Raw genomic sequence first — 111,535 nt, 5'->3', positions numbered from 1 at the left:
CTCCATTTTGACCTTCCCTGTGACGGGTATGTCTTCTAGTCCAGTGTTTTTCAACCTTTTTTGGGCAAAGGCACACTTGTTTCATGAAAAAAATCACGAGGCACACCACCATTAGAAAATGTTAAAAAATTTAACTCTGTGCCTATATTGACTATATATAAAGTAATTCTCTTGAATAGGAATCAAATAAACACAAAGAAAGTATTTTATAATTACTTTATTATGAAATATTAAGTAAACAAAATAGTGAAAAATTATAAAATTCTTGTCTTGTCTGCACCTACGGCACACCAGGCAACATCTGTGCCGCGGAACAGCGGTTGAAAAACGCTGTAAAATCTAGTCAAGCGCTGCTTTTCACGGCGCCGTGAATGACATATTTTGTGTGCGACCGCATAGTCCTGTTGACCTTCCTGAGGATGGGAATGACGTTTAAACCCAGTTGACCTAGGAAGTGCCAGGTGCCATGTGGTTGCATCTGAACTGACGCTATTTTAGGTATTTATTATAATTTTAAAGAGAGAAGCATCGATTTGCTGCTGCTCATACTCATGCATTTTATTTCTGGATTCCTGCATGTGCCCTGACTGGGGATCACACCCAACCCACAACTTCGGTGTATGGGCCTTTAACTCCCCTGATAAATGGCGAGACCGGAAATGACGTTCAATCCCATGTGCCATCACAGCGTGTTTCTTTTTTGACGTCTAGTCGTGGCGGATGTGACGTTTAAACACGCCTGGCACCGTAGCCATTGTATCCTGACGTGCTAAATGTCATGTCTGTGATGCGGGCGCTGCTGTACACAGTCTTGTCCCTGGGATGTCAGGCCAAGGTGACAGCCTAGCCCGGCCTGATCTCAAGTCCTTGGAGGGGGCACATAGAGGTTCCTGACTGAGCTTGTTGCTGATTGGCTGCCTTCGTGGGCCTCAGCCTACTGGTCTGTGAAATGGGGATAGAGTCTGGGAACCCAGCCCGTCCGCCTACAGCATCCCCTGCTTGTCTGCACTCGGGATGCGCAGAGGCAGCTTCAGTGTCCAGGGATCATGTTTCTCCTCGGGGAGCTGCACCCTGGTTCCTGCTGGGGTCATCCTCACCACCCCACCCCCACCCCCACATGCAGGCTGTTGGGGTCCCGGGCTTGCATCATGGCCCCTTGTGCCTGGCTTGACTTCTGCCCTCTGATTTGGTCTGACACCCTCAGATTGAGTTCAGGAGGTACAAACTGAAATAGTTGTCTTTTTAAAATATATATATTTTATTGATTTTTTTTTTTATGAAGAGGAAGGGAGAGGGAGTTAGAAACATCAAAGAGAGAGAAACATCCATCAGCTGCCTCCTGCACACCCCCTACTGGGGATGTGCCCACAACATCAAGGGATGTGCATGCCCTTGACCAGAATCGAACCTGTGACCTTTCAGTCCACAGGCCGACACTATCCACTGAGCCAAACCAGTTAGAGCTGAAATAGTTCACTTTTAAATTCCTTGTGTCATAAGACTAAGTGTTAACATTTTATTTACAACTAGAGGCTCAATGCACAAAATTCGTGTATGAGAGAGGGGGGGTCCCTCAACCTGTACTGCATCCTCTCCAATCTGGGACCCCTCGAGGGATGTCCAACTGCCAGTTTAGGCCCGATCCCCCAGGCAGTCAGAAATCCCTCTCACATTCCAGGACCGCTGGTTCCTAACCGCTCACCTGTCTGCCTGATTGCCCCTAACCCCTCTGCCTGCCTGCCTCATCGCCCCTGACCGCTCTTCCCTGACACCTGATTGCCCCAAACAACGTTTGCCTTGCCCCCACCACCGTGGCTTCGTCCAGAAGGACCTCTAGTCCACATGTGTCAAACACAAGGCCCGCGGGCCAAATCCGTCCCGCCAGGCCTTGCAATGTGGCCCGCACCACGCTGTCATCACTGCACTCCGCTGCGTTTCCATCACAATGACAGTTTATGACTGTTCGGTAAACCATTCGGCCCTCGATTTAGGCTGGATTTTAGATTTTGGCCCCTTCTCTGATTGAGTTCGACACCCCTACAGTCTATCCGATCTAATTAGCATATTACCCATTTATTAATATAGACTAGAGGCCTGGTGCACAAAGTTCATGTATGGGGGAGTCCCTCAGCCCAGCCTGCACCCTCTCCAATCCAAGACTGTTGGCTCCTAACTGCTTGCCTGCCTGCCTGATCACCCCTAACCGCCTTTGTCTGCCGGCCTGATCGCCCAACTGCTCCCCTCCCAGTCTGATCGCCCCTAACTGCCCTCTTCTGCTGGCCAAGGAAGGGGGAATCAACACCAAGTCTCTGCTTCTTTGCTGCCCCCATCCCCACCCCCCAACACCTAGAGGGCACTGCAGGCCTCATCAGGGTTCAAACATCACCCACTGACTCGCTGCACACCTGCACCATCACCATGACGGAGGCTTGGCCGAGGATGGCAGGAGATTTACGCCCTTAGCCATGAGCGGCGTGGCATGCTCTCAGCGTTGGGGCGGGTCCCAGCTGCTGGGGGAGATAAAATGGGGACACGCCCGGCTGTCCCAGAGATTTTACAGAGGCAGGCTCTGCGGACGGGTGTGTCAAAGGGGGTGGGACGGAAGCCCACACCGGGCTCAGAGGCCCCGGGTCATCCAGCTGGATTTCCTCATTCCCCTGTCCCTCCCGCTCCTGGCACCCCGTGTCCTGACCACCGAGTTCTTGGATTGGCTGCGTAACTGGCAGAACCTCTCCTGCCTGTGATTAGATGAGTAAGAAAACGAATCGTAAACAAACATCCTCCCAATTAGCTGCAGGTGACCTGATGATGAGCACACACCAGTGAGTAAGTAGGCAGCAGTGTGATGCTAACCATTCCGCGTGCTGCCCTCTCTTCCCTTCCCGCCCGTGCCTCTCTGCCTGCCTGCCTGATCACCCTCACCCCTCTGCCTGTCGGTCTGATCACCCCTACCCGCTCTCCCCTGTCGGCCTGATCACCCCTACCTGCTCTCCCCTGTCAGCCTGATCACCCTAACCCCTCTACCTGCCAGTCTGATCACCCCTAACGGCTCTCCCCTGACAGCCTGATTACCCCTAACGGCTCTCCCCTGCCTGCCTGATGCCCCTAACTGCTCTCCCATGCTGGTCTGATCACCCCTAACCGCTCTCCCCTGCCTGCCTGATGCCCCTAACTGCTCTCCCCTGCTGGTCTGATCACCCCTAACCGCTCTCCCCTGCCTGCCTGATGCCCCTAACTGCTCTCCCCTGCTGGTCTGATCACCCCTAACCGGTCTCTTCTGTCAGCCTGATGGCCCCTAACGGCTCTCCCCTGCCAGCCTAAGTCAGGGAGCCTTAGGAGGGCCCAGGGGCTTTGAAAGGCTTCAGCAATGGGTCCCCTCTGTTCTCTAATGGTCTTGGGAGGTGAGAGGTCAGTCTCCTTGTAATCACTCCTGGGGGGCGCGGGCGGTCAGGGGCAGATCGGAGGCCGCCGGTCCCCTTGTTTGCAGCCGCAGTTCTGTCTTTTCATGGGTCGCATCCAGCCAACCATCCAGCATCTACCCAATCTGGTTTGTACTTATTAAATGCATCGCCATGTGTGAGGCTGTGTGTAAATACTAATCAGAAACAAGACGCTGCTGCCAGAGGCGCCTGGGAGGACCCACATTAAGGGAACAGCCCCACTGATGAACACGTAATTACAGGCACTCGAAGGACAGTGCCCGGTTATGAACGCATCCTAATGGGGCCTGACGCTGGTCAAGGGGTCAGGGGAGCCTGCCCCGAGGAGGTGACCTTTAGACGAGGTTCTCCATCCTTCCACCCACCCATCCATCCACCCACCCATCCACCAACCATGTTTCCACCCACCCATCCATCCACCCATCCACCGATCCATCCTTCCATCCATCAACCCACCCACCCACCCACCCATCCATCCATCCATCATCCATCCATCCACCCATCCACCATCCATCCATCCACCCACCAACCCATCCACCCACCCACCCACCCATCCATCCTCAATCCATCCATCCATCCTTCCATCCACCCATCCATCCATCCATCCACCAACCCACCCATCATCCATCCTTCCATCCACCCACCCACCCATCTATCCATCCATCCACCATCCATCCATCCATCCATCCACCCACCCATCCATCCACCCATCCATTCATCATCCATGCTTCCTTCCATCCATCCATCCATCCTTCCTTTGTTCCATCCATCCATCCACCCATCAATTCATCATCCATCCTTCCATCCATCCATCCATCCACCCACCCATCCATCCATCCATCCATCCATCCATCCATCCATTCATCCACCCATCCATCCATCCATTCTTTAGCCGAGGTCTAAAGGTTGGAGGGGGAGGAGTGTGGGACTGGGATCGTCCAAGCAGAGGGGAGAGTAAAGAGGGGCGCACAGGTCATCCTGGGGAACCTAAAAGTCCCTGGAGGGCCTGGAAGCAGTCCTTTAAAAAATTATATATATATATATATATATATATATATATATATATATATATTTTTTTTTTTTTTAATATATAATATATATATATATTATTGATTTTTTTACAGAGAGTAAGAGAGAGGGACAGAGAGTCAGAAACATCAATGAGAGAGAAACATCGATCAGCTGCCTCTTGCATGCCCCCTACTGGGGATGTGCCCGCAACCAAGGCACATGCCCTTGACCGAAATCGAACCTGGGACCTTTCAGTCCGCAGGCCGACGCTCTATCCACTGAGCAACACCGGCCAGGCCTGGAAACAAGTTCTTTTTATTGTCGCATTCCGTTTCCACAGTTTGCGAGGGAGCTGACGAATGAATGGGTGAAGGGATGACAGGGACAGAAGGACCGGGTAGGACACCGTCATTCACAGCACAGCCTGCCACCGGAAAACAGCTACAGCCTCAGCCTCAGGTCTCCTTGCCCAGGCGTGGCCCCCGTTCCCTCCACAGCGCCCGGGGTGGCACTCGGCACCCTGCCTGTAGTCCTCCTGGGCGTCCGCCCACAGGGGCTGGTCTTGTTGACCCACACGGCCCGCCGCCCAGCCACCCAGCAGACTGAGCTGGTCCGTGCGGGAGGCAAGCACAGCTCAGAGGCGGTGGGAGGGAGCGGGTGGCGTGGAGGGTGAGTCACAGGCGAGTCGGATGCCAGAGCCGGTTGGCAGGAGAGGCCTGAAGCCGAGGGGAGTCCACACCTGCCGGGGGCATGTGGCGGGCAGGGCTGGAGACGGGCTGGGGCTGGCAGAGGTGAGCGAGGGCGCGGGTGCAGGAGCGTCGGGGAGGAGCCTGGGGCGGGCCTGTGACCCGGGGAGGAGGCACTCTCTGGCTGCCCTGAGGTTCTGGCCTGCACCTGCCAGGTCACGCCACACCCCGGCCTTCCAAAAGAGACGCCCGCCCAACCAGCTGCTGTGGCTCAGTGGTGAGCGTCCACCTAGGAACCAGGAGGCCAGGGTTCGATTCCCGGTCAGGGCACAGGCCCCGGTTGCGGGCTCCATCCCCAGTGGGGGGCGTGCAGGAGGCAGCCGGTCCGTGATTCTCTCTCCTCCTGGATGTTTCTCTCTCTCCCATGCCCTTCATCTCTGAGATCAATAAAAAAAATTTATATTAAAACAAAGAGAAAGAGACACCCACACGGGACAGCTCATGGCTTCTTGGCTGCATGTGTGCCTGAGTGTTGGGGTTCAGCTCCCGAGACACACTCACTCCGGGGGGCGGGGGCTCCCTTTTCTCTTTTGTTCTCGATACATTTTTATTTTTTATTTTATTTTAAAAAATATATTCTAATTTTCCAGAGAGAGGAAGAGAGAGGGATAGAGAGCCAAAAACATCGATGAGAGAGAACCATCGATCCGTTGCCTCCTGCACACCCACCACTTGGGGATGTCCCTGCAACCAAGGTACATGCCCTTGACCCCGGAATTGAACCTGGGACCCTTCAATCCGCAGGCCGACGCTCTATCCACTGAGCTACACCGGTTTCGGCTTGATATATTTTTATTGATGTCAGAGAGGAAGGGAGAGAGGAAGGACATCCATGATGAGAGGGGATCATGGATTGGCTGCCTCCTGCGCGCCCCACACTGGGGATGTGCCCGCAACCCGGGCCTGTGCCCTGACTGGGAATTGAACTGTGAACTCCTGGTTCCTAGGTTGATCCTCAACCATTGAACCACACCGGCTGGGTGGCCTCGTCTCTGCACACCCCAGGGCCCCTCGTCTGCGTTTGGCATTGCTCCCGCACGCCCTTCGGTCCAGGACCCCCAGGCAGCGGGTCTGGATCCGGCCGGAGGGGCCAAGAGGTGTCACCTGCTGCCGCGATGCGTCTCAGTGTCAGCGCCCGCCTCCCTGGCCTGGCGCCTGGCCAGCCGCAGCGCCCGGATCCAGGCCACTCGACCTGCTGCCGGCGGACACGGCCACGCCTCGCCTGTGACCTCACCGGTGGCCTCGCCCGCCGGCCGGGGCCGAGGCAGGAGGACTGGCTGGCTTTGTGCTCCGTGAGGTTGGAGTCCGCTGCTCTGTCCACCTCTCCCTCCTCAGTAGCTGGCGCAAGGCTCTGGGGCACGCATGTCCGACTCAAAGGCTAAACAGGAGCCACATACATGGAGCGGCCAGAGGAGGATGATCTCTGAACGCATGAGAATCTGGCCACTCAGTGTGTGTGTGTGTGTGTGTGTGTGTGTGTGTGTGTATATATATATACATACATACACCCCCTACTCAGGCGTCCTCAAACTTTTTAAAGTGGGGGCCAGATCACGGTCCCTCAGAGAGCTGGAGGGCCGGACTATATGAACTACTAATTCCTACTGTAACACCTCGGCTGCGCTCACTGCCCAAAAAACCTGGCGGGCCGGATCAGACTCCTCTGCGGGCCGCATGTGGCCCGCGGGCCGTAGTTTGAAGACCCCTGCTACTTGGTGGAGCCCCCAACCTGGGCATGTGCCCTTGACCAAGATTGGAACGGTGACCTCCTGGTTCCTAAGTCGATGTTCAACCACTAAGACACGCTGGCCGTGCTGGGACATCATTTTTAAAAAAATATATTTTATTGATTTTTCACAGAGAGGAAGGAGAGGGATAGAGAGTTAGAAACATCGATAAGAGAGAGAACATCGACCAGCTGCCTCCTGCACACCCCCCACTGGGGATGTGCCCGAAACCAATGTACATGCCCTTGACCGGAATCGAACCTGGGACCTTTGGTCCGCAGGCCGATGCTCTATCCACTGAGCCACACCGGTCTCGGCTGGGACATCATTTTAATTGAATTTTATTGATTTCAGAGAGGAAGGGAGAGGCGGAGAGAGAAACAGAGACATCAATGATGAGAGAGAATCATGGATCGGCTGCCTCCTGCATGCCCCACAGTGGGGATTGAGTCCGCAACCGAGGCCTGTGCCCTTGAATGGACTCGAATACGGGACCTTTCAGTCCGCAGGCCGACGCTCTATCCACTGGGCCACACTGGCTAGGGGCTTTACGATGACATTTCTGAGCCTCGGGCCTGGCAACTCCTGTGGGCTCTGCCCCCTCGCCCTCCCAGCTATACCCACATGCTTGTGTGTGTTCCTGTGGGTGCATTCTGGGATTGCTGAGCCCCCCCCTGAGTGACCGGGAGGCCCCGTGCCACCGTGTCCCCCAGCTCCGATGTTCCCCCTTGGGAGGCAAGACGGGGGACCACAGGGCGGTTGCACCCAGCATTTCTGAAGCCTCCTGTCCAGGCTGGGCGCCCGGGCGGCCCTGTCTGCCAGGGACTCCGAGCTGCTTGCCAGTGGGCTGGAGTGTCCTTTCCCACTGAGCTATTGCAACAGACCGGCTGCTTTTAGCCGCGACTGGATCAGATAGCGGATCCGATAACGTGTGATGACCGTTCGCCCGTGGCTTCATTTGGGGCTGGACCTAGCGCCAAGCACTCTGCACGAGCTGTCTTCCGATGGATCAAGCTGGCAAAGGGGGTATCATGCCGCTTTAAGACAAGATATTGGAGCACAGCCCGGCCGGTGTGGTTCAGTGGTTGAGCATGGATAGCTATGTATGAACCTAGAAACCAGGAGGTGACGGTTCGATTCCCGGTCAGGGCACAGGCCCGGATTGTGGGCTCGATCCTCAGTGGGGGGCGTGCAGGAGGCAGCTGATCCATGATTCTCTCTCCTCATTGATGTTTCTATCTCTCTTTCCCTTCTCCTTCCACTCTGAAATCAATAAAAAAAAAAAAAATAAAAAAAAAAAAATATATATATATATATATATATATATTTAAATAAAAAATATATATACATACCTATACTTTAAAAAAAAAGAATCAACCAAGAATCATAAGTGGAACAACAAATCTCTCTAAAATCAATAAATATTTTTTAAAAGAATCTATTATGTTTTTTTAAAAAATATATTGTATTGATTTTTTTTTACAGAGAGAAAGGGAGAGGGATAGAGAGTTAGAAACATTGATGAGAGAGACACATCCATCAGCTGCCTCCTGCACACCCCGTTACTGTGTGTTTCTGTGGGATGTGCCCGCAACCAGTGTACACGCCCTTGACCGGAATCGAACCCGGGACCCTTCAGTCCGCAGGCTGACGCTCTATCCACTGAGCCAAACTGGTCAGGGCTTAAAAAAGAATCTGAGCCGAAACCGGTTTGGCTCAATGGATAGAGCGTCGGCTTGGGGACTGAAAGGTCCCGGGTTCGATTCCGGTCAAGGGCATGTACCTTGGCTGCGGGCATATCCCCAGTAGGGGGTGTGCAAGAGGCAGCTGATCGATGACTCTCTCTCATCGATGTTTCTAACCCTCTATCTCCCTTCCTCTCTGTAAAAAATCAATAAAATATATTGAGAAAAAAAAAGAATCTGAATAAAAATCAATTCTATTGTAAATAAAATCCATAAGAAAATCCTCATCTCCTTGCCAGTTGGCGACGATCTTCCTGATGTTCACCCCCCTGAACCCTCATTAAACCCCTAATGCCCCTCCCACCCTGCTCTGGGGCCACCTGAGCCACCCTCCCAACAGGGTGAACCCCCACGCACCTGTCCAGTCTGTCCTCCTCAGATCTGAGCTCCCAGCGGCTCTGGGCATTGCTGACCCCTGGCTTCCAGGACTCCGTGTTCTCATTCCTCCCACTTCTGTCTCCTCCGCCTTCCTTCTCCTTGAACTCCCAAGCTGGCCTGGGTCCTCCCTCTGCTGTGCTCACGCCCTCATCAGCCTCCTGGCTTTAAGTATCATTTCTGGGATGATGCGTCCCCAAATGTCCTCACACACCCAAGGCCTCTGCCCTGACCCTCGTCTTATCATCAAGGATGCGTGATCATCTCCAACTCTCCCTCCCCCTCCCCCCCATCTATCAGAAAACCAGTGGGTCCGCCTTCCAAACTACACCGAGTGGCCAGATGATGATGATGATCTCTGGACGCATAATAACCTGGCCACTTGGCATATATCCTATAGAATAAAAGGCTCATATGCAAATGGTCCCCTGGACCAGGAGTTCAATCAGCAGGCAGGCCGGCCGACCGCCCGTGTCCCCTCCCCCTGGCCAGGCTGGCTGGATCCCACCCATGCACGAATTCATGCACTGGACCTCTAATACACACACACACACACAAACACACACACACACACACACACACACACATATATATATATATATATATATATATATATATAGACACACAGAGTGGCCAGATGATGATCTATGCATGCATAATAACCTGGCCACTCCGTGTCTATCCTATAGAATAAAAGGCTAATATGCAAATTGTCCCCTCGACCAGGAGTTCGACCAGCAGGCAGGCCAGCCAACTGCCCATGTCCCCTCCCCCTGGCCAGGCTGGCTGGACCCAGACATGCACAAATTTATGCACCGGCCTCACACACACACACACACACACACACACACACACACACGCACACACTGAATGGCCAGGTTATTATGCGTTCAGAGATGATCATCATCTGGCCACTCCGTGTGTATCCAGATGTGACCGCTCCTCCCTGGCTCCAGGGCCATCACCCGGGTCCGAGTCGCTGCTGTCGTACTTCCTGTCTTGTCCATCTGCTCACCACACGGCAGCCAGAACGATCCTTCCAAACCTACGTCGGAGCCAGGCCAGCGTGGCTCAGTGATTGAGCATTGGCTTCTGAGCCACACGAGGTCACTGTTTGAGTCCTGGTCAGGGCACGTGAATGTTATCAGTATCAGCGTATCAGTCCCTGATGCTATTAGATGGCTAGCTTGCAAGGTCAGACAGTTAAGTTTATCTTTTTTAGTATTTAAAGTAAAACAGTTTTCTTTTCTTTTTTTGCAGAATAAGGGACTATCTAAAAATAACAGAGTTTACAATGACAGTTAATAGGGCAAGGGACTATCTCTAACCATAGCAGAGAGTCTCAAACAGCAGTTTTTATACCAGGCAGAGGTTACTCTGCTTCACCAGCAGACGTAGCCACACGGGCTGCTGCCAATTACCAAGAAAGGGTTTGTTACGCCATAACTGGTGTGGCTCAGTGGATGGAGCATCGGCCTGAGGACTGGGGGGGGTCCCGGGTTCGATTCTGGTCAAGGGCATGGACCTTGGTTGCGGGCACATCCCCAATAGAGGGTGTGCAGGAGGTGGCTGGTTTGATGTTTCTCTCTCATCGATGTTTCTAGCTCTCTATCCCTCTCCCTTCCTCTCTGTAAAAAATCAATAAAATATATTAAGAAAGGAAGGAAGGAAGGAAGGAAGGAAGGAAGGAAGGAAGGAAGGAAGAAAGAAAGAAAGAAAGAAAGAAAGAAAGAGAGAGAGAGAAAGAAAAAAAGGGCTTGTTTGCCCGGCCAGCATGGCCTAGTGGTTGAGCATAGACTTGTGTATCAGGAAGTTAGGGTTCGATTCCCTGAGAGGGCACATGCTCATATTGTGGGCTCCATCCCCAGTGTAGGGCATGCAGGAGGGAGCCAATCCATTATTATTATTTTTTAAATATATTTTATTGATTTTGTACAGAGAGGAAGGGAGAGAGATAGAGAGCTAGAAACATCGATGAGAGAGAGTCATCGATCAGCAGCCTCCTGCACCCCCCCACTGGGGATATGCCCGCAACCCACAACCAAGGTACATGCCCTTGACCGGAATCGAACCCGGGACCCTTCAGTCCCCAAGCCGATGCTCTATCCATTGAGCCACACCGGCTTCGGCACAAAGCTGTCTCTTCCTCTGTATCTCCCCCATGAGAGCAATACCTCCGTCCTGGCGGGGGGTCTTCTGTTTTGCTCACGGACATTCCCCGAACGCACAGGAGAGCGAAACCCAGCAGGCCGGGCCTTGCTCACGGTCACCAAGACCGAGGAGCGCCAGGAAGCCCCGGTGGAAATTCTAAATCCCTTCCTTATCGTCTCCCACCCAGAGGCCAGGGGACAGGAACCAGCTGAACGGACCCCGGGCTGCAGGATTGTTGCCAGAATCCGCAGAACGCACCCAATGGTTACAACCCGCCACTGCCTTTCCTCCTCGGGGTTCTCCGATGGCTCCCCACTTCCCTTAGGCAAAGCCAAGCACTGAATTTAGTTCCTTCTTTTTTTTTAAAAGAAATATATATTTTTTATTGATTTTTTACAGAGAGGAAGGGAGAGGGATAGAAAGCTAGAAACATGGATGAGAGAGAAACATCGATCAGCTGCCTCCTGCACACCTCCCTCCCCCTCCCCGGAGATGTGCCCGCAACCAGTGTACATGCCCTTGAGCGGAATCGAACCTGGGACCCTTCAGTCCACAGACTGACGCTCTATTCACTGAGCCAAACTGGTTTAGACCCTTCTTTCTTTTTTATTTTATTTTTATTTATTTAATATTATTTTCTTCTTTTTAAAAAAATATATATTTTATTGATTTTGCACAGAGAGGGAGGGAGAGAGATAAAGAGTTAGAAACATCCATGAGAGAGAGTCATCGATCAGCTGCCTCTTGCACACCCCATACTGGGACCTTTCAGTCCCTAAGCTGACGGTCTATCCATTGAGCCAAACCGGTTTCGGCCCTTCTTTCTTTTTTAACTAGAGGCCTGGTGCACGAATTTGTGCACAGGTGGGATGTCCGGCTGGCAGGATCCAGCTGGCCTGCCCCTATTGGGGCCGATTGGGGGCGGGGCTAGCCATAGGGAGGGGCTTTGGGCTGTTGGCCAGCAGGCCCTGCTCCCTGTTAGAACTTACGGGTGGAACTCCCAGTCAAGGGGACAATTTGCGTATTAGCCTTTTATTATATAGGATTTAGTTCTTTAGACCTGGAGTCATTGAGGCTAAAAGCATCCCTCATCTCCATTACACTAAGCTGGCCTCTGTATCAAAAATGACATTCATTGGGCAAAATCCTGTTTTGTTGAGTTTGCTATAATTTGTGGGCTTTCAATTCAAAGTGGAATGCCCTTTAAAAACACCCTTTCTGGCCAAAACCGGTTTGGCTCAGTGGATAGAACTTCGGTCTGCGGACTGAAGGGTCCCAGGTTCGATTCCGGTCAAGGGCATGGACCTGGGTTGCGAGCACATCTCCAGTGGGGGGTGTGCAGGAGGCAGCTGGTCGATGTTTCTCTCTCATCGACGTTTCTCGCGCTCTCTCTCTCTCTTCCTTCCTCTCTGTGGAAAATCAATAAAATTTATTAAAAAAAAATATATATATATATATAAAAACACCCTTTCTGCCCTCGCTGGTGTTGCTCAGTGGTTAGAGCATGGGCTCAAGGGTCCCAGGTTCGATTCTGGTCAAGGGCACATGCCCAGGGTTTTGGGCATGATCCCAATAGGGAGATGTGCAGAAGGCAGCTGATCCATGATTCCCTCTCATCATTGATGTTTCTCTCTCTCCCTCTTCCTTCCTCTCTGAAATCAATAAAAATATATTTACATATATATTAATATATATTTAAAAAAACACAAAGGGGACTTGTGGTAAGCTGAAGGGTGATTGCCCAGGGCCTACACATAATGAAAGTGTGTTTTTATTTTACTTTATTATTTTTAAAAATATATTTTTATTTATGTCAGAGAGGAAGGGAGAGGGAGAGAGAAACATCAATGATGAGAGGGGATCATTGATCGGCTGCCTCCTGCATGCCCCCCACTGGGGATCAAGCCCACAACCAGGGCCTGTGCCCTGACCTCCTTCCTGGTTGATAGGTCGAAGCTCCACCACTGAGCAAGCCAGCCCGACCCCCTTGTATGCCCTGGGTTCAACTTTGACCCCTTAAGTCCTGACCACGCCCCTGGAGCATCTGTCAATCAAAACTGGAAATGCCTATTTTAGCCTGTAGAGCAGAGCAGGAAGATGCTGCGTTAGGTTCCCCGCAGGGCAAAGCGCAAGCTGCCTCCTCCGAACCGGACCAAGCCGACCGAATCTCTCTCCCCAAGTGAGACCCACCCAAGGGCGAGGGCGGTGAGAGACTCCATCACAGCGTACCATTCCCAGGGACGCCCCAAAGCTCAGAAAATCAGGATAACCCTAACTGGTGTGGCTCAGTGGGTAGAGCGTCGGCCTGCGGACTCAGGGGTCCAGGGTTCGATTCCGATCAAGGGCATGTACATTGGTTGCGGGCACATCCCCAGTGGGGTGTGTGTGTGTGTGTGTGTGTGTGTGTGCAGGAGGCAGCTGGTCGATGTTTCTCTCTCCTCCATGTTTCTAACTCTCTATCCCTCTCCTTCCGTCTCTGTGAAAAAATCAATAAAATATATATTTTTTTAAAAGAAAATCAAGATAAACAGCACAGTTTGATGCTATATTTTTAAATGAGCAAAACGGATGCAAAAAAAAAAAAATCACCACGAGCAAAACCTGAAACTTTAACCATAAAGGCTTCCTCGGGACCCGGCCCGCCTCCTACCTTACAGCCCAGCCGAACCGCTGCCCCGCAGTACCAGCAGGAAAAATGATCTCCACCTCGACCTTGCCCTTGCACTTGTAGCTGGTGCTGGACTTCAGCCCGAAGGCGGGGGCGCTCCGGGGAGCCAGTGTCCTCCACCCCGCACCCCGAACCCCGCTCGGCTGCGGGGATGCAGGGGCCGCGCTGCAGGGAACCGGGGCGGAGGGCGCGGGGGGAGAGGGGGTGCTTGGCGGTGAGTGTGCGGCTCGAGCACGCACGCGCAGTCCCCGGAGGGATCTTGGCTCGGGCCCGGGCGGCGTGCCCGCCCCCTCCAGGCCGCACCCCGACCTCGGACTTTGCACGGCCCAGGAGCACCCCAGGGCTGCAAGCCTCTGGGCTTGCTCACTGGGATTCCCTCTTGCACAACCAGCAGCTGGAGCGCGACTCTTCCGGAGCCTCCGCCCCGCAGAGGAACATGCCGGACACGGCGCGGGGGGCGGCGGAGCCCGCTGCCTCTCCTCCTCCTCCTCCTCCTCAGCCCCTTCCACGGGCCGCGAGACCCCAGAAACCGCGCCCCACAGCCTGGACCGGGCCAGGCCGACCGCGGCGGGAGGTCAGGGGAGGCCAAGGCGGAACAGCACCCGGCGGAGGAGGCGGGGTCTCCACAGGTCCCGCCTTCCCCGGGACGCAGCCAATCGCTACGCGCCCCGAGTCGCGGCCCCGCCCCCGGCACCGGGCCTGCGAGCCGCCTGGCCGGTAATAATTAAGCAGCGAGGGGCGGGGCGACGCGTCAGCGCCGGGTGCCGGCCAATCAGGAGCACTTCCCGTGTCGCGTCACAGGCCGAGCAACCAAACAGAAAAGTTTACTAAACAGCGGACGAGAGGCCGGCGGCGGCGGCGGCGGCGACGGGACCTGTGAGCGAGCGCGGTTCGTCGGCCTCACCTGTCCTCCTTCACCCGCGGCGACCGGCGGCGGGCAGCGCGTCCGGCGGAGAGGGCCGCCGCCAGGTGAGGCGCGGTGCGGAGCGAGCGGCCGGGGCGGCGCCGGTCCCTCCCCTCCCCCTTCCCCGTGAGGCGCGGCCCGGCCCGGCCCGGCCGGAAGCGGCCGGAGGGCGGCAGGTGGCGGCCGGGCGGCCGTGCGGGCCGCGGAGGGCCGAGGCCGAGGCCCAGGGTCTCGGGGCGCGGGGTGTGGAACCCCCTCCCGCCGCGGCCGGGTTCCGGGGCAGTTGGCGGGCGGCGGTCCCGGGGCGTCCGGGTGCCCCGAGCGCCCGGGCCGCCTGCCCTTCCGGGACCTGCCACCTGCCGCGCCCGCCGCCGCCGCCGCCGCCGCCGCCGCCGCCGGGAAGGGGCCGGAGTTTGGTCGCGCTCCAGGGGGGGGGGGGGGTCAAGAGGAGGGTCAGACCCAAAGTTTGTGCATTTTCTCTCCCTTCCGCCCCCCCCCCCTTTTCGACCGAGGAACTTTCGGGGTCCCGTGGACACGGGAGCGACTTTGAACTTGATTTCGAACCGCTCGCTGCGGGGGGAGAAAGGCCGCGCGCGGGCGACGGGCCGTCGTGATTTGTTTGTATTTTGTGTGTGTGTGTGTGTGTGTGTGTTTTATCTATTTATTTTTTCACGATTCGGGAGTCTCGTCGACCTGCCCCACAGCGAGGACATTTGTATGTGGATCCGCGTCCCCGCCCCCCCCACCCCCCCGCCGTCCACGCTTTGCATGGCTCCCCTTCCCAAAATCCGGGAATAGATTTTATCTTTTTTAAAAAATATATATATTTTATTGATTTTGTTTTACAGAGAGGAAGAGAGAGAAATAGTTAGAAACATCGATGAGAGAGAATCATCGATCAGCTGTCTTCCTGCACACCCCCTACCGGATGTGCCCACAACCAAGGTCCATGCCCTTGACCAGAATCGAACCCGGGACCTTTCAGTCCGCAGGTCGATGCTCTATCCACTGAGCAAAACCGGTTTCGGCTGTGTTTTGTTTTTAATTAAAGGGTAGTTGGCGCCCTGGCCGGTGTGGCTCAGTGGATAGAAGGGTCCTGGGTTTGATTCCAGGTCAGGGCAGATGCCAGGGTTGCGGGCTCCATCCCCAGTGGGGGGGCGTGCAGGAGGCAGCTGATGGATGTTTCTCTCTCATCGATGTTTCTAATTCTCTATCCTGGCCTTCCTCTCTGTAAAAAATCAATAAAAATATATTTTAAAAAATAAGGTGTAGTTGACACGTGATATTAGTCTCGGGGGTGCAACTCGGTATCGCTACGCGTTTTAGATCCAAGAGGCCACTGAACCCCAAAGACCACTGAACCCCAAAGACCACAGAAGTTTGGGTGTTAAGGTTGGTTATGTAACCATTATGTGGCCCCTCTTTTATTTTTAGGGTGCTCTCGCCTGCCCAGGTCCTCAGGGTCTGTGCTTCAAGCGGGGGGAAAGTTTTAGATGAACGTTGAAATTTCCCCAAATTTAAAAATTTCTCAACATCTGCCTTTGCAAGGGCTTTCTTTCGGTCGTTACTGCTGGGTGTTGGTGGACTCAGGAAACATGAACATTTTATTTTATTTTTATTTTTAAAATATATTTTATTGACGTTTTACAGAGAGGAAGGGAGAGGGATAGAGAGTTAGAAACATAGATGAGAGAGAAACATCCATCAGCTGCCTCCTGCACACCCCCCACTGGGGATGTGCCCGCAACCAAGGTCCATGCCCTTGACCGGAATTGAATCGGGGACCTTGCAGTTGCAGGTCAGCACTCTATCCACTGAGCCACACCTGTTATGGCATGAACATTTAAAAAAAAAGAAAAGAAAATGACAGTAGCTCTAGGAATGCAGTGGAGATGATTGATTGCCTAATAAAACCTGTTGCATACATTTATCAGAGAGAAACAAAACGGAAATATGTTTAAGGCAAAGCGCGTGGATCCCAAAGGTACAAGAATTAATTTTAGGTGCTGGTGGACTATTATCTTTGTTTTTGTTTTTTCATAGATTTTGTTGTTGTTGTTGTTGTTGATTGTGGAGAGGGAGGGAGAGAGAATCATGGATCGGCTGCCTCCTGCATGCCCCCTAGTGGGGATGGAGCCCTTAGTCTGCAGGCTGACACTCTGTATCCACTGAGCCACACCGCCTGAGGCTGTGGACTATTACCATGATTGTGGTGAGAATTTCCTCATGTCCAAACTGATCACACCTCCCATAGGAAGTGGGTGCAGTTTATTATGTGTGAGTTATACCTTCAGAAAGCTGAAAAAAGGTATGCAAATATATATATATATATATATATATATATATATATATATATGTATGTGTATATATATATATATTTATATGTGTGTGTGTGTGTGTGTGTGTGTGTGTGTGTGTGTGTATATATGGCCCATCGGTGTGACTCCGTGGGGTGGAGCTTGGCCTCTATTAACTGAAGGGTCCGGGTTCGACTCCAGGTCAGGGTGCATTCCAGGAAGCAACCCATAGGTGTTTCTCTGTCTCTCTTCTCCCTCTTCTCTCTAAAATCAATGAAAACGGCCAAAACCGGTTTGGCTCAGTGGATAGAGTGTCAGCCTGCAGTCTCAAGGATCCCGGGTTGGATTCCGGTCAAGGGCATGTTTGTTGGTTGCGGGCACATCTGTGCAGGAGGCAGCTGATCGATGATTCTCTCCCATCGATGTTTCTAACTCTCTATCCCTATCCCTTCCTCTCTGTAAAAAATCAATAAAATATATTTTAAAAATAAATAAATAATAAATAAAATCAATGAAAACGTGTCTTTAGGTGAGGATTATGGAAATATATTCCTTTTGTGTGTGTGTGTGTGTGTGTGTGTGTGTGTATATATATATATATATTATGGTTAATAGGTGTTTACTATAGCACAAAAGACGACTGTGTAACACAATACGGTTTAAAGAGGTAGAACTTAGTAAAAATCCATGACTCCTCCCCCAAACCTCGACCTGGAGGGTGACCAAAACATGCGTCTGTTTACGTGTTTCTTACCCGTCCGCGCGTCTCCCCGCCCAGGTCTAGTCTGGTTGGTTTTGTGTTTATCATTCCCTTGCCTTTAAAAAAACACACACAAAAAACCCCACAAAAATAGTTTCATGCCATAATATTGGTATGTTTCTCAGTTTGCCTTTTCTTCTGGGCTTTATCAAAATAGCATGTGATCCTAGTCTCTTCATTTCATCGCCGTACAGTCCTGTCTTCATCTCTCGTCTCTCCTGGGCATTTCGATGACGTGTGGCTTTGTTTTGTTTTTTATTTTGTTTTGCTGTCAACAGCTGTCCCCTCTGAACAAACATTTCTTGTTTCTTGAACTCCTGGTGCCCCAGAGCAGGCGTGTAGATTGCATGCCAAAGTTTCTGTTCATCAGCAATGACACAGATTGAAATGCTGGAAGTAAAATCAATTAAACACACGAAAAAACTTGAGGGTTCTCTCTTACGTTCTCGTGGGTGATGGCGTAGCCATAATGATTCGTTCCTATGGTTTGAGCATGTGCATGAGAAACGAGGATTTTTTTAAAATATATTTTTTATTGATTTCAGAAAGGAAGTGTGTGAGAGATAGATAAAAACACCCAGGATTCTCATCATGGATCGGCTGCCTCCTGCACGTCCCCACTGGGTGGGATTCGAGCCCGCAACCTGGGCATGTGCCCTCGGCCGGAATAGAACCTGGGACCATTTAGTCCCCAGGCTCTATCCACTGAGCCACACCAGCCAGGGCAAACCAGGATTTCTTGTTCATCTGTGTGCGATGGCTCCTTCTCCTTTGAAATCGCATTGTGAGATGTCTGGCAGTAGGTGTGACCTCCTTTCAGTGTAACCTGGCCAGTGTGGCTCTGTCGGAGCGTCTGCCCCTTACACCAGCGGGGTATGAGTTGATTTGTCTGGGCGTATCGGCGAAGCTAGCAATGGGTGTTTCTCTTTTGCATGGATGTGGGGGTCCCCCCCCCCCCCCATCTCCCTTGCCTCCCTTCCTAAAAAAGGAAGGAAAAAAAAGTAAAGTAGAAAAAAACCACTCGACAGTATGTGACATAAGTCACTCTGGCTGCGTTCCCCTCGCCCTTTGTGCAAATTATTACCGTCACACCCAGAAGATGCTCTGGGTCTGGTGCCAGACGCCACAATAAAGCAAGGAGTGCAATAGATCCACTCATAATCTTTTTTTGGTTTGTTTGTTGCTGGTGGAGGATCTTGCCTTCGGTTAAAAAAAAAAGAAGAAAAAAAAGGAACTTTTGTGCAGCACAGAGAAAGCGGGGTGCAATAAAGCGAGGTGCGCCTGCCCTCAAAACATCTCCCTGTGCCCCAGCAGGCTCGGGTGAAAACGGCCGTCCCAGTGTCTCCCTCGGGTTGTGCAGACCGAGGCCACGGGGAGCACCTGTCACCTGGCGGGCCGCGGCGAAGGTACTGGGCGAGTCCTCCGGGGGGCGGTCCGCGGTGGGTGTTCATCAGATGTTTGCTCACCACACACCGAGTCCTCCTTACTTCCTGACCTGGGCCTGGGAGTGCCCCACGGGGAGTCTGTCTGTTTATCATGCTCAGGGCAGTGACAGGACAAGCTGGGCAGCAGCATTCATTTCCTGAAAGTGGTGTGTGTGTGTGTGTGTAACAGGAGTTTGCGTATAGCTTTGAATAATCTTTTTATTTGAAGGCATAGGCATAGAGATTAGTTGAATTTTTAAAAAAATCTTTTTTACTGTGTATGTAGTTTGCAGACAGATAATCAGGATGCTTTATTTGGAAGGGCTGTTTTGTTCTGTCTTTTAAGACATATACATATATATATATATATCCCTACCCAGTTTGCTCAGAGGATAGAGCATTGGCCTGCGGACTGAAGGGTCCCAGGTGCCATCCCCGTCAAGGGCACATGCCCAGGTTGTGGGCTCAATCCCTAGTGTGGGGCGTGCAGGAGGCAGCCTATCAATGACTCTCATCATTGATGTTTCTATCTCTTCCTTCCTTTCTGAAATCAATAAAAGTATATTTAAAATAAAATAAAAAGTCCTATCTAATAAAAGAGTAATATGCAAATTGACCATCACTCCAACAAACAAGATGGCTGCCCCCATGTGGTCAAAGATTCTGCCCCCATGTGGACACAAGATGGCCACCACAAGATGGCCAGCAGGGGAGGACAGTTGGGAGGGACCAGGCCTGCAAGTGAGGGCAGTTGGGGGCGATCAAGCCGGCAGGGGAGGGCAGTTAGGGGTGACCAGGGCAGCAGAGGAGGGAAGTTGGGGGCAAACAGGCTGGCAGCTGCAGGGGAGTGGTTAGGGGGTGATAATGCTGGCAGGCAGAAGTGGTTAGGGCAATCAGGAAGGCAGGCAGGCAGTAGTTGGAAGCCAGCAGTCCTGGATTGTGAGAGGGATGTCCGACTGCCCGTTAGGCCCAATCCCACTGGGGGTCCCAGATTGGAGAGGGTGCAGGCTGGGCTGCTCTAGTGTATATATATTTTTATTGATTTCAGAGAGGAAGGCAGAGGGGGAGAGAGAAACATGAATGATTAGAGAGATTCATGGATGGGCTATGCCCCCTCCTGGGTGGGTATCGAGCCTGAAACCCCGTCTTATGCCCTGACCAGGACCGAATGTTGACCTCCTGGTTCCTAGGTCGAGGCTCCACCACTGAGCCACACCGGCTGGGCTTTGTTCTGCTTTTTAACAACTTCTTTTTTGGATTTGATTATAAAGACAATGTGCTTTGGGTTTGGAGGTTTAAAAAACAAACTCGAAGAAGGAATGGAAAGTTAGAGTAAATAACCATTGTCAGTGTTTTGGCATGTATACCCCCAGCCTTCCTGTTTGTGTGTATTCTCCATCTCCTAACCCAGTTGAATTCCACACAGGATCGGGCTGCCTCCCCCTTCAAAGCTTATCCCAAATAGGATCCATCTCCATAGACAAAATAAAATTTAACTTTTTACTGACTCTAGGCCAGGAGTTTCTGCAGTGGCTCATAGGCGTTCAGAGGTTTGATGAATGAGTAAGCTTGTTTGTGAACTTGGAATCCTATTGTGTAGTCATCAGGGAATGTCACCTGTTTGACTTGAGCTTTTCAAAATTGTGTTTTGTTTTTGTTTTTTTAAAAATATATTTTATTGATTTTTTTACAGAGAGAAAGAGAGAAGGATAGAGAGCTAGAAACAGCGATGAGAATCATCGATCAGCTGCCTCCTGCACGCCCCCTACTGGGGATGTGCCCACAACTAAGGTACATGCCCTTGACCAGAATCGAACCTGGGACCTTTCAGTATGCAGGCCGACGCTCTATCCATTGAGCCACACCGGTTTCGGCTCAAAATTGTGTTTGTAACTATAATTTTTAAAAAAAATTTCTATGACGAGGAAAGCTTTTATTTGAAAGCAAGTGACCCACTCGTTTATCTTCTTGATTCTTTCCTCACTTGGGCTCTAAGGAGAGAGAAGGGACCTAAAGTCTGCCAGGCCGTTTCCTGTCATTTTTCTGTGCCTGGCAGCTGACTTGGGCATGGTGCATGGCGCATGGAAATACATTTGAGGATTAGGAATGCTTTTGTCTTCGGCAGTCCTGTGGTCTCAGCATTGTGCTCCCTGTTCCCTTTTAATTCACACCCATTGTTCACCCGACCCGGGACCCTTCAGTCCACAGGCCAACGCTCTATCCACTGAGCCACACCAGCTGGGGCCAGGGAAATCTTTTTTGAAATTGACTTGTTCTCTCCATTAGCTGGTGGTTTCCAGACTTTCTCCCTAGTGACCCCAGCCATGCTTTGCCGGCGTCAGGGGGGTCCTGTGAGCCATGTCACCGCCTGTGGTGCCCAGGAATGAGGGGGAGGACCCACCTCTGTTGAGGGAAGAACAGTTTGAGCTGTTCTCAGTCCTGCAAAATCCTAAAGACCCCTGCAGTCTGCTCTCTCTGCACCAAACGCTATTCCTCCTGGGCTGGGTACTGAGACCTGATAGGGACTTTTTAATCGCAAGTGAGATGTTCAGCTCGTTCCCTCCTAAATTGTTTTCGGTTGATATAACCCCCAGCAGCCCCCACGGGGAGGGAGGCACAGGAAGTCCTTTGACGGGGTGATGTCGGGGAAGCGATGCTGTCACGTTCACTGGGGAGTCCGAGGCCTGGCGGACGCCGTGTTCCTCAGAGGCAAGATTGTTAAATAACCGCGGGCGTGCTGTCCCTGTCCCTCCTCTATCTCTGCTGTTTCCTTCTGCTGCGGACTTAGAAGGCGAACACAATACCTTTATTTTTAACCGGCGAGCCTCCTTCGGGTGGTATTTATCTCCTTGAACTGCTTTCAAGGAGATCCTGGAAGCTCTGAGCAGTCTGGAGGAGCCAAGTCCCTGTCTCTCTGCTCTGCTGGCTGTGGATTGAGGGTGATCTTGGTGTTACACCAGAGGCCTGGCGCACAAAGTTGGTGCATGGGCAGGGTCCTAGGCCTGGTGGGCAGTTGGGGCCGATCAGGGCCTCCCTTCCCCAGCTGCTGGCCAGGGCCTTCCTTCATTCCGAGCCGCCCTCTGCTGGTGAGCGCACGTCATAGCGAGCAATCAAACTCCTGGTCTCCAGGTGGAACTCCCGAGGGGACACTTTGCATATTAGCCTTTTATATATATAGATTGTGATATGTGCCTGTTTTATACCAATAACTAACTTTGAAGTGAAATACGGTGTCAGAGCAAAGGTATATCTGGTTCCCATCACTGTCTCCTAGTTTTATGCTTGCCCCATTTTAAGATTTAAACGTTTAGCCGAAACCGGTTTGGCTCAGTGGATAGAGCGTCGGTCTGAAAGGACCCAGTTTCGATTCCGGTCAAGGGCGTGTACATTGGCTGCGAGCACATCCCCAGTGGGGGGTGTTCAGTAGGCAACTGATCGATGTCTCTCTCTCATCAATGTTTCTGGTTCTCTATCCCTCTGCCTTCCTCTTCTGTAAAAAATCAATTTAAAAAAAAAAAAAAGATTTAAACGTTTGCCACGTCCTTTTCTATAACCCTGCGCAGTTTGGGCCGGCTCAAACCTGCTCTCTCCAGTCCCATGCTGTATACACCTCAGCTTGTGTGCTGTGTCCGCTGCTGGCTCCTGTGCCTCTTCCGCTTCCCTTGTGCTTTCGCGAGTGTCCGTCCGCACAGCGGGAAGAAAACCTGAACTTGACTCCTGAAGTGCGGGACAGTCAAAGCCGCTAGGCCTCGCAAAGGCCCCTGGGACTGGCCCTCCGTGAATCGGCCCTTTCAGTTTGCCCACTTACAGGGCATAATGGGCGGTGCAGCTGTTGGGGCTGGCGCAGGGCATTGCTCCATATTCATGCCTAGCTGCAATCATGTGGGTTTGCACTTTCTCACAGGCTCGTCTTTGTGTTCAAAACAAGCTTGTGGGCTTTGTGTGCTCACGCGTGAGTTTTCTCGGAGGAAAAACGCTCTCAGGATTTCAAACTTTGAAAACTGTAAACGTATATGAAAAATCCTTTGTGTAAACTTAACGTATGTTTTAAGAAGAGCCACCCTAACTTGCTTTCGTTTTGAATTTGTTTTTATTTATTTTATTTTTTTATTATTTTTTGTAATATATATATATATTTTTATTAAATTATTATCTGTGTACATATACCATCCCCCCCCCCCCCCCAATTGAATTTGTTTTTAGAAATCAGTCAACAGCCGAAACTGGTTTGGCTCAGTGGATAGAGAAAGGTCCCGGGTTCGATTCTGGTCAAGGGCATGCACCTTGGTTGCGGGCATATCCCCAGTGGGGGGTGTGCAAGAGGCAGCTGATTGAGGATTCTCTCTCATCGATGTTTCTAGCTCTCTGTCCCTCTCTCTTCCTCTCTGTAAGAAAATTAATAAAATATATTTAAAAAAATCAGTCAACATTGTTTGTAGAGGTGGAAAATCTACTTTCTTGAATAAGGTAAATATTCAATCAGATAATGATTCATGTTTTAGTATGATTTGATGGGCCCGCCTATTAAGACATAAGCAGTTCTAATAAAATAAACATATCTAGTAGTATGTAGCAAATTTAGTAATGTTTAAAGTGACAGGAGCCCTAACCCGTTTGGCTCAGTGGATAGAGCATCGGCCTGCGGACTGAGGGGTCCCAGGTTTGAGTCCGGTCAAGGGCATGTACCTTGGTTTTGGGGACATCCCCAGTGAGGGGTGTGCAGGAGGCAGCTGATCAATGTTTCTCTTTCATTGATGTTTCTAACCCTCTCTTTTCTACTGTGTGAAAAATGTAATAAAATTAAAAAATAAAGTGATAGGAGGTCCCCTTTTTTTTTTTTTTTTAACCAGAGGGCCCATCTACTCTCTTTAGAAACTCAATAGTAAAAATAACATTGAATACAATTTAGTAGTTTAAGGGGAATATACCCTTCAGCTGCATCTTAGGGTGCCCATGCCACCTTCAAGCAACATAGCATCCGTCCTTACTAAAAAAAAATAAAAAACATAAAAAAATTAATGCCATCCTGAACTTTTTACCTGAACGGGTCATTAGAACAAGTTGCTTTTTCCTCTGACAGATACCTATTTGCTGGCAAAACACGCATCGCCAGACCTGTGCGTGTGCTAGTAGAGAGATAACATTCCTGCCTAACATGTTTTCAGTTTTAAGCAGAAATATCCATTTTTGGTGTCAGTGCAAATTCTGCTCTAGTTACACTGAGACCATACGTGAATTTGGTAAGTCGCATAGAAATTAAGGCGTCGCACTCAGTGTTTTAAGTGCCATTTCTATATTTCCACTTAAGTTACAGTCTTAAGGGAATATTATTTTGTTCCTCTTTGCTAAATGTTGCCATGGGGTTTCTGTCGCTGTTCTAAAATTTTCAGGCAAAATGTTAACTCTGATGAGAAAGAAAAAAAAAATTTTTAAAAAAAGGAGTCCGTCTTTATGAAACCACTTCACCTTCACGGCTCTGAAAAATATCAGTTCAAGTATCGTGTTTGAGGCGGTCGGTCCCCGACCTACAAACTAAGGCCGCTTCCGGCAGGTTTTCACGGCTGATAATTTCATTTTTTCCTTCGCAGACAATAGAGTAAGCAAATAGCCTAGGAGGGGGAAACGGAAACATTCCCTCCTGTTCCTTTAAGAAACCAGCTTAGCCAGGGGCTTTTCAGTGCGCGCAACCTACCCTGCTAGCAAGGAAAAGTTCTTTAAAATAATGGATATTAGCGGCGCCCAATCACAGCCGCCGGTTTCGCCGGCGGGGCGGAGACTCGGCGCCTCAGCCACTAGGGTCGGCGAGAGGGCGGGGCTTGGCGTTGGGTTTGGTTGCGCGGTACAGCCTCAGTGAAGTTAATCTGAGGTGAAGCAAACAGAAAATTGTGGAGGTTTTTGTTGGTAGGATTTTCGTTCTAATCTTCTAATGATCCTTAATTCTACACTTTTGATCTCTTATGCTTCTGTGTCCGCCCGGTTTTGTCATTGTTGCCGCTCTCCGATGCCAGCCGAACATGCACATCAGGCAGGGCAGCAGAACAAAAGGGCTGTTTGGACAGGAAATAGGTGCTCAGAGGATCCAACTGGAGTTTCTCTTCTCCTGGTTTCTCAGCTCCGAAGCTGAGTGTCCTTTAGAGCCATGGCCGGGCCCAAGTCCTCGCCAGCAGCAGCTCTGCTCCGGGGCTGGATGTGCGGGGAGTCGTTTGTCAGTCTCTGAAAATGACATCTCGACCTGAGAGGTCATTTTTCTTAAACTTAAGATATGAAGTTACTAAAAGACAGGTGTGAGAGGCTTAAATGTGCGTGCGTGTGTGTGTGTGTGTGTGTGTGTGTGTGTAAACCTGAAATGTCAGTTTATTTTTTCCCTGCACACTCCCCTCCCCCTTTTAACTTCAGTTTATTTTAAATCTAGCAATTTGTTAGCGTTTTTAATATGCTTATCACTTTAGCTTTCTTTTTAAAAATCTTTGATTTATTTTACACGGACAAGGTGAAACTGCTTTCTCCTTCAAACTTTATTTCCCAGGTGTGGATAAGTAATTAACACCCTTTTGTAACAGGAAATGAATTATATATGGGCTACCAAAACTTTTCCCCCAAAGTGTCTGTGAATCTGTTGACATTTCGCACCTAGGAAAGAATTGTGTTATTTCAGTGCCAGAAGTTTTCTTGAAAGGCTGTTTTCTTCACATGGTGGTTCTTTGATTTCACAGAAATTAAGGTATAAAAGTTTGAGTCATCAACACAAGTGCTAGATAAGCATTTCAGCAAGTATAATACTTATATTTGCTAAACTGCTTCTGCAGACCATGCAGTGACTTTTTAATTCATGCTTTTCTACTCAATCGCTTAAATAATGCAGCAGTCATGATAATAATAATTTTTTTAAAAACTAAGAAAGTCACCCACATACCCACAAGATCTTTGTGTGGTGGTCTTATTATTTTTTAATCTTCCCTCTGTATTCTACCATGTTCTTGTATTTTCCCCACACTTGTAAAGAAGTGCAGATTTTATTTTATTTTTTACTAAACTGTATCATCTGATTCAATGTGTTTTAATTTCTGATTACATAATGGTTTTTGTTAGTGGGACCTTCCTTTAGGCTTTTGCCTGTTTTATACTTAGATTGTTCCCAATGTTTCACCATTTAAAATGGCATTGCATTGAACATTTTAAAAATATGTCTCTTTGCCTTTAAGTGATTTATTTGCTTTGGGAAAATCGCCTGGATTGGGTTTACCTATAGATCAAAGCATGTGAACACTTCACTGGCCAAATTGCTTTTCAAAAAGGGTATTCCAACTTATATTGCCACCAGCGGGAAGCGATTCAAAATTTCTTTAACGGGGGCCCTGGAATGTTCTGGTAAAGGGTGCCTCTCAGGCCCTCTGAGTTAGTTAGTTATTCATTCGTTTTCCTAAACTAACAGCCTAGTTTAAATTCTTTTTTCCAATATGTAGATGTGTCAAAATCCATTTTCTGGACATTAAAATGACCTAAAGGAAGCTGGGAAAATTTTTAAGTGAGCGATTATATCTTTGGATATTTTACTGACTGCATCTGTTGCTTTCTGTCCGTGACGGGCTTAATGTTTCACACCGGCAGGCTCAGGCCTGCTGTCCTGGGTGCCTGCTGCTGGCAAGTACCTTCTGGAAATACTCCATCTCAGAAACGCTGGCAGAGAGGGGCTGGGACAGCGCCACTTAACCGCCCGGTACCTGTCCCCGAACAGATCTGAGTAGTCTTCGTCACCGTTGGTGCCTTTCTGAATTTTTAAAATGCAACTTAGATGCAGAAAATGTGTGTCCAGGTGTAGGATTTAAAGAGGTATGTCAGCACCTTCCTGTATGTCACAGATTGTCAGTGAAAGGGGAGGTGGCAGTGGTCCCGGGCATGCTGTCTGTCTGTCTGTAAGAGCATGCTTTGTGTGGCAAAGGCTACAGATCACGTGGACTCTGGCCAGCCAGTGAGTGAGCTGGGAATGGCTGCCCTGCCCACGTTATGAACTCCTTAACTTATTCTGGAATAAACTGGAGAAGTTGTTCTAAAGCAAAAATCAAGGCAGTTAAAAGTCCTAATGCCGTTTGTACATGGAAGGCAGCGGTAAGTCTGGGTTAAGCTCTAACTCATTCATGCAACCAGGAATGCAGCCTATGGAATCTTGAATGTGTCTAGCTCATTTTGAAATGGAAAGAACTTATCTGTACATTTTCACTTCGATTTACTGGGAACTTGGTGCATCCAACTTTCAGAGCCAATGTTGGTAACTGTTCGCTTCAGGGGAAGGTTTATTTACTTATTTATTTTCTTTTTATGTCTATTTTGTCAGACCCGAAAAGCTCCGTTTTTCCAGTCACTCCGGTTTTCTTGTTTGGAATAGAAAAGAAAAAGTGAAAACGAACCACTTTTATTGTATTTAGTGAGAGGATTCTTATGAAATACATCTTCTAGGCATTTGAGTTTCCTAGATATGCCCGCATCGAGACCTAAAGATACTTTATTCATGAATAGAACGATCGCGTTTCACTTGAATATTTAAAAAATTGTGTGGGTGCTTAAATATTTATGTCATGAATATTCCCTTTGTCCTGCATTTGAGAAGATGTGTTTCATTTTCTTCTTAACTGATGAATTTGATTGCTGCCAGGGAGCCAGGAAGAAAACTGTAAATATAACAGTTTTAGGAAAAGTCATTTCCAGTTTGGCTGTGGGTTCCGTGGTAATGGGCACCCTCCCCTCTAGTCCCGGGGCACGAGAACTTGGAGGAAGGGGTGTCTTTTCATCCTTTCTCTGCCGTCTCTCTCCTGTCCTGTCTCTGGTTGACTTGAGTCAGGGTAGCTAGTACTCCCTTTTAGTACATAGGTGTCCTTCAGTGGCAGAAACCAGCTTTCTAGCCCTAACCGGTGTGGCTCAGTGGGTAGAGCGTCGACCTGCAGACTCGAGGGTCCCAGGTTCAATTCCGGTCAAGGGCATGTACCTTGGTTGCGGGCACATCCCCAGTAGGGGGCGTGCAGGAGGCAGCTGATCGGTGTTTCTCTCTCATCTATGTTTCTAACTCACCCTCTCCCTTCCTCTCTGTAAAAAAATCAATGATATATATATATATATATATATTTTTTTTTTTTTTAAAGAAGAAGAAACCAGGTTTCTGGAGGGAGAAGTAAACTCTTGGCACGATGCGACATTGAGGCGAGTTGAGACTGGCGGTGGCTCTCGCAGTCCTTAGGATTGAGTTTTTCTTACACCAGGAGGAATGATTTGAATGGGCAGCCAGCCGCTAAAACTTCCCCAGAAGCTGTCACAGTTCTCTCTGTTCTCCCTGACGGCCGCCCGTTTGCCACGGATTTCCTGTACGGCTTCTAAAAGCCGCCCGTATGGGCCGAGACCGGTGTGGCTCAATGGATAGAGCGTCGGCCTGGGGACTGAAGGGTCCCGGGTTCGATTCCGGTCAAGGGCATGTACCTTGGTTGCGGGCACATCCCCAGTAGGGGGTGTGCAAGAGGCAGCTGATCGATGACTCTCTCTCATCGATGTTTCTAACTCTCTATCTCTCCCTTCCTCTCTGTACAAAATCAATAAAATATATTTAAAAAAAATAAAATAAATAAAATAAAAGCCGCCCGTATGGGAGGAGGCGGCTCTTTTGTTGATAACTGTCCCTCTGCGGCTCCTCCCATTCATGTCATAGCTGCCCGGCCGCTCTGGCCACGCTCCCTCTTCACATCCATGAACTTCAGCGGGTTCTGGCCTCACTTTGTTCCCGCTGAGCTTCTTGGGTTAACATACGTGCGTATGAATGGCTCTGAGACCTGTGTCTTCAATCAGGGTTTTATTTGCCACCCACAGTCATCCCTTCTTCCGTACCGACATGGACCTCGGCAAGGCTGAACTTGACCACTGCTTCTTCTGTTTTTTTTAATATATATTTTATTGATTTTTTACAGAGGGAGGGAGAGGGATAGAGAGCCAGAAACATCGATGAGGGAGAAACATCCATCAGCTGCCTCCTGCACGCCCCCCACTGGGGGTGTGCCCGCAACCAAGGTCCATGCCCTTGACCGGAATCGAACCCGGGACCCTTCAGTCCACAGGCCGACGCTCCATCCACTGAGCCACACCGGCCTCGGATTGATAGCTTCTTTTGTCTTCCCAGCAGCCTCTCTCAGGCCCTTCCCCTCCGGTCACAGCCAGTGGGTGGCACGGCGTGGAAGCCAGATCCTGGGGGTGCTCTGACCCGCCTTCTGCACCCCGATAGCCACAGCTTCCCGCCTCCTTCACACCTGCAGTCTCTCCAGGCTCCACACGCCTCTCCTCCCTCTCAGCTCGGGCCATGCTGGCTCTCACTGCCTGCCCGCTGCCTCCAGCTCTGGCTCTGGCCCCCACTCTGCACCACATGGCTCGGCGGCCTGGTTCCTTGTTGGCCTTTGAACTCTCTTTTCTATCCGGGAGCGTGACCACACCAGCCGGCTCAGTGGTGAGCGTTCTCGGCTGCAGTCCCGACAACTTTGAAAAAGTTAAGGGCTGTTCCCTTCGTGTAACAAGTGCGGCCATTTATTTATTTATTTATTTATTTATTTTATTTGCTTTTTAAATACATTCTTATTGATTTCAGAGAGGAAGGAAGAGGGAGAGAGAGATAGAAATGTGAATGAGAATCATGGACCGGCTGCCTCCTGCACGCCCCACATTGGGGATCAAACCCGCAACCCAGGCCTGTGCCCTTCAGTCCACAGGCTGATGCTCTATCCATTGAGCCAAACGTGAACCTGAAAACCCCTTAGGAGCTGGCTGGAGCGTGCTAGTGCTTGGACTGGGGCTCCAGAAACGGAGTCAGGGTATGGAGTGGGACACAGACGTGAGCGTCTTTCTGATGCTGTTCATCCGCAGACTTGAGAAACGCTGGCGTGAAGGTTTAGACTTAGAGGGACATCCAGGGTTAGTGAGCATCTCAGGGAGACGTGGCTTCTTCATCTTGCTTTGCTCCTGGAAGTTTGACTCAGACTCCCTGGGCCTTTGCTTCTGGCTCCTGGCAGTGTGTCCATTGAGGCCAGCGTTGGCGCCAGAGGCCCTCCCCCAGCAGGTTTCGGACCAGTCAGTGAGGAGAACAGTCAATAAAGAGAGCACCTGGTTGGTGAAGTGGAAAGTTTCCCCTGAATGCTAAGTGGCTCCAGAGAGCACGTGCTTGGTCCTCTGTGTTGTGTTTGATGACGGCACAGAGACAGGAGAGAAAGGCCTTCGGGAGGGGCTGGTGCCAGCTGCCGACAGCACATCAGTGCCCCTGCCCCAGGCGCCCGCGTTACCCAGGGGGTCTCAGTGCTGGCACCAAGGCAGTGCCGGTTCCGGTGCCGACTCCTCGGTAGTTTCAGAGCTGCCACGCTGCTGCTGCTATTCCCAATTAAGGGAGTCGTGACATTTGAAAATGTGTCCAATGACTAGTTTTTCTTTTCAATATTATCAATAGAAGTCATAGAAATATGCACGTAGGGCATTTTAATGGTGTGAAAAAGAGACTCCTTCAATTGTGCTTTGTATAGATACAGTATATGTATGACACATACATCTATATATAGTGTATTGGCTTTTTAAGACGACCTGTGGGTGCCATTAAATTCTCAAAGAGAACATAGTACAAATTAGAACGTCTTAAAAGTGGATATATCATCGGGCATATTATTTTTAGATTGTCAGATTAAATGGCCTAGAAGGCGGAAAAGAGTTCATTTACACCGAATTAGTATGTTCTGCACTGTTAAAGCATTCGATTGCCCTGACCGGTGTGGCCCGGTGGATAGAGCCTCGGCCTGTGGACAGAAGGGCCCCAGGTTCGATTCCGGTCAAGGGCATGTATCTTGGTTGCGGGCACATCCCCAGGTGGGGGCGTGCGCAGGAGGCAGTTGATAGATGTTTCTCTCTCATCGATGTTTCTAACTACCTATCCCTCTCCCTTCTTCTCTGTAAAAAAATCAATAAAATATATATTTTTAAAGTATATCCCTGATTGAAGATGGACAGGTTTGTTCACTTGAGTTTTACTTGGGTGATTAGATTTCCTACAGTTGATATGTCAGGGGTTCAGAGTTTGTTTGTTTTTTAATGTTTTTATTGATTTTGAGAGAGGGAGAGAGGAAGGGACAAGGACAGAGAGAGGAACATCATCTACCGCCCCCTGCTGGGGATGGAACCCACAACCCAGGCATGTTCACTGGTGGGCAAAGAGGTGACCTTTTGGTTCCTGGGTCAGTGTTCAACCCCCTGAGCCACACCCGCAGGACCAGCCTTCGTTTCTGTGATGTGGGAAAATGCCGGTCAAATGCTAATTCATTGTATGAACACGTCAATGTTCCTCTCCCTCTCCCTCTTGCTCTCCCTCTCGCTCTGCCTCTCTGAAATCAATAAAAGAAATATCTATATTTTTAAAATAAAACTATGACAGAGTGTGTGTTACCATCTAGAACCAAAAAACACTTTCTTCTTAAAAAACAGCACGCCTAACCTTGGCCAGGAAAGTGACATGGGTGTTGATGTGCGCCTCGTTTCTAGGAAGTGAGGTTTTTGTCCTTGGTGTTTTCTGTGTATTGATCCCACTTGTAACCGATAGTATTGCTCTGCATGATCGCCGGGTCACCTCCCAGCCCTGAGGCTCCCGGACTGTGAGAGGGGGCAGGGGACCAACCAACCGGTTGCTATAATGCACCCTGACCACCAGGGGGCAGGTGCTCAACATGGGAGTTGCCCCCTGGTGGTCAGTGCACTCCCACATCCAACCCCTGCATGAATTCGTGCCCCAGGCCTGTAGTATTGTATAGGTAGGGCAGTGGTTGGCGAGCCACATGCGGCTCTTCGGCCCATTGAGTCTGGCTCTTCCACAGAATACCACGTGTGGGCGCTGCACGTACAGTGCGATTAAAGGAGGACCCTAATTAAGTCAGTAACAATGTACCTACCTATATACAATAGTTTAAGTTTAAAAAATTTGGCTCTCCAAATAAATTTCAGCCGTCGTCCTGTTGATATTTGGCTCTGTTGACTAATGGGTTTGCCAGCCACTGATGTAGGGGAAAGGAATTACCCGGGTAATTCTGGGATATTTGGGTTGAAAGCCTGGTAACATTGGAATAACGGTGCTCCAGACCCTGGAGGGGGGGGGGGGGGCGCGGTGTAACCTTCAGAGTGCATGTCAGGAACGTGGCTGCTGCTCCTGGGACCAGGGCCTCATCCTCCCCACGCTGGAGGGTCCCGGGATGGTCTGAGGCCTCTGAATTCCCGCCAGGCCCTGTCAGAGCTATTCCCTAGGTGTTTTATAGCTGTTGATGCTGAATACATTCGCTAAACCTCAGGGGGAAAGCAGCAGCCTCGTTGGCTTGCTTTGCGGACAAATGATTGAAAACAGTAACCCTTGCTCCCCAGGCTTGTGGCCGGGGAAGGATGATCTGTGTTAGAGTTACCTGGTGTGGTATCGGATATCGGTGTCAAATGCCAAGTGCAATTATTTTATTTTATCTTTTAAAAATACTTTTTTTTTTTTTTTTAAGACATTTTATTGATTGTTTACGGAGAGGAAGGGAGAGGGATAGAGAGTTAGAAACATCGATGAGAGACAATCATCGGTCAGCTGCCTCCTGCATGCCCCCCACTGGGGATGTGCCGCAACCAAGGTACATGCCCTTGACCGGAATCGAACCCGGGACCTTTCCGTCCGCAGGCCGACGCTCTAGCCCCTGAGCCATACCGGTTTCAGCTGCAATTATTTTTGTTTCTTTTTCTTTTTTTCTTTTTTTTAACTAAAATATATTGGTATCACCTAATTCATACTACTTTGCTATCCAGATATCTTTATATATATTTATATATATATTATTGACTTTTTCACAGAGAGAAAGAGAGAGGGATAGAGTTAGAAACATCGATGAGAGAGAATCATCGATCAGCCGCCTCTTGCACACCCCCCACTGGGGATGTGCCCGCAACCAAGGTCCATGCCCTTGACCGGAATCGAACCTGGGACCTTTCCGTCCGCAGGCCGACGCTCTAGCCACTGAGCCACACCGGTTCCGGCTGCAATTATTTTTGTTTCTTCCTTGTGCCTCAACGACCCTTTCTTATCTAACTCACTGCCATAGCGAACGAATCCTTAAGCCTTTAGGCCCTTACGGTGTGCCCGGTCCATTTTAACTGTCTCAATCCTGTTCCCTGTTGCATGTGTTACAGGAATGAACCTGACGTCTGCTGCAGGGAAACACGGAAGCTTTAACATGTTTTCTTGCCTAAAAACTCAAACTTTAAGTAGCTGCTTGTGAGCATAGGGAAGGCAGGAAGCTAATGTCTGTGTCAAGCCACAGGACAGCTGTTTGCTCATCGTCCTCCACTGTGTGAGTAGATTTAAGCTTGGAACCCTCTATAACGGGGCGTAGTGACTTCCCATTCTTAATCTAAAGTGCTCAGTGATGTCTGATGTGGGCATGATGAGAGATTTTCTTAGGATCTTTTTTATTTTTGGTGGGTAGGATACTGAGGGCGGAAGGGGTGGTTGATTTTTATTTATGAAGTCTTTTTCTTTTTTTTTTTTGAGAATAACACTTAATAACGAAATATCATTAGTTTTTGTGTCTTTTTTTCAGAATTATGTTAAGTGATGGAACCTGCATCACATCACGCCTCTCGCTGGGAAGCAAAAGATGGTCATGCTTTAGAGGGCTGTGTATTTCTCAGTTGATGAAATTGATATTTTAAAATTAATATTTGGGCCAGACAGCCATAAAAATGCTTTTGGGAATACGATGTTAGGTGTTAATGTAGAAAATGGCTCTTGGGAGGAATTTAAGTTGTAAGTAAGTAGAGGCCCGGTGCACGAAATTCGTGCACAAGGCTGGGTCCCTGAGCTTGGCCTGCACCCTCTCCAAGGCAGGACCCCTCGAGGGATAACCAGCAGTCAGGCATATCTCTTGCAATCTGGGACCGCTGGCTCCTAACCGCTCACCTGCCTGCCTGATCGCCCCCTAACTGCTCCCCTGCTGACCTGATCCTCCCCTCAGCCAGTCTGATCGCCCCCTAACTGCTCCCCTGCTGACCTGATCCTCCCCTCAGCCAGTCTGATCGCCCCCTAACTGCTCCCCTGCTGGCCTGATCCTCCCCTCAGCCAGTCTGATTGCCCCCTAACTGCTCCCCTGCTGGCCTGATCCTCCCCTCTGCCAGTCTGATCGCCCCCTAACTGCTCCCCTGCTGGCCTGATCCTCCCCTCTGCCAGTCTGATCACCCCCTAACTGCTCCCCTGCTGGCCTGATCCTCCCCTCTGCCAGTCTGATCGCCCCCTAACTGCTCCCCTGCTGGCCTGATCCTCCCCTCTGCCAGTCTGATCGCCCCCTAACTGCTCCCCTGCTGGCCTGATCCTCCCCTCTGCCAGTCTGATCACCCCCTAACTGCTCCCCTGCTGGCCTGATCCCCACCCCCTTGTCGGTTTGATTGCCCCCTAACTGCTCCCCCCTGTTGGCCTCTGCCCTGGCCCCTGCCAACATGGCTTTGTTGGGAAGGTCATCCAGAAGATGTCTGGTCTAATTAGCATATTACCCTTTTATTAATATAGATTTATTAGTATAGATAATTTTTTTTAAAATAGCTTTATTTGGTCAGAGAGCATGTACTTCAGAGTAAAGGAACTCTTGTTCCCCAAATGCAGTTGGAAATGTTTTAAACTTGCCAGCTTTGGTTTCTGAAAGTGCATGAATACTAGAAACGCCCGCTGAAGGAGAAAAACCCTTTCTCTTCTTCTTACTAAGTTCACATCTTCAGAATGAGTTGGTGGGTGGGGGGGTGTATAATCCCCCCACACACACACACACACTTTTTCTGTTTTGTTTTGGTTCTTTCCTCATAGACTGAGGAGCGGGACTCTGAGTGAGGCTCTTAATGGAGGTTTTGTCCGTTTGGAGGAAGCCAAGGTTGTACAGACGCGTCTACAGTGAGGTGACCAGGCGTCCCGCTTTTGGCGGGACAGTCCCGATTTTCAACAGTTTGTCCCGCGTCCCGCGGCGTTTTAAAGAGGCAGGACGTCTGGTCACCTTAGCCTGTGGGTAACGGTTTGTGAATCTTAGGGACTCTTCAGGGCGCTGTGGACTGGAGGCATGTCCTCTGCCTTCGCGCGAGTTGGCTTTTCCTTCTCATCACCAGTGTGGCTGAAGGACAATCAAAACTGCCTGTCTTTGGGATGGGAGTGCGGGGCCCGGGGGGAGAGCAGACAGGCCTGGCTGTGGGCTTCCCTGGGGAGGTCGTCAGAGGTTCGTGGCAGAAATAGCGGGGCGAGCAGGTCCCCTCAGCAATAGGGCACCCGAGCCCCAACCGGTGTGGCTCAGTGGATAGAGCGTCGGCCTGCGGACCGAAGGGTCCCAGGTTCGATTCCAGTCAAGGGCATGGACCTTGGCAACTGATTGACGTTTCTCTCTCATCTGATGTTTCTAATTCTCTATCCCTCGCTCTTCCTCTCTGTAAAAAATCAATAAAAATGTTTTTAAAGAAAAGAAAAGAAGGAAATAGGGCCCAGCTTGTCCCTCCCGGATGGGTCGCAGGCAGCCCGCGGTGTGCTCTCCGGGGTTACGGAGCCGCGAGCCCCCCAGCCGCTCCCCAGGGGAGCACTCTCACCTCCCCGGTTGCAGCTGGCACGTCTCACCTCGATGTAAGGTCTAGCGTGAGGCTTCACTCTCCGGTTACAGCCACTTGGCACTTGGCGTGCAGAGCCAAGTTGAATTCGGTGCTAACCTGTGTACTGTGATGGTCTGCCCTGGCGGTCGGCAAACCGCGGCTCGCGAGCCACACACGCGGCTCTTTGGCCCCTTGAGTGTGGCTCTTCCACAAAATACCACGGCCTGGGCGAGTCTGTGTTGAAGAAGTGGCGTTAGAAGTTTAAGTTTAAAGAACGTGGCTCTCCAGAGAAATTTCGATCGTTCTGTTGATATTTGGCTCTTTGGACGAATGAGTTTGCCAACCACTGGTCTAACCTCCTCTTTTTAAGTCAATGTCAAAAATAAGATGAAGGACGCCTCGAGGATCTGGGAGTGAAACTTTGGTTTTTAGGATGAGATTAGGCAGAAAGAACACTCGGGGAAATCATGTTAAGGATGGAGGGAGCCCTGGCTAGGGTGGCTCAGTGGATAGAGCATCAGCCTGCAGACTGAAGGGCTCCTGGATTCCATTCCAATCAGGGCACAGGCCTGGGTTGTGGGCTCAGTCTCCAGTAGGGGGCGTGCAGGAGGCAGCCAATCAATGATTCCCTCTCATCATGGATGTTTCTCTCTCCCTCTCCCTTCCTCTCTGAAATCAATAAAAAATGTTAAAAAAAGAAAAGGGATTGGGGGAAATTGGATGGTGGTGACTCAGTGCCCTGCTTCCATTTCTGAGTTCTGTCAGTGTCACTGCTTCCGGCATTGAAGGGAGCCGTCTTCCTGCTCAGATGCTGGCGAAGTGCTGTCTGCTCCGGAAGCGCCTGTGGGGGGCAGGCAGTGTGGGTGTGCCTTCCCCTGGGGTCTCCCAGGACCTCTCCCAGGGGCACTGGGTATCGCTTCGTGCTTTACTGTCAGAGCTGCCTCCGTCTGGGCTGCTCCGCTCGGAGCTGAGAGGGGCTGCTGTCAGCACTGATAGCCATTCTCACCGCGTTTTTAGAAATAAATACTGCAGGTGCCCAGCCTGCGTGGCTTGGTCATTGAGCAGCGACCTTTGAACCAGGGGGTCACAGTTCGATTCCCGGTCAGAGGCTAGAGCGTCGGCCTGCGGACTGAAGGGTCCCGGGTTCGATTCTGGTCAAGGGCATGGACCTTGGTTGTGGGCACATCCCCAGTGGGGTGGTGCAGGAGGCGGCTGATCGATGTTTCTCTCTCATCGACGTTTCTAACTCTCTATCTATCCCTCTCCCTTCCTCTCGGTAAATAAATCAATAAAATATATTAAAAATTAAAAAAAAAATAAAAATAGAACAAAACATGGGCCTGGCCAGCATGGATCAGTGGTCGAGCATCAGCCTGTGGGCCAGGAGGCCATGGTCAGGGCACGTGCCCAGATGGTGGGCTGCTGGGGCGCGCAGGAGCTAGTCAATCAGTGATTCTCTCTCATCATCAATGTTTCTATTCTCTCACCCTCTCCCTTCCTTTCTGAAATTAATAAAAATAGATATTTACAGAAGAAGATTCAGTGAAATGTGGCTTGTGGAAATACGAAAAGGGACGGTTCTGCCGGAAGCAGATACTCTGACCCAATCTACTACCTCAGTTTCCCCTCCGTCCCTGCCCTCTCCTCATCAGAAGAGTGCCATTTTGTGATGTGAGAATTCTAAGGAACTCAGATTTTAGTGGCCGTATTATGGCTGTGTTGGACCCAACAGCCATGCTCTTTGTTCATTTTTTTTATTTTTATTTTTTATTTTTATTGATGTCAGAGAGGAAGAGGAAGAGGGAGAGACAGACAGACATCCATGATGAGAGAGAACCATGGATCGGCTGCCCCTTGCACAGCCCCTCCTGGGGACCTAGCCCGCAACCTGGGCATGTATGTGCCCTTGACCGGAATCAGACCTGCGACCCTTCGGTCTGCAGGCCGGTGCGCTACCCACTGAGCAACACCGGCCAGGGCTCTTTTGTTTGTTGTTCTCTTCGCTGCCTCTGCAGGACCAGTGACCTGAGCAGGTAGGAAGGGCGGGGCGGCTCGCCGTCAGGAGGCAGTGGGTTCTCTGTCCTGTTCACTGTGCCTCCCTCACCGCCCCTGGAGCCCCCGGGCTTACAGCAGTTCTGCGGCAAAGGGCACTTCCTCCTCTTCCCACTCTGTGTGCGCTGTCCCTCTTCCCAAGGCGGCACGTCCAGAGCCCGGAGTGTGTGCCCAGCTCCGCCCGAGGCCTGGGGACAGGACACAGGGTGGGACAGACTCAGGCCAGAGAGGGGCGCACACAGCGAAGCGCAGTCAGCATCAGGACTGCATAACGGAATCACGGCACTTCACTGAGGATGTTCCTACGCGACGGGGCATTTTGTTGAGGTTAGAGACGGACTGCAGGGACTGGCTGGCTCAGTGGGTGGCGCTCACAGCAGGGCAGCACCACCGGGAGGGCAGACAGCAAGCTCTTGTGATGAAATGGCTTGGAGCTCCCGAGCTGGGCGGACTGCAGGCCCCCATGCTCCTTGGAAACTGCTGGCCGGACCCTCGACTGCGGCCAGATGGCCACAGTTGACTGTCAGCCCCATCGCCGAGGAGCTGGGGGACCCTCCGATCCCCACCTGGGACCTGAGGGAGGTCACAGTGCCCACCTCAGAATCGTCACGGGATTGAAGGATGGATGTTTGCAAAGTGCTGGGCACACGGAGCGTCCTGTCCACATTGTGAAACAGTGACGCCGTTGTTTGTATAAAAAGTGACGGTCAAGGTTCCAGGGGGCAGAGATAGGACTGGAGAGGGTGACCATGGGGGAGGGGGGTGCTCATCTACAAATGCTGGGAACTTAGGTGTTGCCTTGGGGACCCCTTAAAGGGTTGTTTGGGGGGACCAAAGTTTGCTGGATTGTCTTAGGATGTTTCAGGTCAAAGTGGAGGGAACAAAAGGAAGGGATTCGCGCCGAAACCGGTTTGGCTCAGTGGATAGAGCGTCGGCCTGTGGACTGAAGGGTCCCAGGTTCAATTCCGGTCAAGGGCATGTGCCTTGGTTGCGGGCACATCCCCGGTAGGGGGTGTGCAGGGGGCAGCTGATCTATGTTTCTCTCTCATCGATGTTTCTAACTCTATCCCTCTCTCTTCTTTGTAAAAAATCAATAAAATATATAAAAAAAATAATAAAATTAAAAAATAATGTTAAAAAAAATGGAAGGGATTCGCATATGGAGCTTGCGGGTGCAGGTCTTGTTTACTTGAGTCTGTTTGAGAAGAATGGAAGTCCAGGAATGTGGGAGAATTTCAGTGGGGTTTCCCCCTTTTGCAAAAAATGGACATTGGCTTGCCTTGTGCGGGTAATAACTGTCGAATTTTTAAATATATATATATATATATATATATATATATATATATATATATATATTTTTTTTTTTTTTTTTTTATTGATGTCAGAGAGGAAGGGAGAGGGGGGAGAGAAACATCCATGATGAGAGAGAATCACGGATCGGCTGCCCCCTGCACGCCCCCCACTGGGGATGGAGCCCGCCACCCGGGCCTGTGCCCTGACCGGGAATCGAACCCTGACCTCCTGCTTCCTAGACCAACACTCCGCCAGGGAGCCACGCCAGCCGGGCAAATACGTCTAATTCTGTGACATGGAACCTGGGTCAGTTTGAGAACATAAAATTGACACGTACGATCACTGCGTTCGGCCTGCTGTCAGGCAGGGGCTGAGCGAGCCCTCTGAGTGACTGCATTGGCACAGCTGGTAGTGCCAGGCCAGCCATCGCGTCCAGTGACCTGGATGCAGCAGCTCCTGCTGTGTGTGTGTGTGTGTGTGTGTGTGTGTGTGTGTGTGTGTGTGTCCAGCCACTCAGACAGCAGCTTCGTTTCCTTTCCTAAGAGCCTGCTCAGCCCCTTGCCTCGGGGTGTGTGCTGGCCGGGGCCGTGCCCCCCGGGCATCTGCAGATGCTGCCAGCCTGCCCTGCCCGCTTTATTTTAAGCCTCAGCGAATGGACAGAATGCATCCCATTCCCGGGGTCACGTTTCAGACGAGGGGGGACAGAGTGCGTCAGTGTAATCTAACCGCCAGTGGAGAAGGGACAGTGAGGACGGATAGCTGCAGGCAGGCGCTGGCGGTCAGCTTCTGGCCCAGAGCTGCCTCCCAGGCTCCGGGATTGAATGGCTGTGTATTGTGTGAGGCGCTGGGATGTATTCAGCCTTGGTGAGCAGGAAACTGCTGAATAGAGGTGGGGTCAGGGGTCAGGACTCTCCCCCTTCCCATATGGGAGTCTGTTCTGGTTCTTCAATGAATTTCCACCTTTGCTGTAGATGGGTTGGTGGGTGGATGGAATGAAAGATATATCGATGGGTGGGTGGGTGGATGGATGGATGGAAAGATACATGGTTGATTGATATAGATATCGTGTTTCCCCGAAAATAAGACCCACTTACAGGTTTCCTTCTGAGTGAAATAGAAGGCATCCCCCCCGAAAATAAGGCTCCCCCCCCCCCCCCAGGCTAAACATGAGAGATGTGGTCCACTGATTCTGAAAGAAATGGAGTCACAAGAAATTCACCAGGAAATTCAGGAATTGGATTGTTATGATGATGTTCCAGAAGATGATGACATGATTATCATTGAATAAATGAGTAAATTCTTGATACTGTAGGATTCTCAGTGTGTCTGGTTTGTGTTGACAACGACCGTACTACCGTACCGTCTACAGGTAATACATCTCCTTTATTTTCATTTAACAATAAATGTGCGCCGTATTCTTCTTCATGGAAAAATAAGACATCCCCTGAAAATAGGACCTAGCGCATCTTTGGGAGCAAAAATTAATATAAGACACTGTCTTACTTTCGGGGAAACGGTAATAATAATAATTATTGTTATTATTATTATTATTATTATCGTTATAACAACAACACGTGGCTGATCTGCTAGAGCTCCAGCTGCCCCGGAGCCAGAGGCAGGACAGGAAGGACGAGGAGACATGGTGTTTGTCGTCGTCGTCATCGTCGTGTCCCCCCCGCGGTCGGCCTGTGCACTAAAGGGTCCCAGGTTCGATTCCGGTCAAGGGCATGGACCTTGGTTGTGTGCACATGCCTGGGTTGTGGGCTCAATCCCCAGAGTGGGGCGTGCAGGAGGCAGCCTGTCCATGATTCTCTCTCATCACGGCTGTTTCTCTCTCTCAGTCTTCCTTAGTCTCTGAGATCAATTAAAAACGAATTAAATAAATAAATAAGTAGAAGGTGCCCTGAGTTCTACTTTGTCCTTTCCTGGGCGGTCCATCTGATAAACTTGCAAGGAAGATGAGCCAGTTCTGGGGGTTCCAGAAGGCAGGGGGCGAGGGGAAAGCTGGCCTCGACCCTGGTGCCTGCAGGGCAGGCTCAGTCTGCCGGCCGTTCTTCCTGACTCCACACGGGCTGGCTTTCGTCTTCTCCCCGAGTGAGCAGGAAAGAACCCCGAGGAAGGGCGTAGGCCATAGCCTGGGACCCAGAAACCGATGCTTCAGGATGAGTGGGGGCTGCTGGGATTGCACGCGCCCTCGGAGGGGTCCTGGCCTGGCGGGCGTCAGGCTAGGGAAGGCGGGTGGGCAGGAGTCGGGGCCGCTAGCTTCCCAGCGTGGCTGGAAACCGGGAATTTTCAGGTGGCAGTCCGATGAAAGATCGCTATTGAATCTCTTGGCAGCCTTACAATATCCGATCCTGAATTTCTACGCTCATGAGAATTCCGTAGATAAGAAGACTCAAAGGAAAAAGCAGGTTTTTACAAGAGCCTGGTTAAGCTGATTGAAGCTGCATAATACCTTAAGATTGAATAACGGATGAATGAGGTTTTTAAATGATCTTTAAATTAAGAAAATAAGACGTGATGAATGTTCACAAAGTTAGAGGATGGACTCTGAAAGGCATTATCTTCATTTTTTAAATAAAAACCTAGCTGCTTACTACCTATGTGGCCTGGGGCAAGTTGTGAAGTCCCAGTTTTGGAAATGGGGATGGCCAGCCTGCGGACTGACGGGTCCCAGGTTCGATTCCAGTCAAGGGCATGTACCTTGGTTGCGGGCACATCCACGGTGGGGGGTGTGCAGGAGGCAGCTGGTCAATGTTTCTCTCTCATCGATGTTTCTAACTATCCCTCTCTCTTCCTCTCTGTAAGAAACTAATAAAATATATATTTTTAAAAATAAAAAAGTATACTGTGCTAATCAGTTTCGTTGGTTTATATCCGGTGATGCCATTCTTGATGTCCCTGGATTTGTAGCTCTCTAAATCCGCCAGAACAGCAGTTAAGGAACTGTTTTACCCTTTGATTCTCCCCTTCCCTCCGAATGCCAGTGCAGACCCGGCCCGCACTTTGTGTTAGCTACTGAAAAGGTACGGTGGCCCCGAGGCCCCACGTCACACCTCCCCATTCTCATAAGCCAGGATGCCCTCCTGTGTGTTTGGTCTCCTTCCGCACCTTCTCTGTGAGGCCTGGACATGAACCAAGAAGGCTGATTCTCCCTCCCTTTTCTTCCTCTTAGGGAAGCTGCCAAGTCCTTTGTGCTTCTTATCTGCCAGGAGAATGGTTTTTTCTGAGAAAGCCCTTGACTTTGGAAATCATGGTTAACCTGCTCCTGTGCAGGGCGGGTTGGCTTCGGGAAAGGCCCCGTGTTTCTGGGTTTTGCGTTGTAATCTTACTGTTCAAAAGCGGGTATTGTGCTGAAACCGGTTTGGCTCCGTGGATAGAGCGTCGGCTTGGTGACTGAAGGATCCCGGGTTCGATTCCGGTCAAGGGCATGGACCTTGGTTGCGGGCACATCCCCAGTATGGGGTGTGCAAGAGGCAGCTGATCGATGATTCTCTCTCATCGATGTTTCTAACTATCTCTCTCCCTTCCTCTCTGTACAAAATCAATAAAATATATTTTAAAAACAAACAAACAAAAACACACGCATGCTCCCTAGTTGTTGAAAAAGCAAGAAAAGAAACAATTAAAAAAAAAAAAAGCGTGTATTGTGACATAGTAATCTGGCCACTCAGTGTGTGTGTGTGTGTGTGTGTGTGTGTGTGTGTGTGTGTGTATTAGAGGCCCGGTGCATGAATTCGTGCATGGGTGGGGTTCAGGGGGAGGGGATATGGGCGGTTGGCCAGCCTGCCTGCTGGTCGAGGGGACCATTTGTATATTAGCCTTTTATTCTATAGGATAGACACTGAGTGGCCAGATGATTATGCGTCTAGAGATCATCATCATCTGGCCACTCAGTGCATAAGGGCTTGGTTGTCCTGTTGTCCTTGTTAATCTGTGCTGTTGCTTGAGTTTCAGTAGAAAGAGAATATTTATCTTTTGGGGGTGTGTATGATTGCCAGCCACGGGGCAAAGTTCCTTTCGTTCTTATCTTCATTCTGACGTCATGGTCTGGCAGTGTAGAATGGGTGGTTTAGAACAGAGTTTCTCCATCTGTTTTTCTTCATTGCACAACCAGGAACACTTAAAAGCAGTTTGTTCCTAATTGGACTCCTACTCTAAACAATTCTAACTTTACACATATGCTGTGTATCTACTTCTGTATTTTACACACACACACACACACACTGAGTGACCAGATAGTGATGATCTCTGAACGCATAATCATCTGGCTGCTCAGTGTGCTTCTCTTGAGCGCCTCATCGATTGGATATCAAAGACATTATAAATCGAGCACCTGATCAGTGCTCCCCTTTGCATTGACTGAAAGAAAGCTCGGCAAACGGGAGGCTGATCTCCAGCCAGTCTCGAATACCCTTGGGACCCATTTGAGATACAAATACACAGAGTGGCCAGACGATATGCATTCAGAGATCATCGTCATCTGGCCCCTCAGTACACACACACACACACACACGCATGCATATGTATGTATATGTCTGTGCTTTATACATACAGAATAAGGAGTGCCTTTCTGCCCGTCCATTGCGAGGCTACAGAGAAATGCCACGTCACACTGTGTGCAGCGGGAGAGGAAGGAGCGTTTCAGTAACCTTGTCCAACACCACGAAAACAACGTGTGGTTTCTTTTTTTTTCTTTTTTTAAAGTATATTTTATTGATTTTTTACAGAGAGGAAGGGAGAAGGATAGAGAGTCAGAAACATCCAGGAGAGAGAAACATCGACCAGCTGCCTCCTGCACACCCCCCACTGAGGAAGTGCCCACAACCAAGGCACATGCCCTTGACCGGAATCGAACCTGGGACCTGTCAGTTCACAGACCGACGCTCTATCCACTGAGCCACACCGGTTTCGGCAACGTGTGGTTTCTTAAAGGGGTCCGTGCAGTGTAGAATCTCAGGCACCATAAACACCGGTCCTGTGGCTTTCACATTCATGGGGCTGTCCTTCGCTTTGATTTGGTGCCATGGCGCAGCGGTCACCTGGGAAATACGGGTTCGCTGACTGACGCTGATCTTGCAAATGCTGATGTGGCACCAGCCTCTCACATCTCATCAAGGTCCCCCCTGAGCTTAGCGAAGCTCTAACCATTGGAGCCGCTGGTCACGATGGTTTTCACTCAGATGTTGTCCCGGCATGAAGGCTCTCAGCTGCTTTTCTTCAAACCCCAGGCTCTCTTTATTCGCTTTTGAGGAGATGTCCACCGTGTTTGTTGAAATAAAAAGCACGTTCCAGAGGAAGGAGGCGGGTCAGCGTGCAGTTGGGACAGTTGCCCAACGCTCTTTCGTCAGTCCTGCCCTGTCTGTGTGCGTGCTCCGTGCGTGCTGCCCAGCCTGTCGTACAAGTTACTAACGAGAGATATATGATCAGCCCTAGCCGGTGTGGCTCAGTGGATAGAGCATCGGCCTGGCGACTCAAGGGTCCCAGGTTCGATTCCGGTCAAGGGCATGGACCTTGGTTGCGGGCACATCCCCAGTACGGGGCATGCAGGAGGCAGCTGATGGATGTTCCTCTCCCATCAGTGTTTCTACCTCACTCTCCCTCTCCCCTCCTCTCTGTAAAAAAGTCAGTAAAATACATTTAAAAAATAAAGTGGCCTTGGACCACAGTTTAAACCTTTAGAAATTAACAGTAATAGAGCAACATTTATAACGTGTATTTTTAAAAATATATTTTATTGAGTTTTCACAGAGAGGAAGAGAGAGGGACAGAGAGCTAGAAACATCGATGAGAGAGAGTCATCGATCAGCTGCCTCTTGCACACCCCCCACCGGGGATGTGCCCACAACCAAGGTACATGCCCTTGACCGTGATCGAACCCGGGACCTTTCAGTCCGCAGGCCGACGCTCTATCCACTGAGCCACACCGGTTTCGGCTAGAATGTATATTTCTTATTACCAGGAGTCCAAACCAAACGAGACTTAAAGCTTTCCCTTAGCCTCTGACGGTGTGGGTCTGCTCGGGCACCTGTCTCTGGGATCCTTCTGCCCTCCGCTGGCCCGGACCAGCTGGCTGGAGCGGGTTAGAGATGCTGGTTCCGTGTGTCCGTCTCACGTTGATGCTTTCTCCCCCTGCGCGGAGGGGCTTGGCGGGGCGGGGGCGGGGGCGGGCTCCTCCATCCCAGGAAGCGCATCGGGGCGGGCGGGCGGGCGGGCTGGCAGCGTGTGGTGCCCGGCTCACCCTCCGTGCCTTCCAGGTGTGCAGCAGAGGAACATGGCGCAGGAAACCAACCACAGCCAAGTGCCCATGCTGTGCGCCACCGGCTGCGGCTTCTACGGGAACCCCCGCACCAACGGCTTGTGCTCCGTGTGCTACAAAGAGCACCTCCAGCGGCAGAACAGCAGCAACGACCGCATCAGCCCGCCCGGTAGGTGGCCGCAGCCCGGGCCCCTCTCCCCAGAGCCTCTCTCCGGCCCGCTTCGCTGCAGGACACGGCCTGAGCGTGGCCCGCCGCAAAGGACCGCCCTGCCCGCCCTGTGCTGCGGGCTCCGTGGTCCTGTGAGCGGAGCGGCTTGCTGCCCGTGCGCCCGCTGTCTGGGAGCGTAAGGTACGGGAGGGGGCTGCCCGAGGCCCTGGCTCTTGGATCCTGGCTGGTTCCTGAAGGAAAGACCGGTGGAGACGGAAAGACGGGTGGTGGGTAGCCACAGCTGGCCTGAGGGGACCGCCCCCCCCACCCCCCCATGGGGGAGGAGAGGCGTGGCCGGGAAGGGGCGCCCGGCGCCAGCCACTGCGTTTCCAGCGCCTTCCCGCGTCAGAGGACCCTCCTGGGAGTGAGGCGGGCTTCCCGGTCAGCAGCTGTGGAAGGGGGTCGGGGGTTACAGCGACTCCGAGGGTCAGCTCTGCAAAAATCAGGCGTTCCTAGTGCTCCCCCTGGCTAGGCCTTGAGCAGGTTAATCCTGTGTGTCTAGTTTCTGTGCTTGATGAACATGCTGGCTCATCCTTAGTTCATTTCAATGTGTTGTTGTTTTTTAAATATATATATATATATATATATATATATATATATATATTATTGATTTTTTACAGAGAGGAAGGGAGAGGGAGAGAGAAACATCGATGAGAGAGAAACATTGATCAGTTGCCTCCTGCACACCCCTCACTGGGGATGTGCCCGCAACCAAGGTACATGCCCTTGACCGGAATCGAACCGGGACCCTTCAGTCCGCAGGCCGAAGCTCTATCCACTGAACAAAACCGGTCAGGGCTAAATGTTTTTTTACGGAATCTTTCTCGTCAGCGCTTTGTGTTCAAGCCAAGAGTTAGAGCCATTTGTTCAAACTTCTCCAATTTTTCTGAAGGCTTAGGTCACTCAGTATAAAGGATTGCTTTTTGTTTGTTTTTTAAATATATTTTATTGATTTTTTACAGAGAGGAAGAGAGAGGGATAGAGAGTTAGAAACATCGATGAGAGAGAAACATCGATCAGCTGCCTCCTGCACGCCCCCCACTGGGGATGTGCCCACAACCAAGGTCCATGCCCTTGACCGGAATCGAACCCGGGACCCTTCAGTCCGCAGGCCGGCGCTCTATTCACTGAGCCAAACCAGTTTCGGCTAAATGACTGTTTTTTAACTGAAATCATCACCTACATTTCTGCCTGATAAGAATGGGGAAAATAATGCGACCTGATGTGCTGAGCACGGGTTTGCCTTCCTGCGAAGTCACGTCACGGCCACCATCCCGCTGCTGCGCTGGGCCTGGGAGATGTCTGGGAGGCACAGGCCCGGTGACATCCGTCCGGAGGGCAGGAGCTGCGTGTGCTGACGTGTGCAGTGTGTGTGGTCTCCTCCGTGGCTAAACATCCCCGGTATTTTCATTGGAATTCCGGAGTATTGAAAACACTTCAACTAAAAGCAATGAACCAGCATCTTAGTGACCCACGGCATGAAATTGCAGACTCCCGGAGTCCCCAGTGCACTTCCTGGTCAAGTCCCCGCCCACCCCCACGTGCCTGCCGCGCCCCCGGCCCCCTTGTGACCGATCGTTAAGGCGTGACGACCACAGACTTTTCATAATACGGGATCCTATGGTAAAAGCCAGTTCCCGCGCTGTGCTTTGTGGAAAACGGATCTTGGTTTTTTTAGATAACGTGGCGGACGGTCCCAAGTGCGGAGTCACTAACCCGAAATGTGGTCCCGTTGCAGCCACGTCCGTCAGCAGCCTGTCTGACTCTTTACCAGTTCAGTGCACAGACGGCGGTGTCCCGGAAGCGCCGTCCACGCTAGACTCGACGTCTTCATCTCTGCAGCCAAGGTAGGTGCGGTCTCCGGGCGGGACGGGGGAGCCAGGAAGTGCAGAGCGCACTCCGCGTGCAGTCAGGCCTGCGAAGGAAAACCGTGGCCGTCACGTCAGGATTAACTAGCCTGACATTCTGTCTGTCTCATCGTTATTCCTGACGCGTTAGAAACGGCTTCCTTTTGTTTTCATGGTGAGGTGGGGGATGGGAAGGCTCTTTCAGATTTCCAATTCAGACAGCTTTTCTTTTTTTAAAACATATTTTATTAATTTTCTTACAGAGAGGAAGGGAGAGAGATAGCTAGAAACGTCGATGAGAGAGAAACATCACCCAGCTGCCTCTTGCACTCCCCCTACTGGGGATGTGCCCACAACCAATGTACATACTCTTCACCGGAATCAAACCTGGGACCTTTCAGTCCGCAGGCCGATGCTCTATCCACTGAGCCACACCGGTTTCGGCTCAGACAGCTTTTCCCTATTCCTCCTCCTATATCTGATCCACCCTGAAGTTTTTCCGAAGGATGCTAAGTTCTACCAACCATAGTCTTAGTCTGCAAGTGATAGCATTTCATATTAAAAAGTAGTCTTGTCACAGGTCCTCTATGTTTCATATCATGATGTGGCACTCCTGGTGTATTTTGTTTTTAATTTGGATGTCCCATCCTTTAGAAGCCAGAAAATACAGAATCTTTGTTTTATTTTTTTAAGATATATTTTATTGATTTTTTTACAGAGAGGAAGAGGGAGGGATAGAGAGTCAGAAACATCAATGAGAGAGAATCATTGATCAGCTGCCTCCTGCTTCCCCCCCACTGGGGATGTTCCTGCAACCAAGGTACATGACCTTGCCCGGAATCGAACTTGGGACCTTTCAGTCCACAGGCCGACATTGTATCCACTGAGCCACACCGGTTTTGGCTATTTGTTTTATTTTTATCCTACTGTTAGGAAACAAAAAGTAACCTCTACCACATCCTTTTTTTTCTCACTTCGTGACCTGAGATGTTCAGCTCCAGGATTTCGTTTAAACTTTGCATCACGGCTGCCTAGGCGTGTTTTTACCCTCCAGTTTCCATGCAGTGAATTCACACACACAGGGGACGCCTGTTGCCTTATTTCCAAAACATAAACGGGGGTCCACACGAGCCTCCAGTTTCACAGCTCTGTGATTCAGTCCTCAGAGGTATTTCCGTGTGCATCCTTGTCTTAAGGATCCCATTAGATGTGCTGAACTCTTTCTTGTATCCCTCCCGTTACCGTTCCCGCACAGAGATGCCGTTTTAAAACCTAAATGTGTTTGCTTTTCTAGTCCTGTATCAAATCAGCCACTTTTATCAGAATCTGTAGCATCTTCCCAAGGGGATAGTACATCAGCGGACAAAGCAGCGGCCGAGGCAGAAGACCTGCAAGGTTTGCATACCAGCTGGCGTCTCCCTTGTCATTTGTGTCACGTTGGCGATGGGTCGGGCACTGTCCTCTGTGCTTATAGTTGCCTCACGTATTCTTACACTCGAGGGCCGGTGCACGGAATTCGTAGTCCCTAGGCCTGGCATCGATCAGGGCCCATCAGGTTCCCCCTTCCCCACCTCCTCGCCACCTCCTTCCCTCACTCCCTCAGCACCCCACTTTCATGACACAGTGAGCTGTCGAACTCCCGAGGGGACACGTTGCATATTAGCCTTTTATATACTAGCATATCGGTTTCTTTTCCTGCTGAGCAGAGCATTTTCTGTTCTCGAGTGCATAACTGACCGAGATGCTGGGAGCCACTCCCCCTTCCCGTGTATGTGTGATTATGTCAGCATCACAGACTTCGCAGCTTCACATTCTGATTCGTTTGACAGACACGTGTAACTGAATGCGTGGTGGCGTTATATGATTATCTCTGATTGTTTCAGCCAGGTTAGTCTAAGCGCTGCTTCCTCTCCAAGCAAACTGGGGGGGTGCAGTTAGGGGTGTTTACGCAGGCAGGCAGGCAGGCAGGCGTCCCAGATTAGGGACCAGCTGTCCCAGATTGTGAGAGGGATGTCTGACTGCTGGTTTAAGCCGGATCCCACAGAGGTCATCCCCCAAGGGCCCGGATTAGAGAGGGTGCAGAATAGACTAAGGGACCCCCCACGCTCCCATGCACCAATTTTGTGCACCGTGACTCTCATCCATAATAATAAAAGCATAATATGCAAATCAACCGAATGGCTGAACAGTGGGATGACCATCTGACGCCCATGCTATGACACCTACTGGCGCCAGGCCAGCCCACATGGAGCCCAGCCATTTCCCTGTGATTGCCCTGCAGAGGGAGGCCAGGCCATCAACTGGCGGGCTGTGGCGGGCGGGCAGGACCCACCTCTGCGGGATGATCAATTGCGGGGCTCCCAGACTGTGAGAGGGCACAGGCCAGGCTGAGGGACAACCCCCCTCCAGTGCATGAATTTCGTGCACTGGGCCTCTAGTATCATTATAAATTCATAAATACTACATGTGTAGTTTTACTTTTTTTTTTAATTGAATAAAAATGTTTAAGGAAAGGTAGAGACGAGGGGTCTTTTAGAAGTGGAAATGGAAAAATTCCCGCAATGTAGTTATCCCCTGAGGTAGGACAAGGGGGCCATGTGCTTGCCCTGGGCTGGCGGCGGATAGCATCAGCATGGTGAGCAGGTTTCAGGGGAACCCAGTGGAGAGGGATCGAATGTCGGTATTAAAGAGCCAACTCCTGGGGAGGGACAGGGAGAGGGCTCGCAGCTGCCCACCAGAGGAGTGCAGGCCGTCCAGAGGGGCGAGCCCCCTCACAGGAGCATTCTGGGTCGCCATCAGGCTCGGAGTGGCCGAGCGAGGCGGGGTCTCGGGGTCCCTCCAGCTCGGGGGGTCCCTGCCTCCGTACAGAGCCGCCGAGTCCGTGGTTCAGACAGAGGAGCAGTCCCTCTGATCTAATTTGGGGAAGCTGCATGGATTCAAAATCAGATTTATCCCGAAGCGTGGGCGAGAAGAGCCAGAAGAGTCTAGAAAAAGTGGAGCCCAGTGGGCCAGGGCTAAACGGCCGGCGGCCGTAACCCAGCGGTGCGGTGGGGGCACGCGGGTGGGGAGGCAGCAGCTTGCTCACAGTCACCAAAACGTGGGGCGACCCAGTGCCGCCAGCAGGTGAGGGGCGAACCCGAGCACAGGGTGTCACTCAGCCACGAACAGGGATGGCAGGCCGGTCCTGCTGCCACGGGGCGAACTGTGAAGCCTGCAGAATGCAAGGCCGGGCAGGAGGTGCCTGCCATGTGCGTGACTCCATGTGCGTGGACGGCAGTGCGGGAGAGGAGGAGAAACGGCGAGCAGAAGCGTGCAGGGCGGGAGGGTGCCATCGGGGAGGGGCCGTGAGGGCCAGGTTCTGGGGGGCTGTGTCAGGAGGTGTGCAGCCTCGCCCGTGTCACTCTTAAATGCACCCGCTGTGACCCTCACCCTGGCAGTTCAGCAGTTCACCCTGTGGCAGCATTTGCAGAGGTTTTCTGTGACATTCTGGAAGTTGTAATCATCCTTTTTATCCCACTGAGTCTTGGCTTCGGACTCCCCCTTCCCCCGGCCCTAGGAACGTACATAGTCTGACCCAGCAATGTTTACAAGTTCGCATAGGACCGTGGTCTGCAAACTGCGGCTCGCCAGCTACAGGCGGCTCTTTGGCCCCTTGAGTGTGGCTCTTCCACTAAATACCACTTCTATGTTAAAGAAGTGGCATCAGAAGAAGTTTAAGTTTAAAAAATGTGGCTCTCAAAAGAAATTTCAATCGTTATACTGTTGATATGTGGCTCTGTTGTCTAATGAGTTTGCCGACCCCTGACATAGGGCCATTTTCTTTCTTTCTTTTTAAAAAATACATTTTATTGATTTTTTTTACAGAGAGGAAGAGAGAGGAAGAGAGAGCTAGAAACATCGATGAGAGAGAATCATCAATCAGCTGCCTCTTGCACACCACCATCTGGGGATGTGCCCGCAACCAAGGTACATGCCCTTGACCGGAATCGAACCCGGGACCTTTCAATCCGCAGGCCGACACGTCTATCCACTGAGCCAAACCGGTTTCGGCAGGGCCATTTTTTTAATCAGTAGAGTGAGAGTGTGTGTGTTGTGGTTATACCTTGTATTGGTCAAATACATAATTATCACACACAAAAATAGAAATCACACCACTTCCTGTAGTCACTGTGAACATGTGTGCACATACATTACACATGCACCCGCATGCATTTGACATGGGCTTCTATAAACTGCTTTGTACCTTGATGTCACCAATTCCTCCTTTATCCTCTGGATCACAGGCCAGACGGGTGGGCCGGGGCCGGGACAGGGACCACCCGGCCCCCCTCCTGACTAACGCATCTCCCCGCGCTCCTGTTTCTGCCAGCTTCAGTATCAGATCCGGCCCAGCAGCCGGCCGAAGAGCAGGACAAATCTCTCGAAAAGCCAAAACAGAAAAAGAACCGCTGCTTCATGTGCCGGAAGAAAGTGGGACTTACTGGTAAGAGCCCAGCCGGCGCCTCCGGCGTAGGCTGCGTGTGGAGCGAGGAAATAAATGCAGATCTACTTCCGGCCGGAAAGTGCAGTGGTTAGCGCTCTCTTCAGCTGAGGGGGAGGGGGTGAGACAAGTCAGGTCAGCGTGGCAGGCGCTGTGAGGGGCCACGCGAGGCCTTGCCCGGAGGGGCCGGCAGTGGAGAGGCTGTGTCCGTCCGGGCGAGCTGGGCAGGGCTGTGCATGAAGGGCTAATCCTAGCTTGCTGTGAGGGTCCCGTGAGTTCACACGTGTGCACACGTAAGGGGAGGCGCCCCGGCCGTCACGCAGTAAGTGATGGGTCTGTGCTGACTGCTACGGCAGGGCGGTCAGAGGGCGATGCTGTTAGGAGAGGGAGAAAAAGTGTGCAAGTGGGTATTTAGCCAAGAAAGCGTACGGAGTGCAGTCACGGCGATTGGTTTGGGAGTTCAGGGACGGGAGTGATTGATGTGTTATGTAACAGAAGAGGAACGCTGGCCGGTGTGGCTCAGTGGATAGAGCATCGGCCTGTGGACTGAAGAGTCGCAGGTTTGATTTCACCCAGGGAACATGCCTGGGTGGTGGGCTCCATCCCCAGTGTGGGGCGTGCAGCCGATCTATGATTCTCATTAAGTTTCTCTCTCTTTCTCTCTCTTCCTCTCCCTTTCTCTCTGAAACCAATAAAAATGTATTTTTTAAAAATATATTTTATTGATTTTTTACAGAGAGGAAGAGAGAGGGATAGAGAGCTAGAAACATCGACGAGAGAGAAACATAGATCAGCTGCCTCTTGCACACCCCCTACCGGGGATGTGCCCGCAGCCCAAGTACATGCTTTTGACCGGAATCGAACCTGGGACCTTTCAGTCCACAAGCCAACGCTCTATCCACTGAGCCAAACCTGTTTCGGCTAAAAATGTATTTTAAAAAAAAGAGAGAGAGGAGGAGGAGGAGGAGAGGCTGTGAAGGAAAGTGGTGAAAGGTGATGTAGCTGGAACTTGAGAGATGAGCAGAACTTCCTTATGGAGACAGCCAGAAAGGATCGCTTGAAGGAAAACTCGAGAAGGGAAGGAACAGGGCGGGGCAGGGGCCAGGAGCAGGAAGGTGGCGTGGGCGGAGCAGGTGCGGGGGCAGCCAGAGCAGAGGTGAGCCAGCGCTGTGGCCTGGGGTGCTTTGGGGGGCGGTTGCAGCTACAAGAGGGACCATTTGCTGTCTGCCATGTGCCCGGCGTTGGGCTGGCTTCAGTACGAGCTGAGAGGAGAGGAGCGCAGATTCTGAGCTAACGGTTTGAGGAAGGTGTGGGGCCAGGAACAGGCGGGAGGGAAAGAGGAAGGCGGTTTTAGTCTCAGATCCGAGATGTTTCGGACTGGCCCAGCCGAGCATGCGCAGATAGGACGCCCGGAAATACACATTATTCAGGATCAAATAGAGGCCTTCTCACTCTCAGAAACTTCCGGAGCCTCCCCCAGCCCAGTCTGCCCGCTGGGTCACTGCTGGCTTCCTTTGCATTCAGGAATGCAGAATATGGTTTTCAAGGTTAGAAAATGTAGTAAAGGTCAGTGGTTAACATCCCGGGTTCCTCTCCCAGGAGTCCCCTCCCACCATCAAGCCCTCATTGGGGGAGCAGGACCAGTTTTGTCTACAACCCATCCCCCATCCTCCCATCTCTCCTTCGGCTTCAACGCTGGCCATTTTCCTAAACGAAGGAGCGTTGGTCACATGCTTACGATGTGTCAAGTAACACAGTCCTCACTTAATCCTCCCAGTAATTTATTATTTCAAAATCAGAGGCCCGGTGCACAATTCATGCACGGGTGGGGCCCTCGGTCTGGCTGGCAATTGGCGCCGATGGGTGCCATCTCGCCCAGTCCCGATTGGAGCCGGCCAGCCAGGTAGAGGGACAGCCTGGGAGGTTCGCTGTGGGGGCGCACTGACCACCAGGGGGCAGCGCCTGCATTGAGCGTCTGCGCCCTGGTGGTCAGTGCATGTCATAGCGACTGGTTGACCGGTCATTGGATTGACCAGTCATAACGGTCGCTTACGCTTTTATATATATAGATTGCAGAAGCAGAGGGAGCTCAGAGCGGCTCAGTCATTGGCCTGCGTTGGTGGATTCACGCACGGGCACCCTAACCACCTCCCTTGCAGCTCGCTTTCCGTGGGAGGGTAGGGGGTTAGCCAAGGGCAGCTGGTGCGGACGCTGTTACTCGTTAACTGGTGTCAGAGTCTTAGTTAACATTTAAGCCTGCCCCGCTGTGCCTCCTTTCACATTTCCCCTTAGCAACCTGCTTTGGCAAGGAGGTAGCTGCGGCCCTGTCGCAGGTGAGGGAGCCAGAGTACAGAGCTGCGCTGGTCCCAGCCTGCAGCGGCCCGCTAGTGAGCTTCTAGAACGTTCTCAGGCTGTGAAAGCGCTGACGTCGAAGGACGCTCTCGCTGTCGCATGCATACATGTTGTGCTGAACACGAGATGTGCTCCCGACTCAGGCGTGTGTGTTGTCCCCTCCAGGGTTTGAATGCCGGTGTGGGAATGTTTACTGCGGTGTACACCGCTATTCCGATGTACACAATTGCTCTTACAATTACAAGGCCGACGCGGCTGAGAAAATCCGAAAAGAGAACCCCGTGGTGGTCGGCGAAAAGATCCAGAAGATTTGAACTCCTGCTGGAATACAAACTCCTTTGACCATCTTGCAAACCAAACCTTGACTCGAGGTGTTTTTTCCTCGCCCCCACCCCCACCCCTCTCCCTTGGGGAAGGTAGAGCAGTGTATCTTGCATAGACCCTTTTGAATCATGCATGTCACCCGAAGAATAGATTTTTGTTTTTGTTTTGAAAATGACTCTGAACGTTTATTTCCATTTGCAGTTTCTGTGGGCTGAGAAGACTTAAGTAAACCTTTTCCAAGTATTACCCTTTCTAAGATCATTTTTCGTTTTAGCTGAGCGCAGAGGGCTTTCGTAAGCAACGCGGAGAAAACCTTAAAGACTGTGATTCTCTCCCCTCCCCCCCAGTATTAAACATGCATGCGTTAACCCTGCGGTTTATTTTCTCATTGTGTATGTATATAGAGCCTTTTCTCGGCAGCACGATTTCTCTTTTGATAATGCCCTTCCGGGGCAAAGCTAGTTATCGGTAACTGAATGTACCTTAATCATTATGGCTGCTTCCGTTTGGTTATTTTTTTTTCTTCTTCTTCTCATTAACAAAGGTTATACATATGTTAGCATAGAGTTTCTTTGCACCCACTATTTATGTCTGAATCATTTGTCACAGGAGAGAGTGTGCTGTTGAGATCCTAGAGTTTGTATGTTCTATTTTTTTTTTTTTTTTTTTTTTTTTTTGAGCGAGGGAAGGAGACGCTGTGTGCATTTCATTGCTGACTGTGGATTTCTTTCAGATTGCGTTCCTCGGTCTGTGTGTACACAGTATGAAGAATGATCTGAAGGAACTGTGCTGTATTTATGTTTACCCACCAGCCTTTGATTAAATAAAAAGCAAAACCACCACCTGGCCCACGTGCTTGCCTTTTTCCTCTTCTCGGTCGCTCTCCCGGCGGCTCGTCGGGCTTCTCCTCCTTCACGAATATTCCGTGAGAGCCTCCCGCTGCTCAGCTCGCATCTGCCTGCGACTCACCGTCCTGCTCCACAGGGATCTCACGTTCTTGGAAGGTCCAGACGTCAGCATTTAAAAAAAAAAATATATATATATATTATTGATTTTCCACAGAGAGGAATGGAGAGGGATAGAGAGCTAGAAACATCAATGAAAGAGAAACATCGACCAGCTGCCTCCTGCACATCCCCCACCGGGGGTGTGCCCACAACCAAGGTACATGCCCTTGACCGGAATCGAACCTGGGACCTTTCAGTCTGCAGGCCGATGCTCTGTCCACTGAGCTACACCGGTTTTGGCTGTCAGCGTTTCTTTAAAACTGAGAACGGCTGTCACTTTGCCGTCAAACGTGCTAGCTCTTGTCTAGCTGCCTGCTGTGTGTGCTCTGCCCTCCCCCCGGGTCAGAAAAACAGAGATTTCTGGTTTCTCTCTCTCGTTTTTATATTTTTATTGATTTCAGAGAGGAAGGGAGAGAGAGAGAGAGAGAGAGAGAGAGAGAAACATCATGGTGAGAATCATCGATCAGCTGCCTCCTGCACACTCCCTACTGGGGATCGGCCCGCCACCCGGGCACATGCCCTGATCAGGAATCAAACCTGGGACACTATCCACTGTAAAACGTGAGATCACAGTGTGGGTGCAGGTGCGAGGGGGTCATCCCCCTGGCGGAGGTGGAAGCTGTGGTGTCGGCCAGTCCCACCGTGCGGAGCCCCGTGGACAAGACGGCCTTCGAGTTAAAGACAACTCACCATGTTTACAGCTTCTGTGCCCAGCACTTGCCGCTGGCCCAGCTGTGGGTGGGCCAGATCTAGAGCTGCCAATCAGACGCCGGGGCCCAGCTCTGCCCGCTGCGCTGTGTCCAGTGACAGACCACCAGGGGGTGGGCAGCCCTGGCCACGTGTACAGCCTCTGCCAGCCGCACCATGCCCACCCCGCCTGCCTGGCCAGCTCGGACTTACTTTGGAGTCCTGGCTGAGCATTGGCAGGAGCCGCCCCGGTGCAGCCCTCTCAGTGGGTGGCGGGCTGTAGGTCGCCCATCCCTGTCCGAGTGGTGGCCCCGGCGGCCTGCAGGCCGTGTGCCTACCACCACAGTCTATAAAGAGAATGAACTCTGAAAAAAAAGAAAAGAGAAACCGCACATAATTCAGACCAAGCAGTGGGAGAGCTGCCGAGTGAGAAAGACGCTCAAAAGGCCATTTGTCCTGTGGTTTCCGAGCGTTTCCCAGGCAGCAGCCTTTTTAAACCATGAAATAAAATACCATGTGAGACAGCAGTGCGTCACAGTCCAGAGCGGTAGGTTAACGTGTTCACGCACTATGCGCACGTCCTTCGTATGTGCTGGCGGCTTAGCATGAAGATCTGTAAGCGTGATTTATCACGTGAACAGATAAAAATAGGAGAAAATCAGTTAGAACAGTCTCAACAGATTCAGATCCAGTATTTAATAGAATTTAGCAGTCATCCATGATGTTTAAAAACTCACGGCTAATTAGCACTAGGAAGGGATTTCCTTATGCTGGTAGTTTCTGGGTAAAACCAGTCCCACAGAAAGCGGGCACATTCTACAAAGAGGCAGCTCATTCCCTTTCAAACTCAGAAAGCAAACCCTAGCTAGTGTGGTTCAGTGGCTATAGCATCAGCCTATGGTCCCAAGGGTCCCAGGTTTGATTCCTGGTCTGGGCATGTCACCGGGTTGCAGGCCAATCCCTAGTAAGAGTGTGCAAGAGGCAGCCGGTCAGTGATTCTCATCATCGATGTTTCCCTCTCCCTCTCCCTCTCCCTCTCCCTCTCCCTCTCCCTCTATAGGGGTGTCAAACTCAATCAGAGAAGGGGCCAAAATCTAAAATCCAGCCTAAATCATGGGCCGAATGGTTTACTGAACAGTCATAAACTGTCATTGTGATGGAAACGCAGCGGAGTGCAGTGATGACAGCGCGGTGCGGGCCACATTGCAAGGCCTGGCGGGACGGATTTGGCCCGCGGGCCTTGTGTTGGACACATGTGCTAGGAAATCAATAAAAATATAAAAAAGAGAGTGAGAAACCAAGGGCTGCCCACTCACGGCTTGCATTCAAAATTGCGTGGCAGGTCCTGCCAACAGTAAGTCACTGAAGATCTCCACCCACTGCTCTGTGGTTGTCACCAAAGCATCACAACCTCTCCAGCCAGTGAGAATGAGGGGAATGAAGCCTATTTGGCCCCGGAGAAAAGCGTTCAGGAGAAAAATGTAGGGCCAGACTGGAAAATAGACCTCTGTGAAATTCACAAAGACGGAAAATGCTGTGCATGCAAAGGGAATGAACAGCCCGAGTCAGTGTAGCTCAATGGCTAGAGCGTCAGCCTGTGGACTGAGAGGTCCCGGGTTCAATGCTGGTTCAGGGCACTTGCCCAGGTTGCGGGCTCAATCCCCATTAGGGGTTGTTCAGGAAGCAGCTGATCAGTGATTCTCTCTCATCCTTGATGTTTCTCCCTTCCTCTGAAATCAATAAAAATATATTTTTTAATACTTTTTAAAAATATTTTTTATTGATTTTTTTTTACCAGAGGAAAGTTAGAGGGATAGAAAGTTAGAAACATCGATGAGAAGGAAACATGGATCAGCTGCCTCCTGCACACTCCCCACTGGGGATGTGTCTGCAACCAAAGTACATGCCCTTGACAGGACTCGAACCTGGGACCCCTCAGTCCGCAGGCTGACGCTCTATCCACTGAGCCATACCTGTTTCTGCAATAAAAAATATACTTTAAAAAAATACAAAGGGAATGAAGTAAGGGGGAAATGTGAAGAATGGAGGTTAGTGGGATGATAGGCAATCTTTATTTTTTGTCATTGTAATGGGCATGTTCAACAAATCTCCACCCCAGAATGGAGAAAAGGAAATAGTGTGTATTTGCAAGTGACCTCCAATGGTTTTTACTTCCAAATGGAACGGTTTGGGCATTTTCAGACACTGTAATTAGAGGGTTTGGCAAATCTATTTTAAAACGATGAAATCTTCCCCTTCAATCAACTTATGGCCACACCCCTCACCCACCCACCACACACACCCGCTTCTCCCCAAAGCTTTTGGTCCCATTAACCTGTGTGTGTTTGTTGTGGAGTCGAACCCTCGGTTCAAAATAAGACCACCGGAAGCTGATAGTTTATTTTTTAAAAAGCAAAACAAGAATTTATTGAAATATCTGGCCAGGACAGCCGCAAGAGCACCACACGCAAGAGCACCACTACACGACTGCGAGGCTTTAGGGGCAGGTAGTTATTTTTAAAGGTTCTGAGAAGGAAAACCCTCATTCTGCAACAAACTGTTGTTTGGAATTTTCTGCTGTTCTTCCTAGATAAAATGTTGTTTTCTAGTTTGCTTTAGCCCGTTTGAAGAATGATGAAGATAAACTTAGCTTTCTGACCTTGCAGGCCAGAGACCAGATATGCCCACAATCTCAATACCATGCCAGGTGCACTTTTTTTTTTTAATTGGATAGAACAGCATTGTTTTTCAAGGCCAGCATGGAGATAACCACGAAGTGCACATAGGGCTGGATCTTCAATAAAAAAAAAGGAAGTTCTGCTTGTAACCTTGCTTAGGATTTGAATTCATCCTATTTATTTCATGTTCAGCGGGAACCCCTGGCCCGCCATGGCTCACACGGGCTCAGTGAATGTGCCCCCATGCTGCTGTGCTGCGGGGTCCCTGAACCCCGCACAGAGTGGGCCTCATCAGCTAGGGATCAGTTGCTCTTCGTCAATAGTTTTGTGTCAATCCCTGAAGCATTCATGGAACCCCTGTCTGTACCCGGTGTTTTGCTGCGTGTTGACCAAGCTGCTCCCAGAACTAAGCATAGCTGCCCTTAAGGGGAGGGTCAGGGCCTGTGCAGACTGAACAATCAATAGCCTGCGGGAGGATAGCGTGGTCAATGGGGCGGGGCTTTATGGGAGGCGCGGTCGGGGCGGGGCTTTTGGGAAGGCGTGCTTTGAATGGGTGGGAGTACCGGGGGGCGGGGCAAATTGGATAGGACTTCCGGGAGGCGCGGTCAGCGGAGATGGAGCTGCGAGAGGCGTGGCTTTCGGGGCGGGGCTGGTGGAGGCGTGGTGAGGGGGAGGAAAGAAGGGGCGGCCGAGAGGCGTGGTCACCGGATCTTCTTCCGGTAGGTGTGGTCAATGGGCGGGGCTTTCCGGATGGTATGCTTTGAGTGGGCGGGAGAACCGGAAGGCGGAGCAAATTGGGCAGGGCTTCCGGGAGGCGTGGTCAGAGGAGATGGGCCTATGAGACCTGTGGCCTTCGGGGCGGGGCTGGTGGAAGCGGAGGTGGGGAAGAAGGGGCGGAAGAGGGGCGTGGTCAGCGGGTCTTTTCCGGGAGGCGTGGTCTGTGGGGGCGGGGCTTCGGGGGTGGGGGCAATGGGCGGGGTCTTCCGGGGGCGGGAGTGCCGGGGGCGTGGTCAGCGGGGCGGGGCTTTAGTCGGGGAGGCGGTGCCGCGGGAGAGCTCGGCTCCGGGGTGACAGACCGCCCGGCCCAGGCGGGAGTCCGGCTCGCGGCTCCCCTCTCGTCAGCATGTCGTTCGTGTCGGTGGCCCCGGACTCGGACTTCCCCATCCAAAACCTGCCCTACGGCGTCTTCTCCACCACAGCCAACGTGAGCCGAGGGCGCGGGCGGGCGACCCCTCACCTCCGACCCCTCACCTCGGACCCTCACCCGGGACCCCTGCCCTTCCGCTCGGGCCTCCCCGCGCCGCCTGCGCGCCCCGGGGAGCCCAGAGGAGCCCCGGGGGACGCGGGGGAGCCCCGGGGGCGCGGGGGGCCGGGCCTCTGTGCACCCCAGGAGCGGTTCGGTGCGTGCGCGGGCTCCCTGCGCCCCCGCAAGTTTGCGGGTGAGAGCGGAGCGCAAACGGGGGTCCCCCTGGCCCCCCGCGGCCGTCGGGGCCGCCCTTCCCCTCGGCCGGCACGACCCGGGTGCCCGGATCGGATCGCGGACGCCCCGTGTGTCGTCCAGGCCTCACGGGCCGCGGGGCTGGGGTCCCTCAGGCGCCCTTTGGGGCCATGAACCCCACTTTCCCTTCGTGTGGCCAGCCCGGCGACCTTCCACCCTTGCGACACGCCGGTTGGACATTCTTGCGACATTCTTGCACGCCGGTTGGAAGCGGCCGGTGTGGCCTGACTTAGGGAGACGCCAGCCCGTGAGGACGGGCTCATCAGCAAACCGGGGTGAACCGGCCCCCGGGAGGGGAATTCGGGAGGAGCCCATTCCTCTGGGGGCTCTTGGTGGTCTTGGTGCCTAGATGTCTGCTCCCAGCTTTATTTACTTTTTAATTAAAAAAATATATATATTTTATTGATTTTTTACAGAGAGAAAGGGAGAGGGACAGAGAGTTAGAAAGATCGATGAGCCAAGATCGGTTTGGCTCAATGGATAGAGCGTCGGCTTGGGGACTGAAGGGTCCCAGGTTCGATTCCGGTCAAGGGCATGTGCCTTGCTTGCGGGCACATCCCCAGTAGGGGGTGTGCAAGAGGCAGCTGATCGATGAGTCTCTCATCGATGTTTCTAACTCTCTCTCCCTTCCTCTCTGTACAAAAATCAATAAAATATATTAAAAAAGAAAGAAAGAAAGAAAGAAACATCGAACTGAAAAAAAAAGAAAAAAAAAGAAAAAAAGAAACATCGATGAGAGAGAAACATCAGCTGCCCCCTGCACGCCCCCCACTGGGGATATGCCCGCAACCAAGGCCCATGCCCTTGACGGGAATCGAACCCGGGACCTTTCAGTCCGCAGGGCGATGCTCTATCCACTGAGCCACACCGGTTTCGGCTGCTCCCAGCTTTAAAGGTAAACCGCAGGACCCCAGACCCGGCCTGCACCCCTGCACCCAGGAAGCGGGAGCCAATGGCCCTCCCCCCCATGGTGACCTTTGGCCCCAAGGGGGGTGCCTGCAGCCAGTGGCCTCCAGTGGCCTGGCCAGAGGTTGCAGGTACAAAGTGAGGTTGGGGGGGGGGGGGGCAACTTAGACCTTGACCCCCATGAGCACACCCGCGGCTGGGTGGCTGCTGGTATTTGTCCTCGGGGAGCCTGTCCGAGGTGAGGCGGGAACGTTGTGGCCAGAGGCAGGTGGGGCGCTCCCAGATCCCGCTTCCTCTGCTGTGTGTGTTTTTAAAATATATATATTTTATTGATTTTTTTTTTTTTACAGAGAGGAAGAGAGAGGGACAGAGAGCTAGAAACATCGTTGAGAGAGAATCATCGATCAGCTGCCTCCTGCACGCCCCCCACCGGGGATGTGTCCGCAACCCAGGTCCATGCCCTTGACCGGAATCGAACCTGGGACCCTTCAGTCCACTGAGCCACACCGGTTTCGGCTGTGTTTTTTGTTTGTTTGTTTGTTTGTTTTGTTTTGTTTTGTTTAATATGTTTGTATTGATTTCAGGGAGGAAGGGAGAAAGAGAGAGAGAGAGAGAGAAGCATCCGTGATGTGAGAGAATCACAGATCAGCTGCCTCCTGCACGCCCCTCACTGGGGATGGAGCCTGAAACCCGGTCGTGTGCCCTGACCAGGAATTGAACCCTGACTTCCTGGTTCCTAGGTCGAAGCTCAACCACTGAGCCACACTGGCTGGACTGTTTGTTTTTATTCTTTATTTTGTTGTTGTTTTTTTAAAATATGTTTTATTGATATATATATATATATTTTTTTATTATTATTTATTTTTTTTTCCCAGAGAGAAAGGGAGAGGGGTAGTTAGAAATGGGACCATTAACAGCCATAGCTGGTGTGGCTCAGTGGATAGAGCGTCGGCCTGCGGACTGAAAGGTCCTGGGTTCAATTCCGGCAAAGGGCACTTGCCGGGGTTGCAGGCTCCATCTCCAGTAAGGGGCATGCAGGAGGCAGCCGATCCATGGTTCTCTCGCATCATTGATATTTCTATCTCTCTCCCTTCTCCTTCCTCTCTGAAATCAATAAAGAAATATATATATATTTTTGCCAAAACCGGTTTGGCTCAGTGGATTGAGCGTCAGCCTGCGGACTGAAGGGTCCCGGGTTCGATTGAGGTCAAGGGCATGCGCCTTGGTTGCGGGCACATCCCCAGTAGGGGGAGTGCAAAAGGCAGCTGGTCGATGTTTCTCTCTCATCGATATTTTAACTCTCCATACCTCTTTCTTCCTCTCTGTAAAAAAATCAATAAAATATATTTAAAAAAATAAATATATATATTTTAAAAAATAATAAATAAATAAAAATATATATTTTAAAAATAATAAATAAAAAAATATATATTAAAAATAATAAATAAATATATATATTTAAAAATAATAAATTAAATAAAATGCTCTATTTATGTGAACGATGACTCGTGTATCTCAGCCCTTGGTAGTCAAAACGTCCCCATCAGAACAAACCTCCGTTTCCATGAAAACGGAAGCTTTAGTTTTTTTGCGGCCACGTCCACGCAAACCTGGTTCACGCTTGGTGCCTGGGATGACCTCCAAGCAATCCAGCCACTGGCCGAGATTACCCCGTCCACCGCCCCCCGCCCCAGGTCCTGGGGGAATGTGCAGGGTCAGCCATGAGGGGCATTTGGGGGAGATCGCCCCTTCCCACCACCCCCCGAATAGTGCTGGGGTGGGTGAGGGCTTAACCTCTGGCCTTCCAGAAGATTCCAGGCCTCTTTGGGCCTCACCAAAAGCTGTCCCTGCAGCCATGTCAGCCCCTTGGGGGGCACAGGGAACTACAGGGGGGTCTCAGCACTTTTTTTTTATATAAATATTTTTTATTTATATTATAAATATATTTTATTTATTTTTTACAGAGAGGAAGGGAGAGAGATAGAGAGTCAGAAACATTGATGGGAGAGAAAACATTGATCAGCCGCCTCCTGGGGATGTGCCTGCAACCAAGGTCCATGCCCTTGACCGGAATCGAAGCCGGGACCCTTGAGTCTGCAGGCCGACGCTCTATCCACTGAGCCACACCGGTTTCAGCTAGAACACAGTTTTATATATATATATATATATGTTTTTATTTATTTTAGAGAGGAAGGGAGAGGGAGAGAGAGAGAGAAACACCAATGACGAGAGAGAATCATGGATCAGCTGCCTCCTGCAGGCCCCCTAATGGGGATCGAGCCCACATCCCGGGCATGGGCCCTTGGCCGGAATCGAACCCGGGACCCTTCTGTCCTCAGGCCGGCGCTCTATCCACTGAGCCACCCCGGCCAGGGCGGGACCTCGGGTTCTTAAGCAGACAGACGTTCTGGGCCGCTGAGCCCAGCTCGGCTGAGGCTTTGCCCTGCGCTGACTGAGCCGCCTTCCTCCAGCCAAGATCGCGGATCGGCGTGGCCATCGGCGACCAGATCCTGGACCTCAGCATCATCAAGCACCTCTTCGCCGGGCCCATCCTCTCCAAGCACCAGGATGTCTTTGTCCAGGTAGGACCGGGCCACGGGGCTGGTCCTCCATCCAGTGGCCCCGCTGAGCTGGAGTCTCAGGCCCGGGGGGAGGGACAGCCGGGCCCAGGGCCCTCCGTGTTGGCCGCCTGCAGTGTACACACCTGTGGGATGTGACTTCACTGCCCTGAAGAAGGTCTGGTGCTTTTTTATTTTTATTTTTTATTTTTATTTATTTATTTTTTAAATATATTTTATTGATTTTTCACAGAGAGGAAGAGAGAGGGAGAGAGAGTTAGAAACAACGATGAGAGAGAATCATCGATCAGCTGCCTTTTGCACACCCCCCACTGGGTATGTGCCCGCAACCAAGGTACATGCCTTTGCCCGGAATCGAACCCGGGACCTTACAGTCTGCAGGCTGACGCTCTATCCACTGAGCCAAACTGGTCCTGGCCGGGTGCTTTTTAAAAAAAATATATATGGACTGGCCAGATTATGATGGTCTCTGAACTCATAATAATCCGGCCACTCAGAGCATGTGTGTGTGTGTGTGTGTGTGTGTGTGTGTGTGTGTGTGTGTGTTAGAGGCCCGGTGCATGCATTCGTGCATGGTTGGGGTCCGGCCAGCCTGGCCAGGGGGAGGGGACATGGGCAGTTGGCCGGCCTGCCTGCTGGTCGAACTCCTGGTCGAGAGGACAATTTGCATATGAGCCTTTTATTCTATAGGATATACAATGAGTGGCCAGATTATTATGCATTCTGAGATCATCATCATCTGATGACTCAGTGTATATATATATATTTTTTTTTTTCCAATATATTTTACTGATTTTTTACAGAGAGGAAGAGAGAGGGATAGAGAGTTAGAAACATCGATGAGAGAGAATCATCGATCAGCTGCCTCTTGCACACTCCCTACTGGGGATGTGTCCGCAACCAAGGTACATGCCCTTGACCGGAATCGAACCCGGGACCCTTCAATCTGCAGACCGACGCTCTATCCACTGAGCCACTCGGACGATGGCAGTGGCTGACAAACTGTGGCTCTGTTGACTAATGAGTTTGCCGACCACTGGGATAGGGGTTTAATCACAAGGAACAACAGCCTGTAATTATTGGAATCAAGAGTGTAGGTCAGCTGAAACCGGTGTTGCTCAGTGGATAGAGCGTCGGCCTGTGGACTGAAAGGTCCCAAGTTTGATTCCGGTCAAGGGCGTGTACCTTGGTTGAGGACACATCCCCAATGTGGGGTGTGCAGGAGGCAGCTGATCGATGATTCTCTCTCATCGATATTTCTCTCTATCCCTCTCTCTCTTCCTCTCTGTAAAAAAATCAATAAAATATTTATATATATATAAAAAAAGAGTCTAGGTCAGTGGTCGGCAAACTCATTAGTCAACAGAGCGTCATACCATGGCTCATGAACTGCAATTTGCTGACCACTGGACTATGGCTTTAATATACTGTGTGTGTGTGTGTGTGTGTGTGTATGTGTGTGTGTATTAAATTATTGATTTCAGAGAGGATGGGAGAGGGGGAGAGAGAGATAGAACCACGGATCGGCTGCCTCTTGCACACCCCCTACTATGGATCGAGCCACAACCCCGGGCCTGTGCCCTGGCTGGGCATCGAACCGTGACCTCCAGGTTCATAGGTCAAAGCTCAACCACTGAGCCACACCGGCACAGCGGGCAGGAAATCTTCTCTTGCCTTCCATGAAGAGATGGGCATAGACTGTGATGACCCGCAGACTGGAGTGTCCGGTGGAGCCATTGAGCCACCCCCTCCGAGGGCCAGGCCCAGCGGCACCAGCGGCGTCCAGACAGCAGCTTCCGGCTCTGTCCGCCGTGCGGGCAAGTCCTTGAGGGGCCGAGTCCCATTGGGGGCGCTGACCCCGTCCCCCACTTTTTTCTCTTTTTTTTTAATATGTTTTATTGAGTTTTTACAGAGAAGAAGGGAGAAGGAGAGTCAGAAACATCGATGAGAGAGAATCATGGATCAGCTGCCTCCTGCACACCCCCCACTGGGGATGTGCCCGCAACCAAGGTACATGCCCTTGATCGGAATCGAACCTGCGACCCTTCAGTCCTCAGGCCGATGCTCTATCCACTGAGCAACACCGGTCAGGGCTCGTCCCCGACCTTGATGCTAAGGCGACAGAGCTGAGAGCGGGCGTCCAGGAGAGGCGTGACAGGGCCCCGGCAGGCAGGCCGGCCTCTCCTGTGGGCGGAGGGGCAGCGCCCAGCACTGCCCCATGCGTGACCCACTCTCTCTCTCTCCCCCCGCTGCAGCCCACGCTCAACAACTTCATGGCCCTGGGCCAGGGCGCCTGGAAGGAGGCCCGCGCCAACCTGCAGACCCTGCTGTCCGCGAGCCACGCCCGTCTGCGGGACGACGCGGAGCTGCGGAAGCGGTGAGGAGCGAGCCCGTCGGGGCGGGAGGGAGGGTGACGAGGACATGACATGACAGCTGGGATCATCCAAAGACCCAGAGGCTGCATGTCTGTGGCAGGGCCCTGGGGGAGAGGGGTGAGGTGGATGGAATCACCCCTGTGCCACTGGCCCTCCCCCTGCCTCATCGCCATCATCCAGTCCTTTACAAAAAAAAAAAGGTTTGGCCCTGGCCAGTGTGGCTCAGTGGGTAGAGCGTCAGCCTGCGGACTGAAGGGTTTGACTCCGGTCAAGGGCATGTACTTTGATTGCGGGCACATCCCCCGTGGGGGGCGTGCAGGAGGCGGCTGATGGATGTTTCTCTCTCATCGATGTTTCTAGCTCTCTGTCCCTCTCCCTTCCTCTCTGTGAACAATCAATAAAATGTACATTTTTAAAATGTTTTTTTAAAAATACATTTGTGGGTTTTAAAAATATATATATTTTTATTGATTTCAGAGAGGAAGGAAGAGGGAGAGAGAAAGACACACATCCATGATGAGAGAGAACCATGGATCGATCAGCTGCCTCCTGCACGCTCCACACTGGGGACGGAAACCGCAACCCGGGCATGTGTCCTGACTGGGAATTGAACCCGGGACCTTTCAGTTCACAGGCCAATGCTCTATCCACTGAGCCACACTGGCTAGGGCTAAGTTGTTTTGTTTTTTTTAAAATAATTTGTTATTGATTTCAGAGAGAAAAAGGGAGAGGGAGAGAGGGATAGAAACATCAATGATGAAAAAGTGGGGGGAAAAAGTAAAAAATAAAAGAAACGAACCAAAAAAATAAACATCGATGATGAGAGAGAACCATGGATCGGCTGCCTCCTGCACGCCCCCCACTGGGGATCAAGCCCGCCACCCGGGCCTGTGCCCTGACCGGGAATCGAACCCGGACCTCCAAGTTCACAGGTCGACGCTCACCACTGAGCCGCACTGGCCGGGCCATCCGTGTCTGTCCGGTTCCCAGAGTCGAGAGGTTTAGCTCGATTCCTAGAATGGGACCTGGAGCCAGACGGGAGGCATGCCAGCTTCAGTGCGCGGACCCTCGCCGGTCACGGGGCATCGGGCACAGGGCTCTGGGACGGGCTGGGCCGAGCCTTCCGGTGGTCACCCGAGCGGGCACGTCGCCTCACCACCCGCTTGACCCCGAAATCCCTGCTCTATTTCAGTGCGTTCATCCCCCAGGCTCAAGCCACCATGCACCTGCCCGCGGTCATAGGTGAGTCCGTGCCCAGGGCGGCCTCCTGGGCCAGCACGGCGGTCCCGGCCTCCTGGTGGGGGCGGCTCCGGGGCCGGGACCCCCTCCCCCATCCCTGACTCGGGCCGTGTGGAGGGAGGGATCCATCCCTTGTGTGTGATTTGTTTCTCGGTAGGGAGTTCTGACGTAATGTTTTATTTTTTTATTATTTAAATATACTTTTATTGATTGTATTTTTTTAAATGTTTAATATATTTTTATTTATTTATTTATTTTTTATTGATTTTTCACCCAGAGGAAGAGAGAGAGAGAGTTAGAAACACCGATGAGAGAGAAATATCCATCAGCTGCCTCTTGCACACCCGCTACTGGGGATGTGCCCGCAGCCAAAGGTACATGCCCTTGACCGGAGTCGAACCCAGGACCTTTCAGTCCGCAGGCCGACGCTCTATCCACTGAGCCAAACGGGTCCCGGCTTATTGATTGTATTTTTTAAATATATATTTGTATTGATCTTAGAGAGGAAGGGAGAGGGAGAAGGAGAGAGAAATAGAACCATCCATGAGGAGAGAGAATCACGGATTGGCTGCCCCCTGCACGCCCCACCCTGGGGATCGAACCCGCAACCTGGGTCTGTGCCCCATCCCGGAATTGAACCCTGACCTACTGGTTCTTAAGTCGGTGCTTAACTACTGACCATGCCGGCAAGGGTATTAGTTATTTATTTTATTTTTTAATTATTATTATTTTCTAAATATATTTTATTGTTTTTTTTACAGAGAGGAAGAGAGAGGGAACAGAGAGCTAGAACCACTGATGAGAGAGAAACATCGACCAGCTGCCTCCTGCACGCCCCCCACTGGGGATGTGCCCGCCACCAATGTAGTACATGCCCTTGACCGGAATCGAACCTGGGACCTTTCAGTCCGCAGACCGACGCTCTAACCACTGAGCCAAACCGGCCTTGGCTGTTATTTATTTTTTGATATATTTTTTTTTATTTCAGAGAGGGAGAGAGAGAAAACCAATAACAAGAGAGAATCAGTTATTTGCTTCCTCCTGCACGCCCCCTACTGGGGAACGAGCCCACAACCCGGGCCTGTGCCCTGACCGGGAATCGAACCCTGACCTCCTGGTTCCTAGGTCAGTGCTCAACCACTGAGCCACACCGGCCCGGCTGCAGTCATTTTTTTGGGGAGGCTCATCTGTGTCCGTTTTGTGCTGAGCATTGGTGACATGTCATGAGTGGGTGCCCCCGCCTGCCACCCCTCGGAGGGGGACCTGAGGAAGCTGGCTGTCCTGCTTCGTCCACCTGTCCCTGTCACCCCGTCCTCGGCACATCCTTTCTCCGTCCCAAGGCGTCCAGCTCCCCCAAGGGGCTCTCTCTCCTCCCGTGACTCCCCTCCGCAGGCGACTACACGGACTTCTACTCCTCGCGGCAGCACGCCTCGAACGTCGGGATCATGTTCCGCGGCAAGGACAACGCCCTGATGCCCAACTGGTAGGTCCCTGGCCGAAGCGTGACGGGCTCCGCGTCTGTCTGTCTGTCCTCCCGCTCCCAGCGGCACGCGGTCCCGGGAGCTGCCGGGTCCCCCAGGGGTCCGAAAACCAGCGGAAGGAAAAACCGACCCTGATGACGCTCACGGCTCAGCCCTTCTGGAGACAGTGGTCTCCAGAGAAGCCCCGCCCTGGACCCCCCGTGGGACCCGGGAGCAGTCCCTTCGTCTCTTATTTTTTATTTTTTTATTTTTTTTAATATATTTTGTTGATTTTTTTTACAGAGAGGGAGAGAGAGTTAGAAACATCAATGAGAGAGAATCATCGATCGGCTGCTTCTTGCACACCCCCCACTGGGGATGTGCCTGCAACCAAGGTACATGCCCCTGACCGGAATCGAACCCGGGACCTTTCAGTCCACAGGCCGACGCTCTATCTACTGAGCCACACTGGTTTCAGCTTCATCTCTTATTTTTGTTGGTTTGTTTTGTTCATTCTCACCCGACCCCCACTAGGGGGCATGCAGGAGGCTACCAATCAGTGACTCTCGCCAAAACCGGTGTGGCGCAGTGGATAGAGCGTCAGCCTGCGGACTGGAATGTCCCAGGTTCGATTCCGGTCAAGGGCATGGACCTTGGTTGCGGGCACATCCCCAGTGGGGAGTGTGCAGGAGGCAGCTGGTCGATGACTCTCTCATCGATATTTCTCTCTATCCCTCTCCCTTCCTCTCTGTACAAAAATCAATAAAATATTTATTTTTAAAAATCACCCGAAACTGGTTTGGCTCAGTGGTAGAGCATCGGTCTGCGGACTGAAAGGTCCCAGGTTCAATTCCGGTCAGGGGCATGTACGTTGGTTGTGGGCACATCCCCGGTGGGGGCTGTGCAAGAGGCAGCTGGTCGATGTTTCTCTCTCATCGACGTTTCTAGCTCTCTATATCTCTCTCTTCCTCTCTGTAAAGAAATCAATAAAATATATATTTTTAAAATCAATAAAATATATATTTTTTTAAAAATCAGTGACTCTCATCATCCATGTTTCTTTCTCTCTGCCTCTCCTTTCCTTTCTGAAAGCAACAAAAATATCTACACTAGCCGAAGCCGGTTTGGCTCAGTGGATAGAGCATCGGTCTGCTGACTGAAAGGTCCCAGGTCCGATTCCAGTCAAGGGCATGGACCTTGGTTGCGGGCACATCCCCAGCAGGGGGTGTGCAAGAGGCAGCTGGTCGATGTTTCTCTCTCATCGACGTTTCTAGCTCTCTGTCCCTCTCCCTTCCTCTCTGTAAAAAATCAATAAAATAAAAAAAAAAAATACAAGAGTACCATGCTAATTGACCGTACCTTCGCCACGCTCACCAGCCAATCAGGAGTGAGCATGCAAATTAACCCAAGAAAGATGCTGGGTTAATTTGCATATGCAGGCACCCCGCCCCAGCTGCTCGGGGCCTCTGCGCAGCTTGGGCAGGCGGAAAGGCTGCTCCGGCCGGAGCGAAGGCGGCGCCGGCAGCCAGGGGAGGGAAGGCCCATTCCTGCATAGATCTCCATGCATCGGGCCTCTGGTATTTAAAAAAAAAAAATTTGCCGAAACCGGTTTGGCTCAATGGGTAGAGCGTCGGCTTGGGGACTGAAAGGTCCCGGGTTCGATTCTGGTCAAGGGCATGTACCTTGGTTGCAGGCACATCCCCCACATGGGGCGTGCAAGAGGCAGCTGATTGATGATTCTCTCTCATCGATGTTTCTAACTCTCTATCTCTCTCTCTTCCTCTCTGTACAAAATCAATAAAATATATTTAAAAAAAAAAATGTTCTGTCACACGTGACGGCACCCACACCTGCACCCTTTGCCTTCGTCCGCCAGGCTGCACCTACCCGTGGGGTACCACGGCCGCGCCTCCTCCATCGTGGTGTCGGGCACGCCGATCCGCAGGCCCGTGGGACAGATGAGGCCGGATGACTGTGAGTGCCCCGCCCGCCCGCCCGCCCGCGCGTCCCCGTGTCCCCCGCGCGTGCTCCCGGGCCCGGCCCTCACGGCAGCCCCTGTCCCCGTGTGGTTGCAGCCAAGCCTCCCGTGTTCGGCCCCAGCAAACTGTTGGACATCGAGCTGGAAATGGTGAGCGTGCGCGGGGTCTCGGCGTCGGTCTCAGGGTGGCGTCGGCACGGGCTCTCCGTAACCGCGGTGGCAGGCCCGGCCAGTGTGGCTCAGTGGTCGGAGCGTCGGCGCCAGCACCGAAGGGTTTAGGGTTCAGTCCCAGGTCCAAGGGCGCGCACATACCTGGGCTGCTGGTTCGATCCCCAGCCCAGGTCGGGGCACATGCAGGAGGCAACCAGTCGATGTGTCTCTCTCACATCAATGTTTCTCTCTCTCTCTCTCTCTCTCTCTCTCTCTCTCTCTCTCTCTCTCTCTCTCTCTCTCTCTCCCTGCCCCCTGCCTTCCGCCTTCCCGCTCTCCCTAAAAATCAATGGAGAAAATACCCTGGGGTGAGGAGTAACAAAACAAAAAATGCGATGACCGGATGTCAGATGACAGGGCCTGGCCCAGGCGGGGTGTGTGTGTGTGTGTGTGTGTGTGTGTGCGCGTGTGCGCGCAGACCGGCTCAGGAAGGGACTTTTCTTTTTTTTATTAATTTTATTTTTTTAAAATATATTTTTTATTCATTTCAGAGAGAAAGGGAGAGGGAAAGAGAGAGAGAGAGATGGAAACGTCAATGATGAGAGAGAATCATGAATTGCCTGCCTCCCCCCCTCCCCCCACATTGGGGATCAAGCCCGCAACCCGGGCATGTGCCCTGACCGGGAATCAAACCCAGGGCCTTTCAGTCCTCAGGACGATGCTCTATCCACTGAGCCACACCAGCCAGGGCTAATTTTTATTTTTAAATTAATGTTGTTAAGTGTTGTTCATTCTCCCCCGAGGATATTTTCCCATTGATATTTTAGAGAGAGTGGAAGGGAGAGGGAGAGGGAGAGACAGAGGGAAACATTGATGTGAGAGACACACATCGATGGGTTGCCTCCTGCATGCACCCCAACCAAGGCCCGGGCCGGGGAGGGGCCTGCACGCAAGTACGTGCCCTTGACCCGAATTGAACCGGGGACCCTTCGGTCTGCAGGCCGACGCTCTATCCACTGAGCCACACTGGCCAGGGCACGGTGGGACTTTTCATAGCAACGCCCATGGTTTAGGTGAGGCCTGGGGAAGCTCTGGTGTCCACTCTCGGCAGGTGGAGGAGAAGGGCTGTGGCTGCGGAAGTCAAGGTCGGCTGCAGGCAGCAGGAGCTCCCGGTCTGTCCTGTCCTGCCCGCTGGTCTCTTCCGACTCCATCCAGACAAGGAAATGTGTGGGCACCGCCCAGGGGGGTCCCCCAGGCCCTGCAAGGCCCTCTCCTGCTGCCCTAGCCACGTGGACCCCAGAGCAGGTCTCCCAGCCCAGCCCCACCGAGCCCAGGGTGGGGGCGGGCCTTCGCCTGCGTGGGCCCCGCCCAGTGCAGAGACTGGCGGGGGAGGGCAGGGCCCCGGTCCTGGCGGCTGGCGGTAAGATCCGGTGTCAGCCGGTGCCCTGGGTTTGTTAAAAGTCCGCAGTGTGTCAACACTCATCAGTGCAAATAGGACTTGTTTGCTTTTGCCAATGTCATCGCTGACTCTGCTGTTGACAGTCACCGTCCCAGTTTGCCCCCAGGGACCACTGGGTGTCTGCTGGATCCTGGGCCTTGTGTTGGGATGTTTTTCTCTCCAAGGCAGTGGGTGATGGGCTGGGGGGGGGGGGGGGGAGGTATGCCCTATCAGGCTCTTGGCTGCATTTTAAAAATATATATATTTTATTGATTTTTTACAGAGAGGAAGGGAGAGGGATAGAGAGCTAGAAACATCGATGAGAGAGAAACATCGATCAGCTGCCTCCTGCACACCCTCCACTGGGGATGTGCCCGCAACCAAGGCACATGCCCTTGACTGGAATCGAACCCGGGACCCTTCAGTTCATAGGCTGACGCTCTATCCACTGTGCCACACCAGCTAGGGTTTGGCTGCATTTTGGAGGCAACCTTTTGATTTTGCATGAATAACCATTTTTCTTTCCCCCCTTTTTTTTTCGTGTGAATCCTCACCTGAGGATATTTTTTCCATTTATTTTTATTTTTATTTTTTAAAATATATTTTATTGTTTTTTTTATTTTATTTTATTTTTTTTTTTACAGAGAGAAAGGGAGAGGGATAGAGAGCTAGAAACATTGATGAGAGAGAAACATAGACTAGCTGCCTCCTGCACACCCCCTACTGGGGATGTGCCCGCAACCAATGTACATGCCCTTGACCGGAATTGAACCCGGGACCTTTCAGTCTGCAGACCGACGCTCTATCCACTGATCCAAACCAGTTTCGGCTCCATTGATTTTTAAAATATATATATATTTTTATTGATGTCAGAGAGGAAGGGAGGAGAGATAGAAACATCCATGATGGGAGAGAATCACGGATCAGCTGCCTCCTGCACGCCCCCTACTGGGGATCGAGCCCGCCACCTGGGCATGTGGGGCAGGGGAAGAGACAGAGAGAAACATCGATGTGAGAGGCACACGCCCCCAGCACATGTCTGACCAGGACTGGGGATCGAGCCTGCAGCCCAGATACGTGCCTTTGACTGGAATCGAACCCCAGACCCTTCAGCCCGCAGGCCGACGCTCTATCCACTGAGCCACACCTGCCGGGGCTGATTCCCTCCACTCCCATCAGCCTCATGTAACCGCCGGGTGCTGGCATGCAGAGCCGTGAGGGGCGGCAGGGCAGGAGCCAGGCGCTGTTGTGCTTGGCATTCAGGGCTGATCAGAAGGGTCATGGGCTGCAGTGCCCAGCTTCCCGAGGCGGCCATGGGTCCCCCCAGGAGCAGACCCAGCTTAGAAATATAACCGGACAACTGAGGGGTCTGGCCGCTGCCCCTCCCTGAGCCGATGGGGGGCCAGAGACAGGGTGGCCTCGTCTGTGCGCGCCCATTCCACTCATGCCCGCAGCAGCAGCGTGGGGGGCAGCGGGTCACCACAGCATCTGCCCTGCCCCCCGCCCCCATGGGCAGCTGCTTACTCTGGGGAGGAGGACAGAGACGGCATGGGACGTAGGGAAAGGGCTGCCAGGTGGGCAGTGCACAGGCAAGGCGGGCTGGGGGTTTGCAAAGGCCTGTGGGTATGCAAAGGGCTGGGGTTTGCAAAGGCCTGTGGGTATGCAAAGGCCTGTGGGTACGCAAAGGGCTGGGGGTTGCAAAGGCCTATGGGTATGCAAAGGGCTGGGGTTTGCAAAGGCCTGTGGGTATGCAAAGGCCTGTGGGAATGCAAAGGGCTGGGGTTGCAAAGGCCTGTGGGTATGCAAAGGCCTGTGGGTATGCAAAGGGCTGGGGGTTGCAAAGGCCTGTGGGTATGCAAAGGGCTGGGGGTCTTCAAAGGGTCAGTGACATGCAAAGGGCTGGGGGCCCTAGTTTCTGTAGCAAAGTTGTTACGTTTCCATGGTAACAGGCAGCCCCCGGTAGGGAGCAGGGCCTGCACCTCCAGGTGAGCTCCCAGGTCCCCAGGGTGGGGGGTGGGGGGCCGCCAGCCAGGCCGGAAGGCGCTTCTCTCACCGGAACAGCGCGATCGCGGTTAACCGGGCGCGATCGCTATTCCTCACGGCTCTGATACCCTGCTTCCGCGCCCGTCAGAAGCACTGTGCCTTCGGGGCCTGGGACGGGCCTGCCCTTTGCCCTCCAGACCCTGACGCGCTCCCCGGGGCGGCGGGCGGGCGGGCGGGCAGGCCTTCTTCGTAGGCCCCGGGAACAACCTGGGAGAGCCCATCCCCATCAACAAGGCCCACGAGCACATCTTCGGCATGGTCCTCATGAACGACTGGAGCTGTGAGTGGGGGCGGAGCTCTGGGCGGAGACGGGGTGTGTGTGGGGGTGAGGGGGGACGTTTCCCAGCAGGCCGCGGGCTCCTGGGTCCGGTGCTGGCTCCGGGGACACGGCTGACGTCACAGCTAACAGGTCTGAGCATTGTGTGTGGCCGCCCAGATGCCACCTGGTAATATATTTTCTTTTTAAAATCTATTTTATTGATTTTTTTTTTACAGAGAGGAAGGGAGAGGGATAGAGAGAAACATCAACGAGAGAGAAACATCCATCAGCTGCCTCCTGCACGCCCCCAAGGGATGTGCCCGCAGCCAAGGTACATGCCCTTGACTGGCCTCGAAACTGGGACCTTTCAGTTCGCAGGCCGACGCTCTATCCCCGCTGAGCCACACCGGTTTCGGCTGGTGATATATTTTCTTAATATGTTTTTATTGATGACAGAGAGGGAGAGAGAGAAGCATCCATGAGGAGAGAGAATCACGGACCGGCTGCCTCCTGCACGCCCCCCACTGGGGATGGAGCCCGCAACCCGGGCCTGTGCCCTGAGCGGGAATCGAACCCCGACCTCCTGCTTCCTAGGTCGATGCCCAGCCACTGAGTCACACCGTCCCAGACCCACTGGCGGGTGTTATGGTTCCCATTTTACAGACGAGGCACAGAGAGGACTCCGTTAGTGGCCGAGTGATGGTTTCACTCAGCGCTCCCGAGCCAGCCTCTATGGGGGACCCTCCCACCTGCCGGGTCATCCTGGCACAGGGACCCCAAAGGACCGATGCCCCTGGGTCCCGGGCAGCCTGGTTGGGGCCTCGTTGGGGGGCGGGGGGGGGGGCTGTGCGGAGCACCTCTGCTCCGTGGTTGGGGAGGAGGGAGCCTGGGGCCGAGGTGGGGGGCGGGGGGAGGCAGCCGGGTAAGCCCAGCCCGGCCCTGCCCCTCCCCCCGCAGCCCGGGACATCCAGAGGTGGGAGTACGTGCCGCTCGGCCCGTTCCTGGGCAAGAGTTTCGCCACCACCATCTCCCCGTGGGTCGTGCCCATGGACGCCCTCATGCCCTTCGTGATACCCAACGCGGAGCAGGTGAGCCCCACGTCCGTCCGTCCATCCTCGGGGAGCCCCGCACCCCGGGCCCTCTGCCCCAGGCGGGCAGCGCCAATCACCCCGCCTGCTGCTCTCCCGCCCCCTGCATTTTTTTTTTTTTGGGGGGGAAAAACACATCGTGTTGTAACCTTCAGAACCCGCCCTCCGAGCCCAGGGAGCTGGCACTTGGCAGGACAAGGAGTCCCTGCCAGGGCCACCGGACAGGAGGCACCAGGCGCCAGGCGGGATGTGTTGTGCGGGGGCGCCCCCTGGTGGCCGCGTGGTAGAATGCAGGCTGGAGCCACTCCTGGAGCTGATGTTCCGGCCTCAGCCTGTCCCAGTGTGTGTGTGTGGGGGGGTTACCCGACCCCATCCCCGCGGGGCCTCCCCCAGCGCCTCGGCCCCATGCCCTCCTCAGGGTGCCAGCCTGGCAGACCCCAGCTCTTCCTAGACACTCGCACCCTTAACCTCTTTGCCGTGTGACCTGGCCCAGTTCCCTGCGTCTCCAGTCCTGTCATGTGGCCACGGGACCCCGGCCCCCACACTGGCCTCCGAATCTCACCTGCTCCTGCCCCACCCAAACCCCCTTCTGCACCCTGACACCCAGACACGTCCCTCTGCACCAGCCCTTCCCAGTCACCGCCTGGCCTCAACCTGCAGGATGCCCGCCACTTCCGAACCGTTCTTTACTCAACGTTCTTCCTTTGTTTTTATTGTTGTTGTTGTTGTTTTTTAATATGTATGTTTTTTATTTATTTCAGAGAGGAAGGAAGAGGGAGAGATAGAAACATCCATGAGGAGAGAGAATCCTGGATCGGCTGCCTCCTGCATGTGCCCCAGCCTGGAACTGAACCCTGACCTCCTGGTTGATAGGTTGACAACTGCTCAGCCACTGAGCCACGCGGGCCAGGCCTGTCTGGGGGCGCCCCCGCTTTGGGCTCTGAACCTCTGATCTGCCCCTCCCTCAGCCTCGTTCCCTGGAGTCTGGCTCATGGGACACCCCCCTCGCCTCTCACGGACCAGGGACCTGATTCTGGGTCCCTGGAGAGCTGTCCGTCTACCCCGTGTCCTCATCTGAGCTCCCCCTGCTCACCCCCCGCCCCCCGTCACTGACCCTCTGCTGTGCTCTGCCCTCCCAGGACCCCAAGCCCCTCCCGTACCTCCGCCACGACCAGCCCTACACGTTTGACATCAATCTGTTTGTGGCCCTGAAAGGTACCGGGGGTTGGAGGGTGTGGCCGGGCTCAGGGTGCTCCTGAGCTGGGGGGGAGAGGGGAAGAGGGAATCTCCTGCTGCAGCCTTCGAGACACGAGGGTTCTTCTTTTGTTCCTTTTTGAAAATACACGGAGTGGCCAGATGATAGTGATCTCTGGACGCATGATCATCTGGCCACTCCGTGTGTATGCTATAGAATAAAAGGCTAATATGCAAATGGTCCCCTTGACCAGGAGTTCGACCGGCAGGCAGGCTGGCCGGCCAACCGCCCCTGTCCCCTCCCCCTGGCCAGGCTGGCCGGACCCCACCCATGCATGAATTCATGCACCGGGCCTCTAAAAAAAACAAATACACACACACACACACACACACACACACACACACATTGAGTGGCCAGGTTATTATTTGTTCAGAGATCATAATCTGGCCTATATATATATATATATATATATATATATATATATATATATATTTTATTGATTTTTTTTTACAGAGAGAAAGAGAGAGGGATAGAGAGTTAGAAACATCGATGAGAGAGAAACATCGATCAGCTGCCTCTTGCACACCCACTACCGGGGATGTGCCCGCAACCAAGGTCCATGCCCTTGACTGGAATCGAACCCGGGACCTTTCAGTCCCCAGGCTGATGCTCTATCCACTGAGCCACACCGGTTTTGCCACTCCGTGTATATTTTATTTCGGAGAGGAAGGGAGAGGGAGTGAGAGAGAAACATCCATGATGAGAGAGAATCACAGATCTGCTTCCTCTTGCACACCCCCCACTGGGGATGGAGCCCCCAACCCGGGCCTGTGCCCTGACCGGGATTTGAACCGTGATATCCACTGAGCCACACTGGCCGGGCACTGGTTGACCCCCGTGTGTGCCCCGGCTGGGAGTCGAACCCGCCTCCTCGGTGGGACGGGACGAGACTCGAACCAGCTGAGCCCCCTGCCAGGGCCGCGCTGATTCTTTCTGGGACTCGTTAGGCAGAAGCCACGTGGGTCGGTGGGCAGCTTAGGCCACAGCGTTCGCCCTGCGAGGTGGTGTTTGGTTTTGTGTGTTTTTTTACAAATATATATTTTATTGATTTTTCACAGAGAGGAAGAGAGAGGGATAGAGAGTCAGAAACATCGATGAGAGAGAGAAGCATCGACCAGCTGCCTCTTGCACTTGGGGATGTGCCCGCAACCCAGGTGCATGCCCTTGACCGGAATCGAACCCGGGACCTTTCAGTCCGCAGGCCGACACTCTATCCACTGAGCCACACCGGTCTCAGCTGGGTTTTTTTTGTTTGTTTTTTTCTTCCGTCTGGATGGACAGAAGCGAGTCTCTCTGTCCATGCTCCCCATCTCTCTCGTAGGAGAGAACATGATCCAGCCAGTTCCCATCTGCAAGTCCAATTTTAAGGTAAGCTTGGGCACGGGGCCAGGCGCTGACGTACGGACGGACAGACGTGAGGGACGGGGGGAGGAGGGACAGCCGGTCCCTCCGGCGGGAACCAGGGAGCAGTGTCCGTGTGGGGAGATGCTGACGGGTTGCCTGTGGGCCCGAGATCCTCCAGAGGAATGCTGGGAGTTCTCCTGGGAGGGTCTAGTCCCGGCTTCCGTCCCGCTAGGGGCTGGATGGGTCCCAGTGACTTTTATTTTTAATTTTTAGGTGAACTGTTTTTTTTTATTAAAAAATATATTTTATTGATTTTTTGCAGAGAGGAAGGGAGAGGGATAGAAAGTCAGAAACATCAATGAGAAAGAAACATCGATCAGCTGCCTAATGCACACCCCCCACCGGGGATGTGCCCGCAACCAAGGTCCATGCCCTTGACCGGAATCGAACCCGGGACCCTTCAGTCCGCAGGCCTGTTCCATCCACTGAGCCACACCGGCCAGGGCTGAACTTCTTTTAAAAAAAATAATATATTTTTTTTAAAAATTGATTTCAGAGAGTAAGGGGGAGAGAGAGACAGAAGCATCCATGATGAGAGAGAATCACAAATCAGCTGCCTCCTGCACGCTCCCCACTGGAGACGGAGCCCGCAATCCGGGCCTGTGCCCTGACCGGGAATCGAACCCGGACCTCCTGGTTCCTAGGCGGATGCTCTATCCCTGAGCCACGCTGGCAGGGCCAGAGTTCGTTTCTGAGGTGCCCTCTGCCCGGACGGGTGGCTCTGGGGTGGCAGATCTCAGGGTGGGCCCTGCTCCTGAGCCTGTGGCGGAGGGGGCACATGGTCCCCCCCCCCTCCCCAGCCTGACCTTCCTGCAGGCCCCTCGCTCCGGGCCCTGGGGGGAGAAGGACTTCGGGGTTTTGCTCAGGAGCGGCCTCTGCCCTGATGGGCACCTCGTCCTCCTGGGCTCGGGGCATTCGAGGGGCAGTGTCCTCAGGGCGGCACGTTGAGGCTCTGAGCAGGCGGTGTGTGTGTGTGTGTGGGGGGTGCAGGGCTGGAACAGAGACAGAGGGGCGATTCCCGGGCAGCTCTGCAGAAGGACAGCTGTCATCATCGCCCAGAGGAACCGGGGAGAGTGGGCGCGGGGCGGGGGGTGGCGGGGAGCCGGAGGCTGGGGGTTCGGGGAGGGGAAACCAGTGGCCTAGGGGGCTGGGGGACCTGGGGGAAGCTGGGGGGGGCTGGGGGAATCTGGGGGGGGGGCTGGGAAAAGCCGGGGGGAGGGGCCCAGGGGGAAGCCGGGTGGGGGACCTGGGGGAATCCAGGGGGGCCTGGGGGAATCCAGGGGTGCCAGAGAGAAGCCTGGGGGAAGCTGGTGGCCTGGGGGGTTGGGGGGCCTGGGGGAATCTGAGAGGGCCTGGGGGAAGCCGAGAGGGGGGCCTGGGGGAAGCTGAGTTTGGGGCCTGGGGGAAGCCGGGGGGACCTGGGGGAAGCCAGGGGGACCTGGGGGAAGCCGGTGGCCTGGGGGCTGGGGGGCCTGGGGGAAGCCAGGGAGGGGCCCAGGGGAAGCCAGGGGGCCTGGAGTATCGGGGGGTGCTGTGTGCCCTGGCTGGCCGTGTGAGGCCCGTGCCCACCTGTCCCCCGCAGCACATGTACTGGACGATGCTGCAGCAGCTCGCTCACCACACCGTCAACGGCTGCAACCTGCGGCCCGGGGACCTGCTGGCGTCCGGGACCATCAGCGGGCCGGTGAGTCCCCCTCACGCCCCCACCCCCACCCCTGCTCCCCACGCAGCCCCCAGGGCCCCACTCACTCCCAGGCGGGTGCCTCTGTCCTGCTCGGCTTCCTCCACATCCGGGACGGGGAGGGGTTTCCTTTCCAAACTCAGCGCCAAAGGGCCCGGCCGGTGTGGCTCAGTGGCTTGAGCACCAACCGAGGAAGCAGGAGGTCGGGGTTCGATTGCCCGCTCAGGGCGCAGGCCTGGGTCGCGGGCTCCGTCCCCCGTGGGGGGCGTGCAGGAGGCAGCCAGTCATGATTCTCTCCCGTCACTGCTGTTTCTATCCTTCCCTCCCCCTTCTCCCTTCCTCTAAAAGAAATGAAAACTGTTTGTAATTTCAAATTCAGAGGGAAAGGGGCGGGCGTGGGAGTGCGAGGCCATGCCTGTCTGCGTGGGGAGCAGCTGCTGCGGCCTCCTCCCCCCACTCCCTGCCCCCCCTGCCACTGTCAGCCCAGCGCAGGTCTCAGAGCCCCAGAGAGGGTGCTGCGAAGGAAGAAGGGTGCATGTGCCATCCCTTCCTGCCAGGCCTGGACTGCAGCCTCTTGTCCGCAGTGTGTGTGTGTGTGTGGGGGGCCAGCATTGCCAGAGGGCCTTTCCTTGTGGTTCCACCGAGGCAGGGACTTGGGGGCCCCAGATCCCCCGCCCAGCCCGGGGCCCCCAGGCCCTGTCTGCGCCGGAGCCAACAGGCTCCCCGGAGCTGGGTGCCTGGGGCACTTCATTTTTCTTCTTTCTTTTCTAAAGAATATGTTTCCATTGATGTCAGAGAGGAAGGGAGGGGGAGGGAGAGAGAAACATTGATGATGAGAGAAGCATCATGGATCGGCCGCCTCCTGCACGCCCCCTAGTGGGGATGGAGCCCGCCCCCCAGGCCTGTGCCTTTGGCCGGGAATCGAACCGGGGCCTCCTGGTTCGCAGGCCGATGCTCTGCCGCCGGGCCCCGCCCCGGGCCCTGACCCTCTGCTCCCCTCCCTGGGCAGGAGCCCGAGAGCTTCGGCTCCATGTTGGAGCTGTCCTGGCGCGGCACGCAGGCCATTGAGCTGGGCTACAGCAACACCCGGCGCTTCCTGCAGGATGGAGACGAGGTCATCATCACTGGTGAGGGCCGCGGCCGCGTCCCCCTGCCCCCTGCCCCCCTCCCGCCCCCCCTCCCCTGCCCGCGTCTCCCTGACCAGTCTCCCTGCCCCTGCCCCCTGCCCCCCTGCCCCCTGCCTGCGTGCGCTGTCCCATTGGCTGGGCAGCCGTCTGGCTCGGCCCCCCTCTAGCCTCCCAGTGTCTGCTCGCTCTGTCCCTCCTCCCAGCCTTGGGTAGCAGGGGTTCTCCGTCGGACCCTCCCCGGACCACAGAGACCCCGGATGTGGCCCTGCTCTGTCCGCGGCTCCCTGCGCAGAGCGATGAAATAATGCCCGGTTGCCCAGGTCGCCGGATCTGGACCAGGGTGTCTGCGAGATGGGGGCGGGGCGGTGGGGACCGAGTAGGAGGGCAGAGCAAGAGGACGCCAAGGCCGTCTGCATTCGGGAAGCAGACACAGTCTGTTCCCTCTGCCTGGCATGCCCTTCCCGGCGAACTCCTACGCACCCGTCAACGCCCCAGCTCAGATGTCCCCTCCTTTGTGCTCTCTCAGCGCCTGGCAGCCTTCTCTCCTCTAACGCTTGTCTAAACCCTCCTCTCTGCCTTCCCCTCAAAATATCATTGCGGGGGAGGGGGGGTGAGGAGGGGCGTGCAGGCTTGGGGCACCTACCCTGTGGGTGAGCATGTGCTGGGGGGGGGAGGGGACACGTGGCATGTCACCGAGGCCTGTGACTCCTGTCTCCAGGTGAGGGGGCCGAGCTCAGTTTCCATCTCATCTTTGCCCTGGTCCTGCCTTGCTGGGCTCGCTCCCTGAACCCATTTCACAGATGAGGAAACTGAGTCGGGGGGGGGCCCGCCAAGGTCACGGGGCTGGTCGGTGGGGAAGCCCAAACCCACACGGAAAGCCTGGCAGCCCCTTGGGGTGTTGGTGAGGGCCCGTGGGGTGGGGGCGGGGCACGGAGTCCCACCTCGGGGGTCCCTGCCAGCTCCGAGACGGCCGGGCCTTGGTCCCCGGGACCCCGGAGTGGGGGCCGCGGCTGACCCGTGTCCCTCTGTTCCAGGCTACTGCCAGGGGGACGGCTTCCGCGTGGGCTTCGGCCAGTGCTCCGGCAAGGTGCTGCCCGCCCTCCCCACGGCGTGAGGGCCTCCCGGCGCCCTGGACGCCCGCCTGGCTGGACCCCCGCCGCCCCCCACCCTGGGACGGGGGCCCCTCCCTCCAGGAGCAAGTGAATAAAGCCATGGTGCCCTGCACACAGCCTGGGCGTCTCCACTGCTTCCCGGAGACACCCCTGCGTCCGTTTGTGTCAGTGAGATGGTGCGGGGAGGGAGGGGGGGTGTTGGGGGGGGTCATGACCCGCCCCAGTGGCCATCAGGCTTTGGGGTCCCACGACCTGGCGATGGGACCAGGACCCCTCGGCATTGAGCCAGCGCCTGGGATTCTGGGATGGCCTCATGGGACAGGGAGGCCCGGCTCTCCCAATCCAGTAAGGACATGCAGCCCCCGGCCAGTGTGGCTCAGTGGCTAGAGCGTCGGCCCGCGGGCTGAAGGGTCCCGGGTTCGATTCCGGTCAAGGGCACGTGCCCGCGTCGCCGGTTCCCCAGCCCTGGTTGGGGCGTGTGCGGGAGGCAAACCCATCGCTGTTTCTCTCCGTCTCTCCCTCTCCCTTCCAACTCTCTCTAAACAATCAACGGGAGAAATATTCCCGGGCAGGATTCACCAGCAATAAAAGGAAATAAGGGAAATGAGGGAACAGAGGTGCTGAGAGGCTGGCCTAGAAGCCCAGGTCTCCCCGTCCGTCCATCATTCCTGTGGGGGCCGGTGCACTTCCAAGACCTGAGTGGCTGAGACAGTTTTGTGTGAGGAAAAATCAACAACGTAATTCAACGTCTGTGCGGCTGGCGTAGCCCGAGGTCACGGGTTCGATTCCCCCTCAGGGCACAGGCCGGGGTTGTGGGCTCCATCCCCAGTGGGGGGCATGTAGGATGCAGCCAATCAATGATTCTCTCTCATTGTTGATGTTTCTTTCTGCCCCTCTCCCTTCCTCTCTGACATCCATAAAACATACACTGAGTGGCCGGATGATGATGGTCTCTGGACACATGATAACCTGGCCACTCGGTGTCTGTCCTATAGAATAAAAGGCTAATGTGCAAACGGTCCCCTCGACCAGGAGTTCGACCAGCAGGCAGGCCGGCCAACCGCCCACGTCCCCTCCCCCTGGCCAGGCTGGCCGGACCCCACCCAGGCACGGATTCATGCACCGGGCTGTAATATATTTACACACTGAGTAGCCAGGTTATTATGCGTTCAGAGATCATCATCATCTGGCCACTCTGTGTGTGTGTGTGTGTGTGTGTGTGTGTGTGTGAGGCCTGCTGCATGAATTCGTGCATGGTGGGGTCCGGCCAGCCTGGCCAGGGGGAGGGGACGTGGGCGGTTGGCCTGCCTGCCTGCTGGTCGGACTCCCGGTCGAGGGGACCATGTGCATATGAGCCTTTTATTCTATAGGACAGACACGGAGTGGCCAGGTTATTGTGTGTCCAGAGACCATCATCATCTGGCCACTCCCAGTATGTTTTAAAGGAAGCTGTGACGGGTGGCAAACCATTTTGTGGGGGAGAAAACCAGAAGATTCCAATGTCTGACCACAGGGAGGGTTTCTCAGCATCGACCTCGTCTCCCCGGCAGGATGCCCCCCACCCACAGGGACTCCGGGTCCCGGGTTCGACGCTGTAACGTGAACGACACACCACGCACGCGGTGCGACCCATGGAGATAGCGTGCGTCCCAAAGGCTGGGCGACTATGTCAAAGCAGCGGCTCCCGGGAGGCGGGGTTCCACGTTTCTGTATTTCCCCCCCAAACTTCTAAAACGCACCCCTCATCGGCAGCAGAAAAATAAACCCCTCTGTGTTCGTTTTTAAAAAATGCAGCCGGGAAGCAGTCCCCGTGCCCTCTGGGGGGCTTTTGGGGGGCGTCCCCCGTCACCCCCATTCACAGTGGCCCCCTGGAGGGGCGGCTTCACTGGGGGCTCCCCCTGCCTCCAGGGCCAGTTTGCATCTGATGGGCAGGGAGCCCCCCAAAGGAGGCCACGGTGGTGTCACTATGGTGACCGCCCCATAGTCACTGCGTTTCTCAAACTGGAACCCCTGGGGCACCCGAGCACGTCACTCGGATGCGCCCGTGGGAGCAGGCGAGGCTGAGGGGGGCTCCCCCGCTCCGGGAGCCGCGTCCCCCGCTGTGGGCGGGCCCCTCAGTCATCCAGGTGCTGCTCCTCCCAGGTGGACGTGGGGATGGCGCTGTAGGGGTCCATGATGACTTTGGCGCAGCGGATGATCATGACCACGAGGAAGAGGCAGAGGAAGACGAAGCAGGCCAGCGTCAGCCCCTTGTCCACGTCCACGTAGACGGCCTCGGGCGTGGGCTCCTCCATCGCGGCCGGCGGAGCATCTTCCGGCCCTGCGGGGAGGCAGCCAGCGAGCAGCGTCATCGTTTGTTATTATTATTATCATCATTATTATTAAATATATGTTATTGATTGTTTACAGAGAGGAAGAGGGAGGGATGGAGAGTTAGAAACATCGATGAGGGAGGATCATCGATCGGCTGCCTCTTGCACGCCCCCCCCGCGGGGGATGTGCCCGCAACCAAGGTCCATGCCCTTGACCGGAATCGAACCCGGGACCCTTCAGTCTGCAGGCCGACGCTCTATCCACTGAGCCAAACCAGTTTCGGCTATTATTATTTTTTTAAAAAGACTTTTTTTAAAAAAATATATATTTTATTGATTTTGTACAGAGAGTAAGGGCGAGAGAGAGAGAGTTAGAAACATCGATGAGAGAGAGTCATCGATCAGCTGCCTCTTGCACACCCCCTACTGGGGATATGCCCGCAACCAAGGTACATGCCCTCGACCGGAATCGAACCCGGGACCGTTCAGTCCCCAAGCCGATGCTCTATCCATTGAGCCAAACAGGTTTCGGCTATTATCATTATTATTTTTAAATTATTTTAATGTTTTTACTGATCTCAGAGAGGAAGGGAGGAGAGCGAGAAACATCCATAATGAGAGAGAATCCTAAATCGGCTGCCTCCTGCACGCCCCCTCCTGGGGGATCGAGCCCACAACTCCGGGCCTGTGCCTTAGACTGGAATCAAACTCAGGACCCTTCAGTCTGCAGGCCGACGCTCTATCCACTGAGCCACACCGGCCAGGGCTGCCCATTGCATTTCTCGTCCAGTCAATTATTCCGTCCTCAGGACAGCCGTGGAGGCAGGCCAGCCAGGCGTCACTCTGGCCGTGTTAAAAGAGTGGACACTGAGGCCCAGGAAGGGGAAACGGGCCGCCCAAGGCCCACCTCCCCAGCCGCGGGCCTCTGCAGGCCCCTCCCTCCTCTGGCGGGAGCAGTGGGTCCATCTCCCCCACCCGCTCCGAAGCGTCAGGAGGACACCTGGGCCAGCCTCTGCTTGGCAACCTGGCCTACCTATAACCACAAGGGACGATGCTGTCCCCTCGCCCGCACCTTGTCTTCCTCCCGTCCCGTCCCCGGAGGGCACTGACCTGCTGGTCAGAGTGGTCACTCAATTGAGTGACTCGGCAAAATCAATGGGATGACTCAGCAAAAAAAAAAAAAAAAAATCAATGGGATGACTCAGCAAAAAAAAAATATGGGATGACTCAGCAAAAAAAAATCAATGGGATGACTCAGCAAAAAAAAAAATCAATGGGATGACTCAGCAAAAATCAATTGTATGGCTCAGCAAAATCAAGTGCATGGCCGAAACCGGTTTGGCTCAGTGAATAGAGCTTCAGCCTTCGGACTGGGTTCGATTCCAGTCAAGGGCATGTACCTTGGTTGCGGGCGCATCCCCAGTGGGGGGTGTGCAGGAGGCAGCTGATGGGTGTTTCTCTCTCATCCACGTTTCTAACTCTCTATCCCTCTCTCTTCCTCTCTGTAAAAAAGTCAATAAAATATATGTTTTTTTAAAAAAAATCAAGTGCACGACTCAGCAAAAATCAATTGCATGGCTCAGCAACATTGATCAGATGACACAGCAAAAATCCATCAGGTGACTCAGCAAAATCAACTGCATGGCTCAAGACAGAAGCGAGAGTTCAGAGAAAACAGATTCCACCGAGAAGGGAGAGATTCGAGTGAACAGAGATGAGAGAAAGCGGAGTCACCTCTTCATAGGGGCCAGGGCGTGGGCTGGCACGCCGGGTGGGGCTGCTGCGGGAGGGAGGGGCAGTGGCTGCACATGGCAGCTGGCAGCGGCTGAGAGCAGCGTCCGTTCCCTCGGAGAGCAGGCGCGGGCGGAGCTGAAACAGAGCAGACACAGCATCAGATCCTGCCCCAGGCGTGACTGCTCTCTTTTATTTTTTAAAAAATATATTTTATTGATTTTTTTAAAGAGAAGAAGAGAGAGGGACAGCTCCTACTGGGGATGTGCCCGCAACCAAGGTCCATGCCCTTGACCGGAATCGAACCCGGGACCTTTCAGTCCGCAGGCTGACGCTCTATCCACTGAGCCAAACCGGTTTCAGCTGCTGGGTCATTTTAAAAAATATATATATTTTATTGATTTTTCACAGAGAGGAAGAGAGAGGGACAGAGAGTTAGAAACATCAATGAGAGAGGAACATCGATCAGCTGCCTCCTACACCCCCCCGCAACCAAGGTACATGCCCTTGACCGGAATTGAACCCAGGACCTCTCAGTCTGCAGGCCGACGCTCTATCTACTGAGCCACACCAGTTTCAGCTGCTGGGTCCTTTTTTACTTTTTTTTTTGTTGGGTTTTTTGTTTGTTTGTTTGTTTAATATATTCGTACAGATGTCACAGAGGAAGGGAGAGGGGGAGAGGGAGAGAGAGGAACATCACTGACGAGAGAATCATGGATCGGCTGCCTCCTGCACGCCCCCCCCCCGCCCCGCCTCCCTTACTGGGGATCGAGCCCGCAACCCTGAGTGTGTGCTCTGACCGGGAATCGAACCCGGGACCTTTCGGTCCATGGGAGGATGCTCAATCCATTCAGCCACACCAGCGCTACCCACTGAGCCACCCCGGCCAGGGCTCTGGGTGCGGTTACTCGTTGCCCCTGAGTCTGGCGTCCCGCTCCCCGCTCTGCAAAGAGCCTTCACACACACACACACGCACACACGCACACACACGCCCCCCCCCCAGCCCCACCGGAGCCCGGCCAGCCAGACCCCCACTCCAGACAGGCCTGTCTTAGGACAACGTGGGCCGGTGATCTCACCCCCCGGGCCTCAGTTTCCCCCTGGGTGAGACCATCAGGATCAGAGAGTCAGCCCTGGCCCGTGTGGCTCAGTGGGCAGAGCGCCGGCCTGCGACCTGGAGGGTCCCGGGTTCGATTCCGGCCAAGGGCGTGCGTGCACTGGGTCGCGGGCACATGCCCAGCGGGGGGCGCGCAGGAGGCGGCTGGTGGATGTTCCTCCGTGTCCTCCCGGGGCCGGGAAAAGGGAAGCCGGGGGCAGGCTCCGGGCCCAGTCCGCGCGTCCGCGGAGGGTGCGTCAGAGCCAGCCGCCGCCGCCTCGAAGGTGACCCCCCTGACGGGCAGTGCGGCTGCTCACAGGGCCCTGGTGGGGGTGCGGCTGCGGGCCCCACCCGCCAGGCACACCATCTGTGTCCCAGCCGCCGCCACGGGGGGAGGGGGGGAGGGAGGAGGGAGGAGGGAGGAGGGAGGAGGGACCGGAGCCAGCCCTTGGGTTCCGGATCTCAGCCCAGTCCCACTGCCCAGCAGGGCAACGCGGGCAGGGGATCTCACCCCCCTGGGCCTCAGTGTCCCCCTGGGCGAGGCAGGGGTGAGGATGAGAGAGAGCATCAGGATCAGAGAGTCAGCCCTGGCCGGTGTGGCTCAGTGGGTAGAGCGTCGGCCTGCGGACTGAAGGGTCCCGGGTTCGATTCCGGTCAAGGGCATGTGCCTTGGTTGCCAGCACATCCCCAGCAGGAGGCGTGCAGGAGGCAGCTGATGGATGTTTCTTTCTCATCCGTGTTTCTGACTGTCCATCCCTCTCCCTCCCTCTCTGGAATAAAAATTAAAATAACAAACAAACCCTAACTGGTTTGGCTCAGTGGATAGAGCGTCGGCCTGCGGACTGAAGGGTCCCGGGTTCGATTCCGGTCAAGGGCATGGACCTTGGTTGCGGGCATATCCCCAGAGAGGGTGTGCAGGAGGCAGCTGATGGATGTTTCTAACTCTATCTCTCTCCCTTCCTCTCTGTAAGAAAAAAATAAATAAAATATATTTTAAAAAATAATAAGATATCTGGCGTGGCCTGTTGCTCAGTGGATAGAGCGTCGGCCTGCAGACTGAAGGGTTGGATTCCAGTCAAGGGCACAGGCCCAGGTTGCGGGCTTGATCCTCAGCAGGGGGCGTGCAGGAGGCAGCTGATCCACGATTCTCTCTCCTCCTGGATGTTTCTCTCTCTCTCTCTCTCTCCCCCGCTCTCCCTTTCTCTCTGAAATCAATAAAAAAAATTTTAAAAAAAAATTCTCGGGTGAGGATTGACCTCCCCCCCAATAAATAAATAAATAAAATAAAAACGAGGACACCTGACTCCCCAAAATGCAACTCAGTCAGGTCCCCTGAGCCAGGGCAGAGCCAGGACTGAATGCCGACCCGCCAGCTGCCTGCAAACCCCAGGCTGCCTTCTTGTTTTTTTAAATTTTAATTAAAAAAAATATTTTATTGTTTTTTTTACAGAAAGGAAGGGAGAGGGAGAGAGAGTTAGAGACATCAATGATAGAGAAACATCCACCAGCTGCCTCCTTCACGCCCCTCCACTGAGGATGTGCCCGCAACCAAGGTCCATGCCCTTGACCGGAATCGAACCCGGGACCCTTCAGTCCGCAGGCCGACGCTCTATCCACTGAGCCGCACCGGTTTCGGCGCCAGGCTGCCTCCTAACTGCCTCTCGGGCCGGTCCCGTGGCCTCGCACCCGGCCCTCGGATGGGGGGGGGGGGGGGGGGGAGGGGAGGAAGGATCCGACCTGCTTTGGGAATATTTCCTCCTGGGCCGCTTCACCTACTTTCCGCTGTGATGCGCACTCCCGTTCAAACGAATCTTATTTTTATTTTTTACGGCCATGGACCCGTTCCACCGCGTCTCTGCCAAAAGCCAGCACAGGCCCTGGTCTCCCCCGTCGGCGTTTGTTAGAAGCACTGACCTTAGGCCTTGGACCGCCGTCAAGCCCGTAAGTGCTGTGCCCCGCGGTGGCCAGACGGATAATTTAAGGTTTTCCTTGACACCGTTTCATTTTCCATTTAAATCATGGCTTAGCCACAAGCCACCTTGGGATGGCAGGGTTTTCTGTTTTGTTTTGTTTTGTTTTGTTTTTAATATCTCTGAATTGATCTCAGAGAGGAAAGGAGGGAGGGAGAGAGAGAAACATCCGCGAGGAGAGAGAATCCAGGATCGGCTGCCTCCTGCACGCCCCACCCTGGGGATGGAGCCCGCCGCCCGGGGCCTGGTCCCTGACCGGGAATCGAACCCTGGCCTCCTGGTTGCTAGGTTAACCCTCAGCCCCTGAGCCATACCAGCTGGGCAGGACTGTGTTTTTTTTTTTTTTTTTAATTATTTTATTATTATTTAAAAAATATATATATATTTTATTGATTTTTCACAAAGAAAGGGAGAGGGATAGAGAGCTAGAAACATCGATGAGAGAGAATCATCGACCAGCTGCCTCCTGCACACCCCCCACTGGGGATGTGCCCGCAACCAAGATACATGCCCCCGACTGGAATCGAACCCGGGACCCTTCAGTCCACAGGCCGACACTCTATCCACTGAGCCAAACCGGTTTAGGCAGGATTGTGTTTTTTGTTGTTGTTTTGAAATATATTTTATTGATTTTTCACAGAGAGGAAGAGAGAGGGATAGAGAGAAACATCGATGAGAGAGAATCATTGACCTACTGGGGATGTGCCCGCAACCAAGGTACGTGCCCTTGACCAGAATCGAACCCAAGACCCTTCAGTCCGCAGGCCGATGCTCAGCTAACTGCAGGAGCCACACCAGCCAGGGCACATAATATAATACTTATTTTTAAAACTGTGAGCCAGCATTTAAAACACCAGGTGAGCCGAAGCCGGTGTGGCTCAGTGGATAGAGCGTCCGCCGGTGTACTGAAAGGTCCCGGGTTCGATGCCGGTCAGGGGCATGTACCTTGGCCGCGGGCACATCCCCAGTGGGGGCTGTGCAAGAGGCAGCTGATGGATGATTCTCTCTCATCGATGTTTCTAACTCTCTATCCCTCTCTCTTCCTCTCTGTGAAAAAATCAATAAAATATATTTTTAAAAAAGGTTGGTGAAGCTCGGGGGCTCAACAAGGGCTGAGCCACATATGTGGTCACCTGTTGGAGCAGCTAAACGGCACTTCCCCCAAATCTGAATAGGACGGCTGTCTGCTGCCAGACAGCTCAGGGCATCTCCATCTGCACGTTACTGCCCCCTGTTGGCCAGACACCGGAACAGCTGTGGGCCATTCCCCCATCTGACAAGGCTTCTGTAAACCCTGCCCTCCGAAGCCTCTTATCTCCACCTTGCCTTAGGACACATGGTGCTGATAAAAAGCAAGGGGTCCTGAGACCAGGAGAGAGTCTTTAGCTCCATTCGCCATTTCCAGCATGTCATAGTTACAAGTTTCATCAAAAGGTTGGTGAAAGTCGAAACCAGTTTGGCTCAGTGGATAGAGCGTCGGCCTGCCGACTGAAGGGTCCCGGGTTCGATTCTGGTCAAGGGCGTGTGCCTTGGTTGCAGGGGGCGTGCAAGAGGCAGCTGATGGATGACTCTCTCTCATTGGTGTTTCTAACTCTCTCTCTCCCTAACTCTCTCTCTCAAAAAAAAAAAAATCAATAAAAATATATTTTAAGCTGAAGCCGGTTTGGCTCAGTGGATAGAGCGTCGGTCTGCGGACTGAAAGGTCCCGGGTTCGATTCCGGGCAAGGGCATGGACCTTGGTTGCGGGCACATCCCCAGTAAGGGGTGTGCAAGAAGCAGCTGGTCGATATTTCTCTCTCATCGATGTTTCTAGCTCTCTATCTCTCTCCCTTCCTCTCTGTAAAAAAATCAATAAAATATATTTAAAATATATATATATATATATATATATATATATATATATATATATATATATATATATTTTAAAGGTTAGTGAAGCTTGGGGGGCTCAACAAGGACTGAGCCACACCTGTAGTCATCTGTTGGAGCGGCTACAAAGCATCTCCCCCAATTTTATTTTTATTTTCAGAGCGACTAGAAAAAGTGAGAGCGGGAAAGCAATCATCCAGCCCCCAGAGGGGAGGCCCGATAAGCCAGCAGCCACACTGCCCTCTGTCTTTGGGATGACCGGGCGCTGCCTGATCTCAGCACAGGCCTCCCCCCCCCCCCCCCCCACCCCCCGCCCGCAGGTGCGTGTTTGCATGTGTGGTTTGCCTGCCCACGTTTCCATGTGTGTCTCAGGCCAACCGGGCCTGGATCGAAATCCTGTTTGCAAATCACCCCGGGGGCTCCAGGGCGCCCTAACCCCACCTGGCAGGTTTCCGACCTTTTGATGAAACTTGTAACAGCCCAGGGGGTCCCCGCTTCTTGCCAAGAGGCGGCTTAAGAACTCCGGCCGGGGTGGCTCAGTGGGTAGTGCGTCGGCCTGCAGACCAAAGGGTCCCGGGTTCGATTCCGGTCAAGGGCACGGACCTGGGTGGCAGGCTCCTCCTTGGCCCAGGCCCTGGTCTGGGTGTATGCAGGAGGCTGCCCATGGATGTGTCTCTCTCCCATCGATGCTTCTCTCTGTCTCTCCCTCTCTCTCCCTCCCCCCCTCTCCCTTTTTAAAAAAATATATTTTATTGATTTTTCACAGAGAGGAAGAGAGAGGGATAGAGAGTTAGAAACATCGATGAGAGAGAATCATCGACCAACTGCCTCCTGCACACCCCCCACCGGGGATGTGCCCGCCACCAAGGTCCATGCCCTTGACTGGAATCGAACCCGGGACCTTTCAGTCCGCAGGCCGACGCTCTATCCACTGAGCCACACCGGGGCGGCTCCCCCTCTCTCTTGGAAATCAATGGACACATATCCTCGAGTGAAGCTTGAGAGAGAGAGAGAGAGGGAGAGAAAGAGAGAGAGAGAGAGAGAGAGAGAGAGAGAGAGAGAGAGGAGGGCTGAGGGCAGGGAAGGCCCAGCCCCTCACCTGGTGACCTTTCCCCTGGTCCCCCCTTCCAGAACTTTCCCCGCGCACAGTAGGGGCTCTCGGAGCATCCAGTTCTAGAATCCATGCGCCCCCCCAGATGCCACCCCCAGCCCCGCTGCACCAGCACCAGCTGGACTATTGGAACCGCGTGCAAGCCTTTGGGGCAGCGCGCACCCCGTTAGCAAGGCCGGCGGGCACCCCCAGGACTGCCCGGAGCCCACGCCCACCGTGACCTTCAGGGCTGCGCTGTGTGTCGGGGGGGACCCCTGAGGGGGGACCCCGCTGGTCCCCCTCCTGCAGCCCCGGAGGGACTGCGCTCCAGGCACCGAAGTTGCAGGCACAACAACCCGTTAAGTTTGGTTCAGGACAGCTCGGCGCGCTCCCTCCTCCGGCGGGGGCGCCGGGACCCCCGGGGAGAGGGAGGGAGATGGGGGGCCCCCCGGGGTCCCCACTGGAGAGGAGCCGGCGAGGCCGGAACACAGCACGACACACACACACACACACACACACACACACACACACGCACAACACCCGGCCCCCAGGGGTGTGCACCCGCGCCAGCCGCGCAGCCCGGGCCCTGGGGGCGCGCCGGCGGGGATCCCCGCGCCCCCGGCCCCCTGCGCCCCCGGGACCGGTCTCCGAGGCGCGCGGCCCGGGGCCCCCTGCGCCCAGGGCGCTGCGCCCGGCGGGCCCCCGACCCCGCACCCCCAACCCCCCGCACCCACTTACCTGGCGCGGGTCCGGGGCGCGGGGACGCGGGGGGGCCGGGTGCCCCTGGCCGGGCCGGGCGCGGGGCGCGGGCGCAGGGACGCGGCAGGCCTGGCGGCGGCGGCGGCTGATCAGCGCCGGGCGGGCGGCGGGCGGCGCGGGGCGGGCGGGCATCTCACCGGGAGGCGGCGGACCGCGTTCCAGGGAGACACCGGGGAGAGTGCCGGGGAGGGGCCCGGCGCCCCACCCACCCCCCACCCCCGCCACCCCCCAACCACCCACCCCCGGGAGGGGGGTCGGGGAGAGTGCGGCTGGGGAGGGGGGCCCGGGGGAGGGGGCCCCCCCGGGGAGGGGGTGCCCGGGAGTGTGCGCCGGGGAGGGGCCCCACCGCTCCTCGGGGAGGGGGCGGGGGAGGGGGGCCCCGGGGAGGGGGGCCCCCGGGGAGGGGCCCCGGGGAGGGGGGGCAACGGGGAGGGGGGGCCGGGGAGGGGGGCCCGGGGAGAGTGCGCCGGGGAGGGGGCGCCCGGGGAGGGGGGCCCGGGGAAGGGGGGCCGCGGGAGGGGGGGGGGGGAGGGGGGAGGGGAGGGGGGGGGGGGGGGAGGGGGGGGGGGAGGGGGGGGGGGGGGGGGGGGGGGGGGGGGGGGGGGGGGGGGGGCGGGGGGGGGGGGGGGGGGGGGGGGGCGGGGAGGGGGGGGGGGGGGGGGGGGGAGGGGTGGCAGGGGGAGGGGGGGGGGAGGGGGGGGGGGGGGGGGGGGGGGAGGGGGGAGGAAGCGGGGGAGGGGGGGAGGGGAGTCCGGGGCGTGGGGAGGGGGGCCTGGAGGGGGGGGGGGGTACCGCCGGGGGCGTGGGTGCGGGTAGGCCGGTCGGGGAGCCGGCTGGGAGTCCGGGTCGCGGGGCAGCTCTCCGAAGCGCCTCCCCCCCCGCGGAGCCCGTTATTTGGGGGAGCAGGCGCCCCGGCCCTGCCGCTGCCCCTGAAGCTCCGAGGGCCAGGCCCGCAGGCCGCAAGCCTCGCTGGGGCAGGAAGGGAGGAAACCAGTATTTGTCTGTGTTTTGCTTTTTAAACAAAAGTTGGGAAGCGGGAGAGAAACCACTGCTTCCTGCGGAGGAGAAATGTGCCCCAGGCGGGGGTTTCTGCACTGGGCGCGGGGGTAAAATCCCAGCTCCCTCCCTCCCTCCTTCCTTCCTTCCTTCCTCCCTCCCTCCCTTCCCTCCCTCCTTCCTCCCTCCCTCCCTCCCTCCCTCCCTCCCTCCTTCTTCCTTCCTTTCTTCCTTCCTTCCTTCCTTCCCTCCTTCCCTCCCTCCCTCCTTCCCTCCCTCCCTCCCTCCCTCCCTCCTTCCTTCCCTCTCCTCCCTCCCTCCCCTCCTTCCCTCCTTTCTCCCTTCCTCCCTCCTTCCTTCTCCTTCCTTCCTTCCTCCCTCCTCCCTCCTTCCTTCCTTCCTTCTCCTTCCTCCTTCCCTCCCTCCCTCTCCTCCTTTCCCTCCCTCCCTCCTTCCTCCCTCCCTCCCTCCCTCCTTCCTTCCTCCCTCCCTCCCTCCCCTCCTTCCCTCCTTTCTTCCTTCCTCCCTCCTTCCTTCCTCCTTCCTTCCTTCCTCCCTCCTCCCTCCTTCCTTCCTTCCTTCCTTCCTTCCTTCCTTCCTTCCTTCCTTCCTTCCTTCCTTCCTCCTTCCTTCCCTCCTTCCTTCCCTCCTTCCCTCCTCCCTCCCTCCCTCCTCCTCCCTCCTTCCTTCCTTCCTTCCCTCCTTCCTTCCCTCCTTCCCTCCTTCCCTCCCTCCCTCCCCTCCTCCCTCCCTCCCTCCCTCCTTCCATTCTTAATCCTCCTCCGAGAATATTTTCCCGTTGATTTTAGAGAGAGCGGAGGGAGAGGGAGAGAGAGAGAGACACATCGATGGGTTGCCTTCTGCGGGAGCCCTGACCTGGGAGGAGCCTGCAACAGAGGTTCCTGCCCTGGACCGGAATCGAACCCGGGACCCTTCAGTCCGCAGGCCGACGCTCTGTCCACTGAGCCACACCGGTTTCGGCAGCTCCGTGTATTTTTAAAGGTTCAGAAAAAAAGTCCTGGGGGAATTTCCACCTGACAAACCAATTCCTGGGCATTTCGTTGTTCTAGCCGTGTGGTCGGCAAACTGCGGCTCGCGAGCCACACGCGGCTCTTTGGCCCCTTGCGTGTGGCTCTTCCACAAAAACACCACGGCCTGGGCGAGTCTGAGTTGAAGAAGTGGCGTCAGAAGAAGCTTAGGTTTAAAAAATGCGTCTCTCCAAAGACATGTCAGTGGTTGTGCTGTGGGTGTTGGCCTCTGGACGGATGAGTTTGCCGACCACTGTCCTAGGCGCCTCCCAGGCTGGCTTGTCCGCCTCCCGCCTGCCCTCTAGCGGCCGCGGAGGGCAGCGCAGGGGGCCGGGGCCCTCACAGCGGGAGCAGAGGATCCGGTGCGTCTCAGCCAGTCACTTGGGGGTTGAAAGGGCTTTGAAGGTCACCGGGCCTTTCATGAAAGGAAAACATGCGCCCAAACCGGTGTGGCTCAGTGGATAGAGCATTGGTCTTCGGACTGAAAGGTCCGGGGTTCGATTCCGATCAAGGGCATGGACCTTGGTTGCAGGCACATCCCCAGTGGGGGGCGTGCAGGAGGCAGCTGGTCGATGTTTCTCTCTCGTCGATGTTTCTAGCTCTCTATCCCTCTCTCTTTCTCTCTGTGAAAAATCAATAAAATAATAAATAAATAAACAAACAACAAAAAAAGGTAAACATGTAAGGAATACTAGAATGTTCCCCAACCCATTCTGACACACTATGGTACTTTTCTCCCCCTGTAAACTGGCAGCCTTAAATAAATAAAACCCAACAGCAACACACAATTGGTCTGGCTGGGGTGGCTCAGGGGTTGGGTGTGGGAGACTATATTAAATATATATATCTATATCTATACTAATAAAAGGGGAATATGCTAATTGGACCGGACATCTTTCTGACGTCCTTCCAGACTAAACCATGGTGGCAGGGCCCAGTCAGAGGCGGAGACCGTTAGGGGAGATCAGGCTGGCAGGAGAGCAGTTAGGAGCATCAGGCAGGCAGGCAGGCAGGCAGGTGAGCTGTTAGGAGCCAGCAGTCCCGGATTGCAAGAGGGCCATGCATGGATTTAATGCACCAGGCCTCAAAAAAAAATATATAAATATATAAAGTATTTTATTTATTTATTTATTTATTTATTTTTAAATATACTTTATTGATTTTGTACAGAGAGGAAGGGAGAAAGATAGAGAGTTAGAAACATCGATGAGAGAGAGTCATCGATCAGCTGCCTCTTGCGCACCCCCCACTGGGGATGTGCCCGCAACCAAGGAACATGCCCTTGACCAGAATCGAACCCGGGACCCTTCAGTCCCCAAGCTGACGCTCTATCCACTGAGCCAAACCGGTCTCGGCTAAAGTAAATATTTTTTTTTTTAATTGATTTCAGAGAGGAAGGGAGAGGGGGAGAGAGAGAGAGAGAAATATCATTGATGAGAGAGAATCACGGATCGGCTGCCTCCTGCACGCCCCCCACTGGGAATGGAGCCCGCCACCCGGACCTGTGCCCTGACTGGGAATCGAACCCTGACCTCCTGGTTCCTAGGTCGATGCTTGATCCCTGAACCATGCCTGCTGGGTAATATATATATATATATTTAAAACGCAACTGGTTTGACTCCTTCTCAGCAAGGAGAGGCCCAGGCAATTGGTATCAATTAGCCAACAAGTACTCAGATATTCATATGACGCCCACTGGGTGCGAGCAGGAACAAGACGTACCTCATGCTAATCAGACATTTCAGTCACTTAGAACAGTCCCCCCAGATGGCCCGTGGTGAGGCCTCCGCGGAGGGCACCCCTGGTCACCGGCCCGCCTGCTGCTGGCCTTCCGGAGCCGCAGAGGCGGCCGCACTGGTTCCAACAGACGGAGGCTCGCAGGCTCCACCTGCTGGCGGCAGCCCTGACTGCATCCTTCCATCCATCACCACCCATTCATCCTTCTATTCATTTATCCATCCATCCACCCATCATCCATTCACCCATCCACCCATCCATCCATCCACCCATCCATCCATCCCTCCATCCATTTCTCCATCCATTCATCCATCCCTCCATCCATCCATCCACCCACCCATCCTTCCATCCTTCATTCCATCCTTCTATCTATCCATCCATCCCTCCATCCATCCATCCACCCACCCACCCATCCATCCACCATCCATCCATCCACCCATCCATCCATCCTTCCACTCATCCATCCTTCCATCCATCCACCCATCATCCATCCACCCATCCATCCATCCACCCATCATCCATCCACCCATCCATCCATCCATCCATCCACCCATCATCCATCCACCCATCCATCCATCCCTCCATCCATCCCTCCATCCATTCATCCATCCCTCCATCCATCCACCCACCCACCCATCCATTCACCCACCCATCCATCCATCCCTCCATCCATCCCTCCATCCATTCATCCATCCCTCCATCCATCCACCCACCCACCCATCCATCCACCCACCCATCTATCCACCATCCATCCATCCACCCATCCATCCATCCTTCCACCCATCCATTCATCCACCCATCCATCCATCCATCCACCCACCCATCCTTCCATCCTTCATTCCATCCTTCTATCCATCCATCCCTCCATCCATCCACCCACCCACCCACCCATCCATCCATCCATCCACCCACCCATCCATCCATCCTTCCACCTATCCATCCATCCATCCATCCATCCATCCATCCATCCACTGACCCACCCACCCATCCACTGGGTGTCTCCCTCCCGCACGCTTTCCCGTCAGCATCTGAGGTCTGCGTGCCTCCCTCCTGCTCCTGGTGGTGTGCAGACGGACGGATGGACGGACGGATGGATGGGTACATGGGTGGAAGGATGGATGGCCGGCGGGGACCGCCGAGGGGCAGCCGTGAGTGAGTTATCCGTCACCACAGCCCCCGCAGCCCGACGCTGCTGCCTCCCCCGGAGCAGTTCTGGGTCCCGGGAGGCGGAGGCGGGCCGGTCGCCTCCGCTCTGACCTCGCACTGAGCTCCGCGGGACGCTGGCGGCAGCCACCGGGGGGCGCCCCGGAGAGCAGGGTACACGGGTCCGGAAGGCACCGTCGTGCGTGTCCGGGCCGGGGCGGCCCCGTGGCCAGGCAGCACACACACCGACCTATTATTATTATTCTTTAATAATTGCCACAGTACCTTCCATTTAAAAAATATATATTTTATTGAGTTTTCACAGAGAGGAAGGGAGAGGGAGAGAGAAACATCGATGAGAGAGAAAGACATCGACCAGCTGCCTCCTGCACGCCCCCCACTGGGGATGTGCCCGCAACCAAGGTCCATGCCCTTGACCGGAATCGAACCCGGGACCCTTCAGTCTGCAGGCTGACACTCTATCCACTGAGCAACACTGGCTTTGGCTCTTTTTTTTAAAAAAAAAATAATTGCCACAGTACCTTCCACTTAAAAAATACACACACACACACACACACACACACACACACACTGAGTGGCCAGATTATTATGCGTTCAGAGATCATTATAATCTGGCCACTCAGTGTGTGTGTGTATGTATATATGTATGTGTATATATATGTATGTACACACACAGACACACACACACACACACGCACACACATATATATATATAATTTCAGAGTGGAAGGGAGAGGTAGATAAAAACATCCATGATGAGCTGAAACCGGTGTGTCTCAGTGGATAGAGCATCGGTCTGCGGACTGAAAGGTCCCGGGTTCAATTCCGGTCAAGGCCACGCACCTTGGTTGCGGGCACGTCCCCGGTGGGGGGCGTGCAGGAGGCAGCTGATGGATGTTCCTCTCTCATCGATGTTTCTTTTCTTTTCTTTTTTTAAAAAAATATATTTTATTGATTTTGTACAGAGAGGAAGGCAGAGAGATAGAGTTAGAAACATCGACGAGAGAGAGTCATCAATCAGCTGCCTCTTGCACGCCCCCTACTGGGGATGTGCCCGCCACCAAGGTCCATGCCCTTGACCGGAATCGAACCCGGGACCCTTCAGTCCCCAAGCCGACGCTCTATCCACTGAGCCACACCGGTCCAGACTCCCATCAATGTTTCTAACTCTCTATCCCTCTCTCTTCCTCTCTGTAAACAATCAATAAGAATATATTTAAAAGAGAAAAATGTTGTGGGGGTGAGGAAGAACAAAACAAAAACAAACAAAGACAAACAAACAAACAGAAAGAAAGAAGTTGCTCAGGATTTGGGAGGAAAGAACCCCCACCGGGTCCCGCCGGACCCCTGAGCCAGTCCGGGGCCTGCGCCCGGAGGAGCGTATATTCGGAGGAATACGGCCCCACCCCCATTGCTCTGAGTGAACGGCCTTTTGTGTGCCCATCACCGCTGTGCTCACCCCGTTCCTGGACAACCAGGGAACCGGCAGCAGAGGCTGTTTCCGCGTTCTCGCTCAGAAAGCCTCATCGCTGTGGGCAGCTTTTCTCCCTGACCCAGAACTTTATTTATTTTTTCTTAAATGCATTTTATTGATTTTCCACAGAGAGGAAGGGAGAGGGATAGAGAGCTAGACACATCGATGAGAGAGAGTCATCCACCAGCCGCCTCCCGCGCACCCCCCATCAGGGACGTGCCCGCAACCAAGGTCCATGCCCTTGACCGGAATCGAACCCGGGACCCTTCAGTCCGCAGACGGACGCTCTATCCACTGAGCCACACCGGTTTCGGCTATCATCAGTGTTTCTTACTCTCCATCCCTCTCTCTTCCTCTGTGTAAAAAACAAAAACAAAAACAAAACCCCAATAAAAACATATTGAAAAATAAATAAAAAACATAAATAAAATAAATAAATAAGATCATCAAGGCCTGTGCTGACCGGAGGTCGATAATCAAAAGTCCCAAATCTGCCGAAGCCGGTGTGGCTCAGTGGTGGAACGTCGGTCTGCGTGCGGACTGAAAGGTCCCGGGTTCGATTCCGGTCAAGGGCATGGACCTTGGTTGCGGGCACATCCCCGGTGGGGGGCGTGCAGGAGGCAGCTGGTCGATGTTTCTCTCTCATCGACGTTTCTAGCTCTCTGTCCCTCTCCCTTCCTCTTTGTAAAAAAAAAATCAATAAAATATATTTTTAAAAAAAGATTTAAAAATTCAATAAAAACATTGAAAAATCAATAAAATAATGAACAAATAAATAAAACCCCAGGCCTGTGCTGACCGGAGATCTATAATCAAAAGCCCCAAATCTACCCACCCCCCCCCGCCCCCGATGAGTTAGATTGCGTGTGGCCCACATAAAGGATCTTTGTCGGGAACACGCTGCTCTCCCGGGAGGCCGGCCGGGCCTGCCCTCGGCCTGGGCTAATCTGTATGCTGAGCCCCGACCGGTCCCGGCCGGCCAGATAATGAACTTGGCCAGCCGCCTGAGTCCGCACGCCCCACGAATGCCAAGTGCACCTTGGAGAGGGGGAGAGAGCCATCCATTCAGCGACCCCGTTACCTCATCCGCTTGGCATTTCAAAGCAGCAGAGCCTTCTTTGTGTTCTGTGTTTTGTTTTTTTTTTAAAAGATCTTCACGTGTTACTTCATTTCTTTAAATCTATTTTTAATGATTTCAGAGAGGAGGGGAGAGGGAGAGAGAGACACACACACACATCCATGATGAGAGGGAATCACGGATCGGCTGCCTCCCTGCACGCCCCCTATGGGGATCGAGCCCAAAACCAGGGCACGTGCCCTTGACTAGAATCGAACCCGGGACCCTTCAGTCCACAGGCCGATGCTCTATCCATTGAGCAACACAGGCCTCAGCGTGTGTGTGTGTGTGTGTGTGTGTGTGTGTGTGTGTCTTTCTCTCTCTCTTTTGCTTCCTCTTTCCCTCCCTCCCTCTCTCTCATCAATAAAAAAAGGGGAGCCGAAACCGGTGTGGCTCAGTGGATAGAGCGTCGGCCTGCAGACTGAAGGGGTCCGGGTTCGATTCCGGTCAGGGGCACGGACCTTGGTTGCAGGCACATCCCCAGTGGGGGGCGTGCAGGAGGCAGCTGGTCGATGTTTCTCTCTCATCGATGTTTCTGACTCTCTATCCCTCTCCCTTCCTCTCTGTAAAAAAAAAAAAAATCAATAATTTATATTAAAAAAGAATCTTCACTTGTTACTTTATTTCTTTTAATGTATTTTTACTGATGTCAGAGAGAGGGAGGGGGAGCGAGACAGAAACATCCATGATGGGATAGAATCACGGATCGGCTGCCTCCTGCACGCCCCGCACTGGGGGTGGAGCCTGCACCCCGGGCGTGTGCCCTGACCGGGAATCGAACCCGGGACCCTTCCATCCGCAGGCCGTCGCTCTATCCACTGAGCCACACCAGCTGGGGCCACAAGCTCTCCTTGGTACGGAACAAAGGAAAAGGCCAGGTGCCCACAGGGTTGGCATTAACTGCCGATACGTCCGGAGACGTCTCTGACCCTGAGGGAAAAGTTATACAAACCGGTTAATACTCACAGGGGCCTGGTTGTCTATTAAACTGAATAATCCCACACCGGTCGCATTTCTCCACCAAGCAGGCCGGATCGAAAAACACCCACGCCCATTGCCGAAACCCGTGTGGCTCAGCGGATAGAGCGTCGGCCTGCGGACCGAAAGGTCCCGGGTTCGATTCCGGTCGATGGATGTTTCTCCCTCATCGACGTTTCTGACTCTCCATCCCTCTCCCTTCCTCTCTGTAAAAAAAAAAATCAATAACATAGATTTAAAAAAATAAAAATAGACAAAGGGGAGAGGGGAGGTCTGAGGGGACTGTTCCCACACGCCCCTGAGGCTGGCGACTCCAGCCAACCTGTGCCCAGAGTCACATGTTCTGGGCCCCGTGGGTCTGAGCTAATTTTTTTTTTTTAAATGCAAATCTCAGCTTCAAACTGCGCCCCCACCCCCACACACACACCCCGGAATAGACGCGACCGACCTCTAGGTTGTTTGGAGGTTGAGTGACCGTCACGGTCTGCTGGGTCCCCTAATGAGCAAGGGCCACGGCTGTGTCCCCCCCCACCCCCCCCAGGCCGTCAGCAATGGCCTGTTCCTGAAGGGGGTGCCATGCCTCCTGAGGTTTCTGGGTGCTTGCCCCTGTAACACCATCAATTTTGTTGTTCCACTTAAAAAAAAATATATATATATATATATATTTTATTGATTTTTCTTTTTTTTATTATTAAGTTATTTAATTCCTTCAAAACAATAGCCTTAGTTTAAACCAACCATATGAACTTGCTTTCTTTTGTTATCCTTCTGATTATAATGCAAGAAGTTGAAAGTTGTTGATCACATATTTAATAAGGCCATTTATGCTATTATTGTAAGTTTGGTTCCACAGAATGTTTCTTACGTAAAGCAAAAAGATATCCTCAGTAACTTAAATGTGAAACCATTTGGTTTGCTTCTCCACTGATGTACCATAGAAATCTAATTTCTCCAGTATAAAATGATAAGGAAGAAGTGTAAACTAGAAGTCATAAATAAGAAATTAACACCAAAATTTTCAGTCATTTTAGAAATAAATTTCAACATTTTCTCTGGAATGGGGGTAATTGTTTAATGTAAGTTACTGTTGATTTTGTGCAGTGTTTTCTTGGCAGGAAAATGTTATTATTAAACTATCTTGATTCTTGTCGATGGAGTACTCTTAAATTCTTATCAACCAGTAATGTTTTCACAGTAGCTTGAAATGCAGAATAAAAAATGTAAAAGTTTTTCCTTCGCTTCTGTGACACAGATTCCTCTTTTGGTGCTCCCCTTGTGCTTCCTTGGCCATTCCTAGGGGTAAGAGACTGACTTCCAAGGTCTTGCTTTGTTATATTCTCTGCAATCCTCAGATACAGGTACGGTGAACTAGGTAACTGTTTTTTAAAATGGCTTTAGTCAATAAATATTATCAACTCACTGAAGGCACAAAAGAAAGAAGGAAAGAGAGAGAGAGAGAGAGAGAGAGAGAGAGAGAGAGAGAGAGGGAGAGACAGAGAGAGAGAGAGAGAGAGAGAGAGAGAGAGAGAGAGAGAAAGAAAGAAAAGGAAGGAAGGAAGCTATTTTATTGATTTTTCAGAGAAGAAGGGAGCGTTAGAAACATCGATGAGAGAGAAACATCCATCAGCCGCCTCCTGCACGCCCCCCACCGGGGATGTGCCCGCAACCAAGGTCCGTGCCCTTGACCGGAATCGAACCCGGGACCTTTCAGTCCGCAGGCCGACGCTCTAACCACTGAGCCACACTGGCTAGGGCTGTAGTATTTATTTTTAAATAATGTTTAAAAACACGTTTTAAAGAATTGATTCGATTGAGAGAAACATCCATTTGTGGTTCCACTTATTTTTTTTTAAAAAAAGCATTTTATTGATTTTTCAAGAGAAGAAGGGAGAGAGCTAGAAACATGGATGAGAGAGAGTCATCCATCAGCTGCCTCTTGCACACCCCCTCCTGGGGATGTGCCCGCAACCACGGTCCATGCCCCTGACCGGAATCGAACCCGGGACCCCTCAGTCCGCAGGCCGACGCTCTATCCACTGAGCCACACCGGCTGGGGCTGACATTGTTTTTTTTTTAAAGATACATTTTTATTGATTTCAGAGAGGAAGGAAGAAAGAGAGAAACACATCCGTGGTGAGAGAAGAACCACGGAGGGGCTGCCTCCCACACACTGGGGATGGAGCCCGTGCCCCGACCTCCCGGTTCTTAGGCCGGCGCCTAACCACTGAGCCACACCGGCCGGCGCCTAACCACTGGGCCACACCGGCCGGGCCCCGACCACCGGGCCACACCGGCCGGCGCCTAACCACCGGGCCACACCGGCCGGCGCCTAACCACTGGGCCACACCGGCCGGGCCCGGACCACCGGGCCACACTGACCCGGCTCCAACCACTGGGCCACACCGGCCGGCGCCTAACCACTGGGCCACACCGGCCGGGCCCGGACCACCGGGCCACACTGACCCGGCTCCAACCACTGGGCCACACCGGCCGGCGCCTAACCACTGAGCCACACCGGCCGGCGCCCCGACCACCGGGCCACACCGGCCGGGCCCCGACCACCGGGCCACACCGGCCGGGCCCCGACCACCGGGCCACACCGGCCGGGCCCCGACCACCGGGCCACACCGGCCCGGCCCCTTTTCCTCTGTTTCCGAGTCTCCCCGCGGGGCTGGTTTGTCGGGAAGGCGCTGGCACCCCACAGCCCGTGCCCGCCATCCCCGGTGAAGTGGGGGCGCCCCTGGGCCCGTTGGGTGGGGGCGGGGGGGGGGCGTCCGGGTGCAGGGCCTGGGCGCAGGGTGGGGGGCGGGGGTCCGGGTGCAGGGCCTGGGCGCAGGTGGGGGCGGGGTCCGGGTGCAGGGCCTGGGCGCAGGGTGGGGGCGGGGGTCGGGTGCAGGGCCTGGGCGCAGGGTGGGGGGCGGGGGTCCGGGTGCAGGCCTGGGCGCAGGGTGGGGGGGCGGGGGTCCGGGTGCAGGGCCTGGGCGCAGGGTGGGGGGCGGGGGGTCCGGGTGCAGGGCCTGGGCGCAGGGTGGGGGGGGGGGGTCCGGGTGCAGGGCCTGGGCGCAGGGTGGGGGGGGGGTCTGGGTGGCAGGCCCTGGGCGGCAGGGTGGGGGGGGGGGTCCGGGTGCAGGGCCTGGGCGCAGGGTGGGGGGGGGTCCGGTGCAGGGCCTGGGCGCAGGGTGGGGGGGGGGGTCCGGGTGCAGGGCTTGGGCGCAGGGGTGCGTCGGGACGCGGGGCGGGGGGGCGTGGGACAGCGCCCCCGGCGCCGGGACCCACATCTGGGAAGGGGGTGCGGGGGTGCGGGGGTGCGGGGGTGCGGGGGGGTGCGGGGGTGCGGGGGCCCCGCGCACCTGCGCCTCCAGCCGCGGCGCCAAGTCTCGCGGTGCTTCGGCCGGACCCGCGCCCCCCGCGCGGCGGCGGCGACAAAGGCGGGAGCGCAGCCGCCCAGCGGCCTTTGTGGGCCCGGCTCACCCGCCCCGAACCCGAGCCCGACCCGCCCCGTCCGCCCCCCGAGCCCCCCGAACCCGAGCCCGCCCCGCCCCGTCCGCCCCCCCGAGCCCCCCCAAGCCCGCCCCCCCCCCGCCCCCCCGAGCCCCCGCCCCGCCCCGCCCGCCCCGTCCGCCCCCCGAACCCGCCCCCGCCCCCCCGCGCCCCGCCATGGCCGCCCCCGCCGCCGCCAGCCCGCCCGGTGAGTAGCGGGGCGCCGCCCAGGGCCCCCGACCCCGCGCCCCCCGAGGCCGCCGTCCCCGGGGACAAGGGGAGCGGCGGGGGGGGGGGGGAGCAGTCGCGGGGGACACGGCGATGGGGGCGCGGGGATCCGGGGGCGCGGGGTCTGTGGGGCGCGGGGACTGTGGGGCGTGGGGACTGTGGGGCGCGGGGCGCGGTGGACATGGTGATGGGAGGGCGCGGCGACCGTGCGGAGCGGGGAGCGGTTGTGCGCGGGGACGGGGGGCGCGGGGAGCGGTTGTGCGCGGGGATGGGGGGCGCGGGGAGCGGTTGTGCGCGGGGACGGGGGGCGCGGGAAGCGGTTGTTCGCGGGGATGGGGGGCGCGGGGAGCGGTTGTGCGCGGGGACGGGGGGCGCGGGGAGCGGTTGTGCGCGGGGACGGGGGGCGCGGGGAGCGGTTGTGCGCGGGGATGGGGGGCGCGGGGAGCGGTTGTGCGCGGGGATGGGGGGCGCGAGAACCTGAGACGCGGGGCGCGGAGAGCGGGGATGGGGACGGGGTGGCGCGGGGAGCGGGGACCGGAAACCGGTGGGGGGGCGCCGGGGTGCGGGGCCCGGGGGGCCCGGGGCCCGGGGACCGAGGAGCTGGAGGCGCGGGTACCGGGGAGACCGAGGGCTCGGGGACCGGGGACCAAGGACAGAGGACCCGGCCGAGCAGAGACCGAGTCCGGGCCCCAAACTTTCCCTCCCGCCCCCGCCCCCCCCCCCCCCGCATCCCCACCCCTCCGTCCCCCATTCCTCCCCCTGTCCCCCATACCCCTCCCGTCCCCCACCCCTTCCCGCCGTCCTGGGCCGGGAGAGCCTGGCACCTGTTGCAGCGGGAACAGCCTCCGGCCCGGGAATGGGGGGGGGCACCTGGGCTGACCGCTCCCGCGGTTTGGGGGTTTGGGGGTTTGGGTGTGTGTGTGTGGACGCAGGGGCCCAGAGGCCAGCGGAGGCCAGCGTGCGGGGTGGGGGGTGTGGGACAGGGAGTGAGGGCGGAGGGTGGGGATGGGGGGACAGGGGTGAGGGCGGAGGTGGGGATGGGGGGACAGGGGTGAGGGCGGAGGTGGGGGTGGGGGGACAGGGGTGAGGGCGGAGGTGGGGGTGGGGGGACAGGGGTGAGGGCGGAGGTGGGGATGGGGGGACAGGGGTGAGGGCGGAGGTGGGGATGGGGGGACGGAGTGAGGGCGGAGGTGGGGGTGGGGGGACAGGGGGTGAGGGCGGAGGTGGGGGTGGGGGGACAGGGGTGAAGGGCGGAGGTGGTGGTGGGGGGGACAGGGGTGAGGGCGGAGGTGGGGGTGGGGGGACAGGGAGTGAGGGCGGAGGGTGGGGGTGGGGGGACAGGGGGGCAGGTAGGTGCGGGGGGAGGGCAGGGCTGGGGTGAGTGGACAGGGGGGCAGGTAGGTGCGGGGGGAGGGCAGGGCTGGGGTGAGGGGACAGGGGGAGAGGTAGGTGCGGGGGGAGGGCAGGGCTGGGGTGAGGGGACAGGGGGGAAGTAGGTGCGGGGGGAGGGCAGGGCTGGGTGAGGGGACAGGGGGGCAGGTAGGTGCGGGGGGGCGGCAAGGGCCGGCTAGTGGACAAGGGGGCAGTAGGTGCGGGGGAGGGCAGGCCTGGGGTGAGTGACAAGGGGGCAGGTAGGTGCGGGGGAGGCAGAGCTGGGGTGAGGGACAGGGGGAGAGGTAGTGCGGGGGGAGCGCAGGGCTGGGGTGAGGGGACAGGGGGAGAGGTAAGTGCGGGGGAGGGCAGGGCTGGGGTGAGGGGACAGGGGAGAGGTAGTGCCGGGGGAGGGCGGGATGGGGTGAGGGGACAAGGGGGGAGGTAGGTGGGGGGGGAGGCAGGGCTGGGGTGAGGGGACAGGGGGGAGGTAGGTGGGCGGGGGGAGGGCGGGCTGGGGTGAGGGGAACAAGGGGGAAGGTAGGTGCGGGGGGGGGAGGGTGGGGTGAGTGGACAGGGGGCAAGGTAGGTGCGGGGGGAGGGCAGGGCTTGGGTGAGTGACAGGGGGAGAGGTAGGTGCGGGGGGAGGCAGGGCTGGGGGAGGACAGGGGAGAGGAGTTAGGTGCGGGGGGGGAGGGCAGGGCTGGGGTGAGGGGACAGGGGGGCAGGTAGGTGCGGGGGGGGGAGGGCAGGGCTGGGGTGAGTGGACAGGGGAGAGGTAGGTGTGGGGGGAGGGCAGGGCTGGGGTGAGGGGACAGGGGGGCAGGGAGGTGCGGGGGGGAGGGCAGGGCTGGGGTGAGGGGACAGGGGGGCAGGGAGGTGCGGGGGGAGGGCAGGGCTGGGTGAGGGGACAGGGGGGCAGGGAGGTGCGGGGGGGAGGGCAGGGCTGGGTGAGGGGACAGGGGGGCAGGTAGGTGCGGGGGGGAGGGCAGGGCTGGGGTGAGGGGACAGGGGGGCAGGGAGGTGTGGGGGGAGGGCAGGGCTGGGGGAGGTGAGGGACGGGGGAGAGGTAGGTGCGGGGGGAGGGCAGGGGGGCAGGTAGGTGCGGGGGGCCAGGTTAGGTTGCGGGGGGAGGCAGCGGGGCAGGTAGGTGCGGGGGGAGGGCACGGGGGCAGGTAAGGTTGGGGGGAGGGCACGGGGGCAGGGAGGTGCGGGGGGGGGCAGGGCTGGGGTGAGGGGTGCAGGGGGTTCAGGCGGACCACAGGCTGTGAGGGGTGGGGGTGCGGGGACAGAGGAGGGAGCAGCTGGGTCCCACAGACTCAGGGGGAACTGGCCGGTGGGGGGGCTGGAAGACAGGCCCCCACATGGCGCTGGACTGGGGTTCCAGGCCCGGAGCCCGGCGGTTCCCGTGTCCCGTGTCCCGTGTCCCGTGTCCCGTGTCCCGTGTCCTGTGTCCCGTGTCCCGTGTCCCATGTCCCGTGTCCCGTTTCCTGTCCTTTGGTCCTGTGTCCCGTGTCCCGTGTCCCGGGTTCCCGTGTCCTGTGTGTCCGTGTCCCGTGCCCGTGTCCCTGTCCTGTGTCCCCGTGTCGATGTCCCTGTTCCCATGTCCCAGTGTCCTGTGTCCCGTGTTCCCTGTCCAGTGTCCTGTGTCCCGTTCCCGTTGTCCGGTGTCCCGGGTCCCTGTCCCGGGTCCGGTGTCCCCGTGTCCCGTGTCCCATGTCCTGTGTTCCCGGTCCCGTGTCCGTGTACCTGATGCCCCGTGTCCCGCGGTTTCACGGGGTAAGGCGAATCGCTGGCAGGTGCGGGAGGTGCGACTGGGGCCCTGCTCGGAAGAGGGAGAAGGGGCGCTGGGGGCTCAGCCTGGCCCTGCTCGGTTTGGGGTTCGGGTTCGGGTTCAGGGGCGGGTGTGTGTGTGTGTGTGTGGAGCCTGAGAAGGATGCTTCCTGCCGGAAACGAGTCTCTTTCCTCTTTTAATGACGCGTGTTTACGGGCGTCAGGGAGGCGGGGGGAGGCGGAGAGAGACACGTCCCCGAGGACACAGAACCGCGGACCGGCTGCCGCCTGCAGGCCCCCTGGGGACCGAGCCCCCAACGGGCCTGTGCGCCGAGCGGGCATCGAACCCGGGCCTCCTGGTCCCGGTGGACGCTCACCCCGCCCCACCCGGCCGGCGCCTCTCAGCGCTCGGAGCGAATGGGATGGAGGACGTGGCAGGTGCGGGAGGTGCGACTGGGGGCCCCTGTGCCAGCTGCCGGACAGAGGGGGCCCCTCTGACCCCCCCCCCTCCAACCCCACACCCCCCACCCCGTCTCCGTCCACTGGCCCAGGCCAGGCATTGCAATCTTTTATTTTTTTTTTTGCATTTAATTCTTTATTTTATTTATTTTTAAAAAATATATTTTATTGATTTTTTGACAGGGAGGAAGGGAGAGGGGTAGAGAGCTAGAAACGCCGGTGAGAGAGAAACATCGACCAGCTGCCTCTTGCACGGCCCCTCACCTGGGGAGGTGCCCGCCACCAAGGTCCATGCCCTTGACCGGAATCGAACCCGGCACCTTTCCGTCCGCAGGCCGACGCTCTGCCCACTGAGCCACACCGGGTTCGGCTGATTCTTATTTTTATTTATTATTCGTTCATCCTCAGTGATGTTCAGAGAGGTGGCAAAGGAGAGACAGAGAGAGAGAGAGAGACATCGATGGGCTGCCTGCTGCACGCACCCCGACCAGGGCCCCGGCCATCGAGGTCCACGTCCTAGACAGGAATCGAACCCGGAACCCGTTGGTCCCCAGGCCGACGCTCTACCCGCTGAGCCACACCGGCGTGGCAGGCGTTCATTCTCTTAATTGCTCCCCCACCCGATTGAACGTGCTGTGAACTGGAGGCCACAGCTGTGCGCACAGTGGCTCCGGGGCCGTGTGGCGGCGTGTGGCCGTGGAGGGAGGAGCCACGTGGCCGTGGAGGGAGGAGCCACGTGGCCGTGGAGGGAGGAGCCACGTGGCCGTGGAGGGAGGAGCCACGTGGCCGTGGACGGAGGAGCCACGTGGCCGTGGAGGGAGGAGCCACGTGGCCGTGGAGGGAGGAGCCACGTGGCCGTGGAGGGAGGAGCCACGTGGCCGTGGAGGGAGGAGCCACGTGGCCGTGGACCGAGGAGCCACGTGGCCGGGGTGGCCCTCCAGGGCGTGTGAGGGAGAAAGGGAGGCGCTTTGTTCCCAGAAGCTCGGGACCGGAGCGGGGATTGGAAAATAATTCCCGCTGCTGAGTGAGGCTGGCCGGGCAGGGCCAGGGAAGCCCGCGGACTGAAGGGTCCCGGGTTCGAGTCCCGTCGAGGGCATGCACCGTGGTTGCCGGCACATCCCCAGGCAGCGGATGGATGTGTCTCTCTCGTCGATGTTTCTGACTCTCTCTCCCTCTCCCTTCCTCTCTGTAAAGACTCAGTAAAGTACATTAAAAAAAACAACAGTCATCCCCCAGAGGGGCCCGCCGCTCCCAGAGGCTCCGTCAGCAGGTGGCTCCCCCTCCGGCCCCCCTCCAGCGCCCTCACCTGGCCCAGGGCCCGGGGCCCACGAACTCCACGAACCTCCCTCGTGTTGGGACCCGTGGGCCCATTTCACAGATGGGGAAGTCGAGGCTCCGGTGGTCGGCAGCGGAGAGCGGCCGGGGCGAGACCCCCCTCCCAGTGCTCCCCCCGAGCGCGTCCCGCCCTCCGCAGCTGAGCATCGTCCTAGGAACCAGGAGGCCCGGGTTCGATTCCCGGTCAAGGGCACAGGCCCGGGTGGCGGGCTCCATCCCCAGTGGGGGGGGGAGGGGGGCCGTGCAGGAGGCAGCCGATCCGTGATTCTCTCTCGTCGTGGATGTTTCTCTCTCTCCCCCTCCCCCTTCCTCTCTGACATCAGTAAGAATATTAACAGCCCTAACCGGTGTGGCTCAGTGGATAGAGCGTCGGCCTGCGGACGGAGGGGTTCCGGGTTCGATTCCGGTCAAGGGCATGGACCTTGGTTTGCGGGCACATCCCCAGTGGGGGGGCGTGCAGGAGGCGGCTGATGGATGTCTCTCTCTCATCGGTGTTTCTAGCTCTCTGTCCCTCTGTAAAAAGTCAATAAAAAAATAAATATATATATATATATATTTTTTTAAAAAAAGAATATTAACAAATAGATAAGTCCAGTGGGATGGGGCCTAAACGGGCAGTCGGACATCTCTCTCAGAATCCAGGACTGCTGGCTCCCAACCACTCTGCTGCCTGCCTTCCTGATGGCCCCTGACCGCTTCTGCCTGCCGGCCTGATCTCCCCCTAACCACTCCCCTGCCAGTCTGGTCAATGCCTAACCATTCCCCTGCCAGCCTGAACCACTCCCATGCCAGCCTGATTGACGTCTAACTGCTCCCCTGCCAGGCTGATTGCCCCTAACTTCCCTCCTCTGCCAGCCTGGTCACCCCTAACTGCCCCCCCCCTGCCGGCCATCTTGTGTCCACATG

The 111,535-nt window shown here is 54.6% G+C and overlaps 3 protein-coding genes and 2 long non-coding RNA genes across 11 annotated transcripts; 2 read left to right on the top strand and 3 right to left on the bottom strand.

Annotated features, from left to right (window-relative positions):
• Positions 1-4,769: 4,769 nt before the first annotated feature.
• LOC123652274 lies at positions 4,770-14,531 on the bottom strand. Its single transcript, XR_006741507.1, has 2 exons — positions 13,846-14,531; positions 4,770-4,875 (listed from the first exon to the last, which is right to left on the bottom strand). It is a non-coding gene; the product is annotated as an uncharacterized LOC123652274 (long non-coding RNA).
• A 141-nt stretch (positions 14,532-14,672) lies between these two features.
• ZFAND6 (zinc finger AN1-type containing 6) lies at positions 14,673-55,538 on the top strand. 7 transcript variants are annotated; one of them, XM_036436309.2, is made up of 7 exons: positions 14,679-14,842; positions 33,460-33,620; positions 45,486-45,656; positions 47,374-47,542; positions 48,837-48,937; positions 51,912-52,025; positions 54,540-54,753. In XM_036436309.2, the coding sequence occupies exons 3-7, from the start codon at positions 45,503-45,505 to the stop codon at positions 54,686-54,688; spliced, it is 687 nt and encodes a 228-aa protein (XP_036292202.1). In that variant the 5' UTR covers positions 14,679-14,842; positions 33,460-33,620; positions 45,486-45,502; the 3' UTR covers positions 54,689-54,753. The 7 variants fall into 7 exon arrangements, with proteins under 7 accessions (XP_045437070.1, XP_036292202.1, XP_036292201.1 ...); XM_036436311.2 differs by having other exon boundaries at positions 14,681-14,832; XM_045581114.1 differs by lacking the exons at positions 33,460-33,620; positions 54,540-54,753 and adding an exon at positions 55,379-55,538 and having other exon boundaries at positions 14,673-14,842.
• A 4,576-nt stretch (positions 55,539-60,114) lies between these two features.
• FAH (fumarylacetoacetate hydrolase) lies at positions 60,115-82,764 on the top strand. The gene is made up of 14 exons (XM_036436307.2): positions 60,115-60,274; positions 63,946-64,056; positions 66,309-66,430; positions 67,621-67,670; positions 69,060-69,150; positions 71,004-71,101; positions 71,203-71,255; positions 74,917-75,016; positions 75,953-76,083; positions 77,223-77,298; positions 78,660-78,706; positions 80,325-80,426; positions 81,433-81,550; positions 82,585-82,764. The coding sequence occupies exons 1-14, from the start codon at positions 60,194-60,196 to the stop codon at positions 82,662-82,664; spliced, it is 1,260 nt and encodes a 419-aa protein (XP_036292200.1). The 5' UTR covers positions 60,115-60,193; the 3' UTR covers positions 82,665-82,764.
• On the bottom strand, positions 68,844-69,022 carry LOC123652273. Its single transcript, XR_006741506.1, has 2 exons — positions 68,962-69,022; positions 68,844-68,930 (listed from the first exon to the last, which is right to left on the bottom strand). It is a non-coding gene; the product is annotated as an uncharacterized LOC123652273 (long non-coding RNA).
• A 1,590-nt stretch (positions 82,765-84,354) lies between the features above and the next one.
• CTXND1 (cortexin domain containing 1) lies at positions 84,355-93,517 on the bottom strand. Its single transcript, XM_045581116.1, has 3 exons — positions 93,469-93,517; positions 86,709-86,843; positions 84,355-84,982 (listed from the first exon to the last, which is right to left on the bottom strand). Exon 3 carries the CDS (start codon positions 84,954-84,956, stop codon positions 84,777-84,779), a length of 180 nt encoding a protein of 59 aa, XP_045437072.1. The 5' UTR covers positions 84,957-84,982; positions 86,709-86,843; positions 93,469-93,517; the 3' UTR covers positions 84,355-84,776.
• Positions 93,518-111,535: the final 18,018 nt, after the last annotated feature.

This window comes from Pipistrellus kuhlii, unplaced genomic scaffold, assembly GCF_014108245.1.
Source record: "Pipistrellus kuhlii isolate mPipKuh1 unplaced genomic scaffold, mPipKuh1.p scaffold_m20_p_134, whole genome shotgun sequence".
In the NCBI taxonomy this organism is placed as follows: domain Eukaryota; kingdom Metazoa; phylum Chordata; class Mammalia; order Chiroptera; family Vespertilionidae; genus Pipistrellus; species Pipistrellus kuhlii.
Note: the sequence above shows the minus strand (reverse complement) of the source record. Positions and strands in the feature narration are given on the sequence as shown.

Bases quoted from the DNA above. Each gene is read 5' to 3' on its own strand.
- ZFAND6 (XM_036436309.2), top strand. From the start codon at position 45,503: ATGGCGCAGGAAACCAACCACAGCCAAGTGCCCATGCTGTGCGCCACC. The intron at 45,657-47,373 runs GTAGGTGGCCGC...TGGTTTTTTTAG, and splicing joins CGACCGCATCAGCCCGCCCG to ATAACGTGGCGGACGGTCCC. The intron at 48,938-51,911 runs GTTTGCATACCA...TGTTTCTGCCAG, and splicing joins CGAGGCAGAAGACCTGCAAG to CTTCAGTATCAGATCCGGCC.
- FAH (XM_036436307.2), top strand. From the start codon at position 60,194: ATGTCGTTCGTGTCGGTGGCCCCGGACTCGGACTTCCCCATCCAAAAC. The intron at 69,151-71,003 runs GTAGGTCCCTGG...TTCGTCCGCCAG, and splicing joins AACGCCCTGATGCCCAACTG to GCTGCACCTACCCGTGGGGT. The intron at 71,256-74,916 runs GTGAGCGTGCGC...GCGGGCGGGCAG, and splicing joins TGGACATCGAGCTGGAAATG to GCCTTCTTCGTAGGCCCCGG.
- CTXND1 (XM_045581116.1), bottom strand. From the start codon at position 84,956: ATGGAGGAGCCCACGCCCGAGGCCGTCTACGTGGACGTGGACAAGGGG.